This window comes from Rhinoraja longicauda, chromosome 4 (genome assembly GCF_053455715.1).
Source record: "Rhinoraja longicauda isolate Sanriku21f chromosome 4, sRhiLon1.1, whole genome shotgun sequence".
Taxonomy (NCBI): domain Eukaryota; kingdom Metazoa; phylum Chordata; class Chondrichthyes; order Rajiformes; family Arhynchobatidae; genus Rhinoraja; species Rhinoraja longicauda.
Window position 1 is genome coordinate 82,370,001 of NC_135956.1, and position 144,179 is coordinate 82,514,179.

Sequence of the window (144,179 nt, forward strand, 5' to 3'; positions counted from 1 at the left end):
CTCCCCAATCAATGCCTCTCCTAATTTTATAAACTTCTAACTGGTCACCCTCAGCTTCCGATGTTCTGGAGAAAACAGTCCAAGTTGACAGTGGTGGATCTCAACTGATCAAGTAGTTGGTTTCTCAAAGCAAGCGGAGAATATACCATCACACACATTGATCAGCACAGTACAGATGGTGAAAAGATGTTACGAAGTCAGGAGACAAATGCAGGCTAACCAGTTTTCTAGCCGCTCTTGGTATTTACAGTATTTATGTAGCAAGACTTGCTAAGTTTTTATCAGCACTGATTCGTGGGAAGCTGATGATGGGAGAACTTTCAATGTGTTGAATGGGCAAAAGGTTAGTTCATGATGGTAATCGTATGGCACTAGGGTGACTTACTTGACAGTTATCAGCCCATCCCTTAAGGTTGTCCAGGGCTTTCTGCATTAAGTCAGGAACAGATCGGTGAATGGAGATGCAAGAGATTACAATGCTAGAATCCTGAGTGGAAAAAAAAGTGCTGGGGTCAGGAAGCATCTGTGGAGGAAAGTGGACTCCCACTGTCTTCCTATCTCCACCTATATCCTTTATTTACCCCCCCCCCCCCCCCCCTGACATCAGTCTGAAGAAGGGTCTCGACCCGAAACATCACCCATTCCTTCTCTCCAGAGATGCTGCCTGACCTGCTGAGTTACTCCAGCATTTTGTGTGTACTTTTTTTTTGGTTTGGGCACTTCTTCAGACTGATGGAGTAGTGGTGAGACAATTGGTACAATTGGGAAAGTTAAGAACTAATAGGTGGGTCAAGAAAGCTAAATATTCTACATTACAGACAAAAGAAACCTATCAAGTGAAGCACGACACACATTGATTTTTAAAAAATATTTTCTCAGTAACTCCTTTGGGAATGGCTTGAAACAAAAAAAGAAACATCATACATTTTGGATTAACAAGATTGGAATAAAAAAGCTGTAACATTACCCAATACATGCACTATTTCTCTGATGAAAGAGGATATATGGTTTAAAACGTGTATACTTGTCTTCCCCAATAATTGTGTTTTATGGAACTGAAGAAAGCCACAGGCAGTTTTCAAAAGCTTTTCTTTTCAAAGAGGCTGTATCTTGCAAGGGAAATAAAAACAGAAATCAATTTCAATTATATCCACAGACAATAGACAATAGACAATAGGTGCAGGAGTAGGCCATTCAGCCCTTCGAGCCAGCACCGCCATTCAATGCGATCATGGCTGATCACTCTCAATCAGTACCCCGTTCCTGCCTTCTCCCCATACCCCCTCACTCCACTATCCTTAAGAGCTCTATCCAGCTCTCTCTTGAAAGCATCCAACGAACTGGCCTCCACTGCCTTCTGAGGCAGAGAATTCCACACCTTCACCACTCTCTGACTGAAAAAGTTCTTCCTCATCTCCGTTCTAAATGGAAATATCAAACAACAATGATTACACAATTCTATGTGCTTTGCTGTTGTTCAAATCCAAAGCATTACTTTTCATCAGAAAGAGAAATTGCATGACAATTTCGAATTTTGTTTTCAAATAGAGGATGGAGATTTAACCTAAATAGAGATTCAGATAAACTTCTTAAATTTGAAATTGCTAAGGAAAACAATGAAAATAGAGCTGTACAGCTTTAAATTAAGTTATATCGTATCTTTCCATTCATAGCATTTTTAGATTTAGAGATACAGCGCAGAAACAGGACCTTCGGCCCACCGGGTCTGCGCCGCCCAGCGATCCCCGCACATTAACACTATCCTATACCCACTGCGGACAATTTTTTACATTTACCAAGCCAATTAACCTACGTACCTGTACGTCTTTGGAGTGTGGGAGGAAACCGAAGATCTCGGAGAAAACCCACGCAGGTCACGGGGAGAACGTACAAACTCCGTACAGACGGCGCCCGTAGTCAGGATTGAACCTGAGTCTCCGGCGCTGCATTCGCTGTAAGGCAGCAACTCTACCGCTGCGCCACCGTGCCACCGTTTGACATTTTACCATCTTTACATAGAACATGGAAAAGCACAGCACAAGAACAGGCCCTTTGGCCAACAACGTCTGTGCCGAACATGATACTGAGATAAACTATAATCTTATTTGCCTGCACATGATCCACATCCTTACATTCCCAGCAAATTCATGCGCTGCTCTGAAAGCCCCTTGAACGCCACTATCTGGAGCCACGGGAGGAAGCCCACGTGGTCACACAGAGAATGTACAAATTCCACACAGAGAGCATCCAAGGTTAGGATCGAACCTGGGTCTCTGGTGCAGTGGGACTGCAGCTCTACCAGTCCCATCCATTCCACCCTTCCCTCTCCATGAATGAATGAATGAATGAATAAATGAATGAATAGGTTTATTGGCCAAGTATGTGCATATACAAGGAATGTGCCTTGGTGCTCCGCTCACAAATGACAACACAAACATACAGCTAACAATTATGAAAAAAGCATAAACACATCAAAACAATAAGGATACGACATTACGGTCTAAACATGTGGGGGGGGGGGGGAAATGAACGGCAGATGCTGGTTTACACTGAAGACAGGCACAAAATGCTGAAGTAACTCAGCGGGTCAGACTACATCTCCGGAGAAAAGGAAGAGGTAACGTTTCAGTCTGAGGAAGGATCCTGACCCGAAACGTCACCTATTCTTTAAAAATGAACTTGTTTTCTAACTTTCCCAGGCCTTTGAAATGAAATGATAACTTTGTTTCTCTTTCCACAAATGATGGCTGTGTAAAACAGACTACTTTCAGCATTTTGATTTTTTCTTTTATCCCACACAGATATATCCAGGGTTGACACAGACCTGCTGAAAATCCTAGACACACTGAGATATGTCACTGCATCTGCCATTTCACTCCATTGGGGAGAAGGCAGGAACGGGGTACTGATTGAGAGTGATCAGCCATGATCGCATTGAATGGCGGTGCTGGCTCGAAGGGCTGAATGGCCTACTCCTGCACCTATTGTCTATTGTCTATTGCTGGTCTCCGCAAGGAATTGCGATGTTCAGTCTAGCCTTGCTTTGTTTCAGCCTCTCCGATCCTATGTAAATTTTGCCTGGAGACACCCTTCATTTCAATGGGAGTCTCAGCTGGGGATCAATTAAATTAAGTGGTACAATTATTTGATTTCAATATATTGAAATATATTGATTTGTAATTGTGTTAAATAGCTTTTAACAATCTTTATATATATATTTTATCATTTCGAATGTTCAAACTTTTTAAAAAAATGGTTACATCTCTTTAGATTTTTTTAGATTTAGATTTAGATTTAGAGATACAGCGCGGAAACAGGCCCTTCGGCCCACCGAGTCCGCGCCGCCCAGCGATCCCCGCACATTAACACTATCCTACACACACTACGGACAATTTTTACATATTACCCAGTCAATTAATCTACATACCTGTACGTCTTTGGAGTGTGGGAGGAAACCGAAGATCTCGGAGAAAACCCACGCAGGTCACGGGGAGAACGTACAAACTCCGTGCAGACGGCGCCCGTAGTCAGGATCGAACCTGAGTCTCCGGCGCTGCATTCGCTGTAAGGCAGCAACTCTACCGCTGTGCCACCGTGTCGCCAATTTGTACATTCCCAGAGAGATGTACTTACTATCTTTGTAATAGTAAGCAAAAATCCCTGCAAGAGAACCGTTTAAAAAAAGTTGTCATGGTTTTTAAAGGAGGCAAAGGTCCATTCTCATCTTTGCTGTCTGGCAGCGACTGCATAGTAACAGGATGGATAGGGATTAAAGGCTTAAATGGGACAGAATACCAAGGCTTACACGGTTTGATTCTATCTGAGCAGCTTCAAGGAAGATGAAATTATGAGCAAAGAATAGAATTATAGAAAGGGCAAAAATAGCAATTTTGGTCTTTTTGAAGGTAAGTTATTCGAGGTTGTACATTATTTGTAATTTTTTTAATTATTAGCAAACATTTGAGTTTTTTCTGGAACTGTTATGCTGCAAAGATGAGTAACTATACTCTACAGTTTGGTACCTTTCTCCCTGCTCTCCCTTTTGTACTTATTTTTGCCTTGATTATATTTGTGCGTAATATTATCTGATTTAACTGGATAGCACACAGCCAAGAGCTTTTCGCTGTACCTTGGCACACATTTGAATAATAAACCTGAACTTAATTCTGGAATTGAGGTAGGTGTAGTTTCTTCTCAAAAATTTAGCAGCTCATTTTTAATTCCCAATATATCCAGATCTTGAATCCTTTTTCTACATCTACAGTTTCTCTTTGAAACTATGGGCAGGTGCATTCATGGGAGCTTTTCCAAGGGCCTTGTTAAGAAGAACAAAAGGTTGGAGATACATTGTTCCAATTATAAAAGGCTCTAGAACATTGTGCACAGATCTGGTTTCCCTACTCAATGGAAAGATTGTGTTGCAACATCATTGGGGCACCAGATTTGTGCCTGAGAGAGTAGAATGAAAGTGACATTGGAAGCAGTCTGGGCTATACTAATCTTTAAGATTGAGATGTGGTTCCAGAGAAATGTACAAATTCGTTGCTGGGCTTTATATTTGTCACCAGCTTGTACCATCACCTAATCCAGGTAAGTCATGATGTTTTACACAGATTGCCTTGAAAAGCTGGCATAGTGAATATGGAGGCAAGGTGGTTTGGTTAATGACACTCCCTTAATGGCACAAGATAGAAAACTGTAGTGTCATGTCAACTGCTCTATTATAGTAGTGGCCTTAAGCGAAATATTCACTCATAGACAATAGACAATGGACAATAGGTGCGGGAGCAGGCCATTCGGCCATTCGAGCCAGCACCACCATTCAATGTGATCATGGCTGATCATTCTCAATCAGTACCCCGTTCCTGCCTTCTCCCCATACCCCCTGACTCCGCTATCCTTAAGAGCTCTATCTAGCTCTCTCTTGAATGCATTCAGAGAATTGGCCTCCACTGCCTTCTGAGGCAGTGAATTCCACAGATTTACAATTCTCTGACTGAAAAAGTTTTTCCTCATCTCCATTCTAAATGGCCTACCCCTTATTCTTAAACTGTGGCCCCTGGTTCTGAACTCCCCCAACATTGGGAACATGTTTCCTGCCTCTAACGTGCCCAACCCCTTAATAATCTTATATGTTTTGATATGATCACCTCTCACCCTTCTAAATTCCAGTGTATACAAGCCTAGTCGCTCCAGTCTTTCAACATATGACAGTCCCGCCATTCCGGTAATTAACCTAGTAAACCAACACTGCACGCCCTCAATAACAAGAATATCCTTCCTCAAATTTGGAGACCAAAACTGCACACAGTACTCCAGGTGCGGTCTCACTAGGGCCCTGTACAACTGCAGAAGGACCTCTTTGCTCCTATACTCAACTCCTCTTGTTATGAAGGCCAACATTCCAATGGCTTTCTTCACTGCCTGCTGTACCTGCATGCTTCCTTTCAGTGACTGATGCACTAGGACACCCAGATCTCATTGTACGTCCCCTTTTCCTAACTTGACACCATTCAGATAATAATCTGCCTTCCTATTCTTACCACCAAAGTGGATAACCTCACACTTATCCACATTAAACTGCATCTGCCATGCATCTGCCCACTCACACAACCTGTCCAAGTCATCCTGCAACCTCATAGTATCTTCCTCACAGTTCACACTGTCACACAGCTTTGTGTCATCTGCAAATTTGCTAATGGTACTTTTAATCCCTTCATCCAAGTCATTACTGTATATTGTAAATAGCTGCGGTCCCAGCACCGAGCCTTGCGGTACCCCACTAGTCACTGCCTGCCATTCTGAAAGGGACCCATTTATCCCCACTCTTTGCTTTCTGTCTGCCAACCAATTTTCTATCCATGTCAGTACCCAAGTCAAGTCAAGTCAAATTTATTTGTCACATACACATACTCGATGTGCAGTGAAATGAAAGTGGCAATGCCTGCGGGTTGTGCACAAAAATAATTACAGTTACAGCATATAAATAAAGTTAATAAGTTACTAAACATAGCACAAAAAGTGTCGACAAAAATTTAGCCTCTGGGGTTATCAAAGTTGACAGTCCTGATGGCCTGTGGGAAGAAGCTCCGTCTCATCCTCTCCGTTTTCACAGCGTGACAGCGGAGGCGTTTGCCTGACCGTAGCATCTGGAACAGTCCGTTACTGGGGTGGCAGGGGTCCCTCATGATCTTGCTTGCTCTGGATCTGCACCTCCTGATGTATAGGTCCTGCAGGGGGACGAGTGTAGTTCCCATGGTGCGTTCTGCCGAACGCACTACTCTCTGCAGGGCCATCCTGTCCTGGGCAGAGCTGTTCCCAAACCAGACTGTAATGTTGCCGGACAGGATGCTCTCTACAGCCCCAGAGTAGAAGCAATGAAGGATCCTCAGCGACACTCTGAATTTCCTCAGTTGTCTAAGGTGGTAAAGGCGCTGCTTAGCCTTACCCACCAGTGCGGCAATGTGCGTTGCCCACGTCAGATCCTCTGCGATGCGGACTCCCAAGTATTTGAAACTGCTCACCCTATCCACAATAGACCCATTTATCTCCAGTGGCGTGTACGTCCTTGGATGTTTAGCCCTTCTGAAGTCCACAATCAGCTCCTTTGTTTTAGTGACATTCAAGAGGAGGCTATTGTCCTGACACCAGAGTGCCAGATCAGCCACCTCCTCCCGGTAGGCCTTCTCATCGTTGTTGGAGATCTGGCCCACCACCACAGTGTCATCAGCAAACTTGATGATGGAGTTTGAGCTGAACCTGGCCCTACAGTCATGTGTGTACAGGGAGTACAGTAGGGGGCTAAGGACGCAGCCCTGGGGGGATCCTATGTTCAGGGTGAGGGAGCTAGATGTGTGTTCCCCCATCCTGACCACTTGGGGCCTGGCAGTGAGAAAGTCCAGGACCCAGGCACACAGAGGGGTGCTAAGCCCCAGTTCCAGCAGCTTCTCAACCAGTCTGCTGGGGACTATTGTGTTGAATGCTGAACTAAAGTCAATGAACAGCATCCTCACATAGCCCCCCTGGCTGTCCAGATGAGAGAGAGCGGTGTGTAGAACCTGGGAGACCGCATCAACCGTGGACCTGTTCGGACGGTATGCGAACTGTAGTGGGTCCATGTTGCGAGGAAGGAGGGCGCAGATGTGCTTCTTGACTAGCCTCTCCAAGCATTTCATGACAACCGAGGTGAGGGCCACCGGTCGGTAGTCATTTAAACACGCTGGAGAGGCATTCTTTGGCACCGGTACAATGATGGATCTTTTGAAGCATGCAGGGACCACGGACTTTGCCAAGGAGAGGTTGAATATTGTGGTGAGCACTGGAGCAAGCTGAGTAGCACAAGACTTTAGTACTCGCCCAGATATACCATCTGGGCCTCCAGCTTTCCTCGTGTTCACACGCGTCAGAGCCCACCTCACCTCATGCTCGGACACCGAGAATGTGTGCACATCCCCGGCGGTGGATCCCCCTCCAGCCTCGCTAGCCAGCGCCCCTTCGGTGCTGTTTTTAGACGGCGAGCTGGTGGTGTTACCCGTCTCAAACCGTGCGTAAAAAGAGTTCAGGTCATCAGCTAAGGAGGAGCCGGCACTTCCGGTTGAGGGGGTGCTGGACCTGTAGCTAGTTATAGTCCGTAGCCCCTGCCAAAGGCGCCTGGTGTCCTGCTGCTCCATCTGTGACTCCATCTTGTCCCGGTACCTCTTTTTTGCATCCTTCACTGCCCTTCGCAGTCGGTAGGACTCTCCCTTGTAGTCGTCCATGTTGCCGGATGCCAGGCCGGAGTTGTAAGCAGCGGTGCGAGCATTCAAGGCCACGCGAATAGACCTGTCCACCCAGGGTTTTTGGTTAGGGAAGATACTGACCCTTACCGTGGGGATGATGGTATCGGCTATTGTGGCAATGAAGTCCGTAACCGCTTCCGCAAACTCATTTACGTCTCTGGAACTTGCTTGGAACATGTTCCAGTCGAATTCGCTCAGTGCATCTTGCAGCATGGCCTCTGAATGGTCAGCCCACCGCTTTACGTCCCTCGTCACTGTCGCTTCCCGTACTATCCGTTGTTTGTACTCCGGCAGCAGGAAAATGGCAGCGTGGTCAGATTTCCCAAAAGGAGGGAGAGAAACGGCCTTGTAGCCTTTCCTGAACGGCGTGTAGCAGTGGTCCAAAGTTCTTTCCCCCCTGGTGACACACGTGATGTGTTGGTAGAAGTTGGGCATGACCTTTTTGAGATTTCCCCTATTGAAGTCTCCAGCCACCAGCACAGCCGCATCAGGGTTCTTGTTTTGGTGTTGACACAACACATCGTGTAGGGTGGACAGTGCCACGTCGGTGTCCGCATGCGGTGGGATATAGACGGCTGTGATGATCACCGAGCTGAACTCCCGGGGTAGGTAGAATGGTCGGCATAGGATAGTTAGATGTTCCAGGTCCGGCGAGCAGGAACGAGAAAGCGTCTTAATATTCCCAGGATTACACCAGTTATTATTGGTCAAGAAGCAGACTCCTCCGCCCTTGGATTTCCCAGATTCTTTCGTTCTGTCCGCCCGGAAAACAGTGAAGGACTCGGATGGGCAGATCACCTGGTCAGGCACCAGCGGGGTCAGCCATGTTTCAGTGCTCTAATTTTGCACACTAATCTCCGATGTGGGACCTTGTCGAAGGCTTTCTGAAAGTCGAGGTACACCACATCCACCGGCTCCCCTGTCAATTTTCCTAGTTACATCCTCAAAAAATTCCAGAAGATTAGTCAAGCATGATTTCCTCTTCGTAAATCCATGCTGACTCGGAACGATCCTGTTACTGCTATCCAAATGCTCCGCAATTTCGTCTTTTATAATTGACTCCAGCATCTTCCCCACCACTGATGTCAGACTGACTGGTCTATAATTTCCCGTTTTCTCTCCCCCTCCTTTCTTAAAAAGTGGAATAACATTAGCTACCCTCCAATCCACAGGAACTGATCCTGAATCTATAGAACATTGGAAAATGATCACCAATGCTTCCACAATACTGAATACTGAACTTCTTGTGTATGTATCAAAACATCGCACCACAATCTAATCACTCAACCATTTGATGATTCATCACAAGAATATCTTCTGTCATTACAAAATCAACAGGAAATATGTTGACAGAATTGCTTAAATGGGAAACTTGTGATGATGTTACGATGCATTCCTTGTATCAGTGGCATGATTGTATGTTTGTGCAAATCTAGCTCATAGCTTACCAACTCTAACAAATGTTTCAGTAGTATTAACATTGTCAGGCCACTGAGTAATTAGCTGTTGAATACTGAACAAATGATGCACCGTGATATTAAAAAGACAAACATCATAATGTTCAAGTATCATGTGAGGCCCTTTACGATTTAGTCTTACTAACCACAAGATGGCATTAGTGTAAATTTAAACCATGCTAACCACTGAATTAAACAGAAAATGTACCCTGATTAAACCTTTGATTGCAGCTGAATTCTGAATTAAATAAAAATGCAGATAAAATTACGTTGTCTTCTCCAAAATGAAAACGTCATGAATGAAATTTTACTCACTGTTTATATTATCTATTTAAAGACAACTTGAATAGTCCTAATAATGTTACATGAGAAGTATTTATCTTAAGATATTCATCTTAAATTGCTTATGTATTCAGATCCTTACAAAACACTGTAATACCGTAATTAGCTGCTAATCTTATTCTGGAAAGTCTTTTTGAATTCCGTGAGATATATAAGCTGTAGAAGGCATGCTGTTGATATTGTATTTATATTTGTAATGCATTCATTTGTTGGATGTGGTGTGTGCTGACAAGGTCAATATTTAAGATAGACGCACAAAATGCCGGAGTAACCCAGCGGGTCAGTCAGCATTCTTGGGAGAAAGGGAATAGGTGGCGTTTTGGGTCAGAATGGTGGTCAGGGGAGAATTATGATAAGGTACAGAACAGATCAGACTCGGCACCGATCACCAAGGAGCCTACAATGGTCCATTAGAGGAGGTGATAACAAAAGGATACGAGCAGAACGACTAGGGTGGGGCAGGGACGGTGAGAGAGGTAATGGAGGGGTTACTTAAGGCCAAGTTACGACTCAATATTTTAAAGAGCTTAATACTTCAAAGCTACAAGATGACACTGGAAATGTGGTGACTCTTTCTGTACTGCTTCAGAAGAAATCTACTCAATTGTCATGTTCTTTTAGTTATGTATGATTGTGTAGTGGGCCAAGTAGGCCAAAATAACGACAAGTAGGCAAGGTTAACGAAAGCGTGTTTACTGTATCTCTGGAACTCCAAAAGGGAATGAGAGTCATGCGGTCCTTGACCTTTATACTCCCGGCCGAAGTCCGCCTCCTTGGCTCGACCCATTCCCGTGCCGAGGGGTGGTGAGTGGTATGGCCCGACCCTCGGGAGCCGCCACAATTGTACTTATATGTGGCCCCATAGCAGAAGTGTCCACGTCGCGGTTGCTGGAAACTGGAAGTGTCCTGAGCTAATTCTGCTACCTCCATCATCCATTGCAACAAGTGATGGCTCCCACTGATTGTCACCGGAAGCTTCCGCCCTTTTCAGGACGGACGATGACAGCGATGTCAACATTTGAAACATGGATGATGGACACGAAAGAAGAATAAGAGGTACTTATATGTGGTATGATTTGGCTCAAAATGCTGGAGTAACTCAGCGGGTCAGGCAGCATCTCTGGAGAACATGGATAGGTGACGTTTCGGGTCGGGAGCCTTCTTCAGACAGGGTCCCGACCAGAAATGTCACCTATCCATGTTCTTCAGAGATGCTGCCTGTCCCAGCAGAGTTACTTCAGCACTTTATGTCCTTTTGTGTAAACCAGCATCTGCAGTTCTTGTTTCGATGGTATGATTTTTTTTGGATTGTCTGCAAAACAAAACATTGTATCTAGGTACATGCGGCAATAAAATAACTTCTACCATGACTACACCACTACATTTCTTCTGCTATTCAGCATAAACTTGAAACAGGTAGGTCCATAATCTTCTGGGGCTACATCAACGATTAACCAGACAAGTCTAAGGTAGACACAAAATGCTGGAGTAACTCAACGGGTCAGGCCACATCTCAGGAGAGAAGGAATGGGCGACGTTTTGGGTCGAGACCCTTCTTCGGTCTGATGAAGGGTCTCGACCCGAAACGTCACCCATTCCTTCTCTCCTGAGATGTGGCCTGACCCGTTGAGTTACTCCAGCATTTTGTGTCCTACCTTCGATTTGAACCAGCATCTGCAGATATTTTCCTACCAGCCAAGTCCACTTTATTAATGGGATTTAGGCAAGCAGAGAACCATGAATTTTGCCCCATCAATCTCTTGAAACTCTACTGGACAATGACAAAGGGCAAGATGACTGAACAGCATAAGCAATGGGGGAACAGTGTAGCATTTTGCCCTTTTAAACTTTGGCCGTCCACTAATCTTGCTCCAACTGCTCAGTCCCCACGCTCCATGGACATTTGTGGAGACTGACACCACACGGAGGTCAGGTGCTCACTTGAGAGCCTGGTGTTGATAACCTCCTCATATGGTGGGGCTCTTACTAATGGTTCCAGGCGGATAAACCAGTGTTAAAACAAGAGACTGGAGGAACTGCAGACGCTGGTATCTTGAGCAAAACACAACGTTTTGGAGTAACAGCAGGCCAGGCAGCGTCTGTGGAGGAAACGGACCCTTCATCAGACTGATGGAACAGCTGGAGAGGGGAGACAGTGTGTGAGAGAGGGGAGACATTGTGTGAGAGAAGGGAGACAGTGTGTGAGAGAGGGGCGACAGTGTGAGAGAGGGGAGACAGTGTGAGAGAGGGGAGACAGTGTGAGAGAGGGGAGACAGTGAGTGAGAGAGGGGAGACAGTGTGAGAGAGGGGAGACAGTGTGAGAGAGGGGAGACAGTGTGAGAGAGGGGAGACAGTGTGTGAGAGAGGGGAGACAGTGTGAGAGAGGGGAGACAGTGTGTGAGAGAGGGGAGACAGTGTGAGAGAGGGGAGACAGTGTGTGAGAGAGGGGAGACAGTGTGAGAGAGGGGAGACAGTGTGTGAGAGAGGGGAGACAGTGTGTGAGAGAGGGTCGCACAGATCTCCCTTCAGAGAGAGGAGAGCATGTTCCAAGAGGGCATACGCTGAGGACATTTTGCAGTGGAGTATTAACATGGAGACACAAAAGACTGCAGATTCGGTAATCTTAAGCAAAGTACAAATTGCTGGGGTAACCCAGTGGATTAGGCAGCATCTGTAGAGAAATCCTAGACCTAATGAAAAATGAACTTTAGCCTCAGCACGAAATTGCTATATTTAAGAGGGAGTTAGATGTGGTCCTTGTGGCTAAAGGGATCAGGGGATATGGAGAGAAGGCAGGTACAGGATACTGAGTTGGATGATCAGCCATGATCATATTGAATGGCGGTGCAGGCTCGAAGGGCCGAATGGCCTACTCCTGCACCTATTTTCTATGTTTCCATGTTTCTATGAAATAGCAACGGGAACGGGATTTACAATGGGGATTTACAATTGGTCAATAATATTGTACAATTGGGATGAAAATCTATGTTTCACCCGGGTTCCGTTCTAGAAACTCGGCATGTTGAGATCTCAAACAGAGAGGAGAGGTGGTAATTCGCTAAACTGCCCAGATGAAGTGAGTGAGTTAGTTAATCAGCGGTCTGAGAATCGTTTGGTGGATTTAATGCCCCTCTCGCTTTCTTGGCAAACCATCCTTCTTTATTCCACACGGCCGGTCGCATCAGCAGCAGAAGATGACAGTCGTTGCGAAGAGGAATTAGGAAACATTGCAGTGTTGCAAAAACTGGGGGGGTAAAAAAAAAAAAAAAAGAAGAACATGCAGAGAAGGGAATGAAAATGAGAATTCAGCCTCACACCCGCTGTGGCTTCTTTGTCAGATGGGGGGGACCGTCCACAAGGGGTGGCATTGTATGTGTGAGAGTGGTGGAGAACCCCGGCGTCTGCTGGTAGTGGTTGAATCCCCATTTGATGTCATACAGCAAAACCTGGTTCGCAGCTGCCCACAACAGTACAGCTTCTCTGTGGATTACCAAACACGGCGAAGACATGCAATAAGCCGAGCGTGACAGCCAGCAGCTAGCTGACTTTCAGGTCAACAAAATATCCGGAATGGTTTTATCCATATGCGTATTTAACCTTTTCAAAGAGAGGTGAGTGAGTTTATAATTATTATTTTTTTAAACAGCATTAAAAAAAAATTGAGATTTTTTTTTTGTTGCTGCCTGACTTTCAACAATTGAATGAATGCAAATACTTTTAAGCGAGACGGTCGAAAGAAGGTGTGTTTTGCCTTACATTTTGTCACGATTTCCCTGTTTTTGCAAAGGACATCGTTAGTGCTAAAGGAATTTGGGGGAGAATTTAAAAGGCGTGGTTTTGCAGCAAAACATCTGGCGAGCAGGCTATTGTTTCAAAGCACAAGGAGTGTGTGTCGATGAATTACTCTCTGTCTGAGATAACGCATTTGAGAATTTGGAATAGAAAGGCTTCTCTACTGTGGGAAGCTTGGGCGCATCAAGCTTTCATTCAGTGCGTTCTTCCAATACATGTACTTTTTGTTTGGTAATGCCAGCTTTCTGTGCGTGTAGGGATGGGTATAATACACTTTGATGTTGCCATATATTTTCTCATTCTTCTACAAAAAGACACAAATCTGAATATTATGCCCTCAAAGCCGGGCATAAAGCCCTATATTATCGCTTTCAATAATGAAATTTATACCATGTGCTGTTGCTTGGAGCTGGTATAACACCGGTAATTTTGTTACATTCCCTTCCAACTGGCACCACTGTTCTTCGTCAGATTGGTGAGATGTGCTTTGCCTAATATGAATGAGGCTTATGGTCTTTCAAAATATTCCGTGCAAAAAAAAAAAGAAATTAAATTGTTAACAGGGATCGTATCTTCTAACCCATCATTTTGTTTTTTTTTTAATTTTAACAATGATATATTTATTGCGAATGGAAGTGGGATTGTTCCGAACATAATTTGTGATCTGGATTTCTGCAACTTGTGAGTGGTAGAATCCTCGGGTTAGCTTTGCTGTAGGGTTAAGCTTCCTCAGCTGTTCTGCCAGTGTGATGTTTTCCCAACTATTTTTCCTTTATGGTAAAGTCAGTTTATAACAGTTTCTGTATGATTATCCTCCAGCAGAACAAAATGTTCTGGAGATGGTAAAGTGACTGTCATTTCCAGAACAACAGAGGGCCATAGTAGTGCTGTAGTGCTGTTTATTGTTACAAAAGGAGAAACTCTTTTATTGTATGAACTTATAAACTGATAAACCAGATTTTTTTCCTCCCATTTGAGGATGGTCAGTCACCGTATAAGAGTACAGCACATGTAGAGGGTTGTACCAAGGAATACCAACCAAGCAATCATAGGTACAAATGAACCCAGTTATATGAACCCTTCAATTGCTCAATCCTTGGCCTTTCAATGGGATTATGTTTGATGCATATCCCAATTTAGCCTTAAAACCTCAATTTTGTTGTGTTTGAATAATATATTCATAATAATATATTCCTTTATTCGTCCCACACCGGGGAAATTTAGTGTTACAGCAGCAAAGTGGATAGCAAGAGATCATTCATTATAAATAAAAGATACATAAATTGTCATCAGTTTTCTGTGTGTTCTTAGCTGTTATTGTTGACTCGTCTGCTGGGAGCAGTGCTGGTTGTGCAGTCTCACGGCAACGGGAAGGAAGGACCTCCTATATCTCTCCTTCACGCACTTGGGGTGAAGGAGTCTGTCACTGAAGGAGCTACTCAGTGCAGTGACAGTGTCCTGTATGGGGTGGGAGTCGTTGTCCAGTAACGATGTTAGCTTTGCCATCATCCTCCTCTCTCCCACCGCCTGCACTGAGTCGAGGGGTCAACCCAGGACAGAGCTGGCCTTCCTGACCAGCTTGTCGAGTCTCTTCCCTTCTGCTGCTGAGATGCTGCTGCTCCAGCAGACCACTCCATAGAAAATGGCCGATGCAACCACCGTGTTCCAGAAGGTCCTCGGGAGTGCCCCCTGCACTCCAAAGGACCTGAGTATCCTTAGCAGATAAAGTCTGCTCTGGCCCTTTCTGTATATCGCATCATTGTTTTTAGTCCAGTCCAGTTTATTGTTGAGGTAGACACTCAGATACTTGTAAGAGTCCACCCTCCCGATGTCCTTTCCGTGGATGTTCACTGGTGTCGGGGGGACCTGGCTGCGCCTGCGGAAATCTACCACCATCTCCCTGGTTTTCCCCGCGTTGATCCGGAGGCAGTTCCGCTGGCACCAGTCCACAAACTCCTTGATCAGTTCTCTGTACGCCCTGTCCTTGTCGCCCGTGATGAGGCCGACGATGGCAGAGTGGTCAGAGAACTTCTGTAGATAGGAGTCTGCAGAGCTGTGCCTGAAGTCCACCATGTACAGGGTGAACAAGAATGGAGCTAACACTGTTCCCTGCGGAACCCCAGTGCTGCAGACCACCATGTCTGAGACCAGGTCCTTTGTCCTCACATACTGTGGTCGGTTGGTGAGGTAGTCAAGAATCCAGGATGTGAGGTGGTGATCCACTCCTGTGTGCTCCAGCTAAGAGATATACTAAGAGAGTTTTCATACTGAGAGATATGGAGCACACTCAAGTCTTTCATACTAAGAGATACTGAGCAGACTCGAGTCTTATTAATTCTATTTGAACAAGCATGCGTACCTTCAGGTGCAGTGAATACCATCTTTCTGTAACGTCTTATATAGAACACTGGTTCATGAAACCACACTTAAAATTTATATTTATGGCCTTTTGAACTTTTATTTTCCTTCAGTTTCTCAACCAAAATCGTCCCTTAATTTACAATTTTTGTGAAAGTACACCCAACCTTGAACAACGTGCTATCACAATTTAGCCCTGTTGTGAACTTTATCTTTCTGTCGAGGATTAAAATGTTTTTAATTGAATATAATTTTAAAGACTCGTAGCCAAGGCAAAATGGTGCTTTGAGAAAGACGAGGACAAATATTTGCAAGTTCCATTGTGGAGACAATTAAATCAGTGCAGGTGGATGCAGCTACATACATTCAGATTTTGTTTCAGATTTTAGAGATACAGCGCGGAAACAGGCCCTTCGGCCCACCGGGTCCGCGCCACCCAGCGATCCCCGCACATTAACACTATCCTACACCCTAGGGACAATTTTTACATTTGCCCAGCCAATTAACCTACAAACCTGTACGTCTTGGGGGTGTGGGAGGAAACCGAAGATCTCGGAGAAAACCCACGCAGGTCACAGGGAGAACGTACAAACTCCGTACAGACGGCGCCCGTAGTCAGGATCGAACCTGAGTCTCCGGCGCTGCATTCGCTGTAAGGCAGCAACTCTACCGCTGCGCCACCGTGCCGCTTTTATAGCAAAGAACTGCAGATGCTGGTTTAAATCGAAGGTAGACACAAAATGCTGGAGTAACTCAACGGGACCGGCAGCATCTCGGGAGAGAAGGAATGGTTGACGTTTCAGGTCGAGACCCTTCTTCAGACTGAAGAAGGGTCTCGACCCAAAACATTTATGTAATGTCACCCATTACATAAATGTTAATTTACTAAAAAATCAGAAAGTAATCTTGCACTTTTATAACAAATTAAGTGTCATGATTATTACACGGGCAAATCCTACTGCAGAATAACTGCAACCTGATACACAGACAGTTGCTATGATTTTGCTGGAAGGAATGTTGGCCAGAGCAACATTGGAAATCCCCGTTTAAATAGTGATAAGTGATGATGATGTTTGCCTGAACCATTAGAATAAATAATCTAAACTGCAATTTGATACCTCATCAAAGGATGGATGAAGGATCTCCACTCAGTCCACCTACGCCTAAGCGATGTCGCAGATACTAAATACTTTAACTACCCCTCCCCATTCCCACACTGACCTTTCTGTCCTGGGCCTCCCCCACTGTCAGAGTGGCCCAACACAATTTAGAGGACCAGCACCTCATGTTTCGCTTGGGCAGCTCACATTACAATCAAGGAATCTTGATTTCTCTAACTTCAAGTAACCCTTGCTTTCCCTCTCTGTCTGTCTCTCCCCGACCTATTTCTCTGCCTAGTTTCACTGTCCTGATTAATTTTACTGATTGTATGCCTCCTTGTCCCCCCCCCCCCCCCCCCCCCCCCCCCCCCCCTCAGCTAACAATGTACCATTCTACATTTCCTTAACATTGTGGAGAGAGAAAAAGTTCATGTTTCAGGTGGAAACGTTTTCTAGTGTTTTCGGCATTTTTCCAACTTTATTTCAGATTGTCGGCATCTGTAACATTTTAATTTACAGTTTCAACGAAAAGCTATAAAATGGTGAATATATTTTGACATGTATTTGTTGAAGGTAATATATGCTTAAGCACATAGCATGTGCATGTGCACATGCTTCTCGCCACAGGAGCAGGAAATGAAAATAAATATTATTTACTATGTACTGACTTAGTATTAAATAGTCTTCCAATTGATGGAGCACTGATTATCAATTTATTATGACACAAAAGGAGGCCATTCAGCCCATCAAATGCATCCAGCTCCATCAGCCCAATTCCCCATAATTTTATTCTCCTGGAACCCTACAACGTACTTTCTTAAATACCCACAAACTTTGCCTTTTTTGATCTATTGGAGATGGAATCATTTGGAGAGTGGCAGGGACCTGGTCAGGATGGAGTCTGAAAGTGAAGGCCTGGTAGATAACCTTGAAAGGAATCTCCCAACAGGAGCACCCATGTTCCGGACTCCATAACCATGGACCAATTTCGAGAAGTTCCTTTTGAGTAACACAAATCTGCTTCCACGTAAATGACCAAGGCTTGCAGTCTGACATTTCATCGAGAAAATAAGACTGAAAGAGGACACAATTTGTCCACCGTGACAAACTTGTCATGTTTCAAGAAAAACAATGCAGGTCATCTTGTGAGCTTGTCATCCAAAGTTAAAAAGAACTTTAACGGAGAGACAACAAACATCTCAAAACTACTGGATTGTTGTAGTAATCTATCTGACTCACTATTGTCCTTCGGGACAGAATTTCAGCCATCTTTACCCAGGCTGACATGCATGTGATTGGCTGCTGGCTGCCCTCAAAAGTAGCAAATAGCGTTGGGCAAGAATCAAACATACTGAGAAAGTCACTTTAACTGTTGAAAAATAGTTGGATAAGTAGTCAGCTGTGAATGCATTAGACTATTTACGGGATAAAGTAAAGTGTTCAAAAGCCGCACAGATATTTACTTTTTTTTTGCATTGCTGGTTTGATAGATGAGTCATCTGTGACATGCAGCTGACTAGAGATGAACAAAGTGGGCAGGAAAAATGTTGGAGACTACCTCAAATATTTCTTTCACCACGTTTGCTCAAAGTCAAGTTGTGTTTTTTTTGTGCAGCTTATCTTCCTAAGGATCTTGAGTAAATTCACAAAAGGCAATTAAAAAAAAAATCAGGTACATCATTGCTGGTTAGGCCAACATTTAATGTTCCGCTGAAAGGATGTTGACTTGAACTCTTGCCATTGATGCTGCCAAGCCTGTTATATATTTCCAGCACTATGTTTTATTTTAGATGTTTAGCTTCTTAATTCTTGCCCAACGCTATTTGCTACTTTTGAGGGCAGCCAGCAGCCAATCACATGCAAGTCAGCCTGAGGAAAGACATTCTAGCCATAGAGGGAGTACAGAGAAGGCTCACCAGATTGATCCCTGGGATGGCAGGACTTTCATATGAAGAAAGACTGGATAGACTAGGCTTATACTCACTGGAATTTAGAAGAATGAGGGGGGATCTTATTGAAACATATAAAATTCTTAAGGGGTTGGAGAGGCCAGGTGCGGGAAGATTGTTCCCGATGTTGGGGAAGTCCAGAACCAGGGGTCACAGCTTAAGGATAAGGGGGAAGTCTTTTAGGACCGAGATGAGAAAACATTTCTTCACACAGAGAGTGGTGAGTCTGTGGAATTCTCTGCCACAGAAGGTAGTTGAGGCCAGTTCATTGGCTATATTTAAGAGGGAGTTAGATGTGGCCCTTATGGCTAAAGGGATCAGGGGGTATGGAGAGAAGGCAGGTACAGGTTACTGAGCTGGATGATCAGCCATGATCATATTGAATGGCGGTGCAGGCTCGAAGGGCCGAATGGCCTACTCCTGCACCTATTTTCTATGTTTCTATGTGAAGATGGCTGAAATTCTGTCCTGAAAGACAATAGTGAGTCAGGTAGATTACTACAACAATCCAGTAGTTTCATCTTTGCTGTAATAGATACTTTAAAAAAACATTGGATTTTAATTCTCCAGTTGCCCTTCATGGAATTCAAAGATTTGATTCCACATTAGTAGTCAGGGTTCTGAATCCAGAACAGTAAGTTAATCACTGCGCAACTGCACCTTAGTTTAGAGATAGAGAATGGCAACAGGCCCTTCGGCCCATCGGGTCCACACCCACCAGCGATCCCCGCACCTTAACACTATCCTGCGCACACACACTAGGGACAGTTTTACATTTATACCAACCCAATTAATCTACAAACCTGTACGTCTCTGGAGTGTGGGAGGAATCTGAAGATCTCGGACAAAATCCAGGTGGTCACGGGGAGAATGTACAAACTCCATACAGAGAGCACCCATAGTCGGGATCGAACCCGGGTCTCTAGCGCTGTAAGTGCTGTAAAGCAGCAACTCTGCCACTGTGCCTGTTTATGAATGTTGTCAATAGTTGGCTATTATGGTCATGTATATTCTATATCTTTAACAATATATATATATATTTCTAATATCCTAAATGAAGTGGAGTCATAGCACTATATTTACGTTTCTAATGTATACAATGCTGATGCATTTATGTTTTTGATGTTGACTGTATGTCTATGCATATTTGTTGATTTGAATGAATAATTGTTGCACAGTGATCTCCTGACACCAACCAGAGAATAGAAGAATGGTAGACACAAGGTGCTGGAGTAACTCAGCACATCAGGCAGAATCTCTGGAGAAAAAAGGATGGGTGATATTTCAGGTCGGGACCCTTCTTCAGAATGGTTGTATAAGAAAATAACTACAGATGCTGGTACAAATGGAAGGTATTTATTCACAAAATGCTGGAGTAACTCAGCAGGTCAGGCAGCATCTCGGGAGAGAAGGAATGGGCGACGTTTCGGGTCGAGACCCTTCTTCAGCATTTTGTGAATAAACTTCTTCAGAATGGTATTCATTTCAGTGTTTACAAAAATCATTTGGATAACAGAAGGGCAACATGCATCTCACAACATGAAATTAGCACTCCTCATTTAAGTCTCCCAACTGTCAATACATTATAAATGCTAAACCACATTCATGCAAGCTAAAATGACTAATGGGTAGCCCAGCACTGAGTGCGGTTCCAACACCACTTCAGCCACCCGGGTTTGACTCTGACTTTGGATGCTAACTGTGTGAAACTTACTCACACTTCCCTTGCAGTGGTATTTCCCTGATTGCTCTGTCTTTTTTCTCACATTTGAGGGAAATGCAGGTAAGTTAATTGGCTAGTATAAATCACCACAACGTAGGTAGATGGCAGGAGAATTAGCTAGTATAAATCACCACAAGGTAGGTAGATGGCAGGAGAATTAGCTAGTATAAATCACCACAACGTAGGTAGATGGCAGGAGAATTAGCTAGTATAAATCACCACAACGTAGGTAGATGGCAGGAGAATTAGCTTGTATAAATTACCACAATGTAGGTAGATCGCAGGAGAATTAGCTCCTATAAATTACAACTATGTAGGTAAGTGTCCGGAGGATCGGGGGAATTTATGAGCACGTGAGAGAAAACAAATTTTAAAAGATGTGGAGGAAATGAGAATGACGGGAACATTATGAGAGATGGAATGGACTAAATTGGCCGATTGACTATCATCTATATATTAAAACTCTTGTCTGTTTGTTCCTGAACTACAGCCAAAGCGGTACACGATAGCACGACAATTTTAGGCCCACCTTACTCACCGTTGTTCCTTTGGTGCTAATGGAAGAAGTTTCATTGACATCGGTGTTATATTTTTTAAGTTATTCACATTTCAAAGTTTAAATCTATCTCCTAGGGGGGGAAATGGGGGGTTGAGGAGGATGGAGTGGGGGAGAGGGGAGGGGGGACGGGGAGAAGGAAGGAGGGGGTGAGGGGAGGAGGAGGGGGAGGGGGTGGAAGGGGAGGGGAGTGGGGGGAAGAGGGGGTAAAAGGAGAGGAGAGGGGAGTGGGGAGGAGATGGTAGGAGAGATTTGGGCCCAACGGGTCCACTTGGTCTAGTCAAGTCAAAGTCAAAGTCAACTTTATTGTCAATTTTCAGTTAGTTTACACAGACAGAAAATCGAAATACCGTTTCCCACAATCCCGAGGAATAAAGTGCATTAAATTAAGTTAAAATTAAAAAGGCACAGCAAACAACAATCAATATAAAATATAGTCACTTCAATGAACTTTCATATAGTACATCTTCATATGAAAATAGCGATTCTAATCGCGAAACGTTGAACTGTAATGGTGGCACATTGCTGGTGGTGGAAACCTGAGCAAAATACAAAGTTTTCGAGGAATTCAGCGGCTCAAGCAATGGAGGAAATAGACATACAATGTTTCTTTATCATGAAAAAAATAGCTTGAAAGGTAGATGCTGCAGGTTACACTTTTATTGCTGCAGATTACAAGCAGAAAATATATGTGCAGGATAGCAGATATAATCAAACTTTATCATGATTTCAGTTCCTATTTAACTCTCCTTGAATACTAAGAAGAAGACCAGCATAACACATTGTCCCTATTGGCAGCCTTGCTTAGAAATGTCTGATGGATTACCTCATTCTGACAGGGCCACGGGACTAAGTTGAATAAGTTAAAATCAAGCCTCTGCCTCCTGGCCAAGCTGGTTTACTTGATCCAAGCTCTTGAAAAATAATATCCAAGTCTACAATAAAGAATTTGGCTCACCATTGACCAGAAACTTAACATTAAGACCTGGGGCTATGAGGGCAAACGAAGTGTGACGGTGAGAGTTCAAAGCATGCGTGCTCCTGTTAGAGTGAAGGAAAAGCAGCGGGGAGTAATGACCATGACAAAACAAATTGAAGCTCAGGAAAAAGAAGGACGCACGGGACAGGTATAGGCAACTGGGATAAAATGTGTTCCTTGAGAAGTTTTGGGGTCTGAGGCGCAAACTTAAGAAGGAAATCAGGAGAACAAAAATGGGGCAGGAAATAGCTCTGCCAGACAGGAGTAATGAGAATACAAAGCAATTTTATGTATATTAAGGAAAAGAAGGTAACTAGAGAGAGAATAGGGCCGCTCAGAAAGCAAAGTGTGGAGCTGCAGGAGACGGACAAGATTCTCAATGAGTATTTTCCCTTTGTTTTTACTGTGGAGAAAGGCATAAAGACCAGGGAACTTGGGTCAAACAACAGAGATGTTTTGAGGGCAGTCTAGATTGTGGTCGAGGAGATGCTGAACATCATAAGATGTATCAAAGTAGATCAGTCTCTCGGCCTGATCAGAGATATCAAACGAAACTGTGGGAAATGAGAGAAGAAATTACAGGTGCCCAGCTTGCGATATATAAATCCTTGCAAGACACGTGTAAGGTGCCGGACAATTGGAGGGTGGCAAATGTTGTGCCTCTATTTAAGAAAGGCTGCTAGAAAAAACCTGGGAACTATAGACCAGTAGTGATCCTAACATCAGTGGTAGTTAAGTTACTGGAGAAGATGCTAAGGGATAAGGCACATATTCATTTGGATAGAAAGAGGCTGATTAGGGAGAGTCAGCATGGTTTTGCCCATGGGAGATTGTGTCTCACTAATTTGATTGAGTTTTTTGAAGAAATAGCCAAGAAGGTTGACAAGGGCTAGGCCATAGACGTTTTCTGTATGAACTTAAGCAAGGCATTGGATATGTTTCGACACAGTAGGCTGTTGGGCCGAGGGGCCTATTTCCATCCTCTTCGGCTCTAACTAAAATGTTTACACTGGTTTTCCTGCCTCAGATGTTGCTTGCCCTGCTGAGAATTTCCAACACTTCTTTTGTTTTAATCACCTGTGATTTAATTTCTACGATTATACGGTACCCAAGAAATTAAGTCAACGCCATAAGATATGAGGAAAGATTGAAAAGACGAGGCTTGTATTCACTGGAGTTTAGAAGGATGAGAGAGGATCTTATAGAGACATATAAAATTATAAAAGGACTGGACAAGCTAGATGCAGGAAAAATGGTTCCAATGTTGGGCGAGTCCAGAACTAGGGGCAACTGTCTTAGAATAAAGGGGAGGCCATTTAAAACTGAGGTGAGAGGAACTTTTTCACCCAGATAGTTGTGAATTTGTGGAATTCTCCGCCACAGAGGGCAGTGGAAGCAAATCACTGGATGGATTTAAGAGAGAGTTAGATAGAGCTCTAGGGGCTAGTGGAATCAAGGGATATGGGGAGAAGGCAGGCACGGGTTATTGATTGTGGACGATCAGCCATGATCACAATGAATGGCGGTGCTGGCTCAAAGGGCCGAATGGCCTTCTCCTGCACCTATTTTCTATGTTTCTAAGTACAGCAAAATACGTTTCTTTGCACAAATTTCAAGCACTTCATTGATTAAAAAACTGATTACATTAGCTCCTCATTCAGTTTCCTTGGGGAAATAAACCGATAAGCAATTTCTGACGGTATTCCACTGAAGTATTGAATTATTGAATATTAATCATGAATCTAAACAAAATTAAGAAACCACAAAAAGTGTCTGACTTTAACCTTAATTTTCGTTGAAAAGTTAAATAAATCAATTGTTCATACTGAAATGTGCTAGGTTATTAATGGGACTGGAAATTCAGTTTGTCACCACAGCAATGTTAAATACATCAAATAAATGGAATTCACATTCCTAACATAACTAGAATTGTGATAAATGTTTCTTTATCATGAAAAAAATAGCTTGAAAGGTAGATGCTGCAGGTTACACTTTTATTGCTGCAGATTACAAGCAGAAAATATATGTGCAGGATAGCAGATATAATCAAACTTTATCATGATTTCAGTTCCTATTTAACACTCCTTGAATACTAAGAAGACCAGCATAACACATTGTCCCTATTGGCAGCCATGCTTAGAAATGTCTGATGGATTACCTCATTCTGACAGGGCCACGGGACTAAGTTGAATAAGTTAAAATCAAGCTTCTGCCTCCTGGCCAAGCTGGTTCATTTGATCCAAGCACTTGAAAAGTAATATCCAAGTCTACAATAAAGAATTTGGCTCACCATTGACCAGAAACTTAACATTAAGACCTGGGGCTATGAGGGCAAAATAAAGCCTAGGTATCCTGGAGCAAGTGACACACTATCTTTTCAGTACCGACAAGGCACAAGTCTCACTAAGCTTGGCTCTGCACATGAGACTACACAAAGCAATAGACAATAGGTGCAGGAGGAGGCCATTCGGCCCTTCGAGCCAGCACCGCCATTCAATGTGATCATGGCTGATCATTCTCAATCAGTACCCCGTTCCTGCCTTCTCCCCATATCCCCTGACTCCGCTATCCTTAAGAGCTATATCCAGCTCTCTCTTGAATGCATTCAGAGAATTGGCCTCCACTGCCTTCTGAGGCAGAGAATTCCACAGATTCACAACTGTCTGACTGAAAAAGTTTTTCCTCATCTCAGTTCTAAATGGCCTACCCCTTATTCTTATACTGTGGCCCCTTGTTCTGGACTCCCCCAACATTGGGAACATGTTTCCTGCCTGTAACGTGTCCAACCCCTTAATAATCTTAAGTTTCGATAAGATCTCCTCTCATCCTTCTAAATTCCAGTGTTTACAAGCCTAGTCGCTCCAGTCTTTCAACATATGATAGTCCCGCCATTCCGGGAATTAACCTAGTAAACCTAAGCTGCACGCCCTCAATAGCAAGAATATCCTTCCTCAAATTTGGAGACCAAAACTGCACACATTACTCCAGGTGTATTCCAAAGCATTCACTCCCTCCACCATCAGTGCAGCGTACCTGCAGTGCATTTTGTAATGGTGAACACTGCAGCTAGTCACATCCGCTGCTCTGTCACCACCTCCCAAACTTAATCTCTACTGCCAAAAAGAATAAGGGCAGCAGAGTGAAGCAGCTGCAGTAGCCCTGCTGCCTTGCAGTGCCAGAGACCCGGGTTCGATCCTGTCCACGGGTGCTGTCTGTGCGGAGATTGTACGTTCTCCCTGTGACCCTGTGGGTTTACCCTGGCTGCTCTGGTTTCCTGCAATACCCCGAAAACCTATAGGTTTGTAAGTTATTTGGCTTCAGTAAAATTGTAAATTGTCCCTAGTGTGGAGGATCATAGAAACATAGAAAATAGGTGCAGGAGTAGGCCATTCGGCCCTTCGAGCCTGCACCGCCATTCAATATGATCATGGCTGATCATCCAACTCAGTATCCCGTACCTGCCTTCTCTCCATACCCCCTGATCCCTTTAGCCACAATGGCCACATCTAACTCCCTCTTAAATATAGCCAATGAACTGGCCTCAACTACCTTCTGTGGCAGAGTATTGCACAGATTCACCACTCTCTGTGTGAAAATCTGTGTGATCGTACAGGGTGATCGCTGGTCCGTGAGGACTCGGTGGGCCGTAGGGCCTGTTTTCATGCTGTATCTCTAAAGTCTAAAAAGTCTAAAAGTTTCAAGATGCATGGGACCTCCATCCAGCACCTGCAGGTTCTCCTCCAAGTCACACTCCATCCTGAGTTGGAGGTATTCTGCCTTCCCCTCATTGTTGCTGGATCTAAATCCTGCAACTTGCTCCTCCAATAGCACTGTGAGAGTACCTTCACTGCAAGGACTGCAGTGGTTCAATTAGTTGGTCATCGCAAGAGGTTCAGGGTTTAAAAGGGATCTGAGGGGCAACTTTTGCACACAAAAGGTTGATGGATACATAGAATGAGCAGCAAAAGGCAGCCATAAAAATATGGGTTTATATTTATGGAATGGTCTGTGAGAACAAGCTGTAGAAATGTCCAAGATTCAAGATTCAAGATTCAAGATAGCTTTATTTGTCATCCAAAAAACCGATTTTTTTGGACGAAATTCAGCCACCCACAGTCCAACAATAAAAGCACTAAAATAGGCAGATTACACAATAAAGCATTAAAATAGGCCAATTACACAACCCCAAAAACACACAAAAAAAGAAACATCCATCACAGTGAGTCTCCTCCAGTCCTCTCCTCACTGTGGATGACAAATATTGGATGACAAATATTGTTAATTACACTTAGACATTTACATGGGTCATAAAGGTAAAGAATGATATGGGCCAAACACAGGCAAATGGTACCAGCTCAGATAGATATCTTTTAGTCAGCATTGCTGAGTTGGCAATGATGGGTTCTGTAATGCTGAGTCAATGACTGGCAATTTCCTAGCAGCGATTAAAGATGACCAATAAATGCTGGTGATCACTAAAAGTGGAAACATTTTAAAAGAAATTCTTTCAGGATAAAAAGATAAGGAAAGTACCTTCGAGGTCTTTTAAAATGCAGAAAATAATTGACAACTGGACGTTGAAACGACAGAGTAATTAAGATGGAAGAGGGGTTAACTTAATAAGTCTTCTGCTAACCATTCTGGTGTCCTTTCCAGAAAGCTAGATGCTTGAGATGGCATAGTCTTACAAGTCCAAATCTTTATTTTATTTAGGTTTATTATTATATTGCCACGTGTACTGAAAAAAGCTTTGCATTGTGTGCTTTCCGATGAAATTAATTGATACTATACATAAATACAATCAATTCAAACTCGCGTACAATCGAAAGGCCATTTAGAACTGAGATGAGGAAAAACTTTTTCAGCCCGAGAGTTGTGAATCTGTGGAATTCTCTGCCTCAGAAGGCAGTGGAGGCCAATTCTCTGAATGCATTCAAGAGAGAGCTAGATAGAGCTCTTAAGGACAGCGGAGTCAGGGGGTATGGGGAGAAGGCAGGAACGGGGTACTGATTGAGAATGATCAGCCATGATCACATTGAAGGCTCGAAGGGCTCGAAGGGCCGTATGGCCTCCTCCTGCACCTATTGTCTATTGAAAGAGCAAAGGAGAAGATACAGAGAGCAGAATATTTGAAGGATATTTCTGCAGCTTCCTCTCAGCATTGTAGTGCACCCATTCCATAGACAAAGTCTAATGTCCACAATGAGATAGAGGTGAATCGGACGGTATGTTAGTTTATAGAAGTAACAGAGGGGAATAAGCTGTTCCTGACTCCAGTGGTGTATGCTTTCAAGCTTCTGTATCTTCTGCCCAACGAGAGTGGGGAGAAGTAGGCATGACTGGGGTGGGACAAGTCTTTGATTATGTGGGCTGCCTTTCTGAGTGTGAATGGAGTCAATGGTGGGGAGACTGGTATTAATCTCAAGGTATTTATCACAAAATCAGTCGCAGCACAGTGACGCAGCGGTAGAGTTGCTGCCTTACAGCGAATGCAGCGCCGGAGACTCGGGTTCGATCCTGACTACGGGTGCCATCTGTATGGAGTCTGTACGTTCTCCCCGTGACCTGCGTGGGTTTTCTCCGAGATCTTCGGTTTCCTCCCACACTCCAAAGACCTACAGGTATGTAGACTAATGGACTGGGTAAATGTAAAAATTGTCCCTAGTGTGTGTAGGATAGTGTTAATGTGCGGGGATCGCTGGGCGGCGCGGACTCGGTGGGCCGAAGGGCCTGTTTCCGCGCTGTATCTCTAAATCTAAAAAAAAATCTAAAATGCTGCAGTAACTCAGCAGGTCAGGCAGCATCTCAGGAGAGAAGGAATGGGTGACGTTTCAGGTCGAGACCCTTCTTTAATCTCAAAGTTACTCTGGAGGTTGGCAAATGTTTTGGAAAAAGAATAAAAGGGTAAGAGAAATTATAAAATGTTGATGCCCAAAGAGAAAACTGCCACCTGGAATGCTGATTTGTGCTAATGGAACAATGGAAACCAAACAAGAGTTGTGCAGGATATTGGAAGGGAAAGATTGGGCTGGTCAAAATCAGGTCGGTAGTTTTGCCGAAAGAAAGTAAAGTGAGCGGTCTATAAGAATGTGGAATATATTCACATGGACATTTTAAAGGCAGGAGTGTAGATAGAATCAGTGTGACCTTTCTGCATTACATAGACTAGTTAATAGATAACTGAATGAAACGTCAGCTGTACAAGTCATTAGAGCGACCATGGCTGAGGATTTTGCTGGCAGTTTCAGTCACACAGTCGTGGGATGGATACAAGAAAGGTTCCCCAGCAATGATTCCAGGAATGCGCTCGTTAAGAAAAACTGCTTTAAAAATTCAGATTTTTAAAAAAATGAATCATCCAAAAGAGGGTTCCAAAATTCTAAAAGGTATTGATATGATAAATATTGAAAGATTATTTTCCATGCTTGACAACGCTAAGCCGGGGCCAGGCTAAGAAGGTATTTAGACAAAGTGAGCAGAAGCATTTTCATTTATTTAACATCAAATTTTATCACAAGACATAGAATATAATTCAGAAATACTTTGAAGGGGTAAGAAGAATATGAGAGGGTTCGGGTTGAGTTCTGTCCTGCTATTTCTGTAATTTTAAGCAAATAATCATATGGAAAAGGTTTAAAGTTGCCTGGTATTTCAGAGGAATTTCCCCTCAGTGGTATAAATTGAGAGGAAAAACGTGATTCTATCATTGATCCATCTATCTATCTATAAGACAATAACTGCATCTATCTATCGAGGAGAATCTTTGCCAAAGATCATTGCAAAATGCAATCTGTCTCTCCCTCCAGAAACCAGAAATGAATCTGATTTTTGTTTAGTGGGTAAACTGGCATAAGGAGCTGACAGTTGAATCTTGTATTCAGCATTGTTGCCAATAATGTGTCCTCCTGACCTATTCGACACTTAAAGCAGAGTTTTCTGTAAATTCGCTTTGTACTATTACACTAAATGTCTATACACTAAAACTCTAATTTGTTTGTTTGTTTCGTTCCTGAACTACAGCCAAAACGGTACATGATAGCGCAACAATTTTAGGCCCAACTCACTCACCGTCGTCCCTTTGGTGCTGATGGAAGAGGTTTCATTGAAATCAGTGTTATATTTTTATTCACATTTTAAAGTTTAAATCTACCTCCTAGGGAGCGGGGGGTGGGAGGGAGGGGGGAGGATAAGAGGGATTGAGGGGGGTGGAGGGAGGGGGGGAGGGAGGATAAGGGGGGTTGAGAGGGAGGGGGAGGGGGGGAGGAGAGGAGGAGAGGGTGCTGTACCAATGCAGGAGAGGTTTGGGCCCAATGGGTCCACTTGGTCTAGTTGATACTTAAGAATGAATCATTGTTTCGTTTACCAGCCCAGACATATATAATAGTGCCCACAGAGTTCAGACTTTTCAATTTAGTTAAAAGGATCCGACCAGGCCTTGATCAATATATATTGTATGTCATGCAATACTGCTGTGTGAAGTGTGTTTCTGCTTCAGGGATTCCATTTCTGTAGCTGCCGTTACATGAAGGAGTTTGTTCATTATCTCATCAATTTATCAATAACGTTGATACACATGATTCCAAAATTTTTGCAGTCGTCAATGAGAACTCTTGCCCCTGTTAAAGTGATAAAGTACATCCTGGCATAGAGAAATGAGTTCAGAATTGAGTTCTGAAAGTCCCAATGATTTTTCTTTCCTGCACTCCTGGGTTTAGTTGTTTTGTGTGTATAATTTACACTCGCTCGCTCCGTTTCCAGCACACTGAGCAAAGTGGAAAGCTAAGTGTTCTTCCTTGAGAGTAATTTGTGCTGCATGGTATTTACTGCATTGAAATTTTGAGATTGGTGTTAGTAGCGAAATAGGTAAAACTATAATTGTGGCGATCAAGATTATGCACTTAATTAAAATAGAGAAAAGGAAAAAGGTGACAAGAATATCTGTTCATGTAGAGGTTTATGAGTATGTGGAATGATTTTTCATATAATTAAAGATGTTATAATGTAATTACATGGATACATAGACAATAGGTGCAGGAGTATGCCATTCGGCCCTTTGAGCCAGCACCGCCATTCACTGTGATCATGGCTGATCATCCACAATCAGTACCCCGTTCCTGCCTTCTCTCCATACCCCTTGATTCCGCTAGCCCTAGGAGCTCTATCTAACTCTTTTTTGAAAGCATCCAGTGAAGCGGCTTACACTGCCGTCTGAGGCAGAGCATTCCACAAATTCACAACTCTGTATGAAAAAGGTTTTCCTCATCTCAGTTCTAACTGGCGTACCCCTTATTCTTAAACTGTGGCCCTTGGTTCTGGACTCCCCCAATATCGGGAACATGTTTCCTGCATCTCGCGCCTCCAATCCCTTGATAATTTTATATGTTTCTATAAGATCCACTCTCATCCTTCTAAATTCCAGTGAATACAAGCCCAATCGCTCCATTCTTTCATCATATGACAGTCCCGCCACCCTGGGAATTAACCCGGTGAACCCAGGCTACACTCCCTCAATAGCAAGAATGTCCTTCCTCAAATTAGGAGACCAAAACCACACACAATACTCCAGATATTATTATGAATGTTTGAAAATAAAGAATATCAAAGTATGTGGGAGAGAAGACAGACCAATAGTATTAGCTTATAACTCTAGTATAATACCGATTCAGCACAGATACAATAAACTGACCAATTCATTTCTGCCATATTTTCTGTGATTTTAAATTCCATAGAAATATTACCAAGAATCCTGTGTGATTGTATTATCACTCTCAATTATGCAATGTAGTGAATTGAACAAATTGTTAATTTACTTTGACACTAGTTTTTTAAGTAAGACGGGGGTTTATTTTTGGAACGTCATTGTATGAAACATTTACAGTGGTGTATTGAATGAATCATAAAATGTCCATGTTACTTTAATCAAAGTGCACCCTTAATGTTTCAATGATTGCATAAGCACTAACTGAATAAAAAATTACACCCACAAACTACCTCAAAAGTAAAATCACATTTAAACCCATGTGTTTATTCATAGCAACTGCTAATGCAAAATGCTGGTGCTGTGAAATTTGTTCCCGGTCAGTAATGTTGTGGAGAAGCAACTGTGCATTTAGTGCTACTATCTTCACTGGAATATAATGACGCACATCTATATACCAAAACTCTCGTTTGTTTGTTTGTTCCTGAACTACAGCCAAAACAGTACACGATAGCGCAACAATTTTAGGCCCACCTTACTCACCGTCATCCCTTTGGTGCTCATGGAAGAAGTTTCATTGAAATCGGTGTTATATTTTTTAAGTTATTCACATTTTAATGTTTAAATCTATCTCCTAGGGAGGGATGGGGGGGGAGGAGGGAGTATGAGGATGGAGTGGGGGGGGGGGGGGGGGGGGGGGGGATGGGGGGAGGGGGGATGGAGGAGAGGGTGCTGCACCAATGCAGGAGAGGTTTGGGCCCAACAGGTCCACTTGGTCTAGTATCATCCTAAAATTCCTGCAATACTCAGAGAAATTGGAAGCAATTAAATCCATAAAGCAGATGGTGTCATCTGTATAATTTACTCATGCATTCATTTTGTGGGCTTTAATATTTTCAGCTAATCTTAAAATTTGTTAATTGCGGCGTTTGCAGTGGATCAGCTGTTCTCTCTGCATTTCCATTCTGTTGCTATGGTACAACGAAGCTTTTAATATTGTTGTTATGAATAAAACAAATGCAAATTTGCGAACAATTAAATGTATAATGCTAGTGGCTTGAAATAGATATTCCAAATTTGGTCAGAATCTAAAGGTTGATGTGTGAAACGCTTAAAAAAAAAACCCGAACCGATTCACATTTGCCACAAAGATAATATATTTGAAATGCATTCAACGTTGACATCACTTCATGAATTTTCTTTTCCAGCTAGATTTAAATGATTGTTTGTAATGTAGGTTGGGTCTCATGTCTCAGTCTTTTAAAGATTGACAACGAGCCAATAATAAGACTTTGAAAGGGGAAAATTTGTTAAGAGGTGAATTGGGTCCAATGCTGATTTTTGCCCTGCATCCCCGATGAGAATGGAATATCAAATGGTTAAAATATCAGCAATGCAATCATTTCTTTACAATGCCCCAACACACACCCACTCCTACTCCCATCTATGTTAACAAATGGATTTGGGATTTTACCAGAAGTCCTTGTCCCAAGTAGCCTCTGACTCAGACATTGGAGCTGATGATATCATTGAGTGCTGATATTTTAACATGATTGAGGAAATTGCCAGAGGAAATTAACATGCCAAAAAGGGTGGAGAAAATAAGCTAGTTTTGTTTCTACATACTGTGTTGTTGATCCAAGTTCCAGATAGCACAAGGAAACGTTCAATGTTTTTTGCCCCAAACTCCTGCCCATTTCTCATTTACACCAGCCAGGCTCATGCACTTGCCTGACTACTGAGAACCATTCATGGTTTTCCACCCTCTTATATCTGCATAGTTCCCTTCGGGTTGAAATGTCGGTCAAGCTCAGAATAGATTTGTGAACTTATACTGCATGGAAATACAGCCCTTTGCCCCAAATCATCTTTATTGACCAGGATACCTATCTACTCTAGTCCCACTTGCCTACATTTGGCCCCTATCCTTCCAAACCTTCAATGTGCACCATACCACCAATTCTAGTGTGCCTGCAAACTTGCTAATCATGCCACCTACATTGTTTTCCAAATCCCTAATGTATACAATGAACAGTAAAGTTCCCGGCACTGATCCCCGTGACACACCACTGGCTACAGGTGTCCAATCTGAAAAGTAACCCTCCACTTCCTCAAATGCACTTCCTCCTAATTTTATATTCGATCTGCTGTCTCACACTGGGTGCCACGTATTCCAACCTTCCAGACCCGCCTTCCTGGTGGAACTTTACAAAGGCTTTGCCAAAGTCCAAGTAGACAATGTCCACTGCCCTGCGCTCATCAAACCCTTTGGTCACCTCAAAAAATGGACACAGTTTGTGGTGTGGTAGCAGGATTCGCAGATAGAATCTGACAGGGACCGCGACGAGAACGCTCCTGCCATCGTCCAGAAGGCTCAAACTCTGGGAAGAGAGACTAGAGAAATCTCCGGAAGACACTCGCATGGCAATCGATCCCTCTGAGAAACTCCCACCAGGTTCCGACCAACCGTGGATAACCTGGCGCAGTCTCAACAGACTGCAGACAGGCGTGGGGAGGAGCAAATGGAACATGCTGAAGTGGGGATGTACTGAAGATGCGGCAGACTACAAGTGTGGACGGGGCCTCCAGACTATGGAACATCTCCTGAGCTGTGACATGCTGCATGACACGTGCGCTGCAAAGGATCTTGCAGAGGCCAACGACGTGGCACTAAAATTTGCTCGCTATTGGCAAACTGCTGTGTGATGACACGAATAAATAAACCTCAAAAAATGCAATTACATTTGTGATACATGATCTCTGAGCAAAGTCATGCTGATTATTCCTGAAAAAGTCCTGCCTATTCAAGTGCAAATAAATCCTGTCCCTCAAAACCGTTCCAGTAAATTTCCCTCCACTGATGTATGGCCTGTAGTACCCTCCCCTTCTTAAATAAAAGCAAACCATTAGCCATCCTCTAGCCTTCTGATACCTCACCCATGGCTAACAAAGATTCAGAAATCTATGCCAAGCCTCCAACAGTACCCTGCCTGCTTCCCTTATCATCTTGATATACATCTGGTCAGGCCCAAAGATATATCTAACTCTATGCCAAGAAGGGTCTTGACCCGAAACGTCACCCATTCCTTCTCACCTGAGATGCTGCCTGACCCGCTGAGTTACTCCAGCATTTTGTGTCTACCTTCAATTTGAACCAGCATCTGCAGTTATTTTCCTACGCTCCTCCCTAATGTTGATATGCTTCAGGATATTACTGTTCCCTCCCTTGAGCTCACCAGCTTCAAAGTCCTTTTCTATGGTAAATACAGACAGGGACTATTCTTTTTAAGTCAAGTCAAGTCAAGTCAAGTCAATTTTATTTGTATAGCACATTTAAAAACAACCCACGTTGACCAAAGTGCTGTACATCTGATTAGGTTCCAATGGAAAAAAAAATGAAACATACAGTAGCAGGCAAACAGTTCACAGCGCCTCCTCAATGAGCCTCAAACGCTAGGGAGTAGAAATAGGTTTTGAGCCTGGACTTAAAGGAGTCGATGGAGGGGGCAGTTCTGATGGGGAGAGGGATGCTGTTCCACAGTCTAGGAGCTGCAACCGCAAAAGCGCGATCACCCCTGAGCTTAAGCCTAGACCGCGGGATAGTGAGTAGCCCCAATTCGGTCGACCTGAGGGACCTGAAGTTAGAGAGGGGGGTTAGAAGATTTTTGATGTAGGGGGGGGAGTGTCCATTTAGGGCTTTATACGTGAATAGGAGGAGCTTGAAGTTGATTCTGTACCGTACAGGGAGCCAGTGGAGAGAGGCCAGAATCGGGGTGATGTGGTCCCTTTTACGGGTACCCGTCAGGAGTCTCGCTGCGGCGTTTTGGACCAGTTGCAGGCGGGACAGGGAAGATTGGCTGATCCCAGTGTACAGGGAGTTGCAGTAGTCTAGGCGGGAGGAAATGAAAGCGTGAATGATTTTTTCCGTGTCGTCGAATTGGAGGAAAGGTTTGATTTTAGCTATGGTTCGAAGTTGGAAGAAGCTGGCTTTTACCACAGCGTTGACTTGCTTATCAAATTTTAATGCAGAGTCAAATATCATGCCGAGGTTTTTGACATGCGGTTTGACTAGGCAGGATAGACTTCCAAGACTGCCTGTTATCAATTTGATGGAGTCGGGGGGGCCGAATAGGATGACCTCAGACTTGCTCTCATTTATTTGGAGGAAGTTCTGTGCCATCCAACATTTTATGTCCAACATGTCCAACATTTTAATAATAATAATAATAATAATATATTTATTTTATATAGCGCCTTATCACATGCTCAAAGCGCTTTACAAATACAATTAACATAGAGACAAACAGACAAACTATCCTGACGGAAAAGCGGCGAATACTCAACGCCAGCGTCCTCTCACTCTCAGCAGACATCAAAAAGCACAAGACACACAGATACAATTTTTTACACAAAACAGCCATCACAGTGATTGCTCTAGGCATACCCTCACTGTGATGGAAGGCAAAGTCTTATCTCCTCCTCATTCTTCTCCCGTGGCGCCACGAGGCAGTCGAGGCTCCCAACCCCTTGAAGCCCCCACCGGGCGATGTAAAGTCCCAGGGCCGAGCCACGCAGGGCGATGAGAGTCCTGAGCCCCCACCAGGCGATGTAAAGTGCTGCGGCCGAGCCACGCAGGGCGATGAGAGTCCTGAGCCCCCACCGGGCGATGTAAAGTGCCGCGGCCGAGCCACGCAGGGCGATGAGAGTCCTGAGCCCCCACCGGGCGATGTAAAGTGCTGCGGCCAGGCCACGCAGGGCGATGAAGGGCCTGCGGGCGGGTTGAACGTACCTCGCGCTTCGGGGCGGTTGAAGCTGCTACGGTTGGAGCTCCCAAAAGCCGGTCGCCAGCCAGGGACCTGCGAACTCCCGATGTTGCGGTCTGCAGGGCCCACGGCCGAAGCCTCCGAGATGGTAAGTCCAGGCCCTGCGACCGGAGTCTTCGAGTCTTTTAAGACCTTGTCCATCTCCCGTGGCTCCCCACGTCGATCCTGAAGGGGACTTACTCTCTGGCTCGTTATCATTTTGCTCTTAATGTACCTGTAGAATCTGTTTGGATTCTCCTTTACCTTTATCTTGCACGGATATTTTCATGTCCCCCTTTGGCCCTCCTAATTTCTTTTTTAAGTGTCCTCCTACATCAGTTAAAGGGACTCGCTTGATCCCAGCTGCTTACACCTGATGTATTCCTCCTTTCTCTGACCAGAACCTCAATGACCCTCATCAGTTACTGTTTTCTAATCCTGCCAGCCTTGCCCATCACTCGATCAGGAACATGCTGGGCATGAACTCCTCTAACTTGCTTACAGCCTTTCACAATCAAACTTTGCAAGTTCCTAATGCCATTAAAAGTTGCCTTGCCCCAAGTCAGGACTTTATCTTGTAGGCCACTCCTATCTTCTTCAACTACTATCTTCAAACTAATAAAATCATGGTCACTGGTCCCAAAGTGCTCTCCGACTGACACTTCAACCACTTGCCCAATGCAGTAATAAGGCCCAGGCTTTGTCCTGCCAAGTTTCCAGCAAGTCTGCTTCTTGCAATACCTTTTTATTCACAAAATGCTGGAGTAACTCAGCAGGCCAGGCAGCATCTCGGGAGAGAAGGAATGGGTGATGTTTCGGGTCGAGACCCTTAGATTTTAGATTTTAGATTTTAGATTTTAGATTTTAGATTTTAGATTTTAGATTTTAGATTTTAGATTTTAGATTTTAGATTTAGAGATACAGCACGGAAACAGGCCCTTCGGCCCACCGAGTCCACGCCGCCCAGCGATCCCCGCACATTAACACTATCCTACACCCACTAGGGACAATTCTTTTTACATTTGCCCAGCCAATTAACCTACATACCTGTATGTCTTTGGAGTGTGGGAGGAAACCGAAGATCTCTGAGAAAACCCACGCAGGTCACGAGGAGAACATACAAACTCCGTACAGATGGCACCCGTAGTCAGGATCGAACCTGAGTCTCCGGCGCTGCATTCGCTGTAAGGCAGCAACTCTACCGCTGCGCCCCGGGTTAAACTTGTACTCTAATGTATAATTTGGTGCCAACTGTGGGATACATTCAGATGAGCTTTTTCTAGACTTAATCTAGCTGTAAATCTGTTTCCTAATATCACAAAGTTTGAACGTGACTTCCAACACTTTAGTCCATTGGGTTCTAATTATTGTAAGTGGATTACTGTAAGCCAGCAAGGACATTGCAATATTAAGAAAAAACCCAATATTATGTTTTTTTCGAAGAAGGGTCTCCACCCGAAACGTCACCCATTCCTTCTCTCCTGAGATGCTGCCTGACCTGCTGAGTTACTCCAGCATTTTGTGAATAAATACCTTCGATTTGTACCGGCATCTGCAGTTATTTTCTTACATTAAGAATATGAAGGTGGATTATTTTAAATGAGAATATGAAGTATCAACTAGCAATTGTTTTCCCAAAATTACTGGGGAAATTAGATGCCAAATCAAGATCCGTCATGCACTTTGTATTTATTTGCTTAACTCGACGGAGAACAAGGCTACTTAGCCTATCGTTTTCATGCCTGCACCTGACAGAGCAATCCCATGTGTCCAATCTGCCCTTAACCTCTCTCTCCATGTCCACAAATTCCTGTTGATTGAGCATCGCTCTCCCCTTCCCGAAATCCATTCCTGAAAGATGTCCTGCTGAGCTGGTCCAATGATGGTGTTATGAAATCAACTTAGAAAGATCTCCTTCAAACCATTTACCTCCCACCTTCCTTGTGTCATGTAAGGTGGTGGATGGGAGTGTTCGAAAAGACCTCGCAATGTTGGTCAGATCACGAGGAAATATCTTCCGTATATTTTTACAATAACATCATGAGTCATTTGACAGATCACAGATGGAGCACCTGAATAATGGCACTTCTGACATGTCCTTGGTACTACATTTCTGTGTCAGCCTGGACAGCAAGTATCTGAAGTCGCAGGACTGTGCAGGATGCTCATGCTATCAGTGTCCTGATTCACAGTAATAACGGAGTCTGAGCAAGGTGCTGGAGTAGGGCCGTTTTAACGCATGGGCCTGATGGGCACTTGCCCGGGGGCCCACGAGCATAGGGGCCCCATGCTGATCTGTGTATGTTAAGTGACTTGCAATAAATAAATACTACTTTAAAAATGTAGGTTCAATAAGTGCTTTTTTCGCAACATTTTCGGTCACTAAGTGCTTCTCACAGCGATCTGTAAGTGCTTTTCGCAACAATGTAGCACCCTAAGTCCATCGCTAAGTGCTTTTCGGTAAGTGCTTTTCGCCGGCACGACAGGGGGGGCTGGTATGGAAAGGGGGGTGGGGGAGAGTAACGGTAGGGGCCCCAGTACACTGCTTTGCCCGGGGGCCCATAATGCTGTAAAAACGGCCCTGCATGCAGGCACCATATTCAAACAAATGGACGCAAGCAAATCAGGGGAGAAAATTGCCAACCTAAATTCAGAGGGATAGTGTTTATGGTAACATTAAGGGAACAGGAGGTTGTCAAATATTAGCACTTCAGCAAGGAAGCTCAAGAAACAGGAAATGAAGGAGAAAATTCTTTGGCCACTTGCCTTCGCCTGAGGATAATTTACAATGGCTGCTCAAACAACCGACACATCTTTGGGAAGTGGAGGGAAACTGGATCTCCCAGCAGAAATCCATGCAGCCCTTGAGAACGTGCAACTCCACTCCTTCAGCACCCGAGATCATTATTCAATACAGGTCGCTGGAACTATGGGGCGGCGGCACTTACTGCACCACCACTATGCAAAATCAGGAGAGCTCTTCAACCCTATTCCGTCATTCAGTGTCAATACTTTTGAGCTCCATTAATCTTCTCAGCTTCGTAATTTGAGGAAGGACATCCTTGTAATTGAGGCAGTGCAGCGTAGGTTCACGAGATTGATCCCTGGGATGGCGGGACTGTCATATGAGGAAAGATTGAAAAGACTAGGCTTGTATTCACTGGAGTTTAGAAGGATGAGAGTGGATCTTCTAGAAACATATAAAATTATAAAAGGACTGGACAAGCTACATGCAGGAAAAATGTTCCCAATGTTGGGCGAATCCAGAACCAGGGGCCACCGTCTTAGAATAAAGGGGAGGCCATTTAAAACTGAGGTGAGAAGAAACTTTTTCACCCAGAGAGTTGTGAATTTGTGGAATTCTTTGCCACAGAGGGCAGTGGAAGCCAAATCACTGGATGGATTTAAGAGAGAGTTAGATAGAGCTCTAGGGGCTAGTGGAATCAAGGGATATGGGGAGAAGGCAGGCATGGGTTATTGATTGTGGACGATCAGCCATGATCACAATGAATGGCGATGCTGGGTCAAAGGGCCGAATGGCCTCCTCCTGCACCTATTTTCTATGTTTCTATGTAATCCTATAATCTGCTCATTTTACAAACTTTACCAACCTAATATTTAATGTTATTCATGGAGTTCTCTGTGGCAGATTGTTCCACACTCCAAACACCCTTTGTGCAATTGTTTTCTCACTTTACTGGTTGCTCCCATTCTGTGTGAGGAGTATTATCAATGGAACAATCATTTTTTTTATTATCAGCCCACAATTCCATTAATTATTCCAAAATGCATCAAACAAATTTACACTCTGGCCTGCCACGTTCCACAAAGTGCAATCCCCAGTTTATCTTGTCGAGCTTCAATAGATTAGAACTTAAATGCAAGAGATATAGTAAAAAGGAACTGCAGATGGCGGTTTATACCGAAGGTAGACACAAAATGCTGGAGTAACTCAACAGCTCAGGCAGGCAGCATCTCTGGAGGAAATGGAAAGGTGTCGTTTCAGATCAGTACCCCTTCAGTAGTTAGAATTTAGATTTATGTTTGTTCCATTTGAGTTACAGTGCATAGCAACGGAGTAATCTTTTTGAATGGCTGAGGACAAGAGTTTTAAAATAGAGTGGGAGAGATAAAAAATTTAAACAATATATATTTATGTGTTAAATGGTTTATGTCCAGTGAGGCATAATAAAGTTGCTCTTTTGAACAGAACAACATATAATTTCACATTTCCCACAATGATTTGGAGCAAAGTTTGATTTCTGAGTCACTGCAGGATCTTCCTGCAAAAGCTGTCAGCAGCTTAACACGTCCCTCACAGCTGAAAATATTTATTGCAAGAGGCCTTGGACATTGAATTCCTGTCCTTCAAATCATTAATAATTGTACCCAAGATTTTTACTTGTATCCTGAAGATCTTTTGTTAACAAAAAATTCTCTGACTCCGATACATATTGTAAAATAAAATGACCTTGCATTTACAAAAGAGAACTTGAAATGTCAATCCTCCTCTGTGTTGAAGTGTTTCATAACCATATCTGAAAGCTCTGGCTGAACAGGGGTGGATGGAGAGAAAGTTAATAATGCAGTTCCCTGTGCATTATGTTTTTAGAGGGTTGTTGGAGGAATAGACAATAGGTGCAGGAGGAGGCCATTCAGCCCTTCGAGCCAGCACCGCCATTCAATGTGATCATGGCTGATCATTCTCAATCAGTACCCCGTTCCTGCCTTCTCCCCATACCCCCTGACTCCGCTATCCTTAAGAGCTCTATCCTTAAGAGCTCTATACATTTATCAATGTATTCTCAAGAGTCCCTGAGAACCATGCAGATAAACAGAAACAGAAAATTGGTGCAGGAGGAGGCCATTTGGCCCTTCGAGCCAGCACCGCCATTCATTGTGATCGTGGCTGAGAACACAATCTCAGAGCACGTGGGCTTTCTCTATTTGTATTTGCGTGAGCTTTAAGAGCATCACTTTTCCCTTCCGTAATCCATTCCTTAAAGAGGGCTTGCTGACCCAGTCCAATGATGGTCTCATCGAAAGATCTCCTTCAATGTATTTACCTCCTCACCTTCCTTGTGTCATGTACAGTGGTGGATGGGAGTGTTCAATGTTGGTCGGATCACAAGGAAACATCTTCTGTAAATTAAAAAAATAACATCATGAGGTATTTTAGACCGTAGATGGAGCACCCGAATAATGGCACCCGAATAATTCCCCCCCCTCTCCCTCCCCCCCCCTCTCCCTCCCCCCCCTCTCCCTCCCCCCCCTCTCCCTCCCCCCCTCTCCCTCCCCCCCTCTCCCTCCCCCCCCTCTCCCTCCCCCCCCTCTCCCTCCCCCCCTCTCCCTCCCCCCCTCTCCCTCCCCCCTCTCCCTCCCCCCCTCTCCCTCCCCCCCCCTCTCCCTCTCCCCCCTCTCCCTCCCCCCCTCTCCCTCCCCCCCCTCTCCCTCCCCCCCTCTCCCTCCCCCCTCTCCCCTCCCCCCTCTCCCCCCTCTCCCCTCCCCCCTCCCCCAAAATTAATGTGAATAACTTTAAAAATATAACACCGATTTCAATGAAATATCTTCCATTAGCACCAAAGGGACAATGGTGAGTAAGGTGGGCCTAAAATTGTCGCGTTATCGCGTACCATTTTGGCTGTAGTTCAGGAACAAACAAACAAACAAGAGTTTTAGTATAGAGATTAAGGGAACAGAAGGTTGTCAAATATTCGCACTTCAGCAAGGAAGCTCAAGAAAAGGAAATAAAGGAGAAAATTTGAAAATCATTTGGGAAATATCTCTATTGTGTCGTGAAAGCATGCATTTAGATTACCATAGATTAGTCATCCTGATATTTCAATACTAAGAATAGGGCAAAAGATGTCACTGTGATTGAGATATCTTTCAAAACATATTAGTATAAAGAGAACTGCATTTAACAAGGGAGGTGGTACAATAGTGTTCCAAATTATTTACTTTCATGATATATATTCGGGAACTACTTTGATTATGCTTGTGTTTACAAATGGGTAGAAATGCCCTGTGGTATGAAACAGCCAAACATTGTATTAGACTAGAATCTTATCCAGAACAAGGGGCCACAGTTTAAGAATAAGGGGTAGGCCATTTAGAACTGAGATGAGGAAAAACTTTTTCAGTCAGAGAGTTGTGAATCTGTGGAATTCTCTGCCTCAGAAGGCAGTGGAGGCCAATTCTCTGAATGCATTCAAGAGAGAGCTGGATAGAGCTCTTAAGGATAGCGGAGTCAGGGGGTATGGGGAGAAGGCAGGAACGGGGTACTGATTGGGAATGATCAGCCATGATCACATTGAATGGCGGTGCTGGCTCGAAGGGCCGAATGGCCTCCTCCTATTGTCTATTGTCTATCTGTGGCAACTGATTCTTTTAAACTCTCGCTCGTAATCACTTTGAAGTTAAATATCTTTGCACCTATCACATCTGCGTTCTTAAACTATATTTAAGCCGACAATGGTAAGGCAAAAAAGGAAACCACTGCACAGTGATGAGGACTATCTTTGGTGCGATGAAATGTATTCTTGCATATTAATTAAGGTAATTGTGCATTATGAAGTTGCTGACTTGATTCCCAGCAGCTATCAAAGCGATGCCAAATAGTTGTCATGTCCTTTTTGTGGTTGTCGTTTCTTACAATGGGCAAATATCTGTTGTTCTGTTTTTGAAGGCAACGGTTGTTCTATTGCCGACCGCACTTGAGAGTATAAGAAAATAATGGCAGATGCTGGTACAAATCGAAGGTATTTATTCACAAAATGCTGGAGTAACTCAGCAGGTCAGGCAGCATCTCGGGAGAGAAGGAATGGGTGACGTTTCGGGTCGAGACCCTTCTTCAGATTGATGTCAGGGGGGCGGGACAAAGGAAGGATATAGGTGGAGACAGGAAGACAGTGGGAGATCTGGGAAGGGGAGGGGAAGAGAGGGACAGAGGAACTATCTAAAGTTGGAGAGGTCAATGTTTATATCGCTAGGCTGTAAGCTGCCCAGGTGAAATATGAGGTGCTGTTCCTCCAATTTCCGGTGGGCCTGACTATGGCACTGGAGTAGGCCCATGACAGAAATGTCAGACTGGGAGGGGGAGTTGAAGTACTTGAGAGTATGATAAAGCATGTGAACCGGCAAAACTCCTCAATTGACATCCATCATCTGTGATGCAATGTGTAACTGTTATTGAAATTATAACTAAAAGAAATAAATTAAGAGTGATCATCTAAAGAAAATCTAGGGAATAGAATGAAACTTATCCTAATTTACAGGTTTGCACTGAATATTGATTAAAAAATTGGTCTGCAAGTCATTCCTGGTCTATATGAATACATCAGTGATTCTATTAGGAGACTGATTTTCATGGACTGATTTTCAATTATGATTGGACCTTGTATCCCGGCTCCCTGCCAGGAGTGATAGACTATAGAAAACAGATGCTTTACCTCCTGCTCTTTTTCTTGTGAATCCAGGAATAATTGGATGCCTTAGCAATGGCACACCAAGGCAGAGATTTATTTTTCAATTGGCTTTTGACCGAAGTAAACTGAAAAAATAATAAAAGGCAGACCAAGTTTTTATTTATATATTTTTTAAAGCACACTGACGACCAATTGTAGCATGTGAATTCTCTTTAAGTACATCACTATGCAAATAACTCGTGCAGATAAGAGTGATGTGAAGCATTTGGGGAAGTCAAACCAGGGCAGAAACTTCACAGTGAATGGTCAGCCCCTGGGGTGTGCTGTGGAGCAGAGGGATTTAGGAGTAAAGGTGCACAGTTCCCCGAAAGGTAGATAGGGTGATTAAATAAGACTTTTGGCACATTGGTCTTCATCAGTCCGGGTACTGAATATAGAAGTTGGGATGTTATGTTACAGTTGTCCAAGACTTTGGTGAGGTCGCATTTGAGATATTGTGTTTGGTTTTTGTCACCTTGCTAGAAGACAGATATTGTTCAGTTGGAAAGAGTGCACAGAGGATCCATGAGGATGTTGCCAGATATCGAGGCCCTGCGCGATAGTGAAAGGTTGGGCAAGCTATGGCTTTATTGCTTGTAGCACAGGAGGCTAAGGGGTGATGTTATAGAGGTGATAAAAATCATGAGAGAAATTGATGGGGTAAATGCACAGTCTTTTACCTAGGGTGGGGAATCAAGAGGACATGGGTTTAGTGAGAGGGGAAACATTTAATAGGAACCTGAGAGTAAGCATGCAGGTACAGCAGGCAGTGAAGAAAGCCAATGGAATGTTGGCCTTCATAACAAGAGGAGTTGAGTATAGGAGCAAAGAGGTCCGTCTGCAGTTGTACAGGGCCCTAGTGAGACCGCACCTGGAGTACTGTGTGCAGTTTTGGTCTCCAAATTTGAGGAAGGATATTCTTGCTATTGAGGGCTTGCAGCATAGGTTTACTAGGTTAATTCCCGGAATGGCAGGACTGTCATATGTTGAAAGACTGGAGCGACTAGGCTTGTGTACACTGGAATTTAGAAGGATGAGAGGGGATCTTATCGAAACGTATAAGATTATTAAGGGGTTGGACACATTAGAGGCAGGAAACATGTTCCCAATGTTGGGGGAGTCCAGAACCAGGGGCCACAGTTTAAGAATAAGGAGTAGGCCATTTAGAACGGAGATGAGGAAAAACTTTTTCAGTCAGAGAGTTGTGAATCTGTGGAATTCTCTGCCTCAGAAGGCAGTGGAGGCCAATTCTCTGAATGCATTCAAGAGAGAGCTAGCTAGAGCTCTTAAGGATAGCGGAATCAGGGGGTATGGGGAGAAAGCAGGAACGGGGTACTGATTGAGAATGATCAGCCATGATCACATTGAATGGCGGTGCTGGCTCGAAGGGCCGAATGGCCTACTCCTGCACCTATTGTCTATTGTCTAACCTAAGGAGCAACTTATTCACCCAGAGGGTGGTGGATATATGGAATGCGCTGCCAGAGGAAATAGTTGAGGCAGATACAATATCAACATTTAGTAGACACTTGGACAGGTAGAAACTTTAGCGGGAAATGGACTAAATACAGGCAAATGTGACTAGAGTAGATGGGGGTATCTTTGTTGGCATGGATGAGTTGGCCCATAGGGCCAATTTCAATGCTGTATGCTGTTGTAGCAGCACGATGGCGCAGGGGTTGAGTTGCTGCCTTACAGTGCCAGAGAATCGGGTTCAATCCTGACTATGGGTGCTGACTGTATGGAGTTTATATATTCTCCCTGTGACCACGTGTGTTTTCTCCGGGTGCTCCGGTTTTCTCCCACAAACCAAAGGTGTACAGGTTTGTAGGTTAATTGGCCTCGGTAAAATTGTAAGTTGTCCCTCGTTGTTAGGGATACCACTAGTCTAATTGGGTGATCGCTGGTCGGCGTGGACTCGGTGGGCCAAGGGGCCTGTTTCCGCGCTGTATCTCTAAAGGTAAAACAAGTCTATAAGTATGGCTCTGACTCCACCTGGGCATGGAGTCACATATGGAAGCAGCATCTATGCAAAAATTACAATGTTTGCACCAGGATTATGAGCTCACAAATGCAAAAGTGGTGGTTTTTAAATGGGGAAAATAGACACAAAATGCTGGAGTAACTCAGCAGGTCAGGCAGTACCTCTGGAGAAAAGGATTGGGTGACGTTTTTTTGGTCGGAACCCTTCAGAATCAATGGGAACTGCGGCAACATTAAGGACTGAAATAGATATTATGTCTCCCACAAATTATTGAATATTGGAATGAAAGAGTTGGACAGTCGTGGGAATCTTTAGTGTTTCTGGATTTATCGACCCACCCCCCCTTATCCAACTCTTCAGAGTAAGAAGAGTATGTCATGATCACAGCAGTTGGCTTCAGCTGTGGATTCCCTGGCAACATTTGAGATAAGACTGGGGTCGTTCCAACATTCTCAAGCAGTCTGTATTGCTATCATTAAGCCTTCTTTTCAATTCAAGATCTTGATCACTTTCTTGCAGCGGCAATGTCAAACCTGCATTGCACATCAATTGTGGTGGAAGGAACTGCAGATGCTGGTTTAAACCAAAGATGGACACCAAAAGCTGGAGTAAGTTGGCGGGTAGACAGCATCTCTGGAGAAAAGGAACGGGTGGCGTTTCGGGTCAATTGGCAATTGGTGCCACTGCTGGCTCCACATACAGGTGTGTCTCATGCAGTGTCTGCAATCTGCATCGTGCACAGTTTTTCAGAGAAGCTTTTTACGATTACGTTTGACTTCGCATAAATCCTGTAGCACAAATAAAAGCTGACGAGAGATTGAATTTCTAGGCTCTCCGCTTCCTCCCTCAAGCATCTGCTGCCTATTAAAATGGCTTCTAGAAGCTGCCTCATCTTCTCTGTAACTTGCTATTGTAGTGAAGGACCGCTTAGTCCCCAGGGATGGCCATCGAGAAAAATGATGCGTTGACTCGAACAATTCTTTGGATGCGGTCAACCAATGTTCAGGTTGCAGGGAATGTCAATCGTCACATCATGCCCTTGAAATAGTCCTTGCCGAGAAATAGAATCCCTGAGCCATAGTGCTACATTCTTGTTCCTTTTGTGATGCAGAGGTAAAATAAAAGATAATGGAAAATTGGGGGCTTACTGTGAATTGCATGGCGTTTGATTTTCATTCTGAGACCCTCTTACATTGGACATCCAAACGCACATCGCCGCACTGGTGGGTAAGGCAAAGCAGCGCCTTTACCACCTTAGACAACTGAGGAAATTCAGAGTGTCTCTGAGGATCCTTCATTGCTTCTACTCTGGGGCTGTAGAGAGCATCCTGTCCGGCAACATTACAGTCTGGTTTGGGAACAGCTCTGCCCAGGACAGGAAGGCCCTACAGAGAGTAGTGCGTTCGGCAGAAGCACCATGGGAACTACACTCGTCCCTCTGCAGGACCTATACATCAGGAGGTGCAGATCCAGAGCAAGTAAGATCATGAGGGACCCCAACCACCCCAGTAACGGACTGTTCCAGATGCTACGATCAGGCAAACGCCTCCGCTGTCACGCGGTAAAAACGGAGAGGATGAGACGGAGTTTCTTCCCACAGGCCATCAGGACTGTCAACTTTTATAACCCCAGAGACTAAATTTTTGTCTACACTATAGTAACATTAACTTTATTTATATGCTGTAACTGTAATTCTTTTTTGTGCACAATCCGCAGGCATTGCCACTTTCATTTCATTGCACATCGTGTATGTGACAAATAAATTTGACTTGACTTGACTTGACTTGGAGAATCTTTTGTCATGCAAGGGCTACTTAGCAACGCACACTTTAGGCTTGAATGATATTGATATTTCCGGCTGCAGGTTTGTGTGTGTTGTATTGACTAGTCCCAGTGGCCACAATTAAATGCATGCAATGACTGTATATGTCAATGAAGATCTGTGTGACCATTGAATCAATCCTTGCCTGGGAAGTGATCATGAGAAAACACATTGAAGAGCATTATCACCTTCACTAGCGCTACCAACAGCACTTTACTGATGTTGCTACAGGTCTGATGTTTGGTATAGTTTAGTTTAAAGTTGCAGCGTGGAAACAGGCCCTTCAGCCCACTGAGACCGCACTGACCAGCAATCCCCACCCCATACACATTAACACTACTAGGGACACACTAGGGACAATTATACATTTATACCATGCCAATTAACCTACAAACCTGTAGTGTGGGAGGAAAACGAAGATCTCGGGGGAAATCCATGCAGGTCACGGGGGGAAAGTACAAACTCCGTACGGACAGCAACCATAGTTGGGATTGAGCCCGTGTCTCTGGCGCTGTAAGGCAATAGCTCTACCGCTACGCCACCATGCCGCCCAATGTCTGAGGTTTTTGAGAGCGAGAGAGCCTTCTCATGTGGCCATCCTTAATAATGTCAGGTTTGCTGTGCCGCATGTTGTGAAACCGAATCACATGGTCCTATTGGTTCCATCTTTAAGTGCAAATTGTGCATGAAGATATAAAAAAATTGTTTAAAACGGCAGCTCCAATTTCTGAGTGAATTCCTGCCCATTGAAAGATAGGACTTGGCACTTCATAATCAATTCACCTTGCTCCAGCCATGATTTTCAGTAAATCAGTTTCAGTTTAGTTTATTGTCACGTGCACAGAGGTACAGTGAAAAACTTTTTTTTGCGTGCTAACCAGTCGGTGGAAAGACATTACATGATTACAATCAATCCATTCACAGTGTTCAGATACATGATAAGGGAATAACAAGATAAAGCCAGTGAAGTCCAATCAAAGATAATCTGAGGGTCACATAGAAACATAGAAAATAGGTGCAGGAGCAGGCCATTCGGCCCTTCGAGCCTGCACCGCCATTCAATATGATCATGGCTGATCATCCAACTCAGTATCCCGTACCTGCCTTCTCTCCATACCCCCTGATCCCTTTAGCCACAAGGGCCACATCTAACTCCCTCTTAAATATAGCCAATGAACTGGCCTCAACTACCTTCTGTGGCGGAGAATTCCACAGATTCACCACTCTCTGTGTGAAAAAAAACGTTCTCATCTCGGTCCTAAAAGACTTCCCCCTTATCCTTAAACTGTGACCCCTTGTTCTGGACTTCCCCAATATCGGGAACTATCTTCCTGCATCGAGCCTGTCCAACCCCTTAAGAATTTTGTAAGTTAATAAGATCCCCCCTCAATCTTCTAAATTCCAGCGAGGACAAGCCGAGTCTATCCAGTCTTTCTTCATATGAAAGTCCTGCCATCCCAGGAATCAATCTGGTGAACCTTCTCTGTACTCCCTCTATGGCAAGAATGTCTTTCCTCAGATTAGGAGACCAAAACTGTACGCAATACTCCAGGTGTGGTAGATAGTAGTTCAGGACTGCTCTCGAGTTGTGGCAGGATGGTTCAGTTGCCTGTTAACAGCTGGGAAGAAACTGCCTCTGAATCTGGATGTGTGTTTTCACACTTCTGTACATTTTGCTCGATGGGAGAGGGGAGAAGAGGGAGTGGCCAGGGTGCGACTCGTCCTTGATTATGCTGCTGGCCTTGGCGAGGCCAATTTTGTAAAATCAATTACACAAGTCTTGCGATTATCAACAGTTGGAAGTCATCGTAAGCACAGCACTATTTTCTTTATCAACAATTGATTTTGGTGCCAATAAATGCCACAAGTGTTGTCCAACTTGTCAGGGTGGCAGGGGTCCACCAACACCACATTGCCAGTGAGACATGAATTGAAGTGTCCGTAGGACACCAGTGAATTTCATCCTGACTGTGCCTGGCCAACTGGTCAGTCACCTGCTTGTGCAGCTGTATGTATGTGTGTGCGTGTTTGTGTGGGCGTATGTGTGTGAGAATGCCTGCTGCAGCTTTTCACCACAGCGATCGCTGCTCACATCTGTGATGCATTATGAAAACAAGGCTCACGACACGGTCGGTTGCAGAGCGGGATTGGGCATTGGCAGGGCTGGGGTGGGGGGGAGCTTAAAAGTCATATAAAGACACAGCGAAGACATACTTTCCTTCCCACCCTCTCCTGCATTCTGTATTTTCTTTGAAGATAGACACAAAATGCTGGAGTAACTCAGCAGGTCAGGCAGCATCTCTGGATAGAAGGAATGGGTGTTGTTTCGGGTCGAGACCCTTCTTCAGACTGATGTCGGGGGTGGGACAAAGGAAGGATATAGGTGGAGACAGGAAGATAGAGGGAGATCTGGGAAGGAGGAGGGGAAGGGAGGAACAGAGTTGCTATCTGAAGTTGGAGAAGTCGACGTTCATACCACCGGGCTGCAACTATCTTCCTGTCTCCACCTATATCCTTCCTTTGTCCCACCCCCGACATCAGTCTGAAGAAGGGTCTCGACCCGAAACGTCACCCATTCCTTCTCTGCCGAGATGCTGCCTGACCTGCTGAGTTACTCCAGCATTTTGTGAATAAATCGATTTGTACCAGCATCTGCAGTTATTTTCTTATAGAAGGAATGGGTGTTGTTTTCGGTCGAGGCCCTTCTTCAGTCTGAAGGGTCTCGACCTGAAACGTCACCCATTCGTTCTATCCAGAGATGCCGCCTGTCCCGCTGAGTTACTCCAGCATTTTGTGTCTATCTTCGGTGTAAACCAGCATCTGCAGTTCTTTCCTACACATTTCGTCTGTATTTTCTTTTCTGTTCTTCACAGTAGCCTTTTGTATAACTGTTGGCCTGCTTTAACCTCCAATTCCAATTACACTATTGCTGTAATCACCACAGTTGTCAACCATTGAAAATCACATGGGCCACGATTTACATTTACCATTCTAAAATAGTGGAGAAGCACCAGAATTAAAAAATATATATGTATGAATTTCACACTTTCTTCTGCCGTTTCCTATTTGAATGTTCGGGTATTGCCTTATCTTTGTCATGTGTTCTGACACACAGCTCAAAATAAACTTGGAAGATAGACACAAAATGCTGAAGTAACTCGGCGGGTCAGGCAGCATCTCTGGAGAGAAGGATGCTTAGTTCCCCTCGGCCTACATGAACTCATAGTTGCCAAACACTTTAACTCCCCTTCCCATTCCCACACTGACCTTTATGTACTGGGTCTTTCAATTGTCAGAGTGAGGTCAAACATAAATTGGAGGCACAGCATCTCATATTTTACTTGGGCAGCTTACAACCCAGCTGTATGTTCTCCCTGCGACCATGTAGAAATTACAGCAGTGTTTTTACATAGCCCCCCCATTTCAGGGCACCATAATGTTTGGGACACAGCAATGTCATGTAAATGAAAGTCGTATGTTTGGGATCATTGTCTTGCTGTAGAATGAAATGCCAGCCAGTTCATTCTACTTTGAGGCATTTATAGACAATAGACAATAAGTGCAAGAGTAGGCCATTCGGCCCTTCGAGCCAGCACAACCATTCAACGTGATCATGGCTGATCATTCTCAATCAGTACCCCGTTCCTGCCTTCTCCCCATACCCCCTGACTCCGCTATCCCTAAGAGCTCTATCAAGCTCTCTCTTGAATGCATTCAGAGAATTGGCCTCCACTGCCTTCTGAGGCAGAGAATTCCACAGATTTACAACTCTCTGACTGAAAAAGTTTGTCCTCATCTCCGTTCTAAATGGCCTACCCCTTACTCTTAAACTGTGGCCCCTGGTTCTGCACTCCCCCAACATTGGAAACATGTTTCCTGCCTCTAACGTGTCCAACCTCTTAATAATCTTTTATGTTTCGATAAGATCCCCTCTCATCCTTCTAAATTCCAGTGTATACAAGCCTAGCCGCTCCAGTCTTTCAACATAGGACAGTCCCGCCATTCCGGGAATTAACCTAGTAAACCTACGCTGCACGCCCTCAATAGCAAGAATATCCTTCCTCAAATTTGGAGACCAAAACTGCACACGATACTCCAGGTACTCCAGATGTACTCACTAGGGCCCTGTGCAGCTGCAGAAGGACCTCTTTGCTCCTATACTCAACTCCTCTTGTTATGAAGGCCAACATTCCATTGGCTTTCTTCACTGCCTGCTGTACCTGCATGCTTCCTTTCAGTGACTGATGCACTAGGACACCCAGATCTCGTTGTACGTCCCCTTTTCCTAACTTGACACCATTCAGATAATAATCTGCCTTCCTATTCTTACCACCAAAGTGGATAACCTCACAATTATCCACATTAAACTGCATCTGCCAGCTTTGTATCATCTGCAAATTTGCTAATTTGTTTAAACTTGAGCAGATAGGATGTGTCTATTCACTTCAGAATTCATTATGCTACTACCATCAGCAGTTGTATCATCAATAAAGATAAGTGAGCCAGTACCTTCAGCAGCCATACATGCCCAGGCCATAACACCCCCACCACCATGCTTCACAGATGAGGTGGTATGCTTTGGATCTTGGGCAGTTCCTTCTCTCCTCCATACTTTGCTCTTGCCATCACTCTGATAGAAGTTAATCATGGTCTCATCTGTCCACATGACCTTTTTCCAGAACTGTGGTTGCTCTTTTAAGTACTTATTGGCAAATGTAACCTGGCCATCCTATTTTTGCGGAGAACCAGTGGTTTGCATCTTGCAGTGTAGCCTCTGTATTTCTGTTCATGAAGTCTTCTGCGGACAGTGGTCATTGACAGATCTACACCTGACTCCTGAAGAGTGTTTCTGATCTGTTGAATAGATGTGGGGGGTTTTCTTTATTATAGAGAGAATTCTTCTGTCATCAGCTGTGGAGGTCTTCCTTGGCCTGCCAGTCCCTTTGTGATTAGTAAGCTCACCAGTGCTCTCTTTCTTCTTAATGATGTTTCAAACAGTTGATTTTGGTAAGCCGAAGGTTTGGCTGATGTCTCTAACAGTTTTATTCTTGTTTCTCAGTCTCATAATGGCTTCTTTGACTTTCATTGGCACAACTTTGGTCCTCATGTTGATAAACAGCAATAAAAGTGTCCAAAGGTGATGGAAAGACTGGAGGAAAGACTATGTGCCGAGAGCTCTCTAACACTTGCTTTAAGGAGGCAATTAAACACACCTGAGCAATTATAAACTCCTGTGAAGCCATGTGTCCCAAACATTATGGTGCCCTGAAATGGGGGGGTACTATGCATAACACTTAATTTCTACATGGTGAAACCAAAATATTTTAAAAATGGCCTTTATTAAAATCTGACAAAGTGCACTTTAACCACATGTGATTTTTTTTTCTATTAGAAATCTCAAATAGTGGAGTACAGAGGCAAATAAACAATGGGTCTTTGTCCCAAACATTATGGAGGGCACTGTATGTTCAGATTCCTGAAGTTATTTGTGTCAGCATTAAATATTTGTTCAATTAGCAGGATATTTCCCAATATTTTATGCATGTTTTAGAATTCCAAAATGTAGCTTTCACTCCAGGAGGTCAGTCAAGGTCCATTTGCTAATGTCTCCTAGCAGTGTACGGTTTCAATCACTGAAAGAATTGCCACATGATCACTTTGTCTAAAGGGGAGGCAAAGACATATATCATCTGACTTCATGTTCTAAGTGTATTCTGCCAATTACAAAGAAAGTAGCAGATTTAACAGGAGGAAGGATGTACGTGATCGCATGTGAAAGACTAATTGTATTTTCTCTAAAAAACCATTATTCATATCATTCGTGACAATGTTAATTGAAGTATTATATCTGAGCTGTAATTTATTTACATTTTAAGCTTGGAGTTTGAATTACAAATATATTCTATACAAGATGCCCACTCAGGAGAAATAGAGAAAATTGCAGGAAATTAGTTCATGGTTCTTCAGAGCATTTCATGTGAAGGAACAATTAATGTCGGGCTGAACTTTTACCGGCTGTTTGTGAGACCAATCTGACTCATTCTACAACTTCCTTTTGCTTCCTATGGAAAGCACCAAGATGTAACCATTCAGCTGCCACAAGGAATTCCCACAGCTCAGAAAATGTGAACACACTCCATGTTCCCCCCGCTGCAGGGGATATTGGAAAATGAGCCCATGTTAGTTATTTCTCATGAACTGTAAATTGGTGCTTTCACTCTGGAACCTCTTGCTCCTCCTAAATCATTTGGGCCTTTCTCCTCTGTGTCCTGCCCTCCCCATAATGCAGCCACGCCATTATTCATTTGTCCGTCTGAAGAAGGGTGTTGACCCGAGCCGTCACCCATTCCTTCTCTCCAGAAACGCTGCCTGTCCCGCTGAGTTACTCCAGCATGTCGTGCCTTATCTTCCGTTGTTCATTTCTCCTACGTTAAGTATGTACTGCAAATATTTGCCATTCCTTTGACTTTGTACTTTCCTGCTGTAATCCCGCTGTCGAGGAGCCTTGGATAAAGCTGATATAGTGCTCTTGCTCGACTGTAAAGAGCAACTTGAAGTAAAAGGCCATGGCACCAGGGGGGAATTTAGCAGCTCTGATCCAAAGCTGGCTTGGGTAATTGGAGACAGATGGTTGAGTGTTGCTTTTGCAAATTACAAGCCTGCAACCCAGCGTATACCACACGGAGCAGTGCTGGAACCTTTACTGTTTGTTATATGATCTGAATGTAAACCTAGGAGGTATGATCAGTAAGAATGCAGATGCCACAAAAAGTGGCGATGGTGTGAATGGCAAGGAGTGTAAAAGTTGGCAAGAGAATGACATGAGCTGCTAAGGTGGAATTTTAAAGATATCAGATGATACATTTTGGAAGGACTAATAAAGTTAGGATGCGTGCAATGGATGGCAGCATCTTTGGATGTGCTGAGGAATTGGCCTAAGGATCGCTATGGGCACCAGCGCAGATAGATAAGGTGGTGAAGAAGGCATACAGGATTCCTGCCTTCTGAAGAAGGGTCACCAATTGATGTTCTCCAGAGATGCTGCCTGATCTGCTGAGTTACTCCAACACTTTGTGTCCTTTCCTGCCTTCATTAGCTGGGACATAGAATACAAGAGCAGGGAGGTTACAGCACAACTTTGGATTATTGTGTGCTGTTCGAGTCACCACATTGTAAGAAGTCAATTGTACTGGAGAAGGGGCTGAGAGATTTATCCAATCAAACATCGTGCTTATTTTCCTATTAACATATAACAACTACAGCATGGAAACAGGCCTGTCCGGCCCTACCAGTCCACGCTGACCATTCTCCCTGACCTAGTCTCATCTACCTGCACTCAGACCATAACCCTCCAATCCCCTCCTATCCATATACCTATCCAATTTACTCTTAAATAATAAAATCGAGCCAGCCTCCACCACTTCCACCGGAAGCCCATTCCATACAGCCACCACCCTCTGAGTAAAGAAGTTCCCCCTCATGTTACCCCTAAACCTTTGTCCCTCAATTCTGAAGCTATGTCCCCTTGTTGGAATCTTCCCCACTCTCAAAGGGAAAAGCCTACCCACGTCAACTCTGTCCGTCCCTCTCATAATTTTAAAAACCTCTATCAAGTCCCCCCTCAACCTTCTACGCTCCAAAGAATAAAGACCCAACCTGTTCAACCTCTCTCTGTAGCCTAAGTGCTGAAACCCAGGCAACATTCTAGTAAATCTCCTCTGTACCCTCTCCATTTTGTCGACATCCTTCCTATAATTTGGCGACCAGAACTGCACACCATACTCCAGATTCGGCCTCACCAATGCCCTGTACAATTTCAACATTACATCCCAACTTCTATACTCGATGCTCTGATTTATAAAGGCAAGCATACCAAACGCCTTCTTCACCACCCTATCCACATGAGATTCCACCTTCAGGGAACAATGCACAGTTATTCCCAGATCCCTCTGTTCCACTGCATTCCTCAATTCCCTACCATTTACCCTGTACGTCCTATTTTGATTTGTCCTACCAAAATTTGACCATTTCCAACTCTGAGCACATTATTCCAGAAATTCAACCAGTTATCACCTGGCATCAGTCACTCTCGCAGCCTGAGGGTGCGAAAGACATAAATAATTTTTCAGTCAGAGAGTTGTGAATCTGTGGAATTCTCTGCCTCAGAAGGCAGTGGGGGCCAATTCTCTGAATGCATTCAAGAGAGAGCTAGATAGAGCTCTTAAGGATAGCGGAGTCAGGGGGTAAGGGGAGAAGGCAGGAACGGGGTACTGATTGAGAATGATTAGCCATGATCACATTGAATGGCGGTGCTGGCTCGAAGGGCCGAATGGCCTCCTCCTGCACCGATTGTCTATTGTCTATATTCCCTGGGCAAATGTCCCTTTAGAGCAACACAGGATAGTTGGAACCATGGGGCATGGCAATTGCCAGGTACTTCAGGAACCACCTGGATTTACTAGCGCATTGCAAACCAGGGTATCTGCCAACTAATTGAGTTAACTGCTGGAGGAACTCAGTGGGTCAGGCAGCATCTGTGAAGGGCAATAAACAGATAAAGTTTCAGAAGGGTCCCGATCCGAAACGTCATCTGTCTGTTCCCCTTTACAGATACTGCACGGTGGGGACAAGCAAAGAGCGATGCAATTTGAACAATTTGCAACGCAGGCCACATCTTCTTTTGTTGATGTACTTTTCAGAATGACTAACACTGTTAACGTATCATTCATTACTTTCTGAGGAACCTTGGCTCCATTTCACGAATGCAGCCCAATTCAGTTGTATATTCAAAGGTAAATTCAAAATCATTCCCCTCGACAAGCAGGACAATGCCAAAGCCTCACCATTATCTATCGTAGATGGATGGATGCCAACCATTCAAAGGGAAACAGCCCTGTATGTCACATCCACAAGTACCCATTCTGGTGCTCCCCTGATTCATGCCATGGAATCTGGCTGTAATTTACCGAGCGCGTGTGACTAAACTAGAGGGTGGCATGGTGGCACAGTGGTGGAGCTACTGCCTTACAGTGCCAGAGAACTGGGTTTGATCCTGACTAAGGGTGCTTGTCTGTATGGAGTTTGTACGTTCTCCCCATGACCTGTGTGGGTTTTCTCTTGAGGTCTTCGGTTTCCTCCCACACTCCAAAGATGTACAGATTTGTAGGTTAATTGGCTTGGTATAAATGTAAAATTGTCCCTAGTGGGTATAAGGCAGTGTTAATGTGCAGGGATCGCAGGTCGGTGCAGACTCGGTGGGCCTAAGGGCCTGTTTCCACGCTGTATCTCGAAACTAAACTCCGCTTTGACTTATTAATAGGGGGTACAATATTTCAGATGGGCCAGAATTGTGCTTTAAAAATCATCCTTTACTCATCTGTAAAACGTAATTTATAGAAATGAATTGTAATACAGAGTGTGGGAAAAATGCAAGATTTATTAAATCCACATATTTTCTCTTAATTAAATTAGCTGACTTTTGACTGAGATACTTGGTTGATCTGCAGAAATATTGGCAGTCAAATGATATATCTGAGAGAGTGTTTGGTTACCCAATACTGTTGTAAATTTTCAAGGATTCTATCCACTAATGCAAAGGTCTTTTAAATTCAATAGAACACTATTTTGTTCAGCTTTATGCATTTGAAAAAATGATTCACAAAATGAAATGTAATAAATGACTAATTCTGGTCATTTTAAGAAATTTGTACATTTTCCAGACTTCACTGTTCTGCCCTTCACTACTTTTACATCATAAGAATTCCCAGAATGTCTTCCTTTTGTAGCATTGGAGGAAGTCATACTATCTGCCATGTTGCCCCAGTTGTGACTATCATTGGCCACTTCTGCCACAACTTGGTTTTAATAGACCAACAAAAAAACAAAGTGCTGGAGGAACTCAGTGGGTCAGTCAGCACCTGTGAGGGGAATGGACAGTTACGTTTGTAACTCATCTTCAGTAGGAGGAAGAAAGCTGGAAAGGAGTAGGTCCATCCCCTCCACAAATGTTGCCTTACCCATTGAGTTCCTCCAGCAGTGTGTTTTTTGCTGAAGACTCCAGCGACTGTAGTTTCATGTGTCTTCAATTTAGACAATAGGTGCATGAGGAGGCCATTCGGCCTTTGAGCCAGCACCGCCATTCAATGTGATCATGGCTGATCATTCTCAATCAGTACCCAGTTCCTGCCCTCTCCCCATACCCCCTGACTCCGCTATCCTTAAGAGCTCTATCCAGCTCTCTCTTGAATGCATTCAGAGAATTGGCCTCCACTGCCCTCTGAGGCAGAAAATTCCACAGATTCACAACTCTCTGACTGAAAAAGTTTTTCCTCATCTCAGTTCTAAATGGCCTACCCCTTATTCTTAAACTGTGGCCCCTTGTTCTGGACTCCCCCAACATTGGGAACATGTTTCCTGCCTCTAACGTGTAGATTTAGTAGATCAGCACTGGTTTTGGGACCCAGTTAGTTAAGTCCCATACCAAGATTTGATCAATTAGAAACACGAGTGCTGGGATAGCTCAGCAGGTCAGGCAGCATCGCTGGATAATGTGGATTGGTGACGTTGCAGGTTGGGACCCTTCAGTCTGAAGAAGGATCCTGACCTAAAACATCACCTGGCCAAATCCTCCAGAGATCCTGCCTGACACTGTTGCTCCAGCTCCATCAGCTGTTCCTTGTGTCTCCATTTGACCTGTTGCTGCCCCTTCACGACTGCAGCAATGTCACTACCCTTTCACCGATCAGCATTCAATGTCTGCTTCTCCACTATTCCCAGGCCCCTGATCTTAGGCTCAATCCCTGCCAGTTTAACTGAGTCATTCTCCCATCCATTTCATTGCTGGCGTTGATCTTTGATTCAGATGGCCTCTTCATCCTCATCACTTGAATGAATGAATGAATTAACATGAATGAGTGAACGAATATAACTTTATTGTCATTCAAAACTATACACCAGACGAGTGCATATTTGAACGAAATTCCATTGCAACTGGCTCACATTGTAACACCAAATAATAAAAGTTGATTAAAGAAGAATAAATAAGTAACTCGCACATAAAATAATGGCGGCAAATCATTGTGAATTCAAGAGTCTGATGGCTCGGGGGAAGAAGCTATTGCAGAACCTGGCTGTTCTGCTCCGTATGCTGCAGTACCTTTGACCAGAGGGCAGCAGGGTGAACAGTCCGTGATGGAGATGGGTGGGGTCTTTAATGATATTTCTGGCCTTGGACAAGCAGCGTTTGTGTGCAATGTCCTGGATGGAAGAAAGTGAAGTCCCGATGATATTCTCGGCCGTCCTCACCACTCTCTGCACCGACTTCCAGTCTGAGGCTTTGCAGTCCCCAGACCAGACAGAGATGCAGAGTTGGTCTGCAACTGACAGAGTTGGTCAGTATGCTCTCTATGGTGTCCCCCTGTAGAAAGTGGTGAGGATGGGATGGAGGAGGTGTGCTCTTCTCATCCGGTGCAGAAAGTGCAAACGCTGCTGGGCTCTCTTGACCAGAGATGCAGTGTTTAGGGACCAGGTCAGACTGTCTGTGATCTGCACCCACAGGAACTTAGTGGAACATTCTTTGGTTTGCTCCAACTCTCACCTTTCCCATCACCCATCCAGCTGGTAGGTCCAGCCTTGGTTCCAGTGGCAATGTTCCACGATTTAAAAAATGCAATGTACTTTTATAGTGCATTCAAGACCTGCACACTACTGATGTTCACAGCACCAGACCTATGATAACACACTGGTTAACATTAGATATTAATGCCCAACGTGCACTTGAATCTCTAGACTTGGGCTTATCTTCTTTGATAATAATGAAAGGAGACTCTTTTCTTTCTCAGTGGGTTTTTGAAAATTATAAATCTGTAACCCCACAAACCTGGGAAAGCATGTTCTGGGATTCTTCACCCTGTCATGCTGGGAGTCCTTCCCAGGGCTAAATGTCCTAATTTCCAAAGTCGTATCCATTTCATAATTGAAAAATATATTGTGCAACTACCACCTGCAGCCAAATGTTCAAATTAATAAACCGCATTACTCTGAAGTGTTAATAACCCAGGAAAGTAAATACTGACTGCCTCACTGGTTTCAGGGCATCCACCTCATTCTAGATGTCTTGTGAATAGTTGATAGTTTATTCAAAATAACTAATTAAAAAGGAGGAAGAAACCCAGCTACTTCCTGTTTAATATTGGGATAAACCACAATCTTCGTAAAGTTTAATATCCTCATGTATGACACTTGGCAATGCTTTAGGTCAGACCTGGGAGACTTTAATTAATGTTGCCAAGCAAGACTTTCCATTCCTGGCAGTAACATGGTGCATAATTATTGTCTAAAAATTACATTATCCATCCAGGACAAAGATGTGTTTGATCATCCCCAATCCACCAAGAAACAACTCTTTTGTGCTACCAATTCACCATGGCTGTTAAATGTAAAGTGACGTCTCAAAAATAATTCAACCCCATAGCACTGTGGTCTTTCACCAAACAACGCTTTGCACCAAACAATTTCTTTCCATTATGCAGCCTTAAAGAATTCAATCAAATGTGATACCCCATTCCTGCCTTCTCCCCATACTCCCCATTGACCCTTCTTCAGACTAATGGGTCTTTCTGTGATAGGTTTTCAATTCCCACATAGTTTGAATTTCTGTTGTTCTTGCAAAATATTATCGGCACAAATTCCAGTGTTCCTTGATTCTGGTATCTCAGTGTCATTATCACTTAGCTTCCAATTACTCAGCTTGTCTCACCATCTTAGTTAACCTGTCAACCTGCATACTGTCACAACAACTTATCAAACCATCAAATTCCCCCATAAAATACACATACGTGGGCATTTCTCAACTCCACGAGGAAAACCCTCAACATATTTCAATTGACCTTCCAACTAACACATCTATTGTCAAAATGCTGGAGTAATTCAGCAGGTCAGGCAGCATCTCGGGAGAGAAGGAATGGGTGACGTTTCGGGTCGAGACCCTTCTTCAGAATCAGTCTGAAGAAGGGTCTCGACCCGAAACGTCACCCATTCCTTCTCTCCCGAGATGCTGCCTGACCTGCTGAGTTACTCCAGCATTTTGTCAATAAATACCTTCGATTTGTACCAGCATCTGCAGTTATCTTCTTATAACACATCTATTGGTTGTGGGAGAAAACTGGAATAGCCCCAAAAAAAAACCCAAGCAGTCACAGGGAGAACATGCAATCTCACACCGGCAGGAGCCAAGGTCAGGAATGAAACCAGACCGGTGGAATTATGAGGCAGCATCTCTATTAGCTGTGTCAGTATATCAACTAAATCTTCCATGTAGGACTCCTTCCTTATACTGTATATAAAGTCGTGCGGAGCAAGTCTACCTGACGGTATCACTTCACTGCCTCTTTTTGACCTCAACTTTCAGATGTGCCCTAACCTCTATTAGCAAAGCACCGAAAGATTAGGGTCATCATGTTTAGTCTTTGCAACAAAGTCCATACTTGTGTCACGAGTTCACACTAAAATAAATTGCTGAAATTCAGTCCCTTAGGGAAGTGCTGTGGTAGTCTGGCAGGCTGAGCTCTACTACGCCGAGGCCAGGTGCCAGAGGGCGGCACGGTGGCGCAGCGGTAGAGTTGCTGCCTTACAGCGAATGCAGCGCCGGAGACTCAGGTTCGATCCTGACTACGGCCGCCGTCTGTACGGAGTTTGTACGTTCTCCCCGCGACCTGCGTGGGTTTTCTCCGAGATCTTTGGTTTCCTCCCACACTCCAAAGATGTACAGGTTTGTAGGTTAATTGACTGGGTAAAATGTAAAAATTGTCCCTAGTGTGTGTAGGATAGTGTTAATGTGCGGGGATCGCTGGGCGGCGCGGACTCGGTGGGCCGAAGGGCCTGTTTCCGCGCTGTATCTCTAAATCTAAAAAATAATCTAAAAATCTCGGACGCCTCCTCATACCTACCCTTGGACCATGACCCCACAGATGAAAACCAGGCCATCATCTCCCAGACTGGTACGGTCTCATCAGCTCTGCTGATCTCCCCACCTCCGCCTCCAACCTTATAGTTCCCCACCCGTTCCCTTGCCCGTTTCTAATCCCTCCCCCAAATCCACAAACAACACTGCCCTGGCAGACCCACAATTACTAACTGCTCCTGGGGCACAAAATCACCTCCAAATTTCCCCCATTCTATCTTATCCCCTCTTATCCAATCCCTCCCGATGACCATCAGGGACATCTCACGCGCTCTTCAACAACTTTCAATCCCGAGGCCCCCATTGCCTCATCTTTACTGTGGACCTTTTACATTTCCAGTTCCCACCAGGAAGATCTCAGGGCCCTCAAGATGTTCCTTGAACAGAGATCCAATCAGTTCCCTCTACTATCACGGAAAGTAGACAGAAAAAGCTGGAGTAACTCAGTGGGACAGGCAGCATCTCTGGCGAGAGGGAATGGGTGACGTTTTGGGTCGAGACCCTTCTTCAGACCCTTCTTTAGACCATTCCTTCTCTCCTGAGATGCTGCCTGACCCGCTGAGTTACTCCAGCATTTTGTGTCTACCTTCGATCTGAACCAGCATCTGCACTTATTTTCCTACACATGTTGGAGGACCTGGTCTTTGAATTGAATTGAAAGATACAGCAAGGAAACAGGCTCTTTGGCCCATCGTGTGCATGCTGACTATCGATCACTCGCTCACACTAGTTATATTATCCTACTTTCTCATCCACCCCTGATGCACGGGGGGGGGGCAATTTACAGAGGCCAATTAACCGACAAACCCAGGCTTGAAGAAGGGTTCCGACCCGAAACATCACAGATTCCTTTTCTCCAGATTTGCAGCCTGACCTGCTGAGTTACTCCAACATTTTGTGTCTCTCTTCAGCATAAACCAGCATCTGCAGTTCCATCCTACACATTTTGCCTGCTCCACTGAAAGCTCCTCAAGATATGCCGACTTTGAAGAGGTTGAAAGCCATGATCATATTGAATGGCGGTGCAGGTTCGACGGGCCGAATGGCCTCCTCCTGCACCTATTTTCTATGTTTCTATGTTGTTCTCCTCCTCCTCTCTCCGACTGCTCTGCAACGCACCCCTCTCACCGCTCCCCCTCTGAGATTACTACTGCTCTCCGGCAGTCTGAAGAAAGGTTCCGACACAAAACGCGTCACCTCTTCCCTTTCTCCAGAGAAGCCGCCTGACCTGCTGAGTCACTCCAGCAATTTGCAACCAACCTACAGACCCACGTGGCTTTGGAATGTGGAGGGAAACCGGAGCACCCGGAGGAAACCTATGGTCACATGGAGAACGTGTGACTGGCAGCATCTGAAGGTGGACACAAAATGCCGGAGTAACTCAGCGTGTCAGGCAGCATCTCAGGATAGAAGGAATGGGTGACGTTCTTCAGACTGATGTCAGGGGAGGAGGCGGAACAAAGATAGGATGTAGTGGGAGACAGGAAGACAGTGGGCGAACTGGGAAGAGGGAGGGGAAAGAGAGGGACAGAGGAACTATCTGAAGTTGGAGAAATCAATGTTCACACCACTGGGGTGTAAGCTACCCAAGCGAAATATGAGGTGCTGTTCCTCCAATTTGCGCTGGGCCTCACTATGACAACGGAGGAGGCCCATGACAGAAAGGTCAGACTGGGAGTGGGAGGGGGAATTGAAGTGCTGAGCCACCGGGAGATCAGGTTGGTTAAGGCGGACTGAGCGAAGGTGTTGAGTTCACTGTTGACCCAGCATCCGAGGTCTGGATCGATCCTGGATCTGTGGCGCTGTAAGGCAGCGGCTCTACCAGCTGCGCCTCTGTGCCGTCGTTTGTCAGAGGGACAAAGGGGGGTGCTGGCACAAAGGAGACAGCGGTGAATTGAACCATCGATTTGTGTCTCCACCAAGAGAACGTTCTTGAAAAATAAAACTCCATCATCATTTACCATGGTCACATTATGGACCTTTATTGTTGAGTGTATGCTCGTACAGGGGAATGTTAATTAATATGAAGAAACGTAATAACAAAAATAGCAAGAAGTTGAAGTGTAAATATGGCACCTCTCAGCCATGCTACTTGAGCAGCTAAAGAGTTCCCGATGATTGTTCAGCCTGTCCCTTGTGAAATATCACCAAAAGTACTTATGCTATTAAAGTATTAGTGATTTTTATTTTGTTGCTCTATTGCCTGTAAATAACTACTCCTGGAATGAGACCTGCTTTACATTTATCAGCTTCAGATTGTCAGTTTTAGGTTGTGAACAATGTAACACAATAAAAGCACCAGTGTTAGTTTTATATGATCAAGTAGCACAATTTAGAATACGGATTGGCTGTTTAAGGTAGTAGTAAATGTTAAGCTGCGCTTCTCAATAACAGTGCCTCAATATTTCCACCCTCAGCCTTGTTTTTTTTAGTCCCTCCATGATTTTCTCTTCCCTCTCTTTGAATACGTTAGAGGCAGGAAACATGTTCCCAATGTTGGGGGAGTCCAGAACCAGGGGCCACAGTTTAAGAATAAGGGGTAGGCCATTTAGAACGGAGATGAGGAAAATCTTTTTCAGTCAGAGAGTTGTAAATCTGTGAAATTCTCTGCCTCAGAAGGCAGTGGAGGCCAAGTCTCTGAATGCATTCAAGAGAGAACTAGATAGAGCTCTTAAGGATAGCAGAGTCAGGGGGTATGTGGAGAAAGCAGGAACGGGGTATTGATTGAGAATGATCAGCCATGATCACATTGAATAGTGGTGCTGGCTCAAAGGGCCGAATGGCCTCCTCCTGCACCTATTGTCTATTGTCTGTTGCCTAGACCCGAAACGTCACCCATTCCTTCTCTCCTAGATGCTGCCTGACCTGCTAAGTTACTCCAGCATTTTGTGACACCTTCGATTTGTACCAGCATCTGCAGTTATTTTCAAACACAGAAAGAACCACGATGGTTTTCTAATTTCTTTTGCAGTAATTAATTTGGATTATTTTTCACATTTATGCAGCCTCTAACTTGAATGCTATGGAAAGAATAAAATAATTTAAAGACAAAAGAAATACATGAATTAATTATAATTCTGTCAGCGTTCATTATCAGCAGTAAATAAGGTAAATCAGTTATTGTCATGAATATATTATTTTTAAATGATTATGTGAATCTGAAAATCACACAAAGATGTAGGTTGCAAAGAGAGCCCGTCCTACAAGGTTCAGTATTAGCTGTGTGTTAATAACAAGTTAGCAACTCAGAGTGGTATCCTTGATTGACATACAGCAAATTGATGCAGTTAATTCTGGATTAGATATCTTACTTACATGACTGACAGATTAACAGCCTTACGAAGCTATTTTGTTAAATGGATTGAAGTCATTGCATGTCCCAGAGTTTATACAAACTCAAAAACTACTTGCCACATTTAAAGGTTATGTATAAATGGCTGCCTTAATTATCCCCGGACTAACCTTATTTTAAGCCACTGAAATTGCCATTGAAACACTACCTGTTATACTTGGCTTTCTTTCCTGAAGTTTAGGTACGAATTGGTCTTTTGGATGATGTACTTTGAGAGAGACGGGAGAGAGAGAGAGAGCGAGAGAGAGACAGGAGAGAGAGAGAGAGAGGGAGAGAGAGAGAGAGAGAGAGAGAGAGGGAGAGAGGGGGAGACGCAGTCCAAATCCAGAGCAGTCTAAAGGAGAGGTGTGAGTATATGCTGATCATGTGGTATGTCTAGGTGTTTGTTTAAAACAGACGATAATGAGAAGATAATTATGATGATGATATCAACTAGAATATGTAAAATGCATCCTTGGTTCCTGAGCATATTGGACAGCCACGCAAAGGTGCATATATTTGATATGTAGATTAAGGTCAATATGTAGGATTGAGATCAATAATTGATATGTAGATTAAGATTAATATGTAGATTGATCCTCCCGAGAGATGTGAATCTGTGGAATTCTCTGCCACGGAAGGCAGAGGGGGCCAGTTCACTGGATGTATTCAAGAGAGAGTTAGATTTAACTCTTTAGTGCTAACGGAATCAAGGGATATGGGGAGAAAGCAGGAACGGGGTACTGATTCTGGATGATCAGCCGTGATCATATTGAATGGTGGTGCTGGCTCGAAGGGCCAAATGGCCTACTCCTGCACCTATTTTCTATGTTTCTAGGAATAAATAATTATTATCAAATGTTACCGTCTGTCGCTGGAGTTTCATACTGTATAGGACCTCGCGTGTAGGCCTGGTTTTGTCTAGGGTGTGATTGCTCAGTGGCCCCAGTCGTGGACAGGCCTGAAGTCCGCAGCTGCATTTGCGATGCATGAGCTCTGTATTTTTCTTTGGGTGGGAGAGAATATTTCATTGGAAATTAATTGCGTTCAGCCCTGGCTCTGGGAATGGTGTAAGAATAGTGGGGCTGTATATGTTGTAGTTAAATACTGGAGGGATGTTGGTAGGTTTAGTGGGAGACGAGGAATCGCCAAAGCTCCAATCCTCTTGACCAGTGCTGGGGAAAAACCTGCTACAGCTCTCACTGAATGAGGGGGATTCTTGAAGCTTGTTTAATCCAGACAGTTCAAATTCAGCATGGGAGATGGGTTAAATTTGCAGGCATTCAAGTCAAGTCAAGTTTATTTGTCACATACACATACACGATGTGCAGTGAAATGAAACCTTGCTCGAACATTTATCAGCCCACTCTTCAAAATCAGATTGCTAAACCCAATTGCCACTTCCTCACTATTAAAACCATGGGTGTTTAGCCTCAAGGTAAATTGGATTGTATCAGTCTGAAGAGAGATCCCGACCCGACCCGACATGACGCCTGTCCATTTCCCTCCACAGATGCAGCCTGACCCGCTGGGTTATTCCGGCACTTTCCTTGTATCTCCAAATTGGATTATAGTTGCGTCTTAATATTTTCACAATCTACCTAACTCGACCCACCCTTTTCCTGGGGCCACTAAAGTTTTCAGTGTTTCAAGGATGACTACAGGACTGAAAAGTAGCTTGGCTTTGCGGTTAAGCGGGAGAGGGTTAAGGCGAGTTGTTGGGGCAGCAATAAATCTACCTTGGCAATGAAGGAGTATGGACAAATAAGAGATGATTTGCCTCTGGATCAATTTCATAGAGTCATAGTCAGAGAGTGTGGAAACAGGCTCTTCGGCCCAACTTGCCCACACCGGCCAACATGTCAAAGCTACACTGGTCCCACCTGCCCGCATTTGGTCCATATCCCTCCAAACCTGGCCTATCCATGTAGCTCATTGTCACATTCATCAGGGTGCAATAAGATTCTTTGTTCACGTAGAGTAAAAAATCCGAAACAGTGAAATTGTACAAAGGTTGGAGTGTAATCTGAAATTATGCAAAAATAAAACCCAAGGAGGTAAAGTTAAGAGACTAATGTTAAGGGGTGGGTTGTTAATTCTGACAGCGTGACGCAAGATTCTCCGTCTATTTCCTACAATTCGTCTCATCACTGTTGTTCATCTGACAACAGTGGTATCATGGGCAAACTTCAAAGATCGAATCAGTGATGTCACCCACACAGTCATGGGTATACTTGGATCAGAGCAGGGTACTGAGCACACAACCCTGAGGAGCCACCAGTGTGAAAGGTCACGGTGGAGGGAAAGTTATGACCAATTCTTACCGGCTGAGATCTTCCAGTTAGGAGGTCCGGAAGCCAGATGAGCCCCAGAGCCCAGGGTCCGGGAGATGAGACATGAGCTTATTCACTGGTGGAATGTTGCAGGCTGGGCTGCAGTCAATGAATAGCATCCAGACGTAGCTGTTCTTTTGTGTAGGTGATTTCAGAGATGAATGTAGTGCAAGGAAGATAGACCTATTTTTCTGGTATGCAAATTGTAAGGAGTCCAGATTGTCTAGAAGGCTTTTGCAGATGTAAGCCATTACCAATTTTAAAAAGCACTTCGTTACGGACGGTGTTAGTGCTACCGTTAGGTGGAGATCGTTACGTTTCTTAGGAACTCGAAGGCTGGAGGTTTCCGTGAAGCAGATGGGGACAATGTACAATTGAAGTGAGAAGTAGAAGATATTGGTGAAGACTGTGGCTGGATTATTGGCACATTATTTCAGAAACAATGCAGGGCTGATTGAGAATGATCAGCCATGATCACATTGAATGGTGGTGCTGGCTCGAGGGGCCGAATGGCCTACTCCTGCACCTATTGCCTATTGTCTATTGGGACTCCACCTGGGCCAGCTGCTTTCTGAGACTGTACGTTCAAGGAAGCAGTTATCTCTTCTGGAGCAGAGATGTATGGCATAGGGCGGGGGGTTAGGAGTAACGGGTCTATTGAAATTTTGTGAAACCTCCATCAAAATAGGCGCAAACAACATTGAGCTCATCCAGTACAGATGTGTTGTTAACAGAGATCGCCCCCAATTTAAACATAGTCTGGGACGGTATCGAGGCCTTACCACAGTCACCTGGCATCTGCTTGACTGAATCATAGTATCATAAGTGGTAGGAGCAGAATTAGGCCATTTTGCCCATCAGATCTACTACGCCATTCATTCATGTCTGATTTATCTCTCCCTCCTAAACCCAATCTCCTGCCTTCCCCTCATAATCTCCGACACCCGTGCTAATCAAAAATCTATTCATCCCTGCCTTAAATATATCCACGGACTTTGCCTCTACACCCTTCTGTGGCAAAGACTTCCACAGATTCACCATCCTCTGACTAAAGAAATTCCTCCTCATCTCCTTCCGAAAAGAACGTCCTTTAACTCTGAGGCTATGACCTCTAGTCCTAGACTCTCCCACTAGTGGAAGCATCCTCTCCACATCCACTCTATCCAAGCCTTTCACTATTCTGTATGTTTCAGTGAGGTCTCCCCTCATTCTTCTAAACTCCAGCGAGTACAGGCCCAGTGCCATCAACCGCTCATCATGTGTTAACCTACTCATTCCTGGGATCATTCTTGTATCACAGATTGTACTTGCGCAATTTTAAGGATAGACTAAATGAAATGGCCCAAACTTCTCTCATTTTAAGCTGACAAGCCTTGACTGTGTCAAATTAAACAAGATTCTGACATCAAAATTTTTTGATCGTCAACTTGCCAGTTTGGAAACATCTCCAGCTTTGCAGGTACTGAATTGCCTCCAGTACTATTGAAGTAGTTTAAAACATTTCTTTCAAAATTAATTTTACCGTTTGGTGCAAATGTTGAGCAAATGTTTCCAAAATATGTTACCCAAACTCGTGAGGGTTTAATTGGGATTCCTCCTGGTTACAGATTGCTGTTTGCTGCTCAATAACCTCTAGTAATGTCTAATTTGAAGCAGAATTAAAAAGTAGAAGGAAGAGTGGATCTCCTGTCAACTTATTATATTCTGCTTCTGTTGCCGATCAGAAGAATGTTAGTCTCAATTTTGAGGATGCCAAATTCCCAACCATTCACTGCCCTCTTGGATAGTGAGTTGTGAAGATGCACTCTGTTAAATACTCAACACACTCTGCATGTTCTCCTTCTCTATTGTCTTGTGGCTGACCTCTTATCTTGAGACCAGGCTATCGCATTCTCCATTCCCCGATGAGGGAAATGGTCTTTCTGCATCCGCTCTGTGAATTTCTGCCCAGCATCTTCTACATCTCAATGAGAACACCACTAATTCTTCTGTTCTCCAGTAACTATACACTTGTGTTATTCACTCTCCTCAAAAAAACAACCACCCTCATCACAGAAATTAATCTTGTGAGTTCTTCATTGCCCTGACACTGTTTCAAGTATATTAGCTGGTAGAACGGTATAGAGAAGGGTCTCGACCCAAAACGTCGCCCATTCCTTCTATCCAGAGATGTTGCCTGTCCAGTTACTCCAGCATTTTGTCTATCTTCGGTGTAAACCAACATCTGCATTTCCTTCCGACACTGAATTTTAGATTCTTTTATTGTGGCTAAAAATAATAACAAACCCCCAAGGGTGATCCGAGGCAATTACTCTTTTCAGCTGTGCCAATAGACAATAGGTGCAGGAGTAGGCCATTCGGCCCTTCGAGCCAGCACCGCCATTCAATGTGATCATGGCTGATCATTCTCAATCAGTACCCCGCTCCTGCCTTCTCCCCATACCCCCCTGACTCCGCTATCCTTAAGAGCTCTATCTAGCTCTCTCTTGAATGCATTCAGAGAATTGGCCTCCACTGCCTTCTGAGGCAGAGAATTCCACAGATTCACAACTCTCTGACTGAAAAAAGTATTTCCTCATCTCCGTTCTAAATGGCCTACCTCTTATTCTTAAACTGTGCCGTGTTTCCTTCAGATATGGGTTAGGGTCTCATCTCGTTTTGAGCTACACTGGTTTGGTAACAGGGAAATGTCGCAGGTGTGTCAGAGAGTTCTTAGGAATCCGTGCAGTGTGCTCCTGATACAGCCCACGTTTATCATCGTAAATGCTGTCAAATGATGCACGTTTTGGAATCAAGAGGACGCGGTAAAGCAGAAAATGGCAGATCTTGAACCCAAAGATGCTTACACTTTTTTTTCACCCATTGTATTTGCTGCATCTTACTAAGTAAACCTATTGTGTTGTACGTGCTATAGTAATGATGCTCTGTTTTTTTTTAACTCTACCAATAATTTTAAAGTGTGTCTTATTATCTTGCATGGAAACTTTGAGAATGGAAAATTTAGGACCCGTTTTCTCCGGAATCTACCTCTTCAAGTTTAATATTGACCAGAACCATTTTTCCAGGTGACAAAAGCAACATCAAACAGCTTTTTGTAACGTTGGTTGAGTATATTTATTTAATCCAGATGTATGTAACCAATTAATGCTAACGCCTCCATTTCCCAGAATGGATTTATCTTGTAGTCCTACAATGTAAAGTATTGTACAGATGAAATGAGTAAATAAACATTGGCTGTGTTTGCAGAGTAAATTATTAAATACAGAGAATGGCAATAGAACGTAGCTGGTATCAGATGATTATAATTGTCTACAACTATTTTGTGCCTTTCACCATTCATGAATATTTTTGTAGAATTAGCAACAGGAGCTTCAGCAGTTTTTTTAAAGGTTTCTGTGAAGCAATCTATCTGTTGGATTAAATGGTAGTTTTCAATGTCGATAGCACCTTTATGAAATAAAAGTGAGTCGTCCATTCAATGATGCTACTATTTTAGCTGAGTGCTGGCAAGTTAGTGGGGACAGCTGCATCGAGTTTAAGGGAAGGCAATGAGACCTTAATCAATTAAAATAGAAAAGGAGCTGCGGCTTCTGGGAAGTATTTGCCTGAAGATAAAAATATTTACACTTGCCTGCAGAACTTCTGCAGTGATCTAGTGACTGTCAGCTTCATTTGAAACCTTCTAAGTAGCTTCCCTTGGTGTTTAGAGGGGGATCGTTGCTTCTTCTTAAAGTGGTAGCTTCTTGTACTTAATAAACATAATTTACCTAACTTTAGTCAGAGATGAATCTGTGGAATTCTTTGCCACACAAGGCTGTGGAGGCCAAGCCAGTGGATATTTTTAAGGCAAAGATAGGTAGATTCTTGATTAGCACGGGTGTCAGGTTATGGGGAGAAGGCATGAGAATTGGGTTAGGAGGGAGAGATAGGTCAGCCATGATTGAATGGCAGAATAGAGTTGATGGGCCAAATTGCCTAATTCTACTCTTATCACTTATGACCTTATCGTCTTCTTCTTAAGCCCTTTGCTCCTCTAGGGAGCATAGGCCATTGACAAATGTCCTCCACCTCACTCAGTGGTTGGCGGTTCTTTTGAGATCTCCCCAGTTGAGCCCACTCCCAGACATTTCTGCCTGGACACCTCTTCTCCTTAAGACAAAGAACTAAGGACCAGCAGATGCTGTTTTATACCAAAGATAGACACAAAGTGTTGGAGCAACTCAGTGCAGGGTCAGGCAGCATCTTTGGAGTAAAAGGATGGGTGGTGTTTCAGGTCGGGACATTTCTTCAGACTGCACTGGAATGTTGCCCATCCTTTTTGCGACCCATTAAACAGTTCCCACAGTCTTCCCAATATTTAGTTGTATGGTTGCGCTGTCTGCCAATGGTCTCAGCAGTCTCTGCCTCAGAAGGCAGTGGAGGCCAATTCTCTGAATGCATTCAAGAGAGAGCTAGATAGAGCTCTTAAGGATAGCGGAGTCAGGGGGTATGGGGAGAAGGCAGGAACGGGGTACTGGTTGAGAATGATCAGCCATGATCACATTGAATGGCGGTGCTGGCTCGAAGGGCCGAATGGCCTCCTGCTGCACCTATTGTCTATCGTCTCATGGGGAAGGTTTGTTCTGGTCCATCCACATGATCGGATCATGTTGCATGAAGCCATGGTACCATTTGGGAATTGCCAATGGGTCCGTGCCAACCAGTGGTTCTTCAGGCAAGAGTAAGGGGTATGTTCTAGCTAGTTGCATTTGTCAGTCGCAAGTGTGAGCAATTGTCTGCACCCACTCGTGTACACATCCCCTTGAGAGCTTCTTAGACACCCTAGTTGCCCTGTCATTTTGTAACATGGGTCACAAATAGCTACGGTCCAAGCACTTGATTCTTCAGTGCAACACCTCTCTAACTTAGATTTTTTTTAGATTTTGAGATACAGCGTGGAAACAGGCCCTTCGGCCCACCGAGTCCACGCCGCCCAGCGATCCCCGCACATTAACACTATCACACACACACACTAGGGACATTTTTTTACATTTACCCAGTCAATTAACCTACATACCTGTACGTCTTTGGAGTGTGGGAGGAAACCGAAGATCTCGGAGAAAACCCATGCAGGTCACGGGGAGAACGTACAAACTCCATACAGACGGCGCCCGTAGTCAGGATTGAACCTGCGTCTCCGGCACTGCATTCGCTGTAAGGCAGCAACTCCACCGCTGTGCCGCCCAACTTAAAATTACATGCTTGTTCCTATTCTGTTCTGTATCTCGTAATCACTTTTCAATCCATACTAATGCATTGCTTAAGATCTTAGGTGATCTAATCTTTTTGAAGTACTCTCTTCGGTTCCAATGTCAGATGCTCTATTTTTTGTTCTTCCTCATCTGTCCTACTGGTTATTATCTCAAAAAAGCATTTAGATTCGTCAAATAGGATTGTGTTTCTGTGGATCTATTTTCATTTGGTTTAGAACTGAGATGAGGAAAAACCTTTTCAGTCAGAGTTGTGAATCTGTGGAATTCTCTGCCTCAGAAGGCAGTGGAGGCCAATTCTCTGAATGCATTCAAGAGAGAGCTGGATAGAGCTCTTAAGGATAGCGGAGTCAGGGGGTATGGGGAGAAGGCAGGAACAAGGTACTGATTGAGAATGATCAGCCTTGATCACATTGAATGGCGATGCTGGCTCGAAGGGCCGAATGGCCTCCTCCTGCACCTATTGTCTATTGTCTATTACTGATTTTTTAACTGGTAATGCATTCAATCATTTGGCCTCGTTGGTGAGGCTGTATTTAGAGTGTTGTTTAGGGAGAGGCTGGGCAGGTCAGGACTTTATTCCTTGGTGCGCAGGAGGATAAAGGGTCATCTAAAAAAGGTGTCTAAGATCACAAGGGCAATAGCAGATGAATCAAGAACCAGGGACAGAGGTTTAAGGTAGAGGGGAAAGATGTAATAGGAACCTGAGGGGAAACTTTTTCACACAGAGGATGGTAGAGACAGGTACCATTGCCAACATTTAAAAGACATTTGGGCAAGTTCATGGAGAGGAAAGGATTAGAGGGGTATGCGCGAAACACGGGCTGGACAGGCTAGTGTAGATGGGGATCTTAGTCAGCAAGGGCAAGTTGGGTTGAAGGACCTGTTTCCGTGCTGTTTGGCGCTCTGACCTGACTGTTATCAGGCTAATCATTCATTTTGCCCAAATCTTTTTTACCTTCCATTCTTTACTTGAGTTGGATGGACAATTCTAAAATCTAGGAAATGTTAGAAAATCAAAAGCAATGCATGCACTTTCTTTAGCTCCTTTGTGTCTTTAACTCTTTTATGTCAATGTAATAATTCTTAACCATACTTTTAGTTAGAATTTGCCTAATAACCAGTGGCGTGCCTAAAATGTGTGCTTTGTTAGTCCAATTGTGTGCCTGTGCTACCATTGCTTGCAATTATGGCTTGAGTGCATGTCTCCAGCTTCTCTTACCAATTTCTACAGATGCACGATTGAAAACGTACTGTTGGGTTGCATCACAGCTTGGTTTGGGAACAGCTCTGCCCTAGACCGCGGAGAAATTGTAGGTTTATGAATGTTGTCCAGTCTATCACACAGAGCAGACTTCACACCACCAGACTCAGGACCAGCATCTTCCCTTCTGTTATCAGGCTTCTGAATGGTCCTTCCATAAGCTGGGATACTGGGGTACACTATCCCATTGCGGACATTGGATATTGTCTCTGGAACTGATGCTGAGAACTATATACTGCCCTCTGCGACTTCCCCTTTGCTCTATCTATTGTACTTGAGTTTGACCGAATTGTATTTATGAATGGTATATCTGATCTGTTTGGATAGCAAGCAAAATCAAGCTTTTCATTGTACCTCTCTGCACGTGACAATAATAAACCTAAACCTCCGCTGTCAGTGCTCCAGGAACCTGGACACATTTGATTCTTTGCAAGTGATCATAGGAATAGCATGAAAATTCAGATTTGTTGCATGCATCTGGAATTTGTCAAGCTAGATACATCAAGCTCCCTTAATAATCACAAAGGAAATCAGCCAAGCTCATTCTCAATTTGTAATGTCTTTAGAATGCACTTGGCGCAGCAAAAATATATATTGCCCGAATTAGGCCACACGCAAACGGAAGGAACAGCACCTCGCGTACAAACTCTGTACAGACAGCACCCATAGTCGGGATCGAACCCGGGTCTCTGGCGCTGCAAGTGCCGTAAGGCAGCAACTCTACTGCTGCACCACCGTGCCGCCCCACACATCTCCCTTGAACTTTGCTCCTCTCACCGTAAAGCATATGCCCCCTGGTCATTGACAATTCCACCTGGGAAAATAATTCTGACTGTCTACCCTATCTATGTTTCTCCATTTTATGTACCCCCTGCCTTCGATGCTCTAGAGAAAGCAATCCAAGTTGATCAAACCTCTCATTGTAGCCTATATCCTTTAAACCAGTCAGTATTCTGGTAACTACACCCTCTTCTCAGCCTCCGCATTCTTCCAGTTATGGGGCAACCAGAACTGCACAAATCCTTCAAATGTGGCCTATCCAAAATTCTATAAAACTGCAACATGACTTCCTGACTCTAATATTCAATGCCCAACTGATCAAAGCAAGCCGTCCATAGGCCTTCTTTACTACTCTATCTACTTGTGTTGCCACTTTCAGGGATCTTTGGACTTGGTCCCCAAGATCCCTCCATACATCAGTCGGGTTAAGGGTCTCATCGTTAACTGTAGACCTCACCCTTACACTGCAAGGGTGGTCACGGTGGCGCAGTGGTAGAGTTGTTGCCTTACAGCGAATGCAGCACCGGAGACCCAGGTTCGATCCTGAGTACAGGTGCTGTCTGTACAGAGTTTGTACGTTCTCCCCGTGACCTGCATGGGTTTTCTCCGAGATCTTCGGTTTCCTCCCACACTCCAAAGACATGCAGGTATATAGGTTAATTGGCTTGGTAAATGTAAAAATTGTCCCTAGTGGGTGTAGGATAGTGTTAATGTGCGGGGATCGCTGGTCGGCGCGGACCCGGTGAGCCGAAAGGGCCTGTTTCTGCGCTGTATCTCTAAACTAAATTCGATCTGCCAAAGTGGAACACCTCACGTTTGCTATAGGCTCCCAACAAAAACCTTCAGTGCAAGTTCAAGGTTGTACGGTTAACCTGGGCTCGTAAAGTCATATAGCATGGAAACAGACCCTTTGGCCCACCTTGCCCATGTTGACCAAGATGCCCCAACTACACTAGTCCCACCTGCCTGCATTAGGCCCATACCTCTCTAAGCCTTTCCCATCCATGTATCTGTCCAAATGCCTTTTAAATCTTGTGATAGTACCTCCCTTAACTACTGCCTCCGGCAGCTTGCTCCATATACCCACCACCAGCTGTGTGAAAAATTACATCTCTGGTTCCTGTTAAATTTTCCCCCTCTCAGCCTAAACCTATGTCCCCTGGTTGTTCTGGGTAAAAGGCTCTGTGTATTTACTCTATCTATTCCTCTCATGATCTTCTACAGCTCTACAAGATGGCTCCTTATCCACCTCCACTGCAAGGAATAAAGTCCTCGCCTGCCCAAATTCCCCCTGCACTGCAAGGAATAAAGTCCTTGCCTGCCCAACCTTAGCTCAGGCCCTCAAGTCCAGGCAACTCCCTCATAAATCTTCTCTGGACTCTTTCCGGCACGGTGGCGCAGCGGTAGAGTTGCTGCCTTACAGCGAATGCAGCGCCAGAGACTCGGGTTCGATCCTGACTACGGGCGCCGTCTGTACGGAGTTTGTACGTTCTCCCCATGGGTTTTTTCCAAGATCTTCGGTTTCCTCCCACACTCCAAAGACGTACAGGTATGTAGGCTAATTGGCTGGGCAAATGTAAAAATTGTCCCTAGTGGGTGTAGGATAGTGTTAGTGTGCGGGGATCGCTGGGCGGCGCGGACCCGGTGGGCCGAAGGGCCTGTTTCTGCGCTGTATCTCTAAATCTAAAACAACATCCTTCCTTTGGCAGGGTAACCAAAACTGAACACAGCACTCCAAATGCAGCCTCATCAGTACCTTGTACAGCTCCATTTATTCACAAAATGCTGGAGTAACTCAGCAGGTCAGGCAGCATCTCGGGAGAGAAGGAATGGGTGACGTTTCGGGTCGAGACCCTTCTTCAGACCTTGTACAGCTACAACTGTCGCATTTAGGAAAACTCTTGATTCAATTATTCCTGTTTCTCTCCCTCGCACATCACACAGCCCTTTTGCAGCCTTGCCTCAACAGTTGGCCGATCATAAATCATCTTTGTTTTCTATCGTCCTGGGTGGCCTGCTCCTATATTTAGTACTGGTCTTTGGCGTTGCATGACTGGAGATTTGATTCCTTCGCCAGTTGTTCCCTGGGAAATGTGCTGAATTTCCCAAGGCCTCTCCCACTGGCCTCTCTCCCGCTAGCTGTATCCGTAACTGAAGAGCCGGGGCATTCATGGGAAAAGGACAGGAGAAGGAGGAGAGTTGATCCCAGGGCTTCCATTTCTGCGGCCTTGCCGCCAACCTTTCCGGAGATGAGGAGGAAAAAAGTTTCTGACATTCTCCCCACCCTCCTCCTGTTCCAGTGACTCGGAACACACTTGAACAGAAAAATATTAGCTGAGTTTTAGAACTCTGACTTTTTCTGAGCGCAGAGTTGCCACTGTACGACTATCAGTGCCTGAACCCAGAGATGTAGAAACATAGAAAATAGGTGTGGGAGTAGGCCATTCGGCCCTTCGAGCCTGCACCGCCATTCAATGTGATCATGGCTGATCATGGCTGACCATTTGCTCCTGAGGACCATTCACGGTCTGTAGCGATCATCGGGAAAGTGCTTGGGGCAAGGCATCAGCCCTGGACTGCCTTCCTCTGATAGTTGTCCTAGGCACTGAAGGTGGGTGGGGGGGGATGTTAGATAGGGCACTGTGGAGGATGTTGTATTGCAACAGCCTGCTTGGAGAGAGCATGGTTGCAATTTCCGTGGAGTTTGGCACAACCATCTCGAAGCTGCCCAAGAACAATGTAGTTTTCTTTACTTTCAGAAAAGAAAAAAAAAAATCCACCCACTCGCCCTTTGCTGCGCACAGAATCTGGAGCTAGTTCCCACTCATCAGCATTGCAAAAATCTGTTGCCCAGAAGCTGGGACCCACGTTTTTAACAGAAGGGCCCTGTGTGTGTGTGTGTGTGCATGAATTGGCCGTGGGCCATTCCACCTTCAAGCTGTAGGGTTCCAGCTAGTTTACACATTGCAAACTGCTGCCACGCATAGCAATCTCTCCTGCGTCAGCACGGTATGGAGTTGCTAGTGGAGCTGAGCAATGTGAGAACGAGACACTGTCACCTTGTGCTTCTGCAGATGCAACTGTGGGTTGATATGACGTTGCTTAGCAACCACAGCTAAGCATTGTGACGAATTCGCCCAATATTTGACCTGCCTTTGAGTGGGATTCAGAAGCTCGGATTTGCATTGATTGTAGAAAATACCTCCTCGAATATTGGCACCCTTGTGAGGCCTTCGTTCAGGTCCCATTTCATTGTCCCTGGCATTAATTTCCTCACCATTTTTCTGCTATCCTTCCATTGTGTTTTGAATGTCGCGTGTACCGAGGTATGGTGAAATTCTTTTTGCATTCAGTTCAGTAAAGTATTATTAAGCTTTAGCGCAGTATTAGATTAGGTACAAAGCGTATAGAAATAGTCCACTGAGACAATATGCAGAGTCAGGCAGCATCTCTGGAGAAAAGGAATAGGTGACGTATTGGGTCGAGACCCTTCTTCAGCTATCCCTTCTCTCCAGAGATGCAGCCTGACCCGCTGAGTTGCTCCAGCATTTTGTGGTTATCTTTGGTGTAAACCAACATCTGCAGTTCTTTCCTACACAATATACAAGGGCTATCAGGTTTTGGCACCATTTGCAAAGACCAATTTGCTTTAAGTGCAGCTGGCCAGAAAGGCCCGTTGTCCCGGCAGTGTTGGAGTGTCGGCCCGGAGCAGTCTTTCTATGTTGAAAGACTGGAGCGACTAGGCTTGTATACACTGGAATTTAGAAGGATGAGAGGGGATCTTATCGAAACGTATAAGATTATTAAGGGGTTGGACATGTTAGAGGCAGGAAACATGTTCCCAATGTTGGGGGAGTCCAGAACCTGGGGCCACAGTTTAAGAATAAGGGGTAGGCCATTTAGAACGGAGATGAGGAAAATCTTTTTCAGTCAGAGAGTTGTAAATCTGTGAAACTCACTGCCTCAGAAGTCAGTGGAGGCCAAGTCTCTGAATGCATTCAAGAGAGAACTAGATAGAGCTGTTAAGGATAGCGGAGTCAGGGGGTATGGGGAGAAGGCAGGAACAGGGTACTGATTGAGAATGATCAGCCATGATCACATTGAATGGTGGTGCTGGCTCGAAGGGCCGAATGGCCTCCTCCTGCACCTATTGTCTATTGTCTATTGGCCAAGCAAAGTTGTTGGTGTTCCCCACTTTGTACCACTGCAGGCCCCGTCCAGTCTGCATGCTCGGTCTCGGGGCAGCGCCCGGTCCAGTCGAGCCCCAGGCTGCTGCTGGGCCCCTCCAGCCATCACATCGGCCAACGAACCATCGTGTCCCTCTCCTCACCTGGCCACCGTTCAGCCTTTGTGCCCCAGGGACGCCTCCTGCAGCCGACCTTGAGGGTGCTGAAGGCAAGACCCTGGTTCTTCTTACCCGCCCTTTGTTCTTTGCGTCCGCTGCCAACGCCGCCATCTTGGCTCTCTCCGCCCTCCTCTCCAGTTCTCCGGTCCTCTGGGACGGGGCAGGGGTTGGGCTCAGCGGCTTCCCTCTCGAGGGCAGGCTTCACGACTCCCTGGTGGGGGAGCCTGGCCTGGGGCTGGGAATAGACGCGGCACCATGGCCTCCTGGGATGCCTTTGACAATGAAGTGATTAATGGCACTCGGCTCATGCTGAGAGCCATGGATAATATGCTAGAGAAGGTATCAAACCATCACACCAAACCCACGATTTATTAGCCTTTCTGTGCTGCAGGATGCATTTCCCCAGTGTCATGGGGAACTGCAGATGCTGGAATCATGAGCAAAACAAGATGCTGGAGGAACTCAACAGATCGGGCAGCATCTGTGGGAAGAATGGACAGATAGATGTTGAGGGTCGGGACCCTTCTTTAGACCGTTTATAGTAGGGGACAGAAAAGGAGATGAGTTTAAGCCTTGCATGTGATAGGTGGATGCAGCTGAGGAGGGCTTCATTGGTAGATGGGTGGAGTAAGTGATAAAGACTAGAGGTGAAAAGGAGACAAAAGGGTGTCAGATGAGAGGAGAGGAGTGAAATGTAAAGCCAGAGCTCGGGATATAGGCAGAAGGGGGTGGGGGAGGGGAGGGGGGGGGGAGAGTGGAGTAAGAGAGACAGGATTGCAGGAGAGGGGAGCGGAAAAGGGGGTCATTGGAAAAGGAAAGGGAGTAGGGGAGGTATTACATAAAATTGAGAATTCAATGTTCATACCATTAGGTTGTAAGCTACCCAAGTGGAATGTGAGGTGCTGTTCCTCCAGTTTGCGTGGGGCCTCATTCGGGCAATGGAGGAGCCCCCGGATGGAAAGGTCAGTATGGGAGTGGGAAGGGGAGTTAACATGAATTCCCACATATTTCTTGAGAATTGTGCTAAATCTGGAACCAAGGATAATAGAGCAGAGCAAGATAGACCACTCGACGCGAAAAACCGTAGTATGTCATGGCGCCATTTTAGTAGGCAGAAACTTGCAGAGACATTTAAAAAGAAAAATAACAAAAATCTGTGAATTGATAGATGAGATGTATTCTGTGAATTGATAGATGAGATATATTCTGCATTTTTATGGTATCATCACACATACTAAGGAGGAGCCAGCGCTGCCGTTGCAGCTGCGGCTTGCCTGCAGTCCGTTTTCTTTTGTGTTTTTTGTTGTTTTTGTCTGAATTGTAGTTTTAATATGGTGTAGTGTTTGTATGTTATGTGGGGGGGGGGGGGGGGGGGGAGGGAACGGGAACTGTAACATTCCCAAACGGAGACGCGACCTTTGTTTCTGTGTCGTGTCTCCATTCCCTCTGCGGCCTACCACCGGCCATGCACCTGGGACCACCTGGGGCTCTGGTTCGCAGAGCCCGCAGCCCGGACTCACCGCCTGCGGCGCTGGCTGCCTTTAGATGCTGCAGGAGCGGCTGCGACTTGTCTCCGGAGGCTCCGGCGCGGGCCGCCTGGATGTCGGAAGCCCGCAGGCCCCTGGGTGGGGGCCGACATCGGGACCTCCGGCAGTGGCAGCGACAGCGTCTTCGCCCGCCCCGAATCGCGGGGCTTGGGTCGGCCCGCCGCGGACCTATCACCGTCCGGCGCGGCCTGGAGTAGGCCGCAGGATTTTTCTCCGTCCGGCGGGGGCTTCAATGTTTTTCGGGAGCCCCGACCGCCCCGATGTGGCAACTCCAACAGCCTGACTGCGGGAGAAGACGGCAGGGGAAGAGAGAAAGACATTCTGGCCTTCCATCACAGTGAGGAGTGGACTGGAGGAGACTCACTGTGATGGATGTTTCTTTTGTTTGGTGTTAGTTTATGATTGTATGTGTTATTGCATTTTTATTGATTATTCTTATTGGTCTTATTGTTGAACTGCGGGTAATTTTTCATTTCACTACACATTTATGTGTATGTGACAAATAAACGACTATTGACTATTGACTGTTCCCCAAAACACTGATTACACTGTGAGAGGCATAGCGAACGGCGGGTTCTGCCTTCTAAAATGGCTCCTTTGCATACTACACTTCAGTACAGGTGATTTTGACGGAGTGGCCTCTCTTGCTCCGCTCTATTATCTTTGTTTGGAACTGTTTCTCCAGCGTTCCCATTTTCTTCAACCAGAAGGGCATGAACTGATCAGGAGGAGTGATCTAGTATGTGGCCTTGGATGCCAGTTTACCCCAAAGATACACACAAAAAAGCTGGAGTAGCTCAGCGGGTCAGACAGCATTTCTGGAGAAAAGGATAAGATGATGTTCCAGGTCGAGACTTTCAGAACCACAACATCACCTATTCCTTTTCTCTGGAGATGTTGTCCTACCTGTTGAGTTACTCCAGCTTTTTGTGTCTAGCTTTGGTTTAATCCAGCATCTGCAGTCCCATTCCTACATAGTATACGGTGGCGCAGCGGTAGAGTTGCTGCCTTACAGCGAATGCAGCGCCGGAGACTCAGGTTCGTTCCTGACTACGGGCGCCGTCTGTACGGAGTTTGTACGTTCTCCCCGTGACCTGCGTGGGTTTTCTCCGAGATCTTCGGCTTCCTCCCACACTCCAAAGATGTACAGGTATGTGGGTTAATTGGCTGGGCAAATGTAAAAATTGTCCCTAGTGCGTGTAGTGTTAATGTGCGGGGATCGCTGGGCGGCGCGGACTCAGTGGGCCGAAGGGCCTGTTTCCGCGCTGTATCTCTAAATCTAAATCTAAAAATCTATATGACGTGAAGTGGAGGGAAGCAGTTTTGAGGATAGAGTTGATGTAGCAGCTGGCAGTGTCCACATTAACACCAGACGCCACCCTGAATGTAGTTTTAGTTGTTTGCCAATGTTGCTGTCTCACAAGGACATTTTTTTTTTAAATCACAGCGCAAGGGGGGTGGTAAGTCAGCAAGTTGATGTCCTGTGTCATTCTGATTTCTCAGCATTACCATTAAGAAATCTCCAAGCTGGATTCTGCATCCTCAAGCATGAAGATGCATGGCAGAGCTCTGAGATTTGCAGTTGATTCAGCTTGGCAGCGAGGAAGAGGTAAATGGAATATATGCCGGAGAATTAAATGGCTGAAAAATTGGCAGAGGAAATGCGGTGTTGGGAAATGAGAGAAAATCGTGGAACTTGGTACAGCGCAGAAGCAGGCCGTTCAGCTCACAATGTTTGCGTCGAACACAATGCTAAGATTAATTAATCTCTTCCCACACACGATGCATATTCCTCCATTCCCTATATATCCATGTGCCTATCGAAAAGCCTCAAATGCCACTATCGTGTCCACTTCCCCACCACCCCTAGAAAAATGACACCACACAGGGGCGGCATGGTGGGAAGCTGTAGAGTTGCTGCCCTACAGCGCCAGAGATTCCGGTTCGATCCTGACCACAGGTGCTGTCTGTAAAGGGTTTCTACATTCTCCCTGTGGCCTGCGTAGGTTTTCTCCGGGTGCTCTGGTTTCCTCCCACACTCCAAAGACGTACAGGTTTGTAGGTTAATTGGCTTCGGTAAAATTGTAAATTGTCCCTAGTTGTGTGCAGGAGAGTGTTAGTGTGCAGGGATCACTGGTCGGTGCGGACTCGGTGGGCCGAAGGGCCTGTCTCTCAATCTAACTAATAATATCTCCTTTGTCCCTTTGTCCATCAATCTATACCCTCTGGTCTTTGACATTTCCGTGCCAAAGGGGAGGGGAGGAGAAATGTTTCTGCCTATTTACCCGATCTATTCCACTCATATTTCTATATACCTCAGGTACAAAGGAGCAGAGAGACGATGCTTGATAGGATATGATTTAAAAAATGATGCCAATGACCTTGGAGTCACTCTGAGCACAAATATTTGAACTTAGTAAGACTGGTAAACCGCAGAATCTAATAAAGTAGTGAATACTGCTGAGGTGCAACTTGTACTTTGAATATTTCTGGGCATTGGAGCACCAGAGGCAAGATCTTGGACAGAATCGAGAAGGAATTTGCAAGAATTGTTTAGAGAAGCACACTACTACATAGTTACGTGTATTGATTAGGGAAGCGGGGGCAGTGGTTGGATTTTACACAGAGAAGGCTAAGATTCAATTCAATTGAGGTGTTTAACTTCATAAGCGATTCTGATGGTAGACACAAAATGCTGGAACAACTCAGTGAGTTAGCCATCATCTCTGGAGAAAAGGAATAGGTGACGTTTTGGGTCAAAACCACCAAGACGTTACCTATTCCTTTTCTCCAGAGATGCTGCCTGACCCATTGAGTTACTCTAGCGTTTTGTGCCTATCTTCAGTGTAAACCAGCATCTGCAGTTCCTTCCTGCACAGGGATTCTGGTGGATTTTCTTTACCAATGTCTGGACCGAAAGAATCACCTGATTTAAGGTAAGTGACTAAAACATAAGGAGAAAGCTGTGTACAATGGATGTTTAGGGTTTTAAATGCTCTGCCTGATGGGAAGGTGGAAGTAGTATCGATTCGATAGGCAGTTCTTCATCTTCTCCTTTTTATTCTTAGTAAAGTGAACACATAAAGATAATTGCAAGGTTATTGGGCAGTAAGACCAACTGCATGGCCATTTGAAAGAATGAGCACAAAGTTAGTAGGCTGAATGACCTCCTATGCTTTAGAATCAATTCTCAACGAATTGGAGAGGCACGTGAACCTTGGAACTCATTCAGAGTGCAACAGTTAAGTAAAAACCCAATGACCCTGCCACAGTGATGAATGTTGTCCCATTCACAGCATGAGCACACCATCTTGTCCAGCGTGAATGTTGTCAGAATTTAATGCTGCAGCTCACAACTAACACAGTCTAGATAGACTGCACCTAAGGGAGAAATACTTGCGATAAAATCAAATGGTGAAAAAAAAATGCTTTTAATATGCTCAAATATGGGAAGAACCCAAAGTGTGAACCTGAGATTTGAAGGTATTTATTCACAAAATGCTGGAGTAACTCAGCAGGTCAGGCAGCATCTCGGGAGAGAAGGAATGGGTGATGTTTCGGGTCAAGACCCTTCTTCTTTACCTCCTACCTAAAATCCATCAGCACCATCACGGACCTCACCATTTCCGGCGATCTACCCTCTAATGCCTCCAAACCCATAGTTCCCCAGCCCCGCACGGTCCGATTTTACCTCCTACCTAAAATCCACTCTTCGACCTGAGATTTGAAAGCATGCAGCTTTCTTCCTGTAATGTAACACTGCTAGCCTTGCCATTTGTGAGTAACTTAACGGGGCAGGCAGCATCTCTGCCCAGGTCTGATGAAGGGTCTCAACCCGAAACGTCTCCCATTCCTTCTTTCCAGAGATGCTGCCTGTTCCGTTGAGTTACTCCTGCATTTTGTGTCTGTCGTCGGTTTAAACCAGCATCTGCAGTTCCTTCCTACAATAAAATAAATCCTAACTTCTGAAACATGCTGCAGCCTACAGAATGGATATTTGAAACCAGATCCTTTGGAAATGGGAATTGCTTTTAACTGAGTGTATTTGTATAGATCAGCTTGACTGCACAGAGCTGGTCTGGGGAGGCAGAAGAACAACTACAGGACTGCTTGGAGTCAGTAGACTGGGCAATGTTCAAGAACTCGGCAACAGGCCCGAATGAATACGCCGCAGTCGTTACAGACTTCATAAGCGAATGTGAGGAGGACTGTGTTCCTACAAAAACCTTCCGAGTGTTTCCTAACCAGAAGCATTGGATGAACCAGGAGATCCGCATTCTTCTGAGGACCAGATCCCGGGCATTCAGGTCTGGTGACGCAGAGCTCTATAAGAAGTCCAGATACGACTTTGACAGGGCCCCAAAAAGGCCAAAAAGGACTTCCGCTCAAAGCTGGAGGATGGGGGGATGTTCGGCAACTGTGGCCGGGTTTGAATGCCATCATCTCCTACAAGGCGAAATCCCAAATAAAAATTTATGTATCCTAAATAAAAATCATGATCGTGTGATTTAATAAAAAGAGAAACCGAAGTGAACCAAAAGTAACGAGTGGCCAGGCAAAATGCATGCAGGAGTTGAAGCCAGTACTTTTCTCGTTCTTGATTTAGAATTCGATGTCACTTGAAGCCATGCTATTGTGAATTATTTCTAAAATACACACCACTTAATACTAAAGATTGAAGTCAATTTAGCAGCAATGCAAAATGTGCACCAATAAAATGCCGGTGTATTTTTCTGTTGCCTTCAGGAAATTGGACAGAAGGAAGGGAGTAGAGTGGGGGGTATGCGGTTTTGAGAATGCGCCATGGTTAAATGAACTGCTGGTTTATTGTACACCTATTTTGCACATCCGAATTATTGAGGCTGGAGGAGCAACAGTAATAAGCTCCCTCTGCTGGTTAAATATTGCTATAACATTGGATATTTTCTACCAATAGACAATAGGTGCAGGAGTAGGCCATTCGGCCCTTCGAGCCAGCACCGCCATTCAATGTGATCATGGCTGATAATTCTCAATCAGTACCCCGTTCCTGCCTTCTCCCCATACCCGCTGACTCCGCTATCCTTAAGAGCTCTATCTAGCTCTCTCTTGAATGCATTCAGAGAATTGGCCTCCACTGCCTTCTGAGGCAGAGAATTCCACAGATTTACAACTCTCTGACTGAAAAAGATTTTCCTCATCTCCGTTCTAAATGGCCTACCCCTTATTCTTAAACTGTGGCCCCTGGTTCTGGACTCCCCCAACATTGGGAACATGTTTCCTGCCTCTAACGTGTACCCATGTATACCCACAGAAAAGAAGAATTTAGTCACAGTCATGCCACACAGAAACAGGCCCTTTGGTCCAACCTGCCCATGCCGACCAATATGACCCATCTATATTAGTCCCACCTTAGTCCCACCTGCCTGCATTAGGCCCATATCCCTCTAAACCTTTCCTATCCATCTACATGTCCAAATGTCTTTTTTATTTTTTTTTTAATTGACAAAATGCTAAAGGTATTTGCATTGCAGAAAATAAGCTGCATTGGAGAGTAATGTACATAATAGCTATTAAAAAAAAAAATTCTATATATTAATTTATAATCAATCAATAGTAATGGTAAGTTATCCTTTTAAACAGCCCTGCTGTGGCACTATTCTTCATGTAGAAGATTGTTGGCTGAATGTTATCAAGCAATTCAGTCATAGAGTCATAGTCTAACAGCATTGCCACGGTGCCCTTCTTGCCCAACTTGTACATACTAACTAAAGTGCTCCATTGAAGCAAGTCCTATCTGGCTCATATATCCCTCTAAATCTTTCCAATCCACATACGTGTCCAAATATCTTTTAAATGTTGTTATTGTACCTGCCGCAACCACCTCCTCTGGCAGCTACATACCATGGGCGGCACAGTGGCGCAGCGGTACAGTTGCTGCCTTACAGCGAATGCAGTGCCGGAGACTCGGGTTCGATCCTGACTACGGGTGCCGTCTGTACGGAGTTTGTACGTTCTCCCCGTGACCTGCGTGGGTTTTCTCCGAGATCTTCGGTTTCCTCCCACACTCCAAAGACGTACAGGTATGTAGGTTAATTGACTGGGAAAATGTTAAAATTGTCCCTAGTGTGTGTAGGATAGTGTTAATGTGCGGGGATCGCTGGGCGGCGCGGACTCGGTGGGCCGAAGGGCCTGTTTCCACGCTGTATCTCTAAAAAATCTAAATCTCAACCCAACACCCTCTGAATGAAAAAGTTGCCCCTTAGGTTTCTATTAAATCTATCCCCTCTCACCTTTAACCTATGTCTTCTGGTTCTTGATTCCCCTGGGTAAAAGTCTTTCTGCATTTACTCTTATCAATTCCCCTCAAAAGTTTCTATATCTCCATAAGATCATTCCTTAGCCTCCTGTGCTCCAAAGAATAAAGTTGTAATCTTGTCCAATTTCTCAGGCCCTGGGCAACATCTGATAAATCTTCTCTGCACTCCTTCCAGTTTATCCTTCCTACAGCAGGGTGACCCAAACTGAACGCAATGTTCCAAATGACCACATCAACATCTTCCACAGCTTTAACAAAACGTCTCAACTTTTATACACAATGCCCTGACAGATAAACGCAGATAAATGTATCAAAAGCCTTACCACCCCTTCTACATATGACACCACTTTCAGGGAACTATGTAACTGTACTCCTAGATCCCTCCACCCTACAACCCTCCCCAGAGCCCTACCAGTCACTGTGAAGACCCTGCCCTAGTTTGATTTAAGCAAAAGGCAACACCTTGCCCTTATGTGTATTAAACTCCATCAGTCATTCCTCAGCCCACCTGCCCAGTTGATCAAGATCCTGCTGTGATTTTGATGACCATCTTCACTGTCTACAATGCCACCTCCTTTCGGGTCATCTGCAAACTTTCTAATCGTGCCTTGCAGATTCTTATCACAATCGTTGAAATAAACTGTAATAAAGCGCTTAAGTCCACGCTAAGATACAACGCATCATTTTATTGAAGCACTTACATCATAGGACCTGCAGTACATTACAGCTCCGAGCTGCTACATCCACTGCCTGACGTAGGCGAGTTCTTAATATTATAAAGCACGTACTAGGCGGGACTACTACTAACAAGCACTTTGGTCAACGTGGGTTGTTTTTAAATGTGCTGTACAAATAAAATTGACTTGACTTGACTTGACTTGACTACGATTGGCTAACATGTAATAGCCCATCGACATAAACCACAAACATCAGTGGGCCCAGCACCGATCTCTGAGGCACACCACTCGTCGCAGGCCTCCTGTCCGAAAACCAACTTACCACCACCACCCTTTGCTTCCTTCCATGAAACCAATTCTGTATCCTATACATAGCATTGTGCTACGATAGCGGTCTTCAGTAGAATCCTTCCCATATCTATATTAGTAAAGTCACAAGATTTTCTTTCAATACCCATTACACCAAAATTACTGTGACATCATCTTTCCATCCCCTCTGGAATCAATTAACCTTAACAGCATGTATCTACCTGGTCTGTGTTGACTCTGTATCTCTCAGGTGAATCCATTTCATAATATTCCATGATGTTCCTTGAATAGGCTCCTCTCGGCCATTCATGGTTGGCAACATCAAATACCGCCAAGGTTCTCCAGCACCTCTTAATGCAATGCATTCAAATTATTCCAAAGACACCCCCATGCTCATTTTCTCTGGTCCTGCCCTTGCTTGGCCTTCACAGCAAAGCATCTGAAACCAAACACAATGAATCTGTGCATTTCATAAGTTTCGAACCCATTCCTTCTATTACCAAACTTCCTGTTAATTATCTGCCCTTTGCAATTGCAAGCCTGAGCTAACATTTTCTTCCTCTTTCTCTTCCTCCAAACCCTGCTCTCTGCAAGATCGATTAGTTCCTACCTCCAGCGGCCTTGGCCGTTAAACTGCCCTTCACTGACCTCCCTTCCTGATCCAACTGTTACTTAGATTTTAATTACTTCATCCTCAATAGACACTTCAAGTTCATCATCATTCCCTCCCTCCTCCTCATCATCATTGACCTCTGAGTTAACAATTCACTATGAACATCTGTTCATAGTTCTTGGAGCTGTTGTTTGTCACATCCAAAGCTCTGTCCATTCCTTGTTTAAATGCCTCAAATCCACTTTTCATCCCTACAATATCAGTGAAATTGAGTGACTATAACCATGTTACATTATTCCCCATCGTTGTCCTTGACTGCCATACAGCCTTTGAGTCTGTCCACTCAAAGGATCTATCAATAGGATGCTTCTGTTATCTGTTTTAGTATAAAGGTCTTTATAGACAATAGACAATAGGTGCAGGAGTAGGCCGTTCGGCCCTTTGAGCCAGCACCGCCATTCAATGTGATCATGGCTGATCATTCTCAATCAGTACCCCGTTCCTGCCTTCTCCCCATACCCCCTGACTCCGCTAACCTTAAGAGTTCCATCTAGCTCTCTCTTGAATGCATTCAGAGAATTGGCCTCCACTGCCTTCTGAGGCAGAGAATTCCACAGATATTTGACTGCATTCCTCTTTAGCTTCTCATCTTTGGCCGTGTCTTCTGTTCCTTCATTATACTCTTACCTCTGGACCTCCCCAAGGCATGACCTGTTTCCCAAATACACACCATCCCTTACGATATCTTTTTGACATTGGTTATTTTCTTTTGAATATTGATGATAACCATGATTGCCAACATTATGTACCCATAATAAGGAGATGGGGGCGCAGGAGGGGGGCTTGTTGTGGACATGGCTTGTAAGCAGGATTATACCAAGTACCACTAAATAACATGAAGATCCCAGTATTAGTGAAGGCTCTATTGGCCAAGCATGGCCATTGAGTGAAAGGAGAACAATTAAGTGCAAGAGATGCAATGACAGACCTGGGTTCTGTGGGCCACCTGGTGGTGCTTCAAACTATAGTTGATCCTCTCCAGAGTTCCACCTTATTGTCAAAGTCAGAAGGAAAACTGACCAATTATGTCTGAAGAGTTGAAGTTATTGGAGTAAAGAAAACCATCTTGTAGAGCACAAAATGTTGGAGTAATTCAGCAGGTCTGGAGGACATGGTTAGGGAACATTTCGGGTCGGGATCTTTCTTCCAGCCCAAAATGTCACCTATTCATGTCCTTCAGAGATGCTGCCTGACCCAGTGAGTAACTCCAGCACTTTGTGTTCTGCATCATGCAGACAGTTGAAGCTCCAATCTCATGTCCAAAGTCAGTAAAACTCAAAACAGCCTGGGTGCCAGGTTCTGATTGCTACTGGGAAAGCTTGTTAAAAATTGATAATTTTCTCATCCGGATGAGAAATGAATCTGGTTTGGTTCATTTATCACAGGACCGATTACCATTACTTTCCAGGCAGAGGCCAGGAGAATGTAGTCATTAGTTTTCTGCACTTTCTCTTCCTTCATTTGACACGATGCCACATTGAAGAGCTGGAAAATCAATATCTCCAGACCACACTTCATTAGCTGCACGATCTTTTGCAAAGTAACAGACTAAACAACAGGAAAGTAATCCTTTGATAAGTGCATTAAAAGTCTGGTGTGTCTTCTCAAAGCATTCAACGGATTTTTTTTTTCTCCAGCAAAATAAGTATATTGTGGCGGCTCCCAAGGGTCGGGCCATACCACTACCGACCCCTCGGCACGGGAATGGACCAGTCCAGGGGGGCGGTCCTGTACTACGTATATAAGGACAAGGTTTTGGGCGCAAAGCTATTCCAGCAGACTTGACCGGTCTGATAACTGTGAAATAAAACCGAACGTCCCGAAATACCCGGCTCCTCGCCTTTATTTCGGGCCTCTCTCGACGCGCCACATTGGTGACCCCGAAAGTCCATTGATAGTAGGATGGACACACGATGGAAAGCCGACCGTTCGTCCGGCTCGCAGGCCGACCAGGCCGCAGCTGTCGACGCGGTAGGCATCAAGCTCCCGACTTTCTGGACCACCCGGGCTCGCGTTTGGTTTCACCAAGCGGAGGCTCAGTTCCAGCTGCGGGGCAGCACAACGGATGACACCCGTTTTTTTCCACCTGGCGGGAGCCCTTGACCAGGACACGGCCGAAGAGGACACGGAGTTCCTTGAGGACCCCCCGGCCCACGATAAGTATAAAGCCCTTAAGGAACTGCTGCTCCAAACTTACGGGCTATCCAGAATGGAGCGGGCCGAAAGGTTCCTCCACATGCCAGGCCTAGGTGACCGGCGCCCATCTAGCCTCCTGAAGGAGATGGTCGCGTTGCTCGACGGGCACAGACCGTGCCTAATGTTCGAGTATACGTACCTGCACTTGCTGCCGGCCGACATTCACCTGCAGCTCACAGAGGCCTCCTTCAAATCTTCACTTTAAACCTATGCCTTAGTCCTTGATTCACCTACTCTGGGCAAGAGACTCTGCATCAGAGATTTGGGTTAAATCCTGACTTTGGGTGTTGTCTGTGCAGAACGTGCACATTCTCCCTGTTACATGTGTGTTCCTTCAGGTGCTTTCATTTCCCGCACGGTGGCGCAACGGTAGAGTTGCTGCCTTACAGCGAATGCAGCGCCGGAGACTCAGGTTCGATCCTGACTACGGATGCTGTACTGTAAGGAGTTTGTACGTTCTCCCCGTGACCTGCGTGGGTTTTCTCCGAGATCTTCGGTTTCCTCCCACACTCCAAAGACGTACAGGTATGTAGGTTAATTGACTGGGTAAATGTTTTTTTTTAAATTGTCCCTAGTGTGTGTAGGATAGTGTTAATGTACGGGGACCGCTGGGCGGCGCGGACTTGGTGGGCCGAAAAGGCCTGTTTCCGCGCTGTATCTGAAATATGAAAATAAAATATAAAATAATCCCATAGATGTATGAGTTTGTAGGTTGGAGACACAAAAACCTGCAGATTGCTGGAATCTTATGCAAAACACAAAGTACCAAAGGAGCTCAGTGGGTCAATCATATCATATCATATATATACAGCCGGAAACAGGCCTTTTCGGCCCTCCAAGTCCGTGCCGCCCAGCGATCCCCGCACATTAACACTATCCTACACCCACTAGGGACAATTTTTACATTTACCCAGCCAATTAACCTACATACCTGTACGTCTTTGGAGTGTGGGAGGAAACCGAAGATCTCGGAGAAAACCCACGCAGGTCACGGGGAGAACGTACAAACTCCTTACAGTGCAGCACCCGTAGTCAGGATCGAACCTGAGTCTCCGGCGCTGCATTCGCTGTAAAGCAGCAACTCTACCGCTGCGCTACCGTGCCGCCCTGTTTCGTGTCGGGACCCATCTTAGACTGAGCAGTGGGAATCACAGAGGGAGAGCAGTGAGAAAGGTTCTCACAAAAGGGTCTCTCTCGGAGAGCTTGAACCAGCCTGAAGAAGGATCCTGATCCAAAACATCTTCTATCCATTTCCTTTGCAGATGCTGACTGCACCACTGAGTTTCTCCAGCAGTTATTGTTTTAGGTTGGTAGGTTCATTAACTTCTATAAGTTGCCCCTAGAGTGCAGAGAGTGGAAGAATGTGGGGAGAGGTGGATTAATGAGAGTTAGAGTTTAGAGATACAGAGCAGAAACAGGTCCTTTTGGCCCTCCATGTCTGCACCAAACAGCAATCCATGTACACTAACACTCTGCTACACACACCAGGGACAATTTGCAATTATACCAAGCCAATTAACCTACAAACCTGTACGTCTTTAGAGTGTGGGAGGAAACCGGAGATCCTGGGGAAAAATAACCATACTGTCACGGGGAGAACGTACAAACTCTGTACAGACCGCACCCGTAGTCAGAATCGAACCCGGGTCCCTGGTGCTGCAAGGTAGCAACTCTACCGCTGCGCAACCATGCCACCCAGTGCTGTGCCGTCCAAAATGTGATGAGAATTAAAAAATTAGAATGAATGCAACATTAGTGTTAATGGGACGTCGATGATCAGCATCGACATGATGGAACAAAAAGCCTGTTTCTATTCTGTATCTCTCCAACTTGTTACCTGCGATTAGAGGCCCTCCCTGACTTATGTAGTAGGTGGCGTATGTAAACTCGCACGTGCATGAGCATTCTTCAAGCTACCAACGCCCACGTGATCTCCCCATTGGAGCTCCCCAGTGGTCTCCACGTCAGGCGGTACATTTACGTCTGCACAGTAGCTTCCGACTTGCATAACATTCGAGTTATGCAAGGACCCGTGGGTCGTAACCCTTGAGTAGGTCAGGGAGCGCCTGTATAGGCCAGTGAGCAGGCCTACCAATACAACCCCAAGGGATTTAGCCTCTCAAGCTTCTTCCCTCTTCTCTCATCTCTGACTTCCGTTTCAGGCCTTGTACATCCAGCAGAAGTCTCCCTTCTGGAATTAATGTTGAATTCAACAATTAATTGTGTGACTTTGTAGGTTGGAGACACAAAAACCTGCAGATTGCTGGAATCTTATGCAAAACACAAAGTACCGAAGGAACTCAGTGGGTCAAGCAGCATCTGTGGAGGGAATGGTTAGACCATGTTTCGGGTTGCGACCCATCTTAGACTGAGCAGCAGGAATCACAGAGGGAGAGCAGTGAGAAAGGGTCTCACAAAAGGGTCTCTCTCGGAGAGCTTGAACCAGTCTGAAGAAGGATCCTGATCCAAAACATCGTCTATCCATTAATCAGAAATTCATACCTTTCCATCTTCCATTTCCAACATCCATCATGTTTTCCCCGCTGTCCTTTCTGTTGATGAACTTTAATTATTCTATCTACACCTCTTCTACATGTTTTGTTATTCAGTCCTTTACTCTTTCACAGACTCCCTTGTGTCATTCATTCTCTCCTGCCTTCAACACTGATCCAGAACTTCCCTTTTTGTTCTCTTTCCTCTCTTCCCCTCCAATCAGGGTGCTCTGGTTTCCTCCCACATCTCAAAGACATGTAGGTTAATTGGCCTCTGTAAATTGCTCCCAGTGTGTAAGGAGTGGATGTGAAACGGGATATACCATTGATAACTAGTGTGAACGAGTGATTGATGGTTGGTGTGGGCTCGGTGGGCTGAAGGGACTGTTTCCTTGTTGGATCTCTAAACCAAACTAAACTAAAACTGAAACAGCATTGTAGGTATATCTGGGACCGCAGCAGTTCAAGAAGGCAGCTCACCGCCACCTTCTCCAGGGCAACTAGGGATGGGTAATCAAGTACGAACTCAACCTGCAAAGCCCACATCCGTTCAATAAATGTAAACAAAATATTTGTGTGTGCCTCCCCTCTTAGGACTGTGATGAGGAGAAATTCTTTCAGGGTGGTGAAGGATGCAGTACCATTGTGTTTGAAAACTGATTGATAGATTTATCGACTTTAAAGGAATTGAGGGACTTGGTGATGGATCAGGGAAGTAGCATTACGATGGATAATTATGGTGGATCTTTTTTTTTGGTGAAAATTGTGATGTATATGTACCCTTGAGGCCAAAAGCAGAAGCTAGCAAATGTGCTTTTGCCTCGTGACTGAGGTCAGGTGATTTTCTAGAAGGTTCCTGGTGAAGCATTATTAAAATCTTCTTACAAGATGTTAGGCGTATATTCATTGTGCTAGTCACAGCCGGGTCTTACAGCGGACATTACATGGTGTCAGAAGAAAAAAGAAACTAAAGAAAAGAATGTCTGGACTCAAGCCATCGGGACCACTTTCCATGCAAGGGAACTTGGCCACGAATTATAAGGACTGAAACGTGTGTTATGGAAGAAAACGTGCCTATTATGTGGTTGTGGAGACAATTAAGCAGTTGGAGACCAAATATTAGAGAATGACTGCCCAAAAATTCTTAACTGTTTCTGATTATTTTCAGAACACTATTTAAAATAGCATTTATAACATAAATTTTAAAATGGCTTTGTTCTCTTTAAACCATAAGCTGACCTGTTTCAGTTCATATGACATCTTTATATTAGCAACGTTGAAACAAATTTGTGGTTACAAAGTGAACAATTATTGGCTCTGGTGAGATTTATAATTTTGTATAGGAAAAAGAACTGCAGATGCTGGTTTAAATCGAAGGTAGACACAAAATGCTGGAGTAACTCAGCGGGTCAGGCAGCATCTCGGGGAGAAGGAATGGGTGACGTTTCGGGTCGAGGCCCTTCTTCAGACTGATGTCGGGAGGGGGCGGGAGAAAGATAGGATGTAGTAGGAGACAGGAAGACTAGTGGGAGAACTGGGAAGGGAGAGGGGAAAGAGAGGGAAAGCAGGGACTACCTGAAGTTAGAGAACCACTGGGGTGTGTAAACTACCTAAGCGATTTTATAATCCTGCGCTCGGTCCGCATTGACCAAGCTGATCTCCATGTGGCCGAGCACTTTAACTCCCCCTCCCATTCCCAGTCTGACCTTTCTGTCATGGGCCTCCTCCAGTGCCATAGTGAGGCCCACCGGAAATTGGAGGAACAGCACCTCATATTTCTCCTGGGCAGCTTGCAGCCCAGTGGTATGAACATTGACCTCTCCAACTTTAGATAGTTCCTCTGTCCCTCTCTTCCCCTCCCACTTCCCAGATCTCCCTCTATCTTCCCGTCTCCACCTATATCCTTCCTTTGTCCCGCCCCCCTGACATCAGTCTGAAGAAGGGTCTCGACCCGAAACGTCACCCATTCCTTCTCTCCCGAGATGCTGCCTGACCTGCTGAGTTACTCCAGCATTTTGTGAATAAATACCTTCGATTTGTACCAGCATCTGCAGTTATTTTCTTATATTATAATTTTGTAGCTTCATTTAAGGAATGTGAGCCTGTTGGTGCTGCGTATCCTGTATATATTTGATATATATTAATATTATTATATTGATTTATATAGATGATATTTTATTTCTTGCACTTTACTTTCAGGCATTGCTATGTGGAAACCTTTCAGCAATGACTGATGTTGAAACCTCGTATGCAGACTTCATTGCCTCAGGACGAACGGGCCGAAGAAATGCACTGCACGACATCCTGGGTTCTCCATCAGGTGTAAACACGAGTGATTTAAGCCTTAAGTTAGCAGAGCTGAGTATTGAAAAAAAAGGTGAGGGTTAATCGTGCCACCGGCCATTCAATTGGCTGCGCTCCCTGTAGATCGGCTCTTTAATCATTGACAATGTATAATGGTGTTTTTATATGATGGACCATGCCAGGATATAACCGGCGGTTAAAAACATAGAAAAATAGGGTGCAGGAGTAGGCCATTCGGCCCTTTGAGTCAGCACTGCCATTCAATATGATCATGGCTGATCATTTAAAATCAGTACCCCGTTCCTGCTTTCCCCCCCCTATCCCTTGAATCCTTTAGCCCTAAGAGCTAAATCTAACTCCCTCTTGAAAACATCCAGTGGATTGGCCTCCACTGCCTCCTGTGGCAGAGAATTCCACAGATTCACAACTCTCTGGGTGAAAAAGTTTTTCCTCATCTCAGTCCCAAATGGCTTACCCTTATTCTTCAACTGTGAGCCCTGGTTTCGGACTCCCCCAACATCAGGAACATTTTTCCTGCATCTAGCCTGTCTAATCCTTTAAGAATTTTATATGTTTCTATAAGATCTCCTCTCGTCCTTCTAAATTCCAGTGAATACAAGCCCAGTCGACCCATTCTTTCATCATATGTCAGTCCCGCCATCCTGGGGATTAACCTGGTGAACCTACGCTGCACTCCCTCAATAACAATAGTCCTTCCTCAAATTAAGAGACCAAAAATGCGCACAATACTCCAGGTGCGGTCTCACCAGGGCCCTGTGCAACTGCAGTAGGACCTCCTCTCCTCTCATCCTTCTAAGGTTGGCCCAATAAATCTGTTGAGAGGTTCAGGTGATCGACTGTTTTTATTGTCATAGGTGCAGGAGAAGGCGCTTCGAGCCAGCACCGCCATTCATTGTGATCATCGCTGATCATCAATAATCAGTAACCTGTGCCCAACTTCTCCCCATGTCCCCCAGAGCTCTATCTAACTCTCTCTTAAATCCATTCAGTGATTAGGCCTCCACTGCCCTCTGTGGCAGAGAATTCCACAAATTCACAACTCTCTGGGCGAAAAAGTTTCTTCTCGCCTCAGTTTTAAATGGCAATAGACAATAGGTGCAGGAGTAGGCCATTTGGCCCTTCGAGCCAGCACCACCATTCAATGTGATCATGGCTGATCATTCTCAATCAGTACAATCAGTAAAATGTATTACTTGATGCAGCTTTACAGAAGCACTAAACACAACGCAACAAATAAATGTACAATCAATTGCTGCATGACCCACTGAGTCATTCCAGCACTTTGTGCCTGTCTTTTTACAATAAATTATGTTGATAATTTAGGTAACAAGACCTTAATAGTGCAATTATAAGGTGCAACCCTGCAGAAAGTCCATAGTAGTTCAGTGCTGAGATCAAGTCGTGGTGAGGGTGGTGTAGGTTCTTGAACATATCCCTGTTTATTAATCTCGTATGAGGTATTGTCTATTAATTAGGACTACTGCCCCATCTAAATTATATACTAAAACTCTTGTTTGTTTGTTTGTTTGTTGCTGAACTACAGCCAAAACGGTACACGATAGCACAACAATTTTAGGCCCACCTTACTCACCGTCATCCCTTTGGTGCTAAACGAAGCAGTTTCATTGAAATCGGTGTTATATTTTTAAAGTTATTCACATTTTAAAGTTTAAATCTACCTCCTAGGGAGGGAGGGGAAGGGAGGGAGGAGGGAGGATAAAGGGGGTTGAGGGGGATGGAGTGGGAGGGGGGATGGAGGGAGGGAGGAGGGAGGGGGCGGTGGGGGAGAGGGGAGAAAGAGGGGAGGGGGAAGGGGGGAGAGGGGAGGAGCAGGGGGGAGGAGAGGGTGCTGCACCAATGTAGGAGAGGTTTGGGCCCAACGGGTCCACTTGGTCTAGTATTATTTACAATGCATGGCGCTGGAGTATTCTCGGAGGATCGCAAGACTTTATCTTACCTTTTCTAAAATTGGATAACGATTCTGGATCTTTACTGGATGTGAGAAGTTTTTGTTATATTTTCTGCGCCAGCAGAAGCTGAAGACCTGCTTTTCTACATTGTATAACACATGGACCAGGCTCGAGCACCAAAACCATTACATACTGACACTTGCAATGAATAGGAGGAGGAGGTCCTCATGCCATCACTCTGGGTTGAATATGAATGAAAGCATGAAAGGGCATTGTGCCAAATCAGAGATGTATTGTCAGATAAACAAACCAGAATACTTTCACAGTGGCAGAAAGATAGGGCCCCTGAAGGATCAGAGAAATTGAACGGTACATGTAGAGTGATCGATGTAAGTTCAGTATTCAGGGGAGGGGCAGGGGGTGGGGGGCATATATAAAAGAGCTAGAAGTTAACATTTACAGAAACAAAGAACTGCAGATGCTGGTTTTTAACCAAAGATAGACAAAAAGTGGTGGAGTAACTCAGCGGGTCAGGCAGCATCTCTGGAGAAAAAGGATAGGTGACGTTTCGGGTCAGGAGCCTTCTTCAGACTGCAAAGCTTCAACATTTATAGTTGGGTGAAGCTCTGGTTTGGTCCTATCCTGTTCAGTTCTGCACTCTTGAGCCTCGGGAGGAATATTTTCTTCCTGAAATTAAAGATAATTTTCTTCTATTCTAGTTCTGTAGATTCTGAAGTGGCTAATGAATCTAATGTGATAGCTCAGATTCTTGCATAGACGGGGCTGGACGGAGGGATAACTGGGCAGTCTGCACGATGTTGCACTCCTGGCACTGTGTATGTTGAGCTTCCATGTGCTCCCAATGTACTCAAATGTTATTCCGTTCTCCTCTACCCAGAGCAGGGCTTCTTGGAAGTTAGTGGGGTTATTACTTTTTTTTTTGGAAGAAACTTTAAGAAGATCTTTGTCTTTTCCTTCCAAGCATTAGATCATCCCTTGCCGTTTTTGAATTTGAAATATGCTATGTTTCAGGAGCCTGATGCTGGGCCTGCCCACTAGTGCCAACTAAATGTCAGCAGGGCCTTAATATGATTGTGATAGATTCTTAAATCAATTTCCTCACGGTCTACTGTGTTTTTGAGGGCTGGATTACCTGCGGGAGGCACCTCAAGGCATTGGAACAATACAGCCTAGACTATCGGTGCAGAATCCTCTAAATCCACTGAAAGGATAAACCAACTAGGAAGGAAATATTGAAATCAAAAAAGGAAAGCAGAAAACACTCAGCAGGTCAGGCAGCGTCTGTGGAAAGACCAATAGTGTAATATTTCCGCTCATGGACCCCTAATCAAGATTTGACCGGAAACACTGGCTCTGTTGCTTATTCCATAGATACTGCCTGAGCTGCTGAATGTTTCCCACAGTTTAGTTTGGTTTTGCTTAGCTTAGTTTAGGTTATTGTACCGAGGTACAGTGAAAAACTTTTGTTGCATGTTAACCAGTCAGCGGAAAGACAATACATGATTGCAATCGAGCTATTTACAGTGCCCAGATAGATTTAAAAGTGTGGGGCAATTGTAATATGTGATTGTAGACCTGCTTCTGTGGCTAACACACAAATCGTCGCCTGGATTGGCTACCATCTTGGATTTTCTGTTTTTATTCCTGATTTTCCAGCATCTACCATTTCTTTTTCTTTTCAAGGAATTGTTAGCTTGGAATTGGCGCAGTAACCAATCTTCCGAATTACATCAGGGTTAGAAGATTTATCTTGTAAAGAAAAGTTACATGGCTTAGGGTTGTATTTCTGTGTGTGTGTATATATATATGTGTGTGTATATATATATATATATATATTTTTTTTTTTTAAATAACAATTGAATCATGAACGTTGTGCTGATTTAAGGATGTGACGGGATAGATGGAAGGAACGTATTTTCCTCTGGAGCTGTGACTGGGGTATTCAGAGAGCTTTAAAATTAAAATCAGACTCCTCAAGGCTGACCCAGACAGCATTACTTAACAAAAATGAAAGGGAATCTGAAGTTCTTCCCCAAAAAAATTAGTTAGAAAAAAATAAGTTGCAGATAGACACACAATGCTGGAGTAACTCTGCGGAAAAGGCAGCATCTCTAGAGAGAAGGGATGGGTGATGTTCCGGTCGAGACCCTTCCCGGAATCTGAGCACAAAACATCTGTGGAAGGAACGCACAAACGATATTTCGGTAGGGGGCCGGGTTGGGATAAAGCTGGAACAAAAAGAGCTGGAGATGGGGCAAAGCCTGTCAAATGATAGGTGGATACAGGTGAGGGGTTGAGAGGCTGATTGGCAGATGGGTGGAGTAAGCGACAAAGGCTAGAGGTGAAAAAGAGACAAAAGGAACATTCAATCCAACGGTATGACTATTAATTCTCCACTTTCAAGTAATATCCCCTGTATTCACCCCTCAACTTCCCCTGCCCCTCCCCAAGTTTGCATACCTTTCTCCCACCATCCTAGTCACTCGCCTCCTTTCCCTTCCTCTGTACACTCATCTACTATCCCAGAATCCCATATTGCCCTTTCAACCCTCCCCCCTCTTTCCCCAGCCCCTGTTCACTTCCACCCAGATCCCTCCCTCTGGCTTCACATTTCAATCTTCTTCTTCTTCCTTCCTTATCTGACATCCCTTGGCCTCCTTTTCACCCCCTACCCACCATCACTTACGCTACCCATCAGCCATTCACACCCCTCACCCCCTCACCTGCATCTAACCAGGCATTGCCCCACCCCATGCTCTCTCTTTTCCAGCTCTCTCCCCCCCCCCCCCTATTCCATCAGTCCCGACCTGAAATATTGTCTGTCTATTCCCTCCACAGATGCTGCCGAACCTACTGAGTTCCTCCAGCACGTTGTGTTCTGGATTAGTTACTCTGTAGCGACCATAGGGATTGGTCCTGAGAGTCGAACCCTCGGATTGGCCAGCAAGGTCACATGGTGGTGCGACCATAGGGATTGGTCCTGAGATTCGAACCCGCTGATTGGCCAGCAAGGTCACGTGGTGGTTTTGGGGCGCAAAACCAGTCAGTGGGAAGAGAACTTCGATGTGAACAGTTTGAGTTAATGGTTGTCTGTAATCTCGTTTGTTATCCTTTGTAATTGAATATTGCTGCCGCAATAAACTTCTTTAACAAAGTACAAGCCTCCAGACTCGCCATAACTCACAACTATTTTACAAAGTTGTTCATCTTCTCCAAATAACCTACTTTGGTGTTTGTAATTTGAAAGTACAATCTTTGATGCCATTAATGGCCACTAATTAAATTCAACTGTTCAGTACATGAATGCACAGCTATTTTATGTAAATAATAATATGAATCACTTGTAAATGTTGATTTAATTGTAGAATTTAACCCTGATTAGACACAACCATTGGGCAAGGATATTGCGTATAGAGAACTTGCATAACTATAATAATAATGAAGTACCTTTATTGCCATCCAAAAACATGTTTTTGGATGAAATTAGTCAACAATGAGAGGTAATAAAAAAGAAAGCAATAAAACACACATTCACACAAAAACAACATAAAACAAAAAAACATCCATCACAGTGAGTCTCCCCCAGTCACCTCCTCACTATGATGGAAGGCCAGAATGTCTTCTCTCTTCCCTGCCGTATTCTCACGCGGTCAGGCAGTCGAAATTGCCACGTCGGGGCGGTCGGGCGGTGGAGAATCCCCCGGCCTATTCCAGGCCGTGCCGGACGGTGAAAGGTCCGCAGCGGGCCGACCCATGCCCCGCGATTCGGGGCGGACGAAGACGCTGCCGCTGCCGGAGCTCCCGAAGTCGGCCCCCATCCAGGGACCTGCGAGCTTCAGACGTCCACAGGGCCCGCAGCCCACTGCCGAAGACTCCGAAGGCGAGTCGCAGCCGCACACCCAGCGCCACCATAGCCTCCGAAGACAGCCAGCTCCGCAGGTGGTGAGTACAGTCCGCGGGCTCTGCGAACCAGAGCCCCAGGCGGTCTCCGCTGGAGGCCGCCAGCTCCAGGTGTTTGGCTGATGATAGGCCGCAGCGGGAACGGAGACACGATCCAGAAAAAGGGTCGGGTCTCCGTTCGGAAGAGACAATTTTTATAGTCCCCCCCCCCCCCACACATAGTACACAACCACAAAAAAAGACTACATCACATAAATGGTATAGTATGCAAAAGATAGACAAAAAATGCTGGAGTAACTAAGTGGGTCAGGCAACCTCTGGAGAAAAGGAATAGGTGATGTTTCGGGTCTTGACCCTTCTTCAGACCAATGCAGATTACATGCAGATTAGCCACAATCTTGTCATATTAGGCAGTGGTTTGAGATGAACTCTGACATGCTTCCACTCCAGGCTTGCATGTTGTGACCTGGGCGATGAGCCTGATGCAGGACCTGTAGAAGCTGCCACCGATTAGGTAGGAGGTTACTGAACGCCTACTCTGTAGGTAGTTTCTTGAGGTGGCGCACTCCTTCCATGAATGCTGGACTTCCACCTGCTCCTGTGAATACATGAGGTCTCAATGCCATCCAAGGTTTGAATGCCCCTTCGTAATATTCCGCTAGCTTTGCTAATTACTTGCTGTAGCAGCATCTAAATCATTTGCAATTCATGTCCCCCAGGACACTTGGACATATTTGCTTCTATCTCTGCATTTATATAATATGCTTCTTACTTCTTCCAAAATAAACACTCACACGTTTTACCCACATTATATTCCGTTTGCTAGATCCTTATCCACTTACTTCAATTAGTCTATTTTCCTTTGTAACCACATCATGACCCCGTTACTTTCCTGCTTATCTCTGTGTCAATGCCACGTTTGGCAAGCATGCCTTCAGAGCTTTTATTCAAGTCATTAAATTGTAAGATGTTGATACCCAGCACCAGACCCTGTTGCACTCCACTCATTGCACCATGATAATTGAAATAAGACCCATTTATACCTACTTTCTTTTCCCTGTTAGATAGCAAATCATCTGCACACACCAGTACGTTACCTCCTACACAATCAACTTTTGTTTTCTGCAATAATCTTTGTGGTACTTTATCTGACGCCTTCTGCAAATGTAAGTACGCCTCATCCACTGATTTCTCTTTATTTATACTAAAGTTGTATTCCATCATGTTGGGAGGAGAACTGCATTGGAGTTCGTTATCCTTACTCCTAGCCAACAATACCTTTCATATTCCCAGAGGATTCCTTTCTTTCCAATCTTGATATTGAAGTTACCCAGTTGAATCAGTTTATCTTCCCATGAGGTGAGCTGAGTGTTTTTCAGGCTGGAAGACCTCCTTGCCTACATTCAGATACTAATGACCATAGTGTGCTGGTTTCATGTCAGAGGTGAGGGTCATGAGATAGTCATTTATCCCACAAGGGCTAGGGTTCTTGACAGTAAAGCTCACCCTATAAAGATAGCTTTCCCCTCCCAGTTTTCCTTTACAGAAGTGGGTGTACCCACCACTTTGTTCTTTGAGCTGGCTATTCTCTCAGGTCATAAGTGATAGGAGCAGAATTAGGCCATTCGGCCCATCAAGTCTACTCTGCCATTCAATCATGGCTGATCTAGCTCTCCCTCCTAACTCCATTCTCCTGCCTTCTCACCATAATCCCTGACGCCCGTACTAATCAAGAATCTATCTATCTCTGCCGTAAAATTATATTTAGTTAAATATTAAGGGTAGGCACAATAAGCTTTGGCTTCTGCCTACACCTTTTTTTCAGTCAGAAAATATCATGTGTGATTATGTTGTTTTATTTTTGATACAATGATTTCGCACTATTTAACTTTCACAATTGTATGGTCAATCTGTATTGTATTGACCGGAAAATAAATAAATAAAATTAAAATATTTTTAAAATATCCAAGGACTTGACCTCCACAGCCTTTTGTGGCAAAGAATTCCAGAGATTCACCACCTCTGATCTTCTACCAGATATTTCTTGCCCTCCACCAAACCCCATTAATCTACCTATCCTCCCTTGCTTCCCGTTGCTTGGCCTCCTTGCTTTTTTGGACCCCTCTCTCTTCTCTTCATGGATCCAGGCTCAAAACCTATTTCTACTCCCTTGCATTTGAGGCCCTCTGAGGGGGCGCTGTGAACTGTTTATGTATGTGCTGTTATGTTTGCGTACCATTGTATGTTCGTTTCTTAATACCTGAACTGATGTACAGCACTTTGTGCTATACAAGTAAAATTGACTTGACTTGACTTGGATCGCCTCTTCCCACCCCTTCCCCCATTCCCTTACCATGCCCTCACTCCCTTTCTAGCCTTACCAAACCCGTCCAAGAAAGCTTGTTATCTGCAAGAAATTAAAACCTCTGTTAACCGCTTGAAGATGTCTGAAGGACTTCTTGTCCCCTGTGGTTTCGTCGGAGTCTCGCGCGGGCTCTTTAAGTCCACGCCCACACTCCATGCTATCCAAGTTAGTATCATGCTATCACCTGGTGTGCTGCAGCCCAAAGATAATCGAGCAGAGCAAGATAGACCACTCGACCTTAAAAACCATAGTATGTCACGGCGCCATTTTAGTAGGCAGAAACTTGCAGAAACATTTTAAAAGAAAAATAACAAAAATCTGTGAATTGATAGATGAGATATATTCTGCATTTTTATGGTATCATCACATATACTGTTTCCCTAAAACACTGATTACACTGCGAGAGGCATAGTTTTGCTTACTAAAATGGCGGAAGTTACACTCCTTTGCGTACTACACTTCAGTATAGGCTATTTCGATGGAGTGGTTCATCTTGCTCCTCTAGTATCTTTGCTGCAGACTGATTGAGTCCCATTGTCTTCTTTGCCAGTCGATGGGGTCAAATTAGTCCTCAACCCAAGGGTGGGCTCACACCTCCCTGTGACTGGAAGCTGCAATCTTATAGACTGGGATATAGACGTTATTTAAGTGCCCCTCCTCCCGTTCCTATTATACACTCTGCCATACTGTTTTTTATTTTTTTTATTGTACAGGTGGTTCTGCTATAATGCAAAGATTGTGTTGCTAAGAAGCCATGCATTATCGAAAAAGCTTTTGTGTCAATAGGGAAAAAAGGGGTTAGGGGTGAGAGAGTTACAGACTCACAATAACATTTTTTTTTCCTAGCAGGATATTCAAAAATCAAGGACGCTGTAGTTGTTTTAAGTTTATTTTTGTTATTGCAAGCTAAAAATACTAAAGGCTGAATGTTATATCATAAGTGATGTATAATTGGCATGGACCTAAATATTCAAAACCCTTTAGTTTTTCACTATTGTTGATTAATTTTTAATTTTTACGTATCAGATAAATACTGAGACTATGTACTGAATTTTTTTTGTAAAGTCTGTATTTGCCTAGCTATAATTAATAAAACAGTATGATGCAGTATACCTGCACAAGTGTTAATAGAAGCACTCGCTGGTCACTTTCCATGGTGACCTGTGGTGAGACTGACAGACTGTGTTTATTAGGATACATTGGTGTCTACTTATTGCATGAGGTTACATGGAAAGTTTTTTTTCCCCCCTCACTGTTTTCCCACAGAAATGGTAAAATCACTCTTCTCGGCTAGATCTTTTCAGCAGCATTTGTAAATATTTCTAACTTCCTCTTCCTTTTTATCAGAAGGGGATGCTGAGAAAGAAACACAGCCAACAACAAACCAACCTTCTGGATCTCAGGAGACACAAGAAAAGATCAAAAGCTAATCTGTCAGAAGCTTCTGGAACTTGTTGATTCTGCTCGGCACTTGAGTTTCCTAACGTCATCAGAGATCACAAGGAGAGAGCTTAAGAATTTGGAAAATGAGTACCTTCAAAGATGGGCATTCAGCATATAGACCATGTCGTGTGTGGACTGAATATAACACAAGATACAAACTGGATTCTACCTTTCTCTTCCTCAATGGTTGAAGAGTTGTTGAACTGAACTATTTAAGCAAAAGAATGTGATTTATAGGTCAATTACATTTGCAATTAGTTTTGGGAGGATGATCTAACCAATTGAGTATCTTTCTGGTTATTACAGTACGTCAATTGGTCAAGACAGAGTATCCTATTACATTTAAGGAAAAAAAGATTTGGTGATTCATAAAGGAATACCAGGTGGACAATAAGCTCTATAGTGGGAATTATGATAAGGTTTTCATTTGATATTTGGAGGTGACCAGACGTAATGATCTACTGATGTCCGAGTGCTCTCACTCCTGTTTAACGGAATGCATGCCAACTAGAAAGTGTGTTTGGTCAAATGTAGTGAAAAGGATAGAACTTCTGTAATATAACTGACCTACATGGTACTTGCAGTAATTATTTGTAAAGATTTGCTTTAAAGTCATTGGTGTTGTACAGAGTTTCCATTAGCTTACTAAAATGTCAAAGTACACCTTGCTGGGCATGTCTGGCTCTTCTTGGGATCTTGTAGTTCACTATATAGCAACTGTCATATTTATATGCCAATCATTCCCAGAGACACACATAGCTAATTATTTAATTTGTAAAATATTCCTTCATCTCAACACCAGAGTTTATGGAGAGCAAAACTGTATTGGAAGAATTCCCTTTGTCAACGATGACTTTTGTCAGCACTAATTTAAATATTAAAAAGTAATGATATTATAAATTAAACATTGCATGTGTATTTATAGATGTTTTCACAGGATTAACTCCTCAAGTTGGCAAAGCTCCGTACATGCTTTCAATGGAATGTCTCCCAGTAACACCCTGCAATGTACTGTGCTATTTTCATCTTGGTTCTGACAATACAAGTTTTTACACCTTTGTTAATTAATGGACTAGCCTGTTGAACAGAATATTTGAACTAAACTCTATTATTTCTAATGGTAATTCTGCTGCAAAATTGGGAACTCTGCCGTGTAAAGTAAATATGTTGCTCTTCAGCAAACTTAAAAGGAAAATGTACATCACATTTCTAGACTTTTAAAGATCTTTCTTTTCCAAGATGCAAGTAATTATTATATGTACTTTTAGAGCTTTGTAAACCTTTGATACACTTTCCGTATTTCTTTTTTATCTGTCAACCATTTGAGATTATGAAATATAGTTTTACTGAAGATTGTGAAAAATTAACCATGTACTCTTTGCAAATTAAGTGTCAGTTAACCTTAAACATCATCTTGTGAAACATGTGGCTATGGCTGTAATGCATAGTTTTAATTCTTCTATTAGCATTTTGATTGCTGGTTATTTTTTAAAGCCTAGTAGTTGTATAAGCTAATTTTGCACTGTTATCCTAATAATTATCGTAAGACTGTTAGGAGGAAGCTTCAGACAATGAATGAAAATAAGCAATTTAAATACAAGCTAGTTGAAGGTCTTGAAGTACATTGTTTGTCAGTATAAAACGTGTATTTTTATGATTTCCCACAGACAATGACTAACATGTTGGTATTCTAGTTTAGTTTTTTTCAGTGAAACCTCCAATGTTCAACTCACTTTTGTATATATTTTTAGTGCCCCTTTGTATTTTAAAATGTTCCTTTAAACAATTCAAATAAAATCCACGTGTAATTGTGATCCAGAGAACATATCAAATATTTTTTGAAGTCTTTTGGTGGATGTACATTTCCATTCAGTCTTTTTAACAGGATCAGAATTAGCCCGAAGAGATGGTGTAAAGTGGGCAATTTGCAAACTGGCCCATTGTCACACATTTCTCCTCATGTTCATTTACACTAAAGTCAATGGAAGCGAAAATTGAAAGTTATGTGTAAGGGGCAACTGATATCACGTTGCCAAAGTTTTAAAATTATCATTGGTGTCCTGCATTATTCAATTAATTTGATCCATGTGAAATGAGAAAAAGTGGTTGGAAAAAGCAGTTACCAGCTGCTGGTGATTGTATGTTTAGTATTCTGTACGTATTTTCATGAAATAAATTTGCACTTGTGCTTATAAATGTGAAAGAATTGGCACCTTGCTGTAGTGGGCATACACCTCAGTCTCCACACACTATGTGGCACCCAGACTTCAAACATCTGTCAGATTGCTCAGATATTATTGGTAATATATTGCCATAAACTGCTAATCATCAATCATAGCAGTAAAAACTATACTCCACAAGTAACAATACTAATAAGAGAAAGTTATTTTTCTTCTGAGCATGGTAAGTGCTCAGCAATTAATCTTCTGCACAATGGATTCCAGACCACCAGCACAATTCTCTCACTGTGAGCTTTTCGATATTGCAGGCCTGTGTTGGCGTCATTAAGCAATGCCTGTATTATGCCACTAACCAGTTTGGGTGGCAATTGCCTTTCTGCCTCAGGAAAAAAAAATCAGATTTTTTATAGATTTAGATTTAGAGATACAGCGCGGAAACAGGCCCTTCGGCCCACCGAGTCCGCGCCGTCCGGCGATCCCCGCACATTAACACTATCCTACACACACAATTTTTACATTTACCCAGTCAATTAACCTACATACCTGTACGTCTTTGGAAATCTTGGAAAAACTAACTCTCGAGGACAGCACAATGGCCCAGCGGTAGAGTTGCTGCCTTACAGCGCCAGAGACACACATTCAATCCTGTCTGCGGGCTCCATCTGTGACCACATGAGTTATCTCCGGCTGCTATGGTTTCCTCCCATGATCCAAAGACATACAAGTTTGTAGGTTAATTGGCTTCTGTAAATTGTCCCTTGTGTATAGAATAGTGCTGGTGTACGGGTGATTGCTTGTCAGTGCAAACTCAGCGCTCCGAATAGCCTGTTGCCATGCTGTGTCTCCAAAGTCTAAAAGGTAATTCAATACCTCCTGTGACAATGACAATATTCTAAAATCTTCTGCGGGGTGACATCAGCAATGTGAAGGAAGACATTCGTGTAATGGTCTGTTGTACATTGGGAGACACTGCAGTGCTGCAATTCTCCCAACTCTACCATTGGGAGATCTGGTGGAATCTCTCGCTCTTTTCCTTCAACAACGAGCTGCCTACCTTGGATGGTTCAACTGGAAAGATACAAACAGGAACTCATACTTTTGGATAAAGATTGCCCTCTACCTCCAATGTAATTACGAAACACTCTGCCATGCATTGTTGACAGGCACAAAGAAATAGTTCATTTAACTGTTCAGCCAGAGATGTGGCTAAACCATAAAGGGAAGAGGCTGTCGATGCAACCATCTGCAAATGTTAGTTTACCCCCAAAAAAATCCAAAGTGCTGGAGTAACTCAGCGGGTCAGGCAGCATCTCTGGAGAACATGAATAGGTGACATTTTGGGTCAGGACCCTTCTTGTGGCTGATTAGGGTGGGGGAAGAACAAAGTCTAGCGAATGAAGGGTGTAGACTGGACACAGGTTTCGGAAGAGGGGGGGTTGATGGTTGGACAAAGGGCAGAGATGGAAAGACAAAAGGTGTGAGATAAGGATTCAAAACGTGTGAAGGAATATAGATGGAGGGAGGGGAGAAATGGGTGTGAGTTCAGGAGGAGCACAGGGAAGGGTGGGGGGGGGGGGAGGGTTTGGTTAGTTACGTATAAATTGGAGACTTCAACGTTCATACCGTTAGGTTGTAAGCTACCCAAGCAGAATATAAGTTGCTGTTCCTCCAGCTTGAGTGTGGTCTCACTCTGACAATGGAGGAGGCCCAGGACAGAAAGATCAGTACAGGAATGGAAAAACATGTTTTCCTTTATATAATCTCGCTTGCAATAAAAGCACACACATCTCTGCTGGGAATTTTTTTGTTACAAGTCGTGGACTGAGTAGTTGCAATCAAATTGCTAAAATGGCATGGTTTAATATATTGACTAATAAACTACATACATTAAGAAACGTCAAATTTATTGAGCTGTGTTACACTCCTCATATCATTACACATTATTTCATTGCCATTCTCTATTAACTGCGATCCCTGCTATTATTAGCGGGTGGAGGAAGAAAAACTAACAATGACTAAACTTCACCAACAGTGATAACGTTGTCAGAGAAATTGCCAAACTCAAAATTATGGAAACAAACGTGTGGGCAACATGTGGACACACAAGCAAGTAGACAAAATGAACCATTGCAAGAGACAAATCTCATCGAAGGGTTTCAAAAATGCTTCAAAAGCACAGAAGCCCATTTACCAATATCTGAAGAAGGGTCTCGACCCGAAACGTCACCCATTCCTTCTCTCCCGAGATGCTGCCCGACCTGCTGAGTTACTCCAGCACTTTGTGAATAAATACCTTCGACTTGTACCAACATCTGCAGTTATTTTCTTATACCAATATCAATACTTGGTTTCAGTCATTGGTCAAGTCATACATGGGGTCAGAACTGTAAGACTTGCCAATTCATAGTTTTGCATTATGTCCAGGAGTTAATTTAAACCAAACCAATAGGCTTGTTTCTGGTGACAAAAACCTCAATGGGTGCAGGTTTAAATTTGTTCAGATGAAAGATCACTGCTACTGCTTGACCTGCTCAGCACTTCCAACTTTTACTGTTTTTGTTTTGGATTTCCAGCAGGTATAGCTTCTTGGATGCAGGTGTATTAATTATAAGCACAACAGGTAAGTTTCATCCAGTGCAAGCTAAATAACCACTGTCTGAAGAAAGGTCTCGACCTGAAACGTCACCCATTCCTTCTCTCCCGAGCTGCTGCCTGACCCGCTGAGTTACTCCAGCATTTTGTGTCTACTGTCTGTTCCCTGTAAGTCTAGAGGCTTGCCCTCTGAGTGACTAAACTGTGGTCCCTTAACCTTCTGCTGTGACTGTACCTTCTTTCTCTTGTTCACTCTTGCTCTCTCTTGTTCATTACCCTGAAATGATTTTACTGTTCAATCTTAGGGTATGTAATGTTCTGAGCCATCTTATCCTACCACTCGAGTGCAGATCATTTTTTATTCAATGAATTTTATGTTTTATTCATTAAATGTTATGTTTTATTCATTATCCCTGTTCCTTCTTTCTCAGGCTGGACTAACCTTCATCTGGGACTGTCACATAACCTGTCACATACTCTGCTGTAAATATCCATGCTTCACTGGTGAGCTCTTTATTCTCCCATTGTCGTCTGCTTCTTAATTCACTTTTTTTTTAGATATTGTCCTCCATTTCTTGTTTTGAATTAATATTTTGTCCACAGCATCCATTGTCTCAGGTGCAATATTGCCCCAACACATCGTCCTCTGTTCACTGTAGGCCAGTTTTGAAAATTCCTTCTATGACCCCTTATTGCAGATGATATTGCTTTAGATTTAACTGACCATCATGCTTTGCTTTTTGACCTTAAACAATATTAATGAGGAAAATATGCATAATTTTACAATCTATTCAAATATTGCAATGACAACAATGATTAGAACAATGATTAGAACACCAAGATGGACCACAAACAGTTCTAGTTAAACACACTATTAATTTACTTACCCAAATATACACTGCATTTCTTGAATTTCTTTTAACTTCAAGAACTCTTTGTAAAGTTGCTCAGTATTACTCGTGACACAGTAGCACAGCTGCCAGAGACGCAGTTTTGTGTGCAATTTGCACATTTGCCCTGTGCCTTCACTAGATGCTCCAGTTTCAATACAATACAATACAATATATCTTTATTGTCATTGTACAGGGATACGAGATTGGGAATGTGCCTCCCATACGATGCAATAATTTAATTAATTTAAACAACAACAACCCAACGAGACAAATTGTAACAGTTTTAAGACAGAATAAAGTGCAAGTAGATCTGTGCCAAATCACTGTGCGTTTTGACCATCCGGCTCAGCAGGACTGGTTCATAGCAGCTATGGCCCTGGGGATGAAGCTGTTCCTGAGTCTGGAGGTGCGGGCGTAGAAGGCCTTGTATCGTCTGCCCGATGGAAGGAGTTCGAACAGACTGTTGCAGGGGTGTGAAGAGTCTTTGTGGATGCTGGTGGCTTTTCTGAGGCATCGTGTGTTGTAGATGCCCTCCAAGGCTGGTAGCTGTGTTCCGATGGTCCTCTGAGCTCTATGGACTACCCACTGAAGTGCTTTCCTTTCTGCCTCCGTGCAGCTGAGGTACCACACAGGGATGCCATGTGTTAGGATGCTCTCTATGGTGCAGCGGTAGAATGTCATCAGCAGCTGTTGGGGTAGACCAGACTTCTTCAGTGTTCTTAGGTAGAACAGTCATTGCTGTGCCTTCTTGACCAGCGCAGCAGTGTTATTGGACCATGTTAGGTCATCCGAAATGTGAGTGCCCAGAAACTTGAAGCTGGACACTCTCTCCACACTGGGGAGAATCTGGGGAGAAGTTGGATTAATATAAGACTGTAAATGGGGTGGGTTCTGAGGACTGAAGTTCCTGTTTCTGTTCTGTATCTCTCTATCATTCCATGGGACGTTACTTGTGAAATTATTTTTACAGTTGCTGGAACATGCAAAAAATGAATAATGCTCACCATAAACAAAAAACATGTAAAATTTGAGCAACTGTATTTAATTAGTAATTGGACTCCAGACTCTCAAAATGAATTATTGTCAATAATCTTTAATGAAGTAATATTCAATATAAAAGCTTAGCACAGAAAAATAATAAGACATTCAAAACGTCAGCCTTTCAAAATATTTTTGCACTAATGAATCAACGGGAGATATGCATATTAACCAACATACCATCAAAATCTGCTACTTAATGTAATTGGTTTTTATACTGTTTTACAAGCTGTTGAGGGAGACTAGGAGCACCATGTCCCACCACTAATAAACCTCCAGCGGATTGTCATAATAATCACTGAGACCCTGCCTTTCCTAAAGGACACCATTGATGAACAGTAGGGAGGCAACCTATGCTCATCGTTATCACACCATTAGCAGACCACCAACCGAAACAAGCCTTCGGTCGGTCGTTCCTGTCCAGGTCAGGGGAAAGAATATCAAATGTAAATTCCTGCTAAATAACAAAAAACTTTACTCATGAATATTTAATAACTCTTACTGAGTCCTCAATATCAATCAAAATAGTCTCTTTGGAGGGATTCGCTGTGAGATTCCTGTCCCTTCATTCAACTTTTTCTGGACAACAACCCTGAAGTTTGCGGGAAGTGTAATTAGTTTCTTGTAGGGACACAGGGATTGGTCCAGACCATCGAACCCTCTGATTGGTAGAAGGGGTGAGGTGGTGCGCAGGTAAAGGAACGGTTCAGTCTCGTTTAGTCCTCCGAAGGAGACAGTAAGATTTATGGTTGTCTGTCGTTTGATGCGTTGATTGTCACGGTTGTAAATGTTACAATAAACGTCTACCTCAACATACTTCGCCTACGACTCGCCATAGTGGTGACCCCGACGTGATCACAGATCGCCAAGATGTCCCATCGGGAGGCATCGACGCCAAACGCAGTCGGCGTTCATCTGCCCCCATTCTGGGCCCACAAACCACGCCTGTGGTTCGCCCAAGCGGAGGCACAGTTCCACCTCCGGGGAATACAGGAGGACGCGACCAGGTTCTACCACCTACTGAGCGTCCTGCCATCGGAAACGTCCGCACGGGTCGCACAGTACGTCACCGACCCGCCAGAAACTGACAAGTATGCGGGCCTCAAGTCGCTGCTGCTGAAAACCTTCGGACGCAGCCAACAACAGCGGGCCAGCACACTCCTGCACTTACCTGAGCTCGGGGACCGACCGCCGTCGGTCCTCATGACGGAGATGATGACTCTAGCGGGAGAACACACCAAATGCCTCATGTTCGAGGAGGCATTCCGCGAAAAGATGCCAGAGGACGTCCGCATAGTCCTAGCAGACGTTACTTTCGGGGACCCGATGGATTTCGCAGAAAAGGCGGACGCACTGGTCGCGGCAAAGGCGAGGCGCCCCGGGTCAGTAAATCGGGTTTCAACACAGGTGAGCGACCGACCGCGCGGCCAAGATGGCGCCCATCCGCCCGCCACTTTTCAAAAAACCCGCCAAGCTTCTACGTCGACGGCGGCCATTTTGAAACAGGCCCGCGACATGGAAACACACCAGCGCGGCTGGTGTTTCTTTCACAGAAGGTGGGGAGCAGCGGCACGCAACTGTAGAAGCCCTTGCACATTCTCGGGAAATGCCTCAGCCGATCAAATGTAGAGGCAATCTCGATCGGCCAGAACCATCACCTCTACCTGGCGGAGCAACATACGGGTACCGTTTTCCTCGTGGACACCGGGGCGATCGTCAGCATTGTGCCTCCATCCTGCCAAGAAGCGCGATCAGGTAAGACCGGCCCCCCACTCATTGCGGTTAACGGCAGCCCTGTCCGTACCTACAGAACACGGGACATGTCCCTGTCCTTTGGTTCCAGGACCTACAACTGGACTTTCATCATCGCAGATGTAGGCCAGGCAATCCTGGGCGCGGATTTCCTTTTGGCTTTTTCGTTAATCCCTGACGACCGCGGGAAGAGCCTGCAGCCGTCGTCCAGTAGCGTTGACCCTCCCGCTCCTTCGGTTTCCGTGTCATCCAGCCCAACCGTCCAGGCCGTCACTACGACCTCCGACCCGTTTGCTGCGATACTCGCTGATTTCCCGGAGCTCCTAGTCCAGCGATTCGACACACCTGCCGCCAAGCACGGAGTCGTGCACTTCATCCCTACGGAGGGACCGCCTGTTTTCGCCCGAGCCCGACGCCTACCCCCTGATAAGCTGGCAGTCGCTCGCGAAGAGTTCCTCACTTTGGAACGACTGGGGATCATACGCCCGTCAGACAGCTCGTGGGCCTCACCGTTACACATGGTCCCTAAAGCATCTGGGGGGGTGGAGACCATGTGGCGATTACCGACGTCTGAACGCCATCACCACGGCTGACCGATACCCGATCCCGCATATTCAGGATTTTTCTGCCAGCCTAGAGGGTGCCACGGTTTTCTCAAAACTGGACTTAATCCGAGGGTATCACCAGATCCCGGTTCGCCCCGCAGACATCCCTAAGACCGCCACGATCACCCGAGTGGCTGCGGATGCCTTTCGGCCTCAACAACGCCGCCCAGGCGCTTGTTCCAACGCCTTATGGATCATGTGGGTCGGGGTATGCCTTTTGTATTCATATATCTGGACGATATTCTCGTGGCAAGTCAGTCGGCTCACGAACACCGGTTCCACCTGCGCTCCATATTCCAAAGGTTGCAGGACCACGGTCTGATCCTACACCCGTCCAAATGCCAATTCGGACTATCCTCAGTAGATTTCCTGGGCCATCGGATCACACAGGCCGGTGCCGTTCCCTTGCCCGAGAAGGTGGCTGCTATCCGTTCCTTCCCCCGCCCCGACTTCGCCTACGACTCGCCATATTCTGATGCAGCAGGCCATAACTTTTGAGTGCTGACTTTTCCTAAAAAGAACTTTCCTTTTGAAACAACAAACCGTGCTTCCTCATGCTGTGGCACAGTGACGCTCCCTGCAAATCAAATGTGGGGGAGGAGCAGATCAAGGGAGAGCTGGATAGAGCTCTTAAGGATAGCGGAGTGAGGGGGTATGGGGAGAAGGCAGGAACGGGGTACTGATTGAGAGTGATCAGCCATGATCGCATTGAATGGCGGTGCTGGCTCGAAGGGCTGAATGGCCTACTCCTGCACCTATTGTCTATTGTCTATTGTCCCAGGCACGAGAAGCTATGTCCATTATGACTGATATTTAAAAAGCAACAATCTGGGGCCCACTTATGTACACCCATGCAATGCAAGCTCCCCCATGAATTTCATTCCTCATGTGTTCAAGAGAATGCACAGGTTAAGTGCACCTCGAAGAATAAAACCACCAATCAATCTTACATCTTTTCTCTTCGTGTTCCATTAATGCAGACTTTCTCTCTCCCGGTGGCCGAGCACTTCAACTCCCCCTCCCACTCCCAGTCTGACCTTTCTGTCATGGGCCTCCTCCAGTGCCATAGTGAGGCCCACCAGAAATTGGAGGAACAGCACCTCATATTTTGCCTGGGCAGCTTGCAGCCCAGTGGTAAAAACATCGACTTCTCCAACTTTAGATAGTTCCTCTGTCTCTCTTTTCCCTTCCCCCTTCCCAGATCTCCCTCTATCTTCCTGTCTCCACCTATATCCTTCCTTTGTCCCGCCCCCTGATATCAGTCTGAAGAAGGGTCTCGACCCGAAACGTCGCCCATTCCTTCTCTCCCGAGATGCTGCCTGACCTGCTGAGTTACTCCAGCATTTTGTGAATAAATACCTTCTCTCTCCATACAGTGCATTCAGGAAGTATTCAGATCCCTTCACTTTTTCCACATTTTGTTTCATTACAGCCTTGTTTTAAAATGGATTAATTTTTTTTTATCATCAATCTACACACAATACCCCATAATAAAAAAGCAAAAACAGGTGTTTAGAAATTTTTGCAAAGTAATTGAAAAGAAATAACTGAAATATCACAGTTACATAAGTATTCAGACCCTTTACTCCGTACCTTGTTGAGGCACCTTTGGCAGCAATTACAGCCTCAAGTCTTCTTGGGTATGACGCTACAAGCTTGGCACACCTGTATTTGGGTATTTTCTCCCATTCTTCTCTGCAGATCCTCTCAAGCTCTGTCAGGTGGGATGGGGAGCGTCGATGCACAGCTATTTTCAAGTCTCTCCAAAGATGTTCGATCGGGTTTAAGTCCGGGCTCTGGCTGGGCCACTCAAGGACATTCACAGACTTGTCACAAAGCCACTCCTGCGTTGCCTTGTCTGTGTGCTTAGGATCGTTGTCCTGTTGGAAGGTGAACCTCTGCCCCAGTCTGGAGCAGGTTTTCATCAAGGATCTCTCTGTACTTTGCTCCGTTCATCTTTCCCTCGATCCTGATTAGTCTCCCAGTTCCTGCCGCTGAAAAACATCCCCACAGCATGATGCTGCCACTACCATGCTTCACCATAGGTATGGTATTGGCCAGGTGATGAGTGGTGCCTGGTTTCCTTCAGACGTGACACTTGGCATTCAGGCCAAAGAGTTCAATCTTGGTTTTATCAGACCAGAGAATGACCAAGGAAAGGTGGAGCCCACGATGGTCCATTGTTTCATGACAGTGAAACTAGTACGATGATGAGGGTGGGGGAGGGACAGAAAGAGAGGGAATGCAAGCATTACTCGCAGTTGGAGAAATCAATATTCATACCGCTGGGTTGTAAGCTGCCCAAGCAAAATATGAGATGCTGTTCCTCTAATTTGCGTTTGGCCTCACTCTGACAATGGAGGAGGCCCAGGCCATAAAGGTAATAATGGGAATGGGAAGAGGAGTTAAAGTGTATGGCAACCAGGAGATCACGAAGGCCAAGGAGTACAGTTGCACCACCTCCAAGCTCATCTACTGTATCTGCTGTTCCAGGTGCGGACACATATATCTGCGAGACCCAGTGTAGACTGGATGATCGTTTCGCTGACCTTAGCTCGGTCCACCTTGGCCTACATGATCTCCAGAGTATTCAAGGCCAAAGGTTTAAGTTGAAAGGGGAAAGATTTTACAGTAACCTAAGGATCAACTTTTTCACACAGCGGTTATCTAAAACATGCTGCCAGTGGAAGTAATTGAAGCAGGTATAATAACAACATTAAAAAATATATTTGGACATGTATATGGATAGGAAGGGTTTAGAGCAATAGTGGCCAAACACAAGCAAATGAGCAACTCAGATGGGACATTTTGGTTGGAATGTGGGTATGGGGAGAAGGCAGGAACGGGATACTGATTGAGAATGATCAGCCATGATCACATTGAATGGTGGTGCTGGCTCGAAGGGCCGAATGGCCTCCTCCTGCACCTATTGTCCATTGAATGGATAAGTTGGGCTGAAGGTCCTGATTCCATGCTGTATGACACTTTAATTTCTCTCAACCCCACTTTTTATTTTTTTTAATTTTTATTTTTTAAAGCATAAACTGGTTATAGAATTCTTACATAGCTTCAATTTTTAAATTTTTAAAGAAAAAATAAAGATGAAAAGAGACTGAAAAAAAAGACTATAAACTAATAGAGAGAAAGCAAAGAAAAAAGGGAATTACAAATATAAAGATTATGGGGATAGGTCCAGGAGTTAATGAGTATAGTTGTACATCCAACCCTAAATTCAAGTTTTAACTTTAGTTTTAAATTTTAATTTTGTGACAAACCCATTTACTTTTTTAAAAATTCAATAAATGGAGACCATATTTTAAAAAATAGATCTGGTTTGTCAATTAAGGCAAACCTTATTTTTTCCAAATGCAAGGTCTCGGTCATTTCCGTAATCCACATTTTAATTGTGGGGGTTACTGTTTTTTTCCAAAATTTAAGGATTAATTTTTTCGCAGTTATTAAACTGTAGTCAAGAAAGCGTCTCTGACTTAGCGTAAAGTTTGTAATGTGTTCTGATAATCCTAAAATTATTCATTTTGGATCTAAATCCAGTTGGTTATCGATAACTTTGGAAATGATTTTTAAAATATCGATCCAAAAATGTTGCATATTTGTGCAAGTCACAAAAGTGTGAGTTAAATTGGCTTCTTGAAATTGACATTTATCACAAATAGGGGAGATACTTGGGAAGATCCTGTTTAATTTTGTCTTCGAATAATGTAGTCGGTGTAATATTTTAAATTGTATTAATGAGTGTCTAGTGTTTAACGAGCATTGATGTGTGTGTTGTAAACTTTCGTCCCATATGTCTTGCGTTATGGGTTGAGCCAATTCGTCCTCCCATGCTCGTCTATATGATTCTGATGACGGAATGTCGGTAACTAAAAGAGTATTATAAATATAAGATATTAATTTGTTTGTATTGTAGTGATGGTTCAAGCATTCATCAAGAATTCCTGGGCCTCTAAATCTATATTGTTGCGTATGTGATTTTACATAATCTCTGAGTTGTAAATATCTAAAAAAATGATTAGCATGTAATCCATACTTCTGTTGTAATTCCTGAGAAGAGAGAAAAGTTCCCTTATGATAGAGGTCTCCCACCATTTAACTTTTCCATTGAATGAATCCTCTATCTGAGACAGATGGTTTGAAAGAAGGGTTATTTGCAATGGGTAGGAAGAAAGATAGATTACTCAATTTTAAAGTGAGTTTTAATTGTTTCCAAATACGGATAACACTATGTATAATCGGGTTTCCTCCATATGTTTTTTTATTCAAAGTTATTGGGGCGAATAAGATCGCACCAATGTCAAATGGTGAGCAATCCTCCTTCTCCAACTTTAACCATTCTGGTTGCTGATCAATGTCGTCCAGCCAGAAGGTTATATTTTTAATATTAACCGCCCAGTAATAAAATAGGAAGTTTGGTAAAGCGAATCCTCCATTAGTTTTAGACTTGGATAAATGTCTTTTATTTATTCTATGGGTCTTATAATCCCAAATAAAATTAGTAATAATTGAATCAATTTTTTTGAAAGATTTTTTTGGAAGGTGTATCGGGATTGCTTGAAATAAGTATAGTAGCTGTGGGAGGAAGATCATCTTTATAGCATTAATTCGACCAGCTAGTGAAATGGGGAGTGTTTTCCAAAATTGGATATTTCTATGTAATTTAGTAACTAAAGAAGGGAAATTTGATTTAAATAAAGAAGTATATTTCCTAGTCACGTAGATTCCAAGGTATTTGAACTTTTCATAGGCAATTTTAAAAGGGAATTGTTGAAGTATAGCCGGATTTTGTTCCGTAATTGGCATGATTTCGCTTTTGTACCAATTAATTCTATATCCAGAGAATGAGCCAAATTGAGTTATGAGATTTAGTAAATTCGGAATGCTAATTTCCGGGGTTGTGATGTATAATAGTACATCATCCGCATATAAGGAAATTTTGTTAATTGTATGTTTAGTGTTATAGCCGTGAATGTCTAGGTGTGATCTGATACTCTCGGAGAGTGGTTCTATAACGAGGGCAAATAAAAGCGGAGATAGTGGACATCCTTGTCTACAACCTCTGGATAAGTGAAATTTTGGTGACAACATTTGGTTTGTCAGTATTCTAGCTGTTGGAGTTTTATATAAAAGTTTCACCCATGAGCAAAAGTTTTCACCGAGTTGGAATTTTTCCATCACAGAGAAAAGATAGGGCCATTCCATTTGATCAAATGCTTTTTCAGCGTCTAGCGAAATGATTGCTAAGTCTTCGTTTAATATTCTATTTGAGTATATTATATTGAACAAGCGTCTTAGGTTATAGAAAGAATATCATTTAGATATAAAGCCTGATTGGTCAGGGTGTATTAATTTATCAATAACTAAACTTAATCTATGGGTTAAAACTTTAGCTAATATCTTCTGATCAGTATTTAAAAGAGCTATGGCTCTATATGAACCAAGGTCTTCAGAATCCTTATCTTATTTAGGGATAAGTATTATTGTTGATTCAGTCAAAGTTTGTGGTAATATCTGTTGTTTAAAGGCGTAACTATATACAGTTTGTAAGCGTGGGGAGATCAAGTCACTAAATCTTTTATAAAATTCATTATTTAAGCCATCAGGACCAGGGGTCTTCCCATTTTTCAAGGACTTAATGACCTCTTCAATGTCATTCGTAGTTATTTCTGCGCCCAGTAAATTTCTTTCATTGTCATTTAAACCAGAGAGGTTATATTTCTGCAGAACGTTTTGCATATTCGCAGGGCTATCTATTATGTTTGATGAGTATAATGTCTGATAAAATTGCAAAAATCTCTCGTTAATGTCCTTGGGTAATTTAAGCAAGTCTCCGTTGTCTGATCTGATTTTATGAATTGTGGATTCGTCTACTAATTTACGGAGTTGTCGAGCTAGCAATTTCTGTGGCTTATCTCCAAATTCAAAATATATTTGTTTAATATGCTGAAAAAGCCTTAAGATTTGAGCTGAAAGTATATGATTTAACCTATATTTAAGAGCAGCAATTTTATTATGTATTTTAATAGAAGGAGCGATCGCATTTGTTGTGTCTAGCTGTTTTATCTGTCTTTCTAGCTCATGTTGTTCAGCTCGGTTCTTCTTGTTTTGGGAAGCCTGAAAGGCAATAATACATCCTCTCACAAACGCTTTGAATGTTTCCCAGAGCAGGGAGGCAGATGTTTCAGGGAGGTCATTTGTCTGAAAAAAGGTTTTAATCTGCAAGTTGAGATAGTCATAACATGCTGTTTTGTTTAAGATTTGTGGGTTGAATCTCCAATTAGTCTGTTTCTCCGTTACTCCTTGTAGTTTTACCCTAAATGTTAGAGGGGAATGATCGGATATAATAATGTTATGATATTTTGAATTATACGTATAAGGAATGAGTTTGGAGTCCACTAAGAAGTAGTCAATTCTTGAATATGTTTTGTGCACTGGTGAATAAAAAGAATACTCACGGCCTAAGGGGTTTTCAATTCTCCAAACGTTTTTTATATTTGCACTGTTTATATATGAATTTAATAATTCACATGACTTGGATTTTATTTTCCTTTGAGTTGACGATCTATCCAAATAAGGATCCAATGTACAATTTAAATCTCCTCCAATTACCAAATTGTATTGTCCAAATTCTGGAATAGTATTAAATATTTTCTTAAAAAATAGCAGGTTGTCAAAGTTTGGTGCATAGATATTCACCAATATCAGTTTTGTAGAATACAGTTCACCCACTAATATGACATATCTACCTTCAGTATCAACAATAGAAGAGGTATGTTTGAATGGTATACCCTTACGGATTAAAATGGCTACCCCTCTTGATTTAAAGGAGAATGATGAATGAAATAATTTGTCAATCCATTTGCCTTTCAGTCTATTATGTGCTACTTTTTTGAGATGGGTTTCCTGAAGAAACATTATATCAACATTAATTGATTTTAGATGTGAAAGTACTTTACCTCTTTTGATTGGTTCATTAATGCCCTTGACATTCCAACTACAAAATGTAATACCTTTACCCCCAGATTTTGTAGTAGTATCTTGCATCTTAAAGATTAAATGGTCTATGATAAAGTAAATGGTTTGTCACACGAACCATAGCATTCTTCTTGAGTGGAGGTTGGGTGGTCTTTTGTGGTATTCGGAGTATCACCCGAAAGTGTCTCCCAAAATGATATAAATACTTAATAATAACATAGTGAAAAAAATTAGAAGTAAGATAAGAACGTAGAGAGTTAAAAGAGTGCAGGAAAAGAAAAGAAACATCTAAAACTACAACTACAATTAGTGCAGTTAGTGAAAGCCACCCTATGGTGGCAAAAAATTCAAGGACTTCCGTAGCTTGTGACAAAATTAATACTAGCTCCGGTTTAAAATATATATATTTTTAGAAGCAAGGGGAAATAAACAGGACAGGCCCAAAGGAATTTAATCCAAAATAGGCCAGTTTCCCCCCCTAGGATGTATTCGTTAAATGTTAAAAGTAAAATTTACATGAGTCAAGTGTTACTTGAACTTCTTATTGGTAGTGATTAATAATAATTTTTTATTAATAGTAGTTAGTAAAGATTAATAGTCATATAGCTTGTTCACTGGTCTTGGAACTTTAAATTATAATGCCTTATAGCCCAATCAGTTCTCTGCCAGTAATTACAGCCGTGGAGTGGTATTCATCCCTTCAGCAAGTTTTCAATCTCTCGGGCGAATTCGAATGCTTTATTATGATCAGTATAAAAGGTTTCTGTCTGCTTGTAGGTGACTCGCAGTTTGGCCGGGTACAACATTCCGAATCTGAGCGATGGGATCTTCCTCAAAATTGATCTTGTCTCGTTAAAAAGTGCTCTTTTCTTAACCACCTCAGCAGGATAATCTCTAAAAATACGGATATTGTCGCCTTGGAATGATAAGTTTCTGTTGGTAGCGATTCTTGACAAAATATCTTCTAAGACGTGAGAGTAGTGTACCTTTAATATCATATGCCTTCGGGGAGTGCCAGCAGATGGCCAAGCTCTCAGTGCTCTGTGGGCTCGATCCAGCAAAGGTTTTGTGTCCAGTTTCAAAACATCCCGTAGGAGTTCAGCAGTGAAATCACAGAGGTTTTTATCTTTCTCTTGGCCTTCTTTAACTCCAACAATCCTTAGGTTCTGACGTTTAGAGCGACACTCTAAGTCAATGCATTTTTCGGTTACTTTCGCTAGTAGATCAGATAGGCGTTGAGTCTCCGTTAATACCCTTTTTGTTGTTTCAGCGCTTGTCTCAGCTAGAACTTCCAACTCACGTATAGCCTCGTCATGTTGATGTACCGTAGTAGTAATATGCTCCAACTTACTGGTAAAGTCGGAATCCAGCTTTTGTAGTTTAGAGTTTACTTCCACCATATGTTCGTTCATACTATCACATATTTCTTTCTTCACTGATGATAACTTCTCACTGATGGTAGTTGATATTTCTCCCTTCAATCCTTTCAACGATATTAATTCATCTTTCATTTCCTGAAAATCATCCTTCATACTTGAAAGCTCCTCACCAACTATGGTTCGAAATTCCTCCAATCCAATTTTTTTAGGCTGTGGCTTTCGGGGCTGTTTGGGAATTTCTTCTTGGGTCGGCACTGGAATTGAGGCTGAGGCTTCCATCTGACCTGATTCTTCTTCCGGCAGCCTGGCCTTGCCAGCTCGCTTTGCAGCGGTTTTTAACGGGGGAGTGCGACTTATTGACATATAAACGGTAGGAGTCACGGTCTGATGACTTCACTCACCCTTCGTTGAAAGTTATCGGCAAATTTCCGTGGACCCGTCCCGTTCTTTCCCCTTAAGATCGGATTTTCTTCGGAGCTAGTTGACGCGTGGTTTTATCAGAGCATAGCGCCACCGGAAGACTCAACCCCACTTATGATCATTCCCTTTGCCTCATTCACTCTTGGAAGCTTAACTTCCTCATTTTGCTTATCACCTCCACTGTCTGCACACAATGTGGAGGTGGAACTCTCCAGGTTAAAAAAAATAAATGTTCTCTACCGCATCAATAGTCAGACTTCACCATAATATACCTTGTAAAATTTAAAACTCTGCCCTAAAAATGGAATTCACTATTCCATGACATATTGAGGTTAGCAAAGAAATCACAATGAGGAAAATTTAAGAAGAAAATAAATATTGGCAGATGCTAGGACCAGCTAACATTCATGCATCTGAGAATCCTCAAGGAATTCTATGTGGAAATTAGTGATGCTTTTTAGAGATTGGAGATGCTTTTGATGTTTAGAGCTCCACAAGCACAAGATAAACATCTGAGGAAGGACAAAATTAAAAATTGGAGAACACAAATGCATTATAATGAGGGGTTCGGAGCAACTATGACAATTACAGATCAATTAGCTAAGCAGAACTGAGGCATCCTAAATGATGCCATTAGTGGAGATTTAATGATTGCACATATCAAAGGACACAGCCGACAAGAATTCAAATGTAAAGACATCTCGCTGGGACGCACTGTGAGGCTAAGTAAACGATTATTAATGGATAATTCAAGCAGGCAAGTTCTGTATGTAAAGGACTTAACTTGTTTACAATGCTTTTTATGTGTGGATAACCAGCACTCACTCTCTTCCAATGTAAGGTAGTGGGTGATAATTAAATGCTTCTGATTTCTATTGTAATCACCTGAAGTTTGCTCCAAGGTATTTATTCACAAAATGCTGGAGTAACCCATCTGTCAAAAAAATGTAAACAAGAAAAGGAAGACCTTTAACTCCAGTAGACAGAGAGCCGAAGGAACTGATATTCCCACCTTAAAGCCTCTAAAGCCCAGGGTAGGTGGACTTAAAGCTTACAAAACTTTATAAAGTGTTATTTATTTCTGCCAAAAAAGCAAATATGTTTTAAAACTCGAACTGAATGAACAATTTTGCGTTTATTCACAAAATGCTGGAGTAACTCAGCTGGTCAGGCAGCATCTCAGGAGAGAAGGAATGGGTGACGTTTCGGGTCGAGACCCTTCTTCAGACTGATGTCAGGGGGGCGGGACAAAGGAAGGATATAGGTGGAGACAGGAAGATAGAGGGAGAACAGGGAGAAGTCAATGTTCATACCGCTGGGGTATGAAATATGAGGTGCTGTTCCTCCAATTTCTGGTGGGCCTCACTATGGCACTGGAGGAGGCCCATGACAGAAAGGTCAGACTGGGAATGGGAGGGGGAGTTGAAGTGCTCAGCCACCGGGAGATCAGATTGGTTAATGCGGACTGAGCGCAGGTGTTGAGCGAAGCGATCGCCGAGCCTGCGTTTGGTTTCGCCGATGTGTGATAATTAAATGCTTCTGATTTCTATTGTAATCACCTGAAGTTTGCTCCATATAACTAATTTTGATCATGAATGTATACCTCATATAATAAAGTAACATCACTCCCACGGTTCTTTCATTGTAGAATGTAACACCACAATCTCTAGCTTCACCAGTGTCTGCTCTAAGTGAAAAAAATTATGCAGGGAATTTCCTTAGGCATTGCGATGCGATGTGATACGATACGGTAGAATTGTATTTATCCTAGGAGGGAAATTGGTCTGCCAACAGTCATAAAACACAAGTTACACGAAACATTAATTAATTAATAATCCTTTATTCGTCCCACAACGGGGAAATTTGCAGGGTTACAGCAGCAAAGTGGATAGCAAAAATAGATAAGCATTCATTAAAAACTAAAATAACAGTAATTATCTTTATTTACTGGTCTGCTGGGTGCAGTGCTGATTGTGCAGTCTGACGGCAGCAGGAAGGAAGGACCTTCGATATCTCTCCTTCACACACTTGGGGTGAAGAAGTCTGTCACTGAAGGAGCTGCTCAGTGCAGTGACGGTGTCCTGCATGGGGTGGGATATGAAATTAAAGTGACGAGTGAGTGGAAAGTCCAGATTTGAGGATGTGCAAAGATTGAGGGGGGGGGGGTGGAGGGAGTCAGTCTACCCCACATCAGAAGGGGGAGGAGTTGTACAGTTTGAAAGCCACAGGGAAAAAGGAACTCCTATGGCGTTCTATACTGCATCTTAGCGGAACCAGTCTGTTGCTGAAAGTACTCCTCAGGTTGACCAGTATGTCATGGAGGGGGTGAACTGTATTGTCCAGGATGCTCTGCAGTTTGAGCACCATTGATGCACCAACCTAGTAAAACTGGACAAGTTACACAAACAGCAGCCAACCAGAGGACGTCTACAAGGAAATTCCAGGTGAGGTACGGCCATTTTGAGTACAGTATTTGGCCTGTTTAATATTGTAATATTCAGTTCAGTTTAGTTTATTGTCACGTGTATCGAGGTACAGTGAAAAGCTTTTGTTGTGTGCTAACCTGTCAACAGAAAGACAATATATGATTACCATCGAGACATTTACAGTATAGATACATGATAAGGGAATAACATTTAGTGTATTCACAAAATGCTGGAGTAACTCAGCAGGTCAGGCAGCATCTCGGGAGAGAAGGAATGGGTGACGTTTCGGGTCGAGACCCTTCTTCAGACTGAAGAAGGGTCTCGACCCGAAACGTCACCCATTCCTTCTCTCCCGAGATGCTGCCTGACCTGCTGAGTTACTCCAGCATTTTGTGAATAAATCGATTTGTACCAGCATCTGCAGTTATTTTCTTATAACATTTAGTGTATGACCTGTGTAATGCATCCGGCAAATCATGTTCTTGAAGACAAGGCTCTTTGCATTCTTCACTAACTTAGTGTTCAACAGAAAGTCAAACTTCAAGTAGAGGTTAATCGTTCAGCCATAGCTTTCATCATATACACCTTCCTAACTGGTTTCAACATCTACTACAACTTGTTTTAAAGTGGTGCCTTTAACAGAGAGAAATGCCCCATGAGGTAGATGTATAATCAAATAACACAACACTGAGCCATAAAAGGAGAAATCTGAACAGATAAACAAAACTTGGGTAAAATGATAGGTTCCAAGGAACAACACGGGAGAGAGATGGAGAGGTTTATGCATTTGATTAAGGTCTTAGCATCTGCATCACAGCTGTTCAAGACTGCCCTGGAATAACAAAGATTAAATATATAAAAACATTGATGAAGGCGGGCAGTGTCAGGTAATGCCATGGAGCTATACCTCATTGTCTTTGCATGGCATTGACTTGTGTTCCCAAGCTCTTCTCAGAGTCACTTTAAATATCAGTTATGAAATGTTTCAGAAAACAGTGTCAGACAATTGACTAGGAAAAGCCCAGGGAACAGAATCGGTGGCAGGGACTGCAAACAATGGCCACACTTTTCCCAACATTTAAACAAGAGGAAAATTCTGCTCAACACAAAGTTACAAAATTGGTTTTTGTATTTAGAAACAATAGCAATCCCTTCCTCTCCATTTTTAGTAATTGTTCTTTCTTGTTAGCCTTATGTATCTTCGATGGCAATCGTTACAGGAGGAGTGGTCATCATATCAAGTGTATTTTCTGACTAATGGGTAAAATCGACTTATGAATGTCTATAAAAACGGAACCCATTTATTACAAGTGGATGGCTTACATTAGCTGCACATTTCAATCAATAAAGGTTAGCTGAGCCCATGAACAAGTAACAGAATAAACTTATATCAACAGTAAATAAGACATTTCTTTCCACTTATCGTTGTCATGAATTTTGCATCTGAAAAGTTCATGTACTCTGCTGCTATAGTATAATCAGTGTGTATTGTATAATTGAAAACTAATGGATCATCTGTATTGTGTGAAAAGTTTGCTTTATCTTTTTTCAATCTGTAAAAAATAAATGCAACATCATAAAATTAACAGACTGTGAACATTTCATATGTATTGTGATGGCAGGACTTTCATATGAAGAAAGACTGGATAGACTAGGCTTATACTCGCTGGAATTTAGAAGACTGAGGGGGGATCTTATAGAAACATATAAAATTCTTAAGAGGTTGGAGAGGCTAGATGCGGGAAGATTGTTCCCGATGTTGGGAACCAGGGATCACAGCTTAAGGATAAGGGGGAAGTCTTTTAGGACCGAGATGAGAAAACATTTCTTCACCCAGAGAGTGGTGAGTCTGTGGAATTCTTTGCCACAGAAGGTAGTTGAGGCCAGTTCATATGTATAAGAAAATAACTGCAGATGCTGGTACAAATTGATTTATTCACAAAATGCTGGAGTAACTCAGCAGGTCAGGCAGCATCTCGGGAGAGGAGGAATGGGTGACGTTTCGGGTCGAGACCCTTCTTCAGACTGATGTCGGGGGTGGGACAAAGGAAGGATATAGGTGGAGACAGGAAGATAGTAGGAGGGCAGGAGAAATCACAGAGGGGGAGCAGCGAGAGAGCATGTTGCTAAACTCTCGTTGAGGCCAGTTCATTGGCTATATTTAAGAGGGAGTTAGATGTGGCCCTTGTGGCTAAAGGGATCAGGGGGTATGGAGAGAAGGCAGGTACAGGTTACTGAGCTGGATGATCAGCCATGATCATATTGAATGGCGGTGCAGGCTCGAAGGGCCGAATGGCCTACTCCTGCACCTATTTTCTATGTTTCTATGTTTCAAAATTAATTTGGTGGTAAAGTAAGGCTGTTTGGTTGCATCGGTGACTGCATCTTAAAGAATTTATATTAACATTCTGTTTTTAAAATTCAATTCTGTTTGGAATATTACAAGTTGTGCCTTGTCCAAAAACTTTACCTAATTATGCATTAATTCCATTGGGTAGCCAAAATCCACCGATCAGAGACAAAGCGATTATTTGAGTGCCCTTTTTTAAAAAATCGGTTCCTAATCTCTCGACTTAATAACTTGCCTCTGATTTTATGGAAGTGCCCCCCCGTCACAGATGCTGCCACCAGCAGATAAAATATTTCTATCTATACTAAAGTATCATGCAGGGGAGACATAATTAAACTGAGCTGCCGCTCATGGAATGGAATGAAAAATCTAAGCTGGAAGCAACCTAATGCATATTTCATTATATTCTCCAATTCAACAGGATCGTTGCAGAGAATAAATCTGATCTGCGATTTCCAATGGGGAATATATGTGGAAAGATATCAGTTTTACTTCCAACTTCGAGAAAGGTAGTGTTTCCAAGCACACAAACTTCTATGTGACGTTCCCTAAAAAACCTAGGATTGCCAAAATTGCCTCAAAGGTAAGAGATCTACATTAAGAAATAACATTATCAAGTGCAATATTTGCATTCGGAAAGGAGAAAGGATGAAACTGCAAAGTGTTCCAAGAATTAAGCAAGGTTGCCACTGTGCGAGACTATTAAAAGGCATTCAAGCACACACATTATATTTCTCAAGACACTAAGCAGATTGATTTTGTGAATAAACTGATTACTCTGTTGCGGAGTGAATTTTTATATGACTGAGTGGGTGGGTTTCAATGTGGAAGGGGAAAGAAATAAGGAAAATATACAAATACGTTGTGAGGATGTCTACCAATCTGCCAAATTCGACTTTTTGCTCCTACTGTCAACTGTGAACGTCAAGTGTGACTTTGTGCCTGTAAGTTATTGTTATTTGTTGGAAAATTAAAGACTTGTTAATCTTCCATTTACAGTAACATCAAGAGGGTTTGGGGGTTTAATGTTAGGTCTCGGATTTCATTGGTGAAAGCACGGTGAAAAGAAAGTAGAAATTGAAGAGTCTGATGCCATGGCTTGGAAGTATGCAACACGGTACTGTGTACTGTTGTTCTACCTATTTTATGAAGAGGGTAATTCACAGCAGCAGCTTGCAGCATGTCATCTCCATGCTGGAGATTCAGAAGCCTGATTTGCACTTTGGAAAATTAATATATCACATCTGCATGGCTGACACTTTTTCTGAATTAGTTTGGACCTCGAACAACAACCAAGATGTTATCCAACCGATCCATCAAGTGTACCAGCAGCAGAAACAGGAGCCAACCCCAGCATAAGGCTTTGGTTTGGAAAACTTCAGCACAACAGAGGGTGTGGCTCTTGGGAGGTGATGCTTGACATTCACCGTCAACTATCAAACAATGGGCTTCAACATGATGGAAAACCACCGTCTCAGATGGCTTTCGATGTCATTGCAGGTGGTGGCAGACATTAGGTGCCTTTGAAACTGGGGCTTATGACCCCACTTTACCTGTGTATCTCAAAGCCCCATTCAAGCTCCAACCTCAGCTTCCTGCTGGTATTTGCAAGATGCTCTTGACGTGTTCTCCTAATCAGCAGCTACAGATGTCGAGGGGTATGGGGAGGGGGGAGGGGGCGACGAGAGGGTGCTGCACCAATGCAGGAGAGGTTTGGGCCCAACGGGTCCACTTGGTCTAGTATAAACTAAAAACACTCCAAAAGCCGACACCATCGTCATTGGCCCCGACAACGGACTCCACAGTTTACAAACAACATATGAATGTTCAAGATCATTCACAATTTCAGCAATCTAAGCTACGTTTACCATTTCAACACTTCCCACTTCAGGCAATAAGCTGTTAAAATCATCACATGATTATGAAGGATTTGAAAATAAAGAGGGAAACTTTAAAAACAAATTGTCAACTGGGCTGAAGCCAAAATGGTTTGTTTGAGGGTCAATGAGACAGTGTGTGTTCCACCGTAACCATTCCTTCTCTCCTGAGATGCTGCCTGACCTGCTGAGTTACTCCAGCACTTTGTGAATAAATACCTTCGATTTGTACCAGCATCTGCAGTTATTTTCTTACACCACTGTATAATTGATGAGCTTAAATTTCAGGCCGGTAGAAAGCAGAAAGCTAACGAAAAGAGCACTGTCATTGGTGAACACAGTACATCACCACATTATGGCAGTTCAGGCAATAGAAATTCTCCCTCATGGAAATCACAAATACCATAAACATTTACATACAGCATATTACCCTTACACGAATGATGTGACAAGTGAAATAACGAAATAAACGTGAAATGCAAAATTACAGCAAATTTTGTCAAGTTTTATCAAGTGTGGAAAATCACAATATGGACAGTTTTCTAGGAACACAGCCCATCCATAACACAGGGTGTACTGAATTTGGATAGGAACAGAATGTGGTAAATGGTATTCAAATCATTTTATTGTAATTCTGGAGTTGAATTCAGTTTTAAAATATCTGAAATTAAAATATTATTCGCAGTAATGATGGCTGTGAAGTGTTGGAAAAACTGGACATGTGGCATTTCCTGGCTACTTTTAAGAAATGAAATGGGCATTTTTATTCAAACTGGCCCATCCCTGACTCCAGTAATATATCAAAAAGGCCGACTCTTAACCACCTTTTAGTAATAGACAATAGACAATAGGTGCAGGAGGAGGCCATTCGACCCTTCGAGCCAGCACCTCCATTCAATGTGATCATGGCTGATCATTCTCAATCAGTACCCCGTTCCTGCCTTCTGCCCATACCCCCTGACTCCGCTATCCTTAAGAGCTCTATCTAGCTCTCTCTTGAATGCATTCAGAGAATTGGCCTCCACTGCCTTCTGAGGCAGAGAATTGCACAGATTCACAACTCTCTGACTGAAAAAGCTTTTCCTCATCTCAGTTCTAAATGGCCTACCCCTTATTCTTAAACTGTGGCCCCTTGTTCTGGACTCCCCCAACATTGGGAACATGTTTCCGGCCTCTAACGTGTCCAACCCCTTAATAATCTTACACGTTTCGATAAGATCTCCTCTCATCCTTCTAAATTCCAGTGTATACAAGCCTAGTCGCTCCAGTCTTTCAACATATGACAGTCCCGCCATTCCGGGAATACACTTGACCTTTAACAAAACCAAAACAGAAAATGCAGTAAATTTTCAGCAGGTTGGGCCATCATGCAATGAGAAGCAGTTGTTTCAGGCTGGACACTCTATCAGAACCCTTAACCTCGTGTTTCACTTCCTCCAGACGTGGCCTGACTTGCTGAGTGTTACCAGCATTTTCTGGTTTTGTTTTTGATTTCCAGCATCTGTAGCTTTTCTTTTAATTTTCAATTTAGCTGATAATTGTACAGTGTGATTATTATATAGTAGTCAGAAAACAGCACACAGAAACAAGCCCTTTGGCCCACAATATCTGTACCGACCATGATACCAAGTTAATCTCATCTCCTCTGCCTGTATGTGATCCATATCCCTCCATTCCCTACATATCCATGTGCATATTGAAAAGCCTCTAAAGCACCACTATCGTATCTGCTTTCGCCACCACCCCCTACTCAATCTCAAACTCCCCTTGCACATTAATGTACCCCACATTAATATCACTATCCTACCCTTCACCTTGTTGAATACAGTTGCAAACACTCATTTAGTACCTCACCTATATCCATAAATTCCTTCATTTATCCGTGAGTGGCCTATCTTCTCCATGGTTACCCTTTTATTTTTAATGTACATATTAAAAACTTTGGAATTTCCTTTAATCCAATTTGCTCATGATCCCTTTTGGCCATTCAAATTGCCTGGTTGAGTTCTTTACACCTTGCTTTATATTCCACAAAGACACTGACTGATTTCATCTTCCTAAACCTTGCATGTGATTCCTATTTCTTTTTGACCTAATATAGAACCTTGCTGGTCATCCAAGGTCCCCTTACTTTGCCACCCATATCCCTCCTCCTTACTGGAACATGTTGGTCCTGAACTCTGATTATTTAATGCATTCCTGACTTGCCAATAACTGCCACACTCTCAACATGCATTTTACAACTCTGGCTCCTTTGGCAGCACGCTGGCCTGAGTCAGAAGGTTGCTAGTTCAAATCTCACGGATAAAATTTAAGCAGTGTACCAGGGGTGCTGCACTCTCATTGATAATTTATTTCACATGAAATTAAATGCTAAACTGAGGCAGTGTCTGCTCTTAGGGAGGTGACAAAGGTAATATTTTGAAGTAAACCTGGTGAGTTATCCTCAGTTTTCATGCTCATGTTTTATCCATTGATTAAGAATAAAAATGCAGATTATCTGATCTGAGCACATTGTTGTTTATGTAGCTTATAATACATTAAATGTTTTATATATTTAGTGAATTACCACAGTAGTTATAATGCTTCTATGGGTTTGGGGTGTTTGGAAGTGGAAACCGTGTCAAAGGCATTAAAAACTTTCTTTATAATACTGCCTTAAACAATATAAACATCGTTATTGAATATTTTAGGTCTTTCTCTGCAACTTGATATAATTAAACAAGTGGGTGTACCCAAAATTACACTTTCTTCCAACTGCAGCTGAAATGGCATAAAAAACGATTAGATAAACTTGTTCTCATTCACAGTCAGATATCAAGCAACATGTGAAAATTTTAAAAACCTGCAGACATTGAAAACGTAAAATAAAAACAGAAAATACTGTAATATGGCGAGTCCGAAACTTGTTGGTTGTACAAGGAGTTTATTGCAGCCGCAATATACGAATACAGAGTTAAACAACAAGGTACAGGACAACCAATACAAACTTACTGTCTTCCTTGAAGACTTCGCCGAACTGACTAAATCGGGCGCCAAACGCGCACATGACATCGCTGGCCAATCAGCGATGTCGCTCCCTGGACCAATCCCCATGGTCGCGTTCCCACGTGACCTCGCTGGCCAATCCGAGGGTTCGACGACCTGGACCATTCTCTATGGTCGCTACATGACCCCCCCCCAGAACCCGAGGTGCGGAACCTAGCAGGGAGCCGGATTTCGCGACCATAACGAGTACGGAGAGGGACAGCCTGAACCACAGGAGCCGGAGGTTCCGGACTTGGTGGAACAGCCGGAACGAGAGGTTCTGGAGGAACTACCAGCACGGGGGGTCCTAGAGGAACTGCCGGAATGGGGGGTCCTGGAGGAACTGTCGGAACGGGGGGTTCCGGACTGGGCGGAACTAACGGAGGTCGGCCTCTCCTAGGGGTTTGACCGACCAGGACTGGTTGATCCGGGTCCAAATGGGCAGGTTTAAGCCGGGACACCGAGACGAGTTCACTCTTGCCGCCCATGTCTAAGGTGAAGGTAGCCGTTCCCTTACGTAAAACCCGGAACGGCCCTTGATAGACCCTTTGCAACGGGGCGCGATGGGCATCTTTACGCAGAAAAACAAACTCACAGTCCTTCAGGGAAGACGGTTCATGGACCATGGGACACCCATGACGTGAAGTCGGAACTGGAGCCAGGGAGCCCACCCGTTCCCGGAGAGATGCTAACACTGATGGGACTGTAGGGAGCAGGTCTGAAGGGTCCGGAAACAGATCTCCGGGTACTCGCAGTGTCGAGCCATATACTAGCTCTGCAGACGACGCACCGAGATCTGGCTTAGGAGCAGTCCGGATGCCCAAAAGAACCCAAGGGAGTTGGTCTACCCAGTCCGGGCCTTCAAGCCTTGCACTGAGGGACGCCTTAAGTTGGCGGTGGAACCTTTCTACGAGTCCATTTGCCTGGGGGTGATATGCAGTCGTGGGTTGTAACTTGGACCCGTACAGTTCTGCCAGCGCGGCCCAGAGGGACGAAGTGAACTGTGGCCCTCTGTCAGTGGTAATAACTGCCGGGACCCCGAAACGAGCTACCCAATGAAGGGCCAAAGTCCTAGCACAAGACGCTGACGAAATATCAACCAATGGGAAAGCCTCTGGCCACCGGGTGAACCGATCCACCACCGTGAGGAGGTGGGTGTAGCCCCGGGAGGAAGGCAAAGGCCCGACCAAATCCACGTGGATGTGGAAAAAACGAACAGCCGGGACCTCGAAATCCTGTACGGGGGGCTGGACGTGGCGCTGGACTTTAGCGGTCTGACAGGGCACGCAGGAACGTGCCCACCCCGCTACCTGTTTCCGCAAGCCATGCCAGACAAACCTCGCTGCTACCAAGGCAGAGGTGGAGCGGATGGACGGGTGCGCCAGCCCATGAATGGCATCGAAAACCCGGCGCTGAAGGGAGGGCGGTACTACCGGCCTGGGACGGGGAAGAGAAACATCGCACCAGACTTTCGTGCCCTCCGACCCACAAGCTACCTGGGCCAACTTCAATCCCGAAGTGGTGGACCGGTAAGCCGAAACGGTATCCGCTAGGAGCTGTGCCTCCGCAAGCTCCTGGGGATCCACTTCGCAGTCCACCGCCGAAATAGGGGGAAAAGCAGGTCTAGACAGGGCGTCAGCAACGGCATTAAGCTTACCCGCGACATGACGGACATCGGTGGTAAATTCGGAGATAGCAGTCAGGTGCCGCTGCTGGCGGGCCGACCATGGGTCAGACAATTTCAAAAAAGCAAATGTTAATGGCTTGTGGTCCGTAAATGCCACAAATGGGCGGCCCTCGAGGAAGTACCTGAAATGACGAACAGCTAAATAGAGAGCCAGAAGCTCTCGGTCAAATGCGCTATATTTCAGCTCGGCCGAATTTAGTTGCCGGCTGAAAAACGCTAAAGGCTGCCAACGGCCACCGACCTGCTGCTCCAGAACCCCGCCCACCGCCACGTCAGAGGCGTCAACCGTCAGGGCCGTGGGGGCGGAGGGGCTCGGATGGACCAACATGGTGGCGTCTGCCAAGGCTGCCTTAGCTGCTGTAAAAGCCGACTCTGCGGTCGGGGACCACAACAACTCTACCGGATTCCCTGCAAGGCATTGGAAAAGCGGGCGCATGACTCGCGCCGCTGCCGGAACGAACCTATGGTAGAAATTAACCATGCCTACGAACTCCTGCAGCCCTTTTACTGTGGTGGGCCTGGGAAAAGCCCGGATAGCCTCCACCTTCTCGGGCAAAGGGGAGGCGCCGGCAGGAGTAATTCTGTGCCCTAGAAAATCAAGAGCAGGCAGGCCGAATTGACATTTGGAGGGTTGGATAATGAGCCCGTGGTCTTGGAGCCGCTGGAACACGGTCCGCAAATGGGCCTGGTGTTCCTGCACTGAGGGGCTGGCGACCAGGATGTCGTCTAAATAAATAAACAAAAAGGGTAAACCCCGGCCCACGCGGTCCATCAGTCGCTGGAAAGCCTGTGCCGCGTTCTTTAAACCGAAAGGCATACGCAACCATTCAAACAACCCGAACGGAGTAATAGTTGCAGTTTTCTGTATGTCCTCCGGTCGCACCGGAATCTGATGGTATCCCCGCACCAAATCGATTTTGGAAAACACCACCGCTCCTTCCAGCCCAGATGAAAAATCCTGTAGGTGCGGTATGGGGTAGCGATCAGCCGTGGTGACAGCATTGAGACGCCGATAATCGCCACATGGTCTCCACCCCCCAGATGCCTTGGAGACCATGTGTAACGGCGAGGCCCACGGGCTGTCAGACTGACGGACAATTCCCATTTCCTCCATCTTCCTGAACTCCGCCCTTGCCACCACCAGTTTGTCTGGCGGTAGTCTCCTGGCCCGAGCGAAAACGGGAGGGCCTTCGGTGCGGATGTGATGGACCACACCGTGCTTAGCCGAAGGTGTGTCAAAACGTTGGATGAGCAGCTCTGGAAACTCTGCCAGAATCGCAGCATACGAGTCGGGGGCCACGACGACGGCCTGGACAGTAGGGCTGGGCGAGGAGGCGATTGTCGGAGCGACGTGCTCATCTTCGGCAGAGGGTCGGAGGTCGTTACCGCGGACATCAGGAACCAGTGAAAAAGCCCAGAGAAAATCTGCGCCCAGGATCGCTTGTTTGACGTCGGCTATGATGAATGGCCATTCGTATGTGCGGAGGCCTAACACAAGGGACATCTTCCGTGTACCGAAAGTGCGAATTGGGCTGCCATTAACCGCGATGAGGGTGGGACCTGTCTTACCCGATCTGGTTTCGAGGTCGGTCGGCGGCACTATGCTGACGATGGCTCCCGTGTCTACCAAAAATTCTGTGTCCGTGAATCGATCATGGACATAGAGGCGCCGGTTCTGGCCAATCGTAACTGCCCCTATGTACGATCGGCCGAGGCATTTCCCTCGAAGGTACAAGGCAAACGACAGTTGCGGGATTCGTTACCCCATCGTAGGTGATAATAGCACCAGCCGCGCTTGTGCGGATCTTTTTGGCGGGCTTTCGGAGAATTGGCGGGAGACGTGGCGCCATCTTGCCGTCGCTGTGGCGTGGTCACCGATGTCGAGACTTTGTTGTTTGAACCACTTGCCTTGTTTTTTGCCGCTACGAGCGCGTCCGCTTTCGCTGCATATGCTTCGGGGTCCTTAAAAGAACAATCCGTGAGCAGCAGTCGGACATCCTCGGGAAGTTTCTCGCGGAATGCCTGTTCGAACATAGGGCAATCCATATGCTCACCGGCTAGCATCATCATTTCGGCCATGAGGACGGAAGGCAGTTGGTCTCCAAGATCCGGTAGGTGCAGAAGTTTTGCCGCACCACCATGCTTATTAAACCCGAAGGTTCGCAGTAATACCTTCTTCATGGCCTCGTACTTGTTTTCCGCAGGTGGATTCACGATGAACCGCATCACGCGCTTGGTTGTGTCCGGCGATAGAGCGCTGACGAGGTAGTAGTACATCGTGGATTCGTCCGACACCTTCTTTATATGGAATTGAGCGTCGGCGTGGATAAACCAAGCTTGCGGTGCGTGCGTCCAAAACAACGGAAGATGAACGCCTGCCGCGCTTGACTCCGGTGTGCCCTGCTCGGTCATCGTCAACGAGGCGTCGGGTTCCTGCTCAGTCGGTGATCGTCCAGATCACGTCGGGGTCACCAATATGGCGAGTCCGAAACTTGTTGGTTGTACAAGGAGTTTATTGCAGCCGCAATATACGACTACAGAGTTAAACAACAAGGTACAGGACAACCAATACAAACTTACTGTCTTCCTTGAAGACTTCGCCGAACTGACTAAATCGGGCGCCAAACGCGCACATGACATCGCTGGCCAATCAGCGATGTCGCTCCCTGGACCAATCCCCATGGTCGCGTTCCCACGTGACCTCGCTGGCCAATCCGAGGGTTCGACGACCTGGACCATTCTCTATGGTCGCTACAGTAAATACTCAAAAGGTCAGGCCGCATGTGTGGGAAGAGAACTCTTGTTAACTGTTTCTCTGCCACAGATGTGGCCTGACCTGCTGAATATTTCCAGCATTTTCTGTTTTTATTTTACAACAAGCAGCTTGTTATTCAATAAACTTTGTTAAATATTCTCATAATAATCAGAGTTAGATTTAAGGGAGAACCGAACACCGAACCAGATGTGCTAGAAGGAAGCGTGGTTCTCAGAACCAGGTGAGTTCCAAAGGAGTGCAAGATACAGAACTTGACAAGTTTCAAAGGTGAGATGGAAAGCTAACTAGGTTAGAACATGGAACATAGAACAGTACAGCACAGGAACAGGCCCTTTGGCCCTTAAGGTCTGTGCCGAAAATGATGTCAAGTTAAATTAATTTCCTCTGCCTGCAAGTGATCCATACCCCTGCATATCCATGTGCCTATCCAAAAGCCTCATAAATGCCACTATTATATCTACATCCATCATCACGCCTGGCAGCACATTCCAGGAACCCCACCACTCATTTGGTCCCCATGAGCAAGAGGGGGCGTGGCTGTGTTCTGCAGCTGCGGCTCACCGGCAGTCTCTCTGTCTTTTTTTGTTTTTTTGTCCATTGTCATCGTTTAATGTACGTTTTGTTCTATTTTTAACTCTGTGTATGTGGGGGGGGTGGTGGGGGGGTTGGGGGAAACCTTCTTTCAAATCTCCTCCTCAACGGAGATGCGACCTTTACCGTGTCGTATCTCCGTTCGCGCTACGGCCTAACATCGTGGAGTCGGCGGCCTCCAGCTGGGATCGACCTTGAAGACTCCGGTCGCAGGGCCTGGACTTACCATCTCGGAGGCTTCGGCCGTGGGCCCTGCAGACCGCAACATCGGGAGTTCGCAGGTCCCAGGCTGGCGACCGGTTTTTGGGAGCTCCAGCCTTAGCAGCTTCGACCGCCCCGAAGCGCAAGGTACGATCGACCCGCTCGCAGGCCCTTCATCGCCCTGCGTGGCTCGGCCGCAGCACTTTCCATCGCCCGGTGGGGGCTCAGGACCTTCATCGGCCTGCTTGGCTCGGCCCTGGGACTTTCCATTGCCCGGTGGGGGCTTCAAAAAGTTGGGAGCCTCGATCACCTCGTGGCACCACGGGAGAAGAATGAGGAGGAGATAAGACTTTTCTTTGCCTTCCATCACAGTGAGGGTGTGCCTAGAGCAATCACTGTGATGGCTGTTTGTGTAAAAATTGTATCTGTGTGCCCTGTGCTTTTTGTTGTCTACTGTCGGACCCTGACGTGAGAGGACGCTGGCGCTGTTTATTCGCCGCTTCTCCGTTAGGATAGTTTGTCTGTTTGTTTTTATGTTATGATTGTTTATGTAAAGCGCTTTGAGCTTCTGGAAAGGCGCTATATAAAATAAATGCTTATTATTATTATTATTATTATGACCAGCGGAACAGACTCGATGGGCCGAATGGCCTAATTCTGCTCTTATATCTTATGACCACCCTTGGTTTAAAACTCGCCCCGTAAATCTTCTTTAAATTTTCGCCCTCTCACCTTAAAGCTAAGCGCTCTAGTCTTTGATCTTTCCACTCCAGGAAAAAGGTTCTGATAGTCTACCCAACAGTACAAGATCTCTCCTGAACTTCTGACACTCCAGAGAAAACCATCCTAGATTCACAACCTCTCCTTGTAGCCAATACCCTCTAATCCATGCAACATGCTGATAAACCTCTTCTGCACCTTCTCCAAAGCCTCCACATCCTTCCTGTAAAGAGGGCAACCAGAACTGCACACAGAAATGCAAATGCGGCCAAATAAAAATCTTGTAGAGCTACAACATGACTTCCTGACCTGTATACACAATGCCCCGATTGATGAAGGCAAGCATACCATACCTTAGTTTCCAGGGATTATGGGAACCAGGGTGTGTGTGAAAGGAAGTGCTTTAGTCTCAAGCTAGTGATCTAGATGGCAAATCATTAGGATTTCTGAACAGTCGAAAATTGGATTATCATAGTTTACCACATCTTGAGGCAGAAGTGTGGAAATATTATATAGTATTGACTAGAACAAAAACATTTGAAACCTGTCATAGATGTTACAGTAATTATTGATGTGGATGATCAGCCATGATCACAATGAATGGGGGTGCTGGCTCGAAGGGCCGAATGGCCCCCTCCTGCACCTATTTTCTATGTTTCTATGATCTTAATTGAATCTACTTACTCGGATTGTCCCCATGGAATAGGATGAACATCAGTTTGCCAGATAATATGGACTGTACCTAGTCTGAAGAAGGTTCTCGACCCGAAACGTCACCCATTCCTTCTCTCCTGAGATGCTGCCTGACCTGCTGAGTTACTCCAGCATTTTGTAAATAAATACCTTCGATTTGTACCAGCATCGGCAGTTATTTTCTTACACTAGCTTCAATGTCACTCCTTCATTTGCTTTGTCTTCCACAAGTTCATACGCTAGTTGCTGTATACCCTTCGCTGCTACCGCTGGAAAATTAATGCCATTAAACATTAATATTTTGTGCATTTGAAAAGCACTAGCTCATCCTCACTCACCTCATTCAAAACATCACTGAAGTCTCACCTGTTCAGCACTGCCTTCAATCACTGACCGTCACCTCACCTTCTTTTTCCTTTTCTGTTCGTTTACTTATTTATCTATTTATTTTATTTTCTATGTTTTAGTAAACCCTGTAAAGCATCTTTGAGTGTTTAGAAAAGCGCTATATAAATGTAATGCATTATTATTATTATTATTATTTTGACCTCTGCAATTTACGTGAAGTGCCACAACTGCTCCTGCGAGTGCAAAACTGAACTCATTATTATCATCACCAATAATATCAATGTGTCAATTTCACCAACTGCTAATATTTCACGTTATCTGACAAAACTAAATAGAGAGCTTGGTAAATTATTTGGACAAGCTATCAATAATCTATCACAGATGATAAAAACATTACAACAAATTTAGTAAAAATACTTTTTTATTGATGAGTCATGAATACAAAAAAGTTCTGATTTTATAGATGAAATATTAAATAATTCCATTCACTTTGTAATATAATGTAATTTTTCCAATATTTAATAATATTCCAAATTATTTGCATCATTTCATGTACAACAGTCAACCATAAGATAGTATTAAAATTAAAACATTGTTTGAACAAAACATGAATGATCATAATTATAATTCAGATTAACAAACAAATTCAAACTACCTTTTATTCTAACTGTAAAACAAAACGCAGGCAACAACAAAGAAAATAACCATTTTTAATCAAGCAATCCACATAAATACCTCTGAAATGAGGAACAGAATTAATGTTTCAATTCAAAGACCTTTTGAGTAAAACATGAAACATTAATTTTATTTCTTTCTGCACTAATGTCACCTTATCAGTAGTGGATAGATAGCACTCTATTGTCGTGGAACTAATTGTAACCCCCCCCAAAAAAACTGTTTACTATACTGTATTTGTATTGTTTTCACTGAATAATTAAGAATTCTTAATAGAACTTGGTTGCTTTCATATGGCTCCTCATGATAAAGGATATAATGTCACTCTACTGTGATTTGGCTGAATCTCGTACAGACAAGCAATTCTCAAAACCAGCTGAGATGAATTTGTGCTTACTAAGGTTCCTAAACTCCCCTGCAGTATTTTCTCTGTGCTGCTCACCACCCCACTTCACAACCTCATCCTGAACCCTTGCAAATAGAGTAGGTTCAACATGCCAGGAAGTTGTTCCTTTTTTAAAATTTAAATCTCTGTGGACTAAACTTGAGATATAAGGATTATAATATAAATTCTTCTCTTAATTACATATTCAAAGGGAACAAAAATGATTATATTTGTTTTCTTTATGTGGAAATTCAGAAGTGTAAGCAATATAAGGCATTATAAAATATGGAGTGGGAATATACTTACGCAATCAGAGGCATATAGTAAATGAACTTTCACAAAACCTTGTTTCCGCAACACGTCCCTTTACCTCCCCCCTCAACTCCATCCAAGGACCCAAACAGTCTTTCCAGGTGAGACAGAGGTTCACCTGCACCTCCTCCAACCTCATCTATTGCATCCGCTGCTCTAGATGTCAACTTCTTTACATCGGCGAAACCAAACGCAGGTTCGGCGATCGTTTCGCTCAACACCTTCGCTCAGTCCGCCTTAACCAACCTGATCTCCCGATGGCTGAGCACTTCAACACCCCATCCCACTCCCAGTCCGACCTTTCTGTCATGGGCCTCCTCCAGTGCCATAGTGAGACCCACCGGAAATTGGAGGAACAGCACCTCATATTTCGCTTGGGCAGCTTGCAGCCCAGCGTTATGAACATTGACTTCTCCAACTTTAGATAGTTCCTCTGTCCCTCTCTTCCCCTCCCCCTTCCCAGTTCTCCCTCTATCTTCCTGTCTCCACCTATATCCTTCCTTTGTCCTGCCCCCTGACAGGGGTAGGCCATTTAGAACTGAGATGAGGAAAAACTTTTTCACTCAGAGAGTTGTGAATCTGTGGAATTCTCTGCCTCAGAAGGCAGTGGAGGCCAATTCTCTGAATGCATTCAAGAGAGAGCTGGATAGAGCTCTTAAGGATACCGGAGTCAGGGGTATGGGGAGAAGGCAGGAGCGGGGTACTGATTGAGAATGATCAGCCATGATCACATTGAATGGCGGTGCTGGCTCGAAGGACCGAATGGCCTCCTCCTGCACCTATTGTCTATTGACATCAGTCTGAAGAAGGGTCTCGACCCGAAACGAAACCCATTCCTTCTCTCCCGAGATGCTGCTTGACCTGCTGGGTTACTCCAGCATTTTGTGAATAAGTACCTTCGATTTGTACCAGTATCTGCAGTTATTTTCTTACATTCACAAAACCTCGGTAAGAGTTGATGGCTTGTTGCAGGATACAAGTTTGTGAAGCTCATTTCCATCTTCTGATGGAAACTGAATTTTCCTTTTCCTAAAGTATAGAAATTCTATTAGGTTTTACAATTACAATTGTTGTGTTTCTACAAAATTGAACAATTTGCTTGCAATGACATCACAAGGAGGTTCAAAAGTAGATTGATATTATTCAAGGAACAATGGAGGCAGTAGGGAACACAGCAAATATTGTGTCAGAGCATTAAGGAAATTGCAGAACTGAATTCTGTCAATGTTGCCAAAAAAATGTTTAATTGGAAATTGGCAAATAAAAGACTAAAGTCAGAGAAAGGTTTTTAGGGATGATGAAGATTTCAGACTTACGGTGGAGACAAATTGGATTTTTAGAACAGAAAAAATGAATGTAATCACTCCCAGCAGTGAAGCTTTCCCTGGTTCTTGCCTCATTTTAAAGTTACATTTTAAAACTGAGATACTTCATTACCATTCTCCTAGAAATAAATAGGTCACTATTATTTATTCTGTTAAACTCTTCATTATTAACAAACAAAATCTGTTGTTGTAACTCTTCATAATATTCACTTCCCCAGTGGAAATGGTCCCAGCATTTACAACCTCTCCTTGGCATATTCTCATGAATCTACAATAAGTAGCCTCTGCAATTTTAATGTCAGGAGCATTGGAAACTGGATGTTGAGTTTTAGTTAATGATTATTCATACCTTCGTACAATCCTTTCATCGTATGGTCGTGTTCCAACTCACAAATTGTAAAATGCTGTTATCATTTTAAAAGCTTTTTCTCCCGGCACACATTATTGTGTGTTTAAATTCATATACCATGCTAGTTGTATGCATTGTCACCTCTCAGCTAAAACTACACTCGCATCTCCTGCGTAGGAAAGAACTGCAGATGCTGGTTTAAACCAAAGATAGACACAAAATGCTGGAGTAATTCAGCGGGACAAGCAACATCTCTGGAGAGAAGGAATGGGTGACTTTTCGGGTCGAGACTCTTCGTTAGACTGGTCAGGGGAAAGGGAAACGAGAGATATAGACAGTGATGTAGAGCGATATAGAACAAATAAATGAAAGATATGCAAAAAAGTAACGATGATAAACGTTTGCTCGGTGAGAATGAAAACCTGGTGTGACTAGAGTGGGGGAGGGATGGAGAGAGAGGAAACATCTTTTGGTTTATTTCCAGATATGTATCAATGGTAAATTGAATCAGCCAACTACTTTGCATCCCACTCGTGTCCTGGGCGAGCAGTCCCCACCCACTGCCGCCTAAACCTCTGCATCACTTGTAGATTTACAAAGTACCCAATAGCCAAGTTCAAACTATCTTTATGCCCCAAAACTTAATCTACTAATAATCATCCCAGACTGAGCCACATCTATTTATTCTCTTGGTTTCCAGTCTGCTTGTGAATTTTTCAACTTGATATTATATTTCCTCTCGTACCACATGCCCACGTTTTCAAATAGGCATTTAGCGAGCCTTGTTGCAAAATAACCAGTGAAAATCTGGATTTTTGGTCCCCTTTACCCAACTATTCACTCAGTGCTTCAATTTTATGGCCCTTACTTACTGGCTCTTCAAAAACAATCAATCCAAATATTCTCTAATGTTGTTTCAAATTACTGATTTATTTGAATATATCATTGATACTACATTAACTGGACTAATTAAACTAATCTGGTGCTGCAGATTGGAGACTCTGTTTACCTATCATACCCACACTTAATGTCCCCATCCCTCTCCTGTCCAATCTTTGTGTGGAATGAAGGAATGGGATGGGGGTAGGGGGTAACATAAATATCTATCATTCTTTAATCCTCCATAATCAGAATTAAGTGGTTCTATTGACTCCAACTATTCCCGTAGTTTCCTTTCTTTTCACTAAATTCCTTTCCTTTTACTGTTTTCAAAGCCTTTTCTCATGAACCATTTTGCTTCTTTTTGAACAATTTTCACTTTTCACTGAAGATTGTAGCATCTTAAGATTGTATTCCTCATTTTATCAAATGCTAACCTTTTAAAATCCAGTTTATTGTTCAATTTCCCAGTTCTCTGAAATGGCCCCTTTTCATCCTTTAAGTAAACATTTATTTTAAATGCTGTTATCTTGTATTTGTTGATTCTATAGAGGATGAAAGCTATTGGGGATGAAAGGTTAAAACGCCTATCCATTCAAATTCTCTTACACACTGAGCGTTTCCACCACTTTCTGTTTTCCTTTCTTTAGTGAAACCTTTAGTTCACTGCTGGTTCTTCTATCCCAGTCAAAAGATTTTGGATTGAAACCCCACTCCAAGGCCTAAGACTCAGTCACATAATCTGGCACTTCAGTGAATGAACTGTGATATCTCATCCTTGTCTTGAATGTCTTTGTTTCATTCCTCCTCCAACTACCACCCCCCCAAATCTCTCCTTTGGCCTTATGTTCTTATATACTTTCTTATTATATATAATACTTTATATATAAAATCATAGTGATACATTGTAGAAACAGGCCCTTCCCCCAAACTCGTCCATGCTGACCAAGATGCCCATTTAAGATAGTCCCATTTGCTCTAAACTTTTCCTATTAATGTACCTGTTCTAAAGTGTTTTAAGTCTTGTTATTGTACCTGCCTCAACCACTTTCTCCAGCAGTTCATTCAATATACGTACTATGTTCTGAGTGGAAAGGTTACCCCTCAGGTAAATCTTTCCCCTCTTACCATAAGCCTATGCCCTTCAGTTCTTAATTTCCCAGTCATGGGAAAAAAAGACTGTGTCCCTATCTATTCTACTCATGATTTTATGTCTCAGAGGGTTAGCATTTTAGAGGGGCTGGAGTTCTGTATCTTGAGGTCAGGTTAGGCGGTTGAAGAAGAGCTCTTGTGGGTTCATGATTAGATAACCCAACTGCCCTCCTATAGCTGTGGGGTGTGAAGATCACAGCTATAAGAGGGCAGTTTGGTTATCTAGAGGATCAAGCATTGGACCTGGGAGACACACATGCATGATTAAGAAATATACTGGCCAAATGTTCATTCTGCACTGCTGCACACAACTATACATGAATTACATGAATG

At 44.0% G+C, this 144,179-nt stretch overlaps 1 protein-coding gene across 2 annotated transcripts; it reads left to right on the plus strand.

The window, feature by feature from the left end:
- The first annotated feature begins 12,659 nt into the window (after positions 1-12,659).
- pkia (cAMP-dependent protein kinase inhibitor alpha) lies at positions 12,660-106,386 on the plus strand. 2 transcript variants are annotated; one of them, XM_078398191.1, is made up of 4 exons: positions 12,660-13,188; positions 94,460-94,637; positions 101,481-101,582; positions 104,132-106,386. In XM_078398191.1, the coding sequence occupies exons 2-4, from the start codon at positions 94,487-94,489 to the stop codon at positions 104,209-104,211; spliced, it is 333 nt and encodes a 110-aa protein (XP_078254317.1). In that variant the 5' UTR covers positions 12,660-13,188; positions 94,460-94,486; the 3' UTR covers positions 104,212-106,386. The 2 variants fall into 2 exon arrangements, with proteins under 2 accessions (XP_078254317.1, XP_078254318.1); XM_078398192.1 differs by lacking the exon at positions 101,481-101,582 and having other exon boundaries at positions 12,670-13,188; positions 104,129-106,386.
- The last annotated feature ends 37,793 nt before the right edge of the window (positions 106,387-144,179 follow it).

What these genes read in the sequence shown, in the direction of transcription:
- pkia (XM_078398191.1), top strand. Translation starts at nt 94,487, where the DNA reads ATGACTGATGTTGAAACCTCGTATGCAGACTTCATTGCCTCAGGACGA. An exon ending in GCTGAGTATTGAAAAAAAAG is followed by an intron (nt 94,638 to 101,480) that starts GTGAGGGTTAAT and finishes TTTCCCTGTTAG; the next exon opens with ATAGCAAATCATCTGCACAC. An exon ending in ATCTGACGCCTTCTGCAAAT is followed by an intron (nt 101,583 to 104,131) that starts GTAAGTACGCCT and finishes TTTTATCAGAAG; the next exon opens with GGGATGCTGAGAAAGAAACA.